Here is a 144179-nt window from a genome sequence, read left to right as displayed (position 1 = left end):
CTCAGAGTGTATAAAAACTATTTCAAATATCCAAAAAAGTAGGCGGATTAATTGAGTATTTTTACTTTTTCCCTTGTGCATTAAAATTTATTCGACTTTCTGCGGATAATTATTATAAGTGTGATCAAAAGTATTTAATGAGGCAATTATAAAATCAACACAGCAACTTACGTTGAAAAAAGCCAATTTAGTACGAATGCCAAACACTGGCTAATTACTTAGTTTTCATACTGATTCATGGTGGATATTTATAAACACGCATATAATGAAGGCCATTAGAAAGGCCAAAGTTTAAATAAATCGCAAGTCATGAGAAAAGCAAATAAAAGTGCGTCGATAGTGTTTTAGTGATGTTGCCACGGAAATATATATTACAATTGCCTTCATAGTAAAGTCAGTGATGGCACATAAATCGAATTTGAACAAGAAAATAGTACTAGATAAATATCAATTAAAAAAGTACACCAGGGGCGAACGCAGGGGGGGGTTTTGGGGTGTTAAAACCCCCCCAAAGTAATTGAATTTTTTAATAATATAATTTAATTCTACATAGTCATTTGAAAAATTGTAATTTGTTGTTTTCAAAGCAATCTTTCTGCCGACGATCTAAGAATATGTAAAATAAATGAATACATTAGTCACTAACAGCGTTGCCGTTTTGATACAATTGTATATTCTAAATTTTGTGATTTGAGACTTTTTTGTTCACAAACGGAAAAAGGCAGAAAAGTAACAAAATAGACTTTTCTGCTGATAGAATTTAATTTTTTGAAACTATGAAAATGTTAAACTAAAAACAAACCAATTGTATCTGGATAGTATTAAAAAGTTGTGGGAATGTAGGCCAATTAAAAAACCCAGAAAAATATAAACTGGACTTTGCCTTATAACTCTGTGGCTGCTGAACTGGATTTTTTAGATTTAAGGGGAATTGTGAGCCGAAAATGGACTTCTTTTGAAAATTAGTTCTGAACTGAAAAGTCACCAATAAGGTTTCTATTGTTTTTTTTAGAGTTCATTGTTAATAATAATACAGGAAAAATTTGAAAAAATTTTATTATGACTTTCAGTTTTCGTTCCATGAGCAAACTGTTGTGAAATAAATTTAAATTCAAAAAAATTATGCTATTTGCAAAAAAATACTTGAGTGTCTTAACTTAACCGCTGATGTAGAAGATCCCGATGATTTCGTTGCTGAATTTAGAATGTGGAAATGGTTAAAAATCTTTTCTTCAGATTATATTTTCTAACTAAAATTTTGAATATATTTTCAGGAACTGGTTAAATCAAACAAAGAGATGCAATATTTTTAGACGCGTTGAATTGTTGCGATGCAAAAATTTTCAAAACAGTGCATCGTTTTTTAAAGATTGGAGCAATAATCCCTATATCTGTCGCTTCAAGTGAACGCTCGTTTTTCTCACTTCGCAGGCTTAAAACATATTTAAGAAATAAAACTGGAGAAGCACGCCTGAACGGAGGACGTGACGAAGGAAGAGATTTTAAATGTTATGGTCCAAATTAAAAGAAGATTAGACTTCAATTTCTGAATAAAATAATGAAACATTGTCTTTTTACCTAAAACGCCCCCCTAAATTTTTTTTCCTGCGTGCGCCACTGAAGTACACTAACAATAATATTTTAAAGCCGTGTTTTTGTGTGTTTGAGTAATGTTGTAAAAATGTAGGAACGCATATTCAACGTCAATCGCCGCATAAATAGGAAAAATAACTCTACATGTGATAAAAGGCCTGCTATTCAACTGTAAATACTGTAATTACAAATAATCAAATAAAATTACGAGGTATTGGAAAAGCAATGGATATTGGGTCGGCGACAGAGAGGGGTGCCACTTGTAGTTCTTTTTAGCTAAAAGTTTCGAAACCCAGAGTGTAAGACATTCATCGCTGCAAGAAAATCTAATAAATTCGAATTCAAAGCAGTTTATAGAATGTTTGCTATGTCCTTTAAGAAAAAGAAATGTTTTGGGCTTGACCTAGTAGCACCACATTTATGTCTTTTTAACTAGAATTTTTATTATAATTTCGACACTTACTGTACACTGTGTAATGAGTAATAACCTCTTCAGGTTGTTATCTAAAATGTCGATGTTTATGAAGGATTTTTATTTACCCATAGTAATCCTTACAGTTATCGGCCTCTAAGTCCATGTGGTAGTAAAAAGGATTTGGAGAGATATAACTACAGTGGAACTTCCTTATAGTGAATGCGCAGGGGACATGAAAATCGCTTCACTATATGGAGACTTCATTATATAGAAATTCATTATAAGGAGACAAAAATGCACCGAAAGTAGAAACAAAAAGCTGTGTCTTCAAAATGACTTCATTATAGGGAGAGCTTCATTGTAGGGAAGTTCATTATAAAAAAGTTCCACTGTATTATCTGAAAGATTTAAGGTGCAAATATCTTAATTCGACTGGTCTAAAAACAAAATAAATGGCATGTTCGTGATTCCTACAAATGTTTCGACCTACATATGTGTCAGCGTTTCGGCATATTTTCAGTCTGGATATTTGGTTTCATTTAATATAATGATTTATGATTAATATATGAGATTATATATAAAGTCAATGTGATAGTAGGGTGAACTACCGTACTTAAATGCCACCTTTTAGATCCAAATAACAAACTTAACCACTACAACCCTCCATCGTATGATAATATTTATACTTTTTTCAAGCAGTTTCTGAACAAATTTGTTACACCACTTTTGTAACTTGATAGCTATGCTATGCACTTTTATTTTGATACATGTATGTACATTAGGGTGGCCCTTATTTTCCAAAGTATTCCGATTCTCGATAGCACCCCCTAGAAATATGAGAATAGCCAAAAAACTAGTATATACAAAGTTTTAGTTTCTTAATTTTTCAGGATTTCAAGCTCCTTGCGCAACTTCTAAACCTTTTTTGATTGACCCAAAACTTTGTATATACTAGTTTTTGGGCTATTCGCATATTTCTAGGGGGTGCGATCGAAAATCCAGAAACTTTTTTTTATCCTCCATACAACTAAGGGCCACCCTAATGTACATATGTACATTTGAGTGAAAATGTTGGCCACTTTTTGACATGGCTATCATTGGGGTGGAAAAATTTTTCATGTACACTCTTTAAATTTACATGTGGCCAGTTGTTTATTGTTATTTTGTGGCATACAATTTTTTAAATAAATTCTATGCTTGACATATATACATGTATATTTATAATAGATGAGAGGAAGCATGTTGATACGCTGCGGGATTATTTATTTATCTGTGCTGTCAAAATAACACTTTGTATAGAATTTTTCGAACGAAGAGGTGCCTGTGCACAGTGGTTGGGCTTCTATGAAGGTGCGGTCATAAATACTTCCCGTTGAGATATCGCTTTGAAATTTTCACCAAAAATCTAGAAAATTATTTTAAATATATAGTAAAAAAATTGGACCCATCGGACTACTATGTTCTATTGCTTCCATAGAACTGTAATTGCCATTATATGGCAATCATGCGCAAAAATACTTCTCATGGTCATGGTCGGAGCGTCAAAACTTTCAGTAAGGCTTTGTAAAAACATTTAAGAAAGCGATAAACAAGCTGAACATGATTTGTCGTTATAGTTTCCCCCATCCAACCCCCACATTCAACCTGTAAGAATAATATCTAATAAAGAAATCATGTTGGAAATAAAGCAAATTATCAACCAATTTAATACAGTTCATTGTTTCACTGCCATCCTACAGCCATTGTAATTAGAACAAAAATTTATAATGCATCCTGTAGTAGACCGTATATAGATTGAAATAAAGATGGTTTATCCAACCGTTTTTAGTCCAATTATAATGAGTTTGAACTTAAAAATAGTTAATTCAAAGGCCATTACTATTTTGACGATTACTTCTACATCTGCAAATTTCCGCACCTAACTTTAACACTTTTATTACCTTAAGACTCTGGTAAAGATAATGTAAAATAAATCTAACGGGGGATCGCGGGGAACACAACAAAAACTTTATGTAAACACATTGAAGACGCAGAAAAAAGGTTCAAAAAATAGGTGATATAAAACACTAATTTCACAAAAAATACAAATCACGTTAGTCTTAATTAATTTCACAAGTTAAAATAAATACCTCTAGCTTCAAAAGCCATCAAAATAATCTTGATTCGTTAACTTGAACAATTACCAGAACAATTTGAAGTGCGTTGTTGCTGCGAATTCAAAAAAAAATGTCTGATGTGCTTTAAAAAAATACAGTTGTTCATGCGTTTAACTCTATTTTTAGAAAGTACCGTTAGATTTTTTGGAAAACCCGGTTTGAAAATAAGAAGTTTGGACAATTTAGAGGCCATCGGTTTAAATTTTGTCAAAAAATCGATAGATGGATTTTTTGATTTTTTTCCTACGGCGGAACCACTGAACAATTGAAATCTTACAACGATTGTATTTATTCCAATAAGCAATAATTTTTTTTGCAAATGTAACCAATACAAATGTTTAGTTTTCTCATCTCTACTGCGTAGCCTTTGTTTTTAATGCTTTGTTCTACCAAACCAAATTTGAGCAACAGTAAGACGACAGCTTAAGTTTATTCACGAATATAAACATATGGGCAAATATCGGCAGCTACACCTAACATTTATAGTACCTTAAAACATTGACAAATACACTGATAACACTTATAAAGGGGGGATCGTGGGGTAACATAACTAAATGTCTATTTAAACATGAAAATTACGTTAAGAAATACACAAAAAAAGTATAATCAATCAAAAGTACACAACAAATAATAAATCAATAAAATTAATTTCACAAGATAAATTTATTAAAGTAAATACCTGCAACAATAAAATTCATTTTAAATAATGAAATTCGGACCTCTCTAGCAAACGTTTGACCACTTTGAAATTCAATTTTGTTTTCACAAAAAGCTAACTTAGCGCAGTTTCGCTGCAAAATTGAACAGTTGATCACACTTTGCATTCTATTTTTAGAATGTCCCGTTAGATTTGCAGTAAAAACCGTTTTGCCATGAAGAAGCTTGGACATTTTAGAGACGATTTGGTAACTTTTCGCAAATTTTTGTTGTTATGAAATTTTTGAATTTTGTCCTATGGGCGCAACCACTGTGCTGTGGGAAATGTTTGACATTTTGTTCAGAGTAAAGGAATTTCGTTTGGAATTTTTGGCAATTAATTGAAGTTATTATAAAATTTAAATTCCTTTTATAAAAGTGGCTGGATTTGGGTACACACTAAGTGAGAGCATTGTTTTAGTGAGTCTGCTAAAGTACAATTCTAGCAGAACTTGACAAATAGTAGGTAGATTACACTCAACTTTGGTAGCAAATGTTGATGAATGCTCCTTATATGTATGTTTATTTTAAAGTTTTTTTGTGCGAGTTCTTGAAAATGTACTAAAAACTATTACTGGTAATATGAGCTTGAAAACACAGTTATGCAAATGCAAAATAGTAACTACTAAAATTATGGAATTTTTATGCAGCTTTTTAGTTACAATAACGATTGTTTATGTCGCCTAAAAGTAAATTAGTTAGATATGGAGTTATATAAATACCAAAATGATCAGGATGATGAAACAAGATGAAATTATGCTGTCCACTGCCAATCGCGCAGGCTATACCTTGAGTCAAAATTTAGATATCTTGATAAAGTTTGGTACACGTATTCCTGGGCATTATGAGAGGAATGGGATTGCAGATGGGCGAAATCGGAAATTGCCTCATTTACTCAATATGTTACATTATGTGTCTTTAGTTAAATTTATGTCAAATATAATTGAATATATGAGTAAGATATCTCGGCATAATTATGTGCCATTATTATATATTTGTATTTGCTTTATGTGATTCTTTATTAAAAATCACTCAGCTAGGTATTAAAAAGAGTGTTAAAGTCAATGCAACTGTGAAATGTAGGTCTATTGTACTTGATTTCCTACTTTTGCAGATATTTTTCTTCACAAAATATGTGTAATTAATTAGGTTATTTCATTTAAGTTTAATTTTATATTTCATGCAACCAAATTCTACTATCTTTCCCGAGTAACAGCAATCTGCTAGTCCCACACCTGGAATGCATTTGAAAACTCTAAAAGAGTGAAACTTTAGTAATATTTAAACCAATGCTTTCTGTCTACACAACGATCGGAATTTTATATCAGAAGTATGGTGATTTAATTTATTCGTACACTTTCGATAAATATACATATATACGCATGTAAGTATTTTAGACGTTGGCAAAAACGAAACACCACCATCGTGGGTTGGTTCACTCAATACAATGTTACTGTTACCCGCCGTTATTTTCCTTATGTGATAGCCTATTAATTTGCAAGAATATTGGCATTATTTTTTTTGGGTTAGCGCTGTCATTTTGTGGCAGAAAAAATTTGAGATCCTCTTTTATTCAGAAAAAAATTTTAATCGTGCCTTTAGTTAAACGTATGTACATGTATAAGGACTAGGACCTATTTATTCTCCTTTTTCAGCATACCTGCTCTTTATATAAATACCAGTTGACTTTTGATTTATTTATTGGAAACAATAATTTATTCAATTAGAAAATTGGCGATATAAATCAATATCATTCAATTCATGCATAAAATATTGTTGTTGAAAAAAAAAAAAATATTTTTTTCGAATGCGTGGTTTTGTACAGAATGACATCATTGGAATTGGAATTCTTGTGCGAATTTTTTTCAAGGTAAAATTAGAAGCTCTGATTTATGAGAATAAAACTCAATCAAATAGTTTTTTTTGATATAAATATGTAAAATAATAATATTATATTATAAATATAGTTGAAATATCCCAAATATATCGATTTATATATTAGTTAGCTAGTAGATATAATCAACTTATTTTCAGTGAAAGAGAAATATGGATATGGAACGACGTGTATTTTTCGAATTTACAAAGTTGTTCTGGAATCTGATAGTCGTGGGAATCAGAATTCAAACCGATAAATGGTAGATGTCATGAATTCTGATGTTATTGATTTTATTTTCGAATCAGAAATTTTATTTGCTTTCGGTATCACTGAAATATACATATTCTGTTCATTTTTATAGAAATATAAATAACGATTATTATCTCCCTTGAACATTAAGCGAATTATTGTGATTCCCTCCATTTTTAATTTTATCTTTTACAATATTTTCATTGTCAGTTCTGTTAAACTCTATTTTTCTTTTAAATTCAGAAGTAATTTTGTGTTTAAAATTTATAAAATTCAAACTATATTGACTAATTAGCTTTGTTCCACTCATATTCGGAGGCACCATTGTAAATCAGAATTGTTTGGCAATTCTTACTGTTGGTGACTGTGACGTTATGAGGCATGCAATAGCAATAGTAAGAAGTTAAGATGAAATCAAGGTGTGTCGTCTTAAAATCTTCTAATAATTTTAAGGTATAATTCTAAATTAATTTTACATTAAAGTCTTCACAGTTCACGGTGAAGACATATGAGTAATTTGCTACAAAATATTTTCTATGAGTTTCTAGACCTCATTAAAAGACTAATGAAGTGTATGAGAAAATTATTCATGTTCATATCCATGTTTTCATCTGGCCAAAAATATACATAAGACTGAAAGTTTTGCTACATTTAAAGGATGATTCTTTTCAGAGATTTCCGTGATTTATTCCGTTGAATACGATTTAAAGTAGTCTGATTTTACCTTGACCGTATTTTTGTTATTTTCCAATTTATGACAGCTGTCAGACGAAACCTGTCAATATCACATTGCTAAGCAAACCGCCAACATCAGTGAATATATACGCCTACCGCAGGACAATTTGCAAAGTATGCAGATTCGTCAGAGCATCACGCATGAGACACGTTGTCAGGTGTCGTGTATATATATACACATGCCTAAAACACACTTGGATTAAAGGTGGCATGAATAGCGTTGACAATGAGAGCTATTCCCTCCAGATTGCGGGCGAGTAGATATAGCAAAAAATTTGTTGTCCCTGGTAATTTTTTCCTTTTTGTTGATTTCGCATATTTCCGTTGAAACATTTTTTTTATTTTATCTAAAATCCAAAAGCGAATATGCGAGGATATGCTTACTAGTTATTCTTGAAAGTAGATTTGAGATGAGTTTGCGAATTACAATCACAATAGAACATTTTTTGAGGTAAAAGTGTGCGAAATGTGTCAAGACCATTGAAAAATAGCTTCTAATTCTACATTCTTTACTGACAATTATTGTAATCTCTCATTAATTTAATTTTGCTTCCTTCTTTATGATATGAGCAAGTATTACTTGAAAACTAAATACATTTTCCAAAAAATTGAAATGCCACTTTACAGCGGCAGATATACACATTAAATTTATGCTTTAAAAAATCAGTTTTTATAGTTAGTTTATTTATCTACAACAAAAACAAACTGCATTATAATATTGTACCTCACAGCGAACAAAAAAATGAAATAAATTGCAATTTTTTAAGGACACAACTAATTTTTTTGGTCGATTACTACTTTGTGCCCCTTACTATCTATAACTGCTTTCATATGTTTCAGCAAGGATTCTACCACTTTCTTTGTATAGTTTGCACCAATTGTATTCCGTTCTGTTTGTAGGGCGTTTTTCAAGTCGGCATTATTTCTAATTTGGTATTTTTGCATATCTCGTTCCAAAACTGACTCAGGTTCTGTGTTTCATTCAAATCTGAAGATTGCGCTGGTGTTTATACTATGTGGACAGTTCCAAATTAGTCAACTCCGAATTTGTGCTTCGGATCTTTATCTCGATAGTACCGAAAATTATCAAAAGTTATAATTTAAATTTGATTTTGCGGCATTTTGTAGCAAATTTTGTTTCAAAATGTCCAGATACACACTCTTGTACATATTACAATCAATGAATTCCAAATTCCTGACACCAGAAGACGACATGCATTCCCACACCATCATGTTTTATGGTACTACGTAGATTTTGCGGTTTTAGCTCGGCAAATGATTTTCTCCATAAATATATTTTTCTATCCGATCTAAAGAGGTTGAAATTACTGTCATCTGCAAAAAGTATGGTATTCCAGAAGTTTTCAGGCTTATATAACTGTTCGTTGCAACCTTCCACTTTCGAGTTTTAGCATTGATGTATTGTATATTTTGGGCTGTGCGGCCATTGCAGTCAGCTTCTCTGAGTATTATTCTTGTGGTTTTGGGTTGACTGTTCTTCCCAAGGATTTTTCCATTTAGTTGCTTAAAGCTGGAGCACTTAAAGGGCCGTGTTTTCCATTCAAACCAACTGTAATAACTTTCATTAAATATTTTTGTATGAGCCGATTTTTTATTTGCGACACGATTTTCATGAACATAACGTTAAATGATATGCCGAATAGTTCTTTGACTCAGTTTCACCATTTACTCAACTTTGCGTTGACTTTTTCCGTGCTTATAATATTTAGGACTAATTCGCGCACTTCAATACTTGTTTGGCGGCCCATTTTGAAATATACTTTACAAATGACAATACTAAAATGTCAAAACCATTAAATATTATTCCAGGATAGCTCACATTTATAACATTATTTACTTTGCATTCGAAAATCTAACGGTAAATATTTGTGCATCATTTTGGATGAGAGCTTGTATTTCGGTATACGAATATGTTTTTACTTACCGCTTGTAAAAAATAAATAATTTTTTTTTTATTTACAAGAATAAACATATATGTACCTAATGAATAAATTATTAAAAGTTTTTAATTTCGAAATATAAACAAGAGATTTTTTATTTCGTTGCTGCATCATTTAGGCTGGGAGTAACTTTATATGGAAGCTAAGAAATGTTATGACTCGATTATTTTTGGTACACAGAATAGAAGAAACAAATTCCCTTTGAATTAAGTTAAGATTTCTGAAAGATTTACAGATATTTTCGGTAAAAATTACCCTTAGACACTTCTGTGAAAAGTTATAGTCCGATTTAGACAATTTTCGCACAATGATGCCACATTAAAAAAATGTCGTTAACGATTTCAATATTCGTGAAGTCCATTAGAATTCTTATGTGTAGTAAACAATGGCTAGGATAATTGGATTCGGAATGGAAAATCTTTATATTAGGTATTCTTTCAGAGTTGATATACATATTACATTTTACCTCTAGGTGACATTATTATTAAATAGTAGAAAATGTATTCTCAATTTAATTTTTTGTAAAATATTATATTTATTATATCATCTATTCTATAAATAGTCATTTTTCAAAACGTGTACAACTATAGATTGCACAGAGATACAGAATTTCCCTTGTATAACTTTCTTTCTGGCTGACATTTTTCTCATATACAATACCAACCTCTTTAGAGTCCCAAGTTTCATCAATATATCTAAAGTTATCCTTGTACTAACTCAGAGCGGACGGAAAGACAGTCATCCGAATTCCAACTGGTCTCGCCATTCTTACTTTTTGTTCTATCTCAGTAACTCAGTAATGAACTTTTTAGGCAACGACGCAAACAAACAAAGCAAACGACGTTACCAAGTAACGAAACAATTATCAAGCTTATCAGACTTCTACTTCTTAATCAGAAGAACAATAATTTACTAATTTAAAGAACTAAATTCATTTAAAAAACTACTGAATAATGACTAACGAATTATCAAAGCTGGTGTGAATATTTCTATCATGTTATACCTTCTTAAATGCTTTGTGTTAGCTCTTTGTTAAATAGCATCTTCTAATTAATCTTTATATGTATATAAAAATATAATTTTTATGAGTATACAATTTCTACCCGTCTTTCATCTATATTCCTTCGTATGTACCATTGGAAGTATATTCGGTGCACTTACGCTTGTTTTTGAGATTAATTCTGTATTAAACCATCATTTAAAATCTTTTCATCAAATTTCATAAAGTGCTTTTTTGGCGCAGCTTCACCTGTTTCGCTCAGTTCGAGATTAAAGTAAATTTTCATGTGGATAACATAATCACGTATTTTAAATGAATAAAATTTAATGAGAAAATTTCAAATTCACTTATAACACGTGGATTTTGGCTCACATTTTTCAACATCAGTAAATAAAAAGCAATTTGCAAATATTGCCCCGACGAACTCAACGAAAGCGTGTGCATATTTAATTGGGCTTTCAGAATTGCTCAACAACCGGGAAAAAGGTGAAAGCAAGTTGCAATCCTACACGCTTGTATGGGTGTGCGCATACATACGTACTTGGCAAAACCGTTATGCCTTCCATAACCGCACACCCGCGTATACATAAGCAGATATAATGTAATTTTGGTGGAAGGAAGAGTAATTCGAAGAAGAGTACTCAAAAATATTTAAATTGGATATGATTGCTGAGCGAGCGCAGAGAACAGGTTATTCTTAAGAGTTGTACGGATGCATTCAGTGGCCATGTTGGATGTTTTCAGTAGCCAGTAGTGGCAATTATTTTATGAAACATAAATTAAAATATTAATTTCCACCTCAACGGTACTGCGAATTCGGTGGAGTAGCGTTCACTGTTAACTTTTTCATTCGAATGCTATGTAGTATCGGTGTACAGCAAAACAATTTATATTTTAACTTAAGCCGTTGCCGTTTACTTAAACTTCTTCCAAAGCAAAAAAAAATCTTTTAAAATCATACATAATAAACGATAAAATAAAATCATCACAAACGCCTATAATTGAGTTAACGGCGCATGCAGGTATGATATGAAACGCCTTGGCATTGAAATCTTTGCATTAATTAAATGTCAGAATTTAAATTTGCATTTTATCACAGCGCAACTTTGTGAAGGCAATCAATGTTTCAGATTTAAAATGCCACTCAAGAGCTACGAAAATGAGTGGCATTCTTTAATTAAAGTCAAACGAGAATAAAGATTACACAGTTTAGAGACTCAGAGACTCAAAGAGACTCTGCAGTAGTTCTATTGCTAGCAGATTAATAATTTTCTCCCGCGCGCTACCTCTTCATCCACCAGATTCTATTGAAAGTGCTACTGCAATACATGATATCTTTATATTTTATCTTATTTCAACTCTAGGGTCTTGAATTTTGTGAGAAGACGAACGATTTTCTCATTATTTGCAATATTCAGACTGGGTTCAACTTTATTTGAATATAAAGGGTGATCCATTTCGTTTTTTTTGTTCATTGAGATAAGACGGGACTTCCTAACAGTTCCGATCTTTCGTAAGTCAATCTCTCCATACTCACTTATTTCAAATATATACATATCTACAAATATTTATGGTTGCTGTTAATGTACTTCAGTAATCCACAGGCCACAACAAAGTTGATCATACGCACTGCTGAACAAATCCCTAATATGACTTTAACCTAATCAAGTGGTCGGTGGCACACATTTAACTCAACATTCAGGCAATTGAAACATATAAATGCATTAAATATTTATTTTAATTGTTTATTATTACTCAGTTGTATTTGAAATGGAGAATATATGTGTGCGTTACTGCAGGGATATTTATTCATTTATAAAAGGTGTGTAAACATTAATTTAAGTTATGAAGACTAATTAATTACACGGGAATACCACAACTGTTTGAATTTATTATTATGCTTCTATATTATTATAAATAGCACAATTTATTGAAGTAATTTAAAACAATAACACTGACATGCATATAGGGTATTTAATAGCGTTGAACATGTGCCGAGTTCATTGATGTGTGGTAATGTCATTAAGTGTGAAAATTCATGGAATTGCTGGTGATTTATTGAATTCGTAAAACAATTACACACACACGGATTACAGTAATTTTGCTATATGATGGAATTTCATTTCAGCATTATTTCAGTGATATCTGGAACGAGTAAATAAGCCACCATTATTGCTCTTAAATATTTATATGCACGTGAAGCGATGGCTATCAATTAAGGGTGTTTATTTTTAAAGGAGCTCTATTTAACATGAACTGATTATTGTTGTGTTATTTGAACAAATCAATTATTTCAATATTTATTTGCAGAATTAAACTGTAGTATAAATAATATGTTACGTGGTGTAATTTTAATATACTGGTATTTTAATTAATTGTATTTTGAATTTTAAGAAGTATATATTCAGAGAGCAATTTGAGTTTCAATTGTAAAACTAACTGTCCACACAAATAATTTCCCTAGACAAATATTTAACAATTTAACAACAAAAAGGAAAAACTGAAAACAAACCTATGAAGCTATTGTGTCTTATTATGTATGGGCTTAATAGATCTTTATCTGAACTATAATCGATATTTAGTTTTAGTTCAGTCGGGACCTTCACACTAGGGTGAGACATATGGTTGGAATTTTTGTATGATATCTTGAATATGGCTGAAATCGGTTCAAAATGACAACTGATTCCCATAAAACTTAATTTGGTATGCGATCTGGTTCTTTCTCTTTACATTATATAAATCAAGCACCATAAAGGTATCGGAATAAAGCTTTGAACAAATATTGAATTGGAGGTGTGACATCGCTCATTTAAAAATTATCTAAATCAGAATATAACTTTTAAAGGCCCCAGATATCCCTAGATGCACTTTATGTGCCCTTTGCCAAAAATTGGTAAAATCGGGTAATCACTACCATTAGCTCTCATACACTATATGTATATAATGATTTTCGTTACTCTATAGCACTTTATGCCGAATATGTGGGCTAAATTGTGTGTGTGAACTGTGACTCAATTGCTTATAAACCGTTTTTTACATCCGTAAAATCCTATTAAATAGTTAAAGTACCGTTATTTCTGAAGAACGATTCTGCCTATGTCCTTAAAATGGATGTAATGCAATTCAATTTAATATTTTAGTTTATAAACATTTTCTTCCAAAGATCTTAAAAGACTTTTCATTTTCTTTAATAATCTTAAAATTAATCCTTAACCAATATTTGCTTCCATTTGGTTCAGTTATATATGGGCAACTGAAACTCAGTGTACATGATCATGCGAATATTTAAAACCCTAGCAAGCGCTCACAACTGCTTACAAAATTAAGCAAAAAATGCATTTTTCTTCAGGCAATGTAAATGCATAAAAACATCATAAACACAACAAATCCCACACGAGAAGATGAAAATGCAACAAAGTGCAACAAAATGCAATTTAGCAATTTTCCCAACATGTGGAAGCAAAACAAATTGGGCACACAATCACAATCACATGTGCAGAGTGGGGGTGGTGAAATATACCGTTATAAAACCTTTATGCGAAATCAACTGACAAAATAATGTCAAATGCTTCCTTTTGGAAATCGCACGCGTCTTTTGACTGCAAGCAATATACATATTTCAGCCGAGCTGAGCGCTTCATTTGCATGCAAATTCTAGAATTATAATGCATGAAACTTATTTGAGAAATGGCCGAAAATGTATTTAAATACTTTCGAATACGAGTTTTATTATACTCTCGCAACAAAAGTTGCTAAGAGAGTATTATAGTTTTGTTCACATAACGGTTGTTTGTAAGTCCTAAAACTAAACGAGTTAGATATAGGGTTATATATATCAAAATGATCAGGGTGACGAGACGAGTCAAAATCCGAATGTCTGTCCGTCCGTCTGTCCGTCCGTCCGTCCGTACAACGGATAACTTGAGTAAAAATTGAGATATCTGGATGAAACTTGGAACACACGTTCCTTAGGACCGTGAGAAGGTTGCTTTCGAAAATGGGCAAAATCGAATCGGCCACTGCCACGCCCACAAAATGGCGAAAACCGAAAACACAAAAAGTGTCATAACTAAGCCTTAAATAAAATTTGGAACAGAGGATCGCACTAGGAAGGGGCATATTTGGATGTAATTTTTTTGGGAAAGTGGGCGTGGCTCCGCCCCCAAATCGGTTATTTGTATATATCTCGCAAACCAATAAAGCTATATAAACCAAACTTTCTGCAGTTAGTTCTCCTACGTACCCCACCACACACCATGAAATTAGTTGAAATCGGATAATAACCACGCCCACCTCCCATACAAAGGTTAGATTGAAAATAACTAAAAGTGCGTTAACTCAATAACGAAAAACGCCAGAAACACTAAATTTGACATTAGAAAAGGCAGATGGAAGCTGCACTCAGATTTTTTTACAAAATGGAAAATGGGCGTGGCATCGCCCACTTAAGGGTCAAAAACCATATCTCAGGAACTACTCGACCGATTTCAATCAAACTTGGTTTGTAATAGTTTCCTTACCTCCCAATAGTATGTTGTGAAAATTGGCCAAATCGTTTCACAACCACGCCTACTTATTATATACCAGAACTTTGAAGACGATCTGAATCGTTTACTTTACAAAGTATAAAGTAAGCACTAGTGAAGATATCGATACAGAACTTTGCAAAAATACTACCTATATAAATCGCCGAAATCGGAACATAGGTTTTCAAGGCCCCATATATCGAACACGAGGACCTCGGTGCTTCTAACCTAACCCTTATGGTTTCCAACTTTCAATGGAATTTATACAATATATATGGCGAATAAGTGGGTCAAATTGTATATTATATAATATAAATAAAGTTAAATAAATAAATTGCGAGAGTATAAAATGTTCGGTTACACCCGAACTTAGCCCTTCCTTACTTGTTTGATTTTTATTTTCATTTTCTGGTTGTGATCTTCATGTTTTTAGTGAGGTACACACACATGGAAAATTAATATGACAAATGTCAAAAAATTACTACAAATCTGGTAGTGATATACATAGCTATCGTCTCGTTTACTGCCAATGACGGAATTTTTCAATATGTAGTCGTAATTTTCTGCGCCCTACTAAACAAAAAACGGTGAGGGTGGAATGGTAGCAAAAATTTGTTGTGAATGACAACGTAACCAAATGCGGGAACCGCACTCATAATCAGAACAAAACGTGAAACATAACGGAAGAACGACTTTTCGGAGAATCACTTACTGCCTTTCCAGTCCTTTTTGTTTGTCGGTGCATTTAACAAAAATATTGTGACAAGTACCCAAGCATAATTTTTCTGAGAATATATTCTACTGATTATTTTGTTCTGTGTGTGTTACAGTTTGGCAATATACACATTGTGGCTAAAGAGTTAAATGAAAGTTTAATCGTTTAAAAGTGAAATTTTGCAGTTAGATTACAATAATATTTCGGACACAATAATAAACGCATACTTCGATTCGATTGGTGAAATCGGACCAAAAATATTACAATTCTTCTTCTTTATTGGCCAGCCAGATCCTTCTCCACGTGGTCTTTCCAACGAAGTGTAGGCAATTCTTTTCCTTTGATTTTACCAGCGATTACTACAGCGAACACTTTCAAAAGAGGAGTGCTAGCTATGTCTATGTCGTCGTATAACTCGTACAGCTCATCGTTCCATCGTCTGCGGTATTCGCCGTTGCCAATGTTCAAAGGACTATAAATCTTCCGCAAAACCTCTCTCTCGAAAACTCCTAGTACCGTCTCATGGGATTTTAACATCGTCGACGCTGTAACACCATACATCAGGAGCGGAATAATGAGCGACTTGTAGAACTTGGTTTTTGTTCGTCGAGCGAGTAGTTTACTTTTCAATTGCCTACTCAATCCATGGTAGCACCTGTTGGAAAAAGTGATTCTGTGTTGGATTTCAAGGCTGACATTGTACTGTGATAAAATTTATTATGATAAAATTCATTAGCCGTTGACAGACAATTTCAAATTTTAGCTCTCTTCATTTGTGAGAAAAGAATAGGGCGCACTTAACAAATATGAGAGAAGTTCGGAGTATTAGGCAAATGTTTTAGAGTTAATCATTTAAGTCTGTAATTCTGTAAAGTGAAAAACTATAAAGTATTATAACTAAAGCTAAATACGTGCTTGGTATCTGGTTTAAGGATATTTCTTGGAGGGTTACAAATAATACGACACACTATTCATGTAAATAAGCGAAATATCCACATTATTAAATGATGAAAATGAAGAAAAAATGTGACTTTCCCCTTCACCATAATGTCACCCACTTCTTTTTCAGACCAAAAACGTTGTGAAATTTGAGCTTTTTGAATTTTTTGCCTGCTTAAAATACATAATAAATCCAGCATATAAATCATGTGCGGAAAATCACAATGCAGCCGTGAAATTTAAAAATTCAAATTAATTCCCGTTCTAATTCAGTTAAAACGCTTGCTCCCATGCATATTCATTTCATCATGGACATATTCACAATTACCCATGCGTGCACCATGTGAGACTCTCTGTGGACCGGCTATTGTGCAATGGGCGAGGGGTACCAACCGGCCAATATGAGCGCGTGCGTGTTTTCGCTTTGGCTCAGTGCGACCATCTTTCCGCATACTAATTTAACTGCATTGTTCTCATAATGCATGTACTAAGCCGTGCAAAGTTAGTCTGTTAGTCCGTGTGTGCTCCCGGGTTTGCCGGCGTTTTTATTGCTCCTTTCACTCGCTCGAACACACATTCAGAAATTCCATAAAAAATGTCTAAGCAAGTAGCATAAAAAGTGCATGAATTGTGTGTACGTGTCTTGGCTCGGTCATCTGGGCTGTGTGAGAGTGCCTGTGCGCTTCTGCGGGTCCTTGCACAGTTTATCAATGAATGCTTTATACTGTCCACGTCAACAACACTTTTTCTGCACATAAATTTGCTTGGGGAGTTTATTCTTCATAAAATTTCACTGGACTAGCTTTGATGCTTGCTCGGAATCTCTAACTAATTTTCAACTTTAATGAAAGCGCTTTGGGGTGGTATGTTCGTGAGGGATACAGTCACTTCTTAATATTCGCATCTTTTAACTTAATTGTTGAATATATTAAAAAGAAAAGAAAATGCTTTATATTCAAGTTCTTTTTTTTCAATTTAGTCTTTTAGCCTATGATTTGATTTTATATTTTAAGCTATATTTAGATTCGTTTATCATTCTAACAAAGTCGACTGTAGAGCTACGATTGAAAAAAAAGTATATTATGGTCCAAATGAAGCCAGGTTTGTTTGTTACTTAAGCTTTTCAACGTACGTAGATGAACTCATTCGCCTCTAATAACACCACATTATTCGGCTTCAAATCATATCCTCTGCACCAAATATTTTATGATAACATAGTGTTCCTTGAGAATTTGGACTAATTAGTGATATTGATTCAAACCAAATATTCTTCTTGTAACGATGAAATCCAGTAACGTTTCTCGTAGCGCTGTTCCCAGACAGCAGATGTGGGACTCGATTCGTAATGTCGAATTTAGATTATGATTGGCAGCAGTCATTACTATTGTTTGCAGGCAAGTGTTTTAGGCCCACTAATAGTACATGTGTTCTCGAATTTCATTTGTAAGATTTATAATATTATATTTTCCACAGTTTACTTTAATTACATATACAGAGGTAGTCAAAATTATTTACACATCGAACGTTTTTTTTAAGTTTGTTGTTGTTGTTTTTGTCGCAGGGTAACAAATTCTATGTTGTTGTAAACCTTGATCCGTTCCTGAGCGAATGAAGTCGGTTTGGCAAGAATAGCTAGAAATATGGCGGAGAAATAAGCAAATGAACTGAAAACTCGCAGTAGTCAAAAGTATTTACACACGGCTATTTAGCCTTTATCCTGCGTTAAAGAAGGTACGGAGGAGCTGCACTCAAATGGGTGTGGTTCCGCCCATTATTGGATCAAAAACCATGTGTCCGAAACTACTCGACCAATATCAAACAAATTTGGTTTGTAATTTTTTGCATCCCAATGATATGTTGTGAAAATAAGCCAAATCAGTTCACAACCACACCTACTTCCTATGGGCACTAATGAACATATCGGAACATAACTTTGCATAAATATTGCATTTAAGAGTGGCATCGCCCTTCTAAAAATCGCCGAAATCGGTCCATAAGTTTTCAAAACCCTAGATATCGAATATGGGGACCTCAGTGCTTCTAACAAATTTTTTACTGAAAATATAGTTAAGTCTCTCAGATTTTTTGAAAAATTCAGAGGGAATATTTTTCTTCTAATTATATGTCTCCGTGCCAAAAATGAGTGAAATCGCGTGATGACTTCCCCTAGCTCTCATATACCTAATATTCGTGTTTTCAAACTATATATATGCCGAATATGTGAGTCAAATTGTTTGCTATGTAATAAAATTAATTAAACAAATTTCGAGAGTATAAAATGTTCGGTTACACCCGAACTTAGGAAGGGTTAAGTTCGGGTGTACCTGTTTTATTTTATTTTACTAGAATATTATATGCGCCATTCCACAAACAGGCGAATGCACCATAATCCTTCCACTTCAATATGTTTCCAATTTTCTGAATAATATTATTTTGCTCCGGGAGAACATTCTGATATCTAAATATTTAATAATAATTAGAGATTCTCAGAATTTCGCTATGCATAAAGATTTTTAATAACATGACATTTAATTTTATTTTTTTTTTAAAATTTGATTACAATTTCGCATCTAATTCCAATATATGTAAGCACTTCACTTGTTCGTTTATTCCATTTACATATGGACATATGGATATACTTATGTATGTGTGTCTGAAAAATAAATAAATAATTTGTATTCAAAAAACAAAGAAAATATATTCTTTTATAAATTAATATTATCTAATAAATTAATGTATTTTCGGTATTATTCTCAATTAATAGTTTGTTTGGTATTTTTGAGAAATGTTTGATTATTTATTTTTACGATTATTCCAAGTTTTATGCCAACTCAAAAAGTTTACAGAAGAGCACAATATCGTTGTTCAATTGATAGGTATTTGTAACGGCATATGTTAAGTGTGAATCGGACAGATTGCCGTTTATAAATACTTGGTGATGGTTTTGTCAATTTGCCCAAATTTAATAATTTCACACTAATCTGAATTATCTTCAATACTCACTTTAACAAAACATAACAAGGATAATACTCTTTCAAGAAAACCTTCTCTTAGACCTATACCTTAGATATATAGAGAACATTTTGAAACGCTTCAGTTAACTCTACGCAGCATATAACTAATAAAAATTTAATATATCGAAATCTAAGGTAATATAATTATGTTGAAATAAGTTTTTCAGATCTTCAAATATTTTGACATCCAAATTTCTTTCAAACAGAGAAAATATTTGAGTTCTTAATATATTTCTTTCCTTGATATATTATACAATTTCGATCTTTCCTTTTTCCCTTATTCACGTAGTATTTCTAATTAACTGCAGCTCTCAAGTGATACGCATAAACATTTTTGAGATTTCGAATATTACCATCTTGAAATCTAGCGAGGGACGTATGTTTGCTTTTGATGGGAATGCTTGACAAAAAAAAAAACCGTTGTTAATGAAACAAATTAAAAAGCAAATACTTCATCGTCATTCTATCGTATATGGTACCCACCGTCGCCCACGTGTAAGGGTCAACAAATCTTCGGAGAACTTTTCTCTCGAACTTCTCTTTTCTGTTCTAAGGCCACTTCAGAGAAATCTCTCTAGAGAGAATTTACTTTTAGTTTTTTAGGAATTAAATCAATTAAGTAATTGACTCAAATTATAGGCTATTAATTTTGATAACAAATTCAAGTGTTGCATAATTCTCTACCTCATGCTTTCCGATGTGCATATTTACAGCTTTTCATGCTTGCATATACCTTTTGGTTCGGGTCACATTAAAATTCGTGTGAAACTCCAGCTGAAATTACAAAAACTAAACAAATATATGTAAAATAGTCTAACTGACTTTTTTATGACATTTAGTATTGCTTTGAACCCGTTATATGCCACTGCTATTTCCAAATTGAAATAATTTTCCATTGGCATGATATTCCCAATATTATTCGAATCGAACATTTATAAGCAATTTGTTTCATATCACATGAGTGCTGGTGCTTGTGTGTGTGTGTGTTTACTGATTTGTGTAAATAATGGCGGATTTTCATTTAACCGAGAACACATGTGGTCCAGTATTGACATCAAATCGCGGACGCAACATATTTGCACAGCAGTCATGTATCGTCGAAAGGCAGCGTTTACACACGAGCAAAGTGAAACCATTTAAAAGAATATACGTACATACATACACAAGTATAAGTAAATAAGTATACTCGCATGTATTTGTGTTTTCTCTTTTCAATAGTGCACTTTATCAACTGTCCCGTGTGGCAACTTAGTTACATTGGCCACCTAGCATGGAAGTTTTCTCATTTTGACTTTTCTGCTGCAATAAACCGGGAAGCGCACATACACATATGCCCTCACGCGTCGTAAATACTCCGAAATTTTGCACACAGCCGCCATAAGTGCATATGCATGTGTGTTTGTATGCACTTCGATCGTAAATATTTACTTTGCACAGCGCGACAGACGCAGCGAGTAACTTTACAATTAAATAGTTTGGCAGTTGCAAGGACACCGTCAAAATTGAATGATTTGTGTTTATAAATCGAAAGAGAATGCCAGCGTGCGTCTGATATGCACACCAAACGCATACCTACTTACAAAAGTACGTAGCTGGGCAGCAGATTCATGGGATTTTAAATTTGTGTTGCGCCATAAAACTTTTAGCAAAATTGTCTCATTTATGCAGAGTGCACGGAACGTGTCTTAAATTTGTTACAGCTCACGGCATCACGGCGCAGCCATTAAAGAGCGCCATCTGGCTATAACATTTTGATTGGCGCTGACAGGACTAACAAGTTATGGATGTTGTAAAAATGTTTTATTTATGGCCTCATACTTCTTCACCCTTTTACTGACGGAGTATAATATCTTTGCACTTAACTTAACATTTTGTTGCGGAGAAGTGGACAGCGGGCGGTATGGAAGAGTGAATGTTGTAATGAAAAGAAACGATTTCCAAATTATGAAATGGGAAGAATATAGCGGTCGATTGAAACTAGTTATTTCGGACAATTTATTAACTTATGAAGGGGAATCTTATCAATTCACTTTTCTTCAAATAATAAAGCTTAATTTTAATCAAGCATCAATTATTTCTAAAATTTTACTGAATTAGATAAAATTCCTTGACTTTTTATAGATACCCAAATTGATTAGATATAGAAGTTAGACTACATCAATATGGTGTTGAAGCTATGGGAAGGTACATGTTGACATCAATATAAATAAATATAAGAATGACGAGAATCATTATCTGAGGATTGGGATAATTCAAATACTGATTTCAACCATTTTCCAAATATATCTGGAGAATATTTTTCAAAATATATTTTGCTTAAATGATTATTATTTAATCTTGCTACTTCCTACAAAATAACCGAAAAACATTATAAGTGGTTGGAGAAGGGGGGAACTCTTGCATATTGACCGATGATCTTCAGTATAAAGTCATATGGAGGCATATTCGGATGCCAGTCAAGTTATGGTTCTACTACAAATGTTTTTAGTCGAAAGATCCACCAACTTGAAGACACAATTTATGCTCAATGTGATGCCGATTATTATTAGTGCTTTATTTACATATTGAAAAGTGGGCTAATCTAATGGAAGTTAATATGGTGTTATATGGAATGTAGTGCGAAGGATATTAAACTTATAGAACTAATTGCGATTTAAATGAGCCACTTCGTTGTTAATTTTATCAAGTTAAATTTATACGTAAGTCAAATTCTATTCAATATTCCTGACTCTACCGCCAATGATCACATCAAAGGACAAAGAAGAGTTCATAGAAGTAGTTACATGGTTGCTTTATTAAGACCATTAGATGCTATAACAGTGCAAATAAGTTGCGAACAATGGTTCATTGCGGTCGCGAGCAGCTATCAAAAATTGTCTGCAAATGTTCAGTATCACTTGAATTAATAGAAGTTCTGTTGAAACAGTTTGATAGGTATTTTTGAACAATTACAAACTTATTAAATAAAGATACTCTTATCTTTATTTAGTTATTTAAAAAAATCAGCCATGAGAAAAGTGTTTAGTTTATTTATAATAATTTAGTTGTTGCCTATAGGTAACATCCGGTAACTAATGAACCAGGATACAACGGACTTTGAAATTTTTATCACTTACTTCATATTTGAGTTAAAACTAATATATATCTGCACCAAATAAATGTTAGCTCCGCCCATTTTAATTCGGACATGAGAGAATACTAAAGAGAAGCTTTCTATAACGAATAGTCGAATTAATAAACACTTTATTTTTTAAGGCTCATCAGAAACGTGCAAACATCGTATCACAGTTGAGAAAACAGTCTAAAGTAGACAACTTGTTTAAAATTTCAGTGCGTAGTCGGTTAATGCTGCAGTAGTAGTAAAAAATTAAATTAAATTGAATGCGGAAATAATTCGACGAGACAGCAAGCTTTTGTGTAATTTAATGGACACTCTGATTATATGATTGATTAATATCTGAGAATTATTACTGATTAGTATATAAAACTGATTCTACACTTTTCAAAATTAACAACGCGAATTTTAGAAAATTTACGAATTTAGGGAATTTTAGACGGGAAATTTAAACAAAAATGTCTTTAATGAACCCCTGCCATTTCGACCACTTTCATAAATATTTTTTTTCTTTAATTTAAATTTACTTACAAACAATGTGAAACATAAATCTTATTTTTTTGTAAGAGTCTTTACAGTGCAAGCATTGGTCTAACCTTTGTTCTGTCTACTTCCATTGCTACGATACTTCTCTATCCTCAAATCTTTACATGTTCTTTAGGACTATTTCTTTTTGTCAGTTTGTGGTTGCATTGCGTAATTAAATGCTCCGGCTGTCTCGACGAAGTGTTCAGAAAGTTATTGACTGTCGGTGATTTTCCATTTATCAATACTTTTCCAGAACTTTTTGCTGGTCTACGCAATAGTGCGAAATCATTCACACTTTCGATTATTTATTTATACTTCTGTGCGCATTTTAACACATCATTTTGAAATATGAGAAAATTGTGTGATGGCATGACCTTCAAACAGACAAATATGTATGTGTGAGCAGCCGAAATTCCGCCACAAGTTTCACCATATAGTAAATACGGCGTATCCTTAGGCTCGAGAGTAAGGTGGAAAGTAGATTAAGATTTCCTAAAAGTTTAAAAAAGTTCCATATAAGTATAGTAAGCTTACATTGCGATTTATTCAGTTGAAAAGCACTAATAATTTGTATATTTAGTTTCACGGAATATTATATATTTACACTGGGGTAACCCTTCAAAACAACGAGATTCAAAGTAAAGAAATGGCTGAGTTTTTCTGTATTTTCATTAAGGTAATTATTTCTTATTGAAGGCAAAAATGTACACCTTAAAGTGCATATATGTAATAGAAAAGGCTTCTTAAATCTGACACTATACGCACTCGGTACATGCTTTCATCATCAACGTACATATGTCTCGAACACGTGTGTGTCCGTATGTGAATGATGTAGTTGCTATAAAAAGAATTTCACAGTCATTACTACGCGCTAAAAATCAATATTTGCGCACATATTTATGATAGTGGCCACGTGGCATGAGTGGCGGCCTAACGCCTAAAAGCAGACAACCGTTATGCGAAAACCATTAGTGTACACGCAAGAAACGCTGAAGAATAGCAAATATCTATGAAGGCATCCGAAATAATGCTACTTACAAACGCGTGCACGTGTATTTGAGTATGTGGCATATTGTTAGTGGCGCTTATTAGGGATTTGTAAATATGTATGTACTCGCTAATGATTTGTATTAAAGTTTAACTCAGCTTTTCTCAATGGTATCTAGTACAAATACTGACAGTGAATAATTTTGAATTTCATGAATTTCTCTTCGCACATGATAATTCGACTGAAAATAATTATTTTTGGTGGAAGAGTTTAAAATGCTTTGAAAATCGTTAATTATGAAAGTAATGATGTCGGAAAAAATTCTCTAATACCTCAGCTTGGTTGGAGATTGGTGTCAAAGTCCAGAAGTTAAATCACAGCAAGCAAAATTCTTGTTGATATAAACAAAATGAAGTACTTTGCCAATCAAGCTTTAAGCTCTTCAATTTAGAGAATAGCTGTGTTGTCTTTCCACAGTGTAATAACGCGTTAATGTTTAAAATCTGTCTTTTTTCTCAAGATATTGGCGGCTAATTGAATGCGATTGAGCAGCTTCCAATTTGTCAAATTAGTTGTTTGTTTTCATTACATAATGCAATGTTACGACTGCCGAGCTTTTTGTTATATAATTACTTACTCCAACCAGCCAATATACACAGTAATGCTGTTTATTTACTGTTAAAAGTTGAATTGCAGAAATGTGGACCTAGTAAACAGTCATATAATTCATTAGTTCATTGGTATTTACTTTGTTTTCGGTGTGTATTCACCGAATTCGAGTTTCCCCATTTGCTCTTGAAGTTTGTATTTGACTTTTTGAAAGCGTTTGCACATCAAATTATTGGTTTCCTGGTTGGTTGGGTGGCTTTTTGCTGAAACTACTAAAAAATTAATTTTCAAATTTGGCAATCTATCTGAGAACAGTCGCGCAGCTGCAGAGTTACGGGTAATGCCGCCAACGGACTATTGTTTTTGATAGCAACAACATTGCACAATATCGTTGCTCAAAATGTGGCACTAACCACGCTCTAATTCCATATTTCAGTAGAAATGGAATATAACTAAGGGCTATCCAATACAGGTGTAGCGTAAAATTTAGTGGACATGCGATTGTGGGCGCTGTATCGCCCACTTTTGGATGAATATATATAGTGAATAGTCAAAACCTGCTCATAGTTCCCACTACTTTTGAAGTTTCAACTGTAACAGTATGGCATTATAAGGAATATAGAAACAAATAGTGAAATATAGAGTGATCCATTTCGATGTTTCCTACATTTTTAAAGAAAAAAAAACACGGAAAAATCAAATTGGAATTTTTTTGATTATCATTCGAAAGAACATGCTTTTGCATTTATTTTTTTAAAGATTATCTGGTTCAAATGTTGGCCGCCTACGTCTCAGATGGTCCATTCGTGGAGTCCAATTTTCGATGACACGTTCGAGCATTTCGAACGTGATTTTTATTATTATTATTTTCGTAATAAAGTTGAACAATTTGTAAACGTTGTTCAAACGTAAGTCTTTCCACAATGAGCTACCAAACAATACTGGACAATAATAACATGAGAGCTTGAAACGTATCACGCGTTATCTGACAAAAAAAGGCTATTGAAAAAAGTACATTTACTTGTATCACCCGTTATTTTGGGATTAAACCAGTTTTAGAACTTCAGATTCAGATTCATAGTTTAATTTAGTCCATTATTTCCGACTTTCTTACTTTTGCCATGAAAAGGATTACCTTATAGCTTGCAATTGTCGAAGAAACTCAAAGCGCACATTACAGGTGAGAATCTCGGAAATATTAAAAGCGCCTATTGACTTTGGATATACACAAAGGTATTACAAGTCTATCGTCTTTAAAAACTATTAATATTTATTAATAAGCGCCATTTTTTAAGTTATCTATGCTTTAAATAAATAATTTCAACACTATTACTTCAATTTTGACCTTCCCGAAAGTATTTTGACCTTATCTAAAGACAACTAATTTAGGCGCACACCATAAAGGAAAATGCAATTGATGAATGAAATTTTTTTTTGCAGCGTTGCTTCTGCCTTCAGCAGTAAGTAAAAGTGCACCGATAGTTGACCGTTGCCTTAACTTGCCAGCTGCCAGATCACGTCCTTGGCAGCGACACGCGCGAAAGCCATATATTCACTAGTTTACTTCCTAAAAGCATTATTTCAGTAAAGTTTGTGCACAACGAGCAGAATATGCAATAAAGACAGTAAAACATTGTAGACGATGTAGTTGACGGACAACTAATGAGTTAAGCAAAGAATTTTGGTAGAAATACTATAATAGATATTATATTAAATAAGACCAATCCGTGTACCTGAGTTATTCGATATAATTATAACCAAAAATAAACATGAATTTACATTTGCTTTTTCAAAAGGCATTTCATTCGGAAGAATATATGTATACTTAGAGTTCACTAATGCCAGATTTCCACTGTGTCAAATTCAATGACATTTATTTGAATGACAAATAAATGAAAGGTTTGTCGTTGTGTCATTTTTAAATCATGACTTATGACAGCGCTTGTTGAATCAAAGGGTCAAACTAGTGTAAAAGTCAGGATTGCGATTGTTAATTATATTGCTTTGGAATGACACCCCAACTAAAGTTGACAACTGATTGTCATCGATTTTGACATAATACAAATCGGTCGTAAGTTACTAAAAGTAAGCAATGTGTGTGGTATTTTTGTCTCCTCAAAAAAAAAAGAAAAGAAAAAAGTGTGAATATTTTACTTGTTCTCACTGTAGACATGATATCGTTTGTTCACGCTTAACGAAGTGGAATGAATACTGAATCAGAAGCCTAAGAAATTAAATGCGTTCAAGTTCATTGTCATGGTCCTTTCATTGTATTTCCGTTATTGGCGCGTTGCCAGCTAGAAACACAGTTCATTTAAAGTAACTTCTTCTGCTCTCCTTTAGCTGAATTGAATTCAGTAGCGAATGCGTTTCATGACGATTTGTTATGGTAGTCAGTATTTCTACATTGGATACCAAGGACTAAACTTAACTTAATTATTGATTGGGCTGTAGGAGAGTTTATAAAATAGTTTTGGAATTGGCACATTAGTACATATACATTTATAATATTTTATTGTAATGGACATTTTCAGAAATAATTTAGAAAATGCTTCTGTGTTAACTGGATATAAGTCGGAATGCTTTCCAGTTACGTATACCCGGTTGTCGTAATCAGTGACGTTGTATCTTCATTCTCCTAGCTGTATTTTCTATATAAAACATATCTCTATGCATCAGACAATAATTGGTTTATGTTTCGAGAATCAATGAAGATGGCCTTGCTTCGTTTCTTGTTCTGAGGAATTCAGAGCGAAACTTGCAGTACGTGTCTTGCAATTAATAAATTTTGACGAATTCATACATTTGCTTCCGCAACACAATAATAGTTTCCAAAAACAATTACAGTAATACCTAGGAGCCATGGTGCCCTGATAGTAACGATTTTATATCATCCCTGCAGATAGTAAAATGATTTCAGTATTTGCTGATTTTTTTTGTTAAGCTTAGCCTTTAACTGCCATAACTATGGTAAGTAGAACGAAGCGCGCTAACGGCAGCAAATTGTTATTAGCTCACTGACACACGCATGCTTTCCCACACAACAGGCGACTTGCCACACCAGACGCAACTAAATCCAGCCAATGGAGAAACTTTCCAACGTGCCATTGTATGTGTGTGGGTGGGCTTGTTCAACTTCTGCATGGATATTTATGCAACATGGGCAGTCGCTGGCGAATATTGCATCAAATTATCAAATAAACGCCTGCAGAGGGATTTAACTAAGCCTTTGGGGATATTCGAGATCATTTGCAAATGAAACTTTGCAGCAAGTTGGCTCACTGGCTACGAGCTAGTAATTTTCGTAATATATCGGAAGGGGTAAGCGGTATAACCATAATTATATTCGTAGTTAACTTTATAAGGATTAAGCCGAGCTTGCTGCTCGCATTGTTTATTGCCGTTGTTGTTGTCCAAAGTTTAGCTGCGAATTTGTTTTAGAACTAATCGATTGTTTCGATCTATTTAACAGCATGTAAGGTTGTGAAAACGCTTAATTAGTTAGTGGAAACAAATTGTTAATGCATTTAACAAGTTCGGTGTTCTTACACAATGAATTTGTAATTGGTAAGTAGGTATTAAGAACAAGGTATGTTGAGTTCATCTTAACAGGTATAGTGTTGCAGTACGTTCAGTAAATGTGTTGAGTTTAATATTGATGAGTCACATGCTAATTTAAATAGTTTAATTCTGGTTTGAGGACTTATAGTGAATTTGTTCACTTAGAAACTGACTGGCACGGATTACGTTTTTTGGCCCATCACAAGCTAATAGTCATGATTTTACCATTAAGTTCTTTACACATAAAAATCATAATAATAATTTTAATACGTGAATAAACTGCTTATTTATTCATTCATTTAATAACTCATGCTGACTATCATTTGGAATGAATTATATGCTTTCTGAAGAACTTTTATGTGAACATAAAAAGTAAACTGTGATCATTTGCAGTAAGAAGCACTTTTCATGTTTTTTGTTGTGAATTTATTGCCGCTTAAAGAGAATGCCGCAATAATAATAATAAGTGCGAAGCTGTTAAGCAAATGACCGAAGTTACGCATACGTCATGTCGCACATTGTCGCACATCAAAAACGCGTTCAAACACTCGTGTATGTGTGTGTGTGTGTGTTCATGCAAACGCAAACAGACAACAAATGTACGCCGTGTTTAATGTGACTGTGGCCTTTCACAACTAAAGCATTATTTATTTACATACAAAAGCCGCGGCTGTAATGGCGCTCTGCAGGGGTAATTAAATTATTTGCGAACGACTTTAAGGCGCGTCAACTGGAACAAATAGCTGACTTTAAGTGCAAAGGTTCAGCTTTTATTGCCAAGCTTGAAAACACTTAAGCCTAGTCGGCAATGATGATATGATTATTTTACCGTGAATTATCCACCCACTGCCGTTATTTTACACTTTTATATTAAAATTTGAAATTTCATTTTATACGCAATGAATACCGCAGAAATAAACTGAATATTACCCAATCATCTTTAGGATCATGTTCATTGTCTACTGAAACTTTTCGATTTGAGTGGTGTCACCCAGACTGGGAAGATATCAAATCCCTTCATACCCCTAATCATGTTGAATAGAGTATAATAGTTCTGTTCATCTAATGATTGTTTGTAAATCTAAACGAGTTAGATATGGGGTTATATATACCAACCGGATCAGAGTGACGAGTTAAGTTGAAATCCGGAAGTCAGTCTCTCCGTCTGTCCTTGCAAGCGATAACTTGAGTAAAAAAAGATATCTTGAAACTTATTCTTGGCACCTTGAGGAGGTTGGAATTGTATATGGGCGGCCTGTTATTAGAAATGGACAAATTTTTTTGGGCAAGTGGGAGTGGTACTGCTAAACTATTGAAGCTATATTCACCAAACTTTCTGCAGGCATTTATTTTAGGCATTTCATTTTCTAGTATGAAAAAGGATGAAATCGGATTATAACCAAGCCTACCACCAATACAAAGTTCAATAAGAAAATTCACCATAAACTCTTAATTTTATGGTAAAGATGGCAAGGACAGGCTGCACTTATATTGGTATAAAAAAATCGAAAGGGACGTGGCGTCGCCTACTTATGGGTCAAAAATACTCAACCAATTTCAAAGAAAATTGGTTCATGATATTTCTTTGGCATCGCAAAACAAAAAACAGATCACATCGTATTAAGGAGTAACCATTTCCATCAGCAATATACGTGACGGTGTAGGTGTGACCATTCTCAGCACCAGGGTTGACGAAGTGACCGGATTCTTGTTTTTATTCTGTTTTGAAGTAAAGCTTCATTCTCTTATTAGGCCTCCAAGGTTTTTGTGCACCCAAAGTACAAAATTGCCATTTTCAATCCACCTAGACAACATCAATTCAGATCTCCAAAATTTAAATGAAAGCGTAATTCGGATTTCCTGCCAGGAATATTAATAAAAGTGCTCTAAATACCACCTCAGGAAGGTTCGACGTCGAAAAGCTGTAATCACAACCGACAGCCGAACGATTTTCTACTCGACTTGCACTCCTGCTCTCTGAGAGCACTCATCAGCATCTCGATATAAGGGAGCTGTGGAACGGCATCTCAAACTCATTGCATACCGCTGCAGCCGAAACAATTGGTCTCCGGCAACGCCAAAAAACCAGTTGGTACGATGAGAATTGTCGTTCCGCAGTGGAGAGAAAACAGACTGCCTACCTCGCAACGTTGCGATCGACCACAACACGTTCGGAGTGGGATAGATATCGAGAACTGAAGAGGGAAGCGAGACGCATTTGCAGACGTAAAAAGAAAGAGGCCGAAATGCGTGAGTATGAAAATCTTGAAAAGCTGGCCGACATGGGTAATGCTCGAAAATTTTATGAAAAGATGAGGCGATTTACAGAAGGTTTCAAGACCGGAGCATTATCATGTAGGGACCGAGGAGGTAATCTGGTAACGGATGTCCAGAGCATACTGGGATTATGGAGGGAACACTTCTCCGACCTGCTCAATGGCAGTGAAAGTACAACACCAGGAGATGGCATTCCCCAATCGATGACGATGGAATAGATGTTCCATTACCCGACCATGAAGAAATTCGAATACAAATTACCCGCTTGAAGAACAACAAAGCGGCGGGGGCCGATGGATTACCGGCCGAGCTATTCAAATACGGCGGCGGAGAACTGATAAGGTGCATGCATCAGCTTCTTTGTAGAATATGGTCGGAAGAAAGCATGCCTGACGATTGGAATCTTAGTGTGCTCTGCCCAATCCATAAGAAGGGAGACCCCACAATCTGCGCCAACTACTGTGGTATAAGTCTCCTCAATATCGCATATAAGGTTTTTCCGTCAACGAACTGGTTGGACCTTATCAGTGTGGCTTTAGACCTGGAAAATCCACAATGCGCCAAATCTTGGAAAAGACCCGAGAGAGAAGAATCGATACTCACCATCTTTTTATCGATTTTAAAGCTGCCTTCGATAGCACGAAAAGGAGCTGCCTTTATGCCGCGATGTCTGAATTTGGTATCCCTGCAAAACTAATACGGCTATGTAAGCTGACATTGAACAATACCAAAAGCTTCATCAGGATCGGGAAGGACCTCTCCGAGCCGTTCGATACCAAACGAGGTTTCAGACAGGGTGACTCACTATCGTGCGACTTCTTCAATCTGTTGCTGGAAAAAATAATACGAGGAACAGAGCTATATAGGGAGGGTACAATCTTCTACAAGAGTGTACAGCTCCTGGCGTATGCCGATGATATTGATATCATCGGAAGCAACAACCGCGCCGTTTGTTCTGCGTTTTCCAGACTAGATAAAGAAGCGAAGCGTATGGGTCTGGTGGTGAATGAGGACAAGACAAAATATATCTCCTGTCATCAAACAAACAGTCAGCGCAATCGCGTCTTGGCTCCCACGTCACTGTTGACAGTCATAACTTTGAAGTTGTAGATAATTTCGTTTATCTGGGAACCAGCATTAACAACACCAACAATGTCAGCCTTGAAATCCAACGCAGAATCACTCTTGCCAACAGGTGCAACTTTGGACTGAGTAGGCAATTGCAAAGTAAAGTCCTCTCTCGACGAACCAAAATCAAACTTTATAAGTCGTTCATTATTCCCGTCCTGATGTATGGCGCTGAAGCGTGGACGATGACAAAATCCGATGAGACAACTCTTGGGGTTTTCGAGAGAAACGTTTTGCGCAAGATTTATGGTCCTCTAAACATTGGCAACGGCGAATACCGCAGACAATGGAACGATGAGCTGTACGATTTATACGACGACATTGACATAGTTCAGCGAATAAAAAGACAGCGGCTACGCTGGCTAGGTCATGTTGTACGGATGGAAGAAAACACTCCAGCTCTGAAAGTATTCTATGCCGTACCCGCTGGAGGAAGCCGCGGAAGAGGACGACCTCCACTCCGGTGGAAAGACCAAGTGCAAAGTGACCTGGCTTCACTTGGTGTTTCCAGTTGGCGCCAAAAAGCAAAAAGGAGAAATGAGTGGCGCGCTCTGGTGGATTCGGCTATAATCGCTTAAAGCGGTTCCTACGTCAAATATATATATATAAATACCACCTCATAATGATACATCAAGACTCTAGCCCATCTTATCTCTATTAACTTAACCAGCTGAACATATTTACGAGTATATTGTGGTCCAAAATTAAAAAAAAAAAACAAGAAAAAACGTTAACTTCGGCTGTACCAAGCTAAGCAAATCTAAAGAAGTAAGAAAAAGTAAGTTAAAAGATGTAAGGAAGGGCTAAGTTCGGATGTAACCGAACATTTTATAATCTCGCAATTTATTTATTTAACTTTATTTATATTATATAATACACAATTTGAACCACATATTCGTCATATATATTGTATAAATTCCATTGAAAGTTGGAAACCATAATATTAGGTTAGAAGCACCGAGGCCCTCGTGTTCGATATATGGGGCCTTAAAAACCTATGGTCCGATTTCGGCGATTTTAAGAAAGGGTCTGCCACACTATAAACATAGTATTTGTGCAAAGCTCTGCACCGATATCTTCACTAGTGCTTACTTTATATATTGTAAAGTAAACGATTCAGATAGTCTTCAAAGTTCTGGTATATAGGAAGTAGGCGCGGTTGTGAATAGGGATGCAAACGATGTATCGATGTTTTTGAAACATCGATGTTTTCATCACAAAGCATCGATGTTAGCCATCGATGTCTCGAATCTAAAAACATCGATGCATCGATGTCACTTTCAAAGATGTTCTATGTCGATGTTTTATATATAAATTTGAATTCACATCTTCACACTTTTTCGGGTATTAACTCGAAATCCTCTATTTGGATACGATTTATTACATTGGAATTCGATTTTTGTAAAATACGGAGAATTCGTTAAGGGAATGTTCGCTTGGACAATACTGCGGTTACTTTTATGATTTATTTACTGAGTTAGATCAGAGATTCAAATTACTGCATTTTAAAGATGCTATGGCTAAAAGATATATGTACTTTTTTTATTTCATAAAAAATTCAATGAATAGCGCTGATACAACGGAATATTCGAATGAGTGTGAAACAGAATACTCGTTTGACATTTGGAACCAGAATAAACATTTGTCCACCAAAAGGTGAAATGTAAGCTGTCAAATTTATCTACAATTACAGGTACGGAAGGTTGGTTGGAAAGTGTATCTCGGCTGTTACCCCTACCAATCAGAAGCCAATAGTGTTTGGGTTGACATGAATACTGTGTTTCCGGAGTTGTATAAATAGGCTTATTAATATTTACACATTGTGGCCACTTCAGTGCCGAGAAAACGACCGGCAACTATCACGAAGAAGTAAAATCGAAAAGAAATGACAGTGAAAAAACTTTCCATATCGTTCATGCTAAGTGAAATAAAAGGTATCAACTTAAGACGTACTACATTTCATTTATTTATGTTTCAGCTTCTATATCCCTTAGATTTTCACACTAAATTTAAAATAACTTAAAAAAGTTCAAAAAAACATCGATGTTTCGATGTATCGATGTTTTAATGGCCGATGTTTTTGATTTCGATGGGTTTTGAAGAAACATCGATACATCGAACCATCGATGTTCCATTTCACGATGTTTGCATCCCTAGTTGTGAAGCGATTTGGCCTATTTTCACAACATATCATTGGGATGTAAGGAAACTATTACAAACCAAGTTTCATTGAAATCGGTTGAGTAGTTCCTGAGATATGGTTTTTGACCCATAAGTGGGCAACGCCACGCCCATTTTCCATTTTGTAAAAAAATCTGAGTGCAGCCTCCATCTCCATCTCCATTTCTTATGTGAAATTTAGTGTTTCTGACGTTTTTCGTTAGTGAGTTAGCGCATTTTTAGTAATTTTCAACCTAACCTTTGTATGGGAGGTGGGCGTGGTTATTATCCGATTTCAACTATTTTAATGGTGTGTTGTGGGGTACGTAAGAGAACCGACTGCAGAAAGTTTGGTTTATATAGCTTCATTGGTTTGCGAGTTATATATAAAAAACCGATTTGGGGGCGGGGCCACGCTCACTTCCCCAAAAAAAATTACATCCAAATATGCCCCTTCATAGTGCGATCCTTCGTACCAAATTTTATTTCCATAGCTTTATTTATGGCTTAGTTATGGCACTTTATGTGTTTTCGGTTTTCGCCATTTTGTGGGCGTGGCAGTGGTCCGATTTTGCTCATTTTCGAAAGCAACCTTCCTATGGTGCCAAGAAATAAGTGTGCCAAGTTTCATCAAGATATATTAATTTTTACTCAAGTTACAGCTTGCACAGACGGACGGACGGACGGACAGACAGACATTCGGATTTGAACGCCACTCTTCACCCTGATCACTTTGGTATATATGACTGTATATCTAACTCGTTTAGTTTTGGGTGTTACAAACAACCGTTATGTGAACAAAACTATATTACTCTCTTTAGCAACTTTTGTTGCGAGAGTATATGTAAAAAAAGAAGTTTTTACTAATTCTTTTTAGCCGGGTTGTTTGCTAGAAACATTAAGGTTATATAGTTAACCGATCTGAACAATTTCTTCGGAGATTATATTATTACCTTAAGCAGTAATCCATGTCAAATTTCGTGAAGACACCACGTCAAATGCGGAAATTGATTCCGATCGTTCGGTTGGTATGGCAGCTATATGCTATAGTGAACCGATCTGAACAATTTTTTCGGAGATTAAATTATTTCTATGAGCAATAACTCACACCAAATTTCGTGAAGATATGTAATAAAATGCGAAGGTTTTCCATACAAGCCCTTGATTCCGATCGTTCAGTTAGTATGGCAGCTATATGATATAGAGGTCCGATATCGGCAGTTCCGACAAATGAGCAGCTTCTTGAAGAGAACATCTGCAAAATTTCAAAACGATATCTTAAAAACTGAAGGACTAAGCGCTAAGTTCAACATACTGATCATTTATATATATACTTTATAGGGCCTCCGACGCTTCCTTCTGGGTGTTACAAACTTCGTGACAAACTTAATATAGCCTGTTCAGGGTATAAAAATTAGAAAGCAAGTTTTACAATCGAAAAATTTTAAAACGAAACTTATAACTTAATGATATTTTAACTTAAAAATAATAAAACTTCAGTGGTTTCAGAGAATGTTTTACTCTTTCGGCGGTACTTTAGTTTAATTTACTCCAATTGTTGGCGCACATTCTATGATTATATATTTTTTCGCTTTCAAAACATTGAGATAAATTCCACTTACATAGGAATATGACCAATGGTAAATACATCTAAAATAAGAAACTTCATTTCGAAGATTCCGGATTTTGAAGTGACTTTCTGAACAATAACGAATTCAGTGACTAATATGAGTATGACAGCTTCTGCTTTTAATTAGCATGTAAATAGAAAAGGGTGGGCGGTGGTGGAAATTAGTAGTGACGGCATAGTTAAACAGTGTGTTTCTGTGACTGCCAGTTAAAAATTTCCGAAAAATAATATGTCACACACGTTTACCATGCAAAGTAAGGTCATGCTACAAATATTCCATTCGAAAATGCCAAAAACGGGATGGGGTCATAGGTGGAACAGCTGCAGCTGATAAAGATTGGTATGCATCAGCGATTCGTAAACGCAGGGAAAGCAAACAAGGGAATAACGAATGTGATTAGGCATGTATGTACATAGTAGAAGAATGCCGGTTGATATTTATGTAAAGTGAAATGCGTCGACGGCGAACAGCTTCCAGAATTGTTGACACGTCACGCTGCTGTTGAATTTATTGCTCATTGCGGCAGTTGCAGATAAGTCGAATAGTGCGACACTTTCAAACAACGGCGACAGCGAGATTAGATAAGCAGTTGCAGACGATAGTGCCAACAAAACGAAAATAGCTGCAACTGTTTGAGAAGCAACAAAAGAGGACAAACAAATGAGCACCCGCGTGCATGTAGCGCTATGCACACACGCGGATCGCAATAATCCGGCTGGCAGATCGTGGGACGGCATCACGTCAGCCAAGCGCTGCCAAGGCGCAATATGTGGCATAAAAGCATTTCAGTTACGTCAAAGCATTTTAATAACACTCTGTGTTGGCGTACGCAGACGCGCGTGAGTGTGTTGGTACTTTCGAAAAAAAAAACTCTACTCTTCGCGCACCTTTGTGCACCTATGCACAAACTTAACATTTGGCTGGAAAGAGGACTGCTTTACGACTATTAGCATTGCGTGAAGTTCACGGCCACCCAAACATAGGCTATAATTAGGCACCATGGTTCATTAATATTGCAGGAATATGCTTTCATAAGCAAGGCAAGTTGGATTTGCCTTTGCGGAACACTTGAGAATTTACTCGGTGCTTCTCTTGCGTAGTTCCTGTTAACGTTATTTTGATCTTATTTTATTGATTCTTTAGCTATTATATTTATTATTATTGATTTATTGATTCTTTAGCAGTATATTTGTTAATCCTAAAACCTAATAGGAACTCCAAATTAAGATTATTCGATTGCGTTGATATTAGTTGATCCTGTGCTAATTTCTTTTTTTCCTTTGTACATAATTTACATTACAGTCGAAATCTTTAAACAGAGATCGAGGATTCCACAACCTAATCGATTGTTGCTTTGATTATAATTATAACATTTATCAATCGGTTGTATTTGATTTCCATATTATTTCCCATATACATTTCATTATCTACATTATTTCTATTTTTTAATATTCAGAAAGGACATTCGGAGTCATTGATATCATGTATGGGTTGGAGAGTAGTTACGAAAGGAATAATCCAAAGAATATAGAAATGCTGATTGGTATATTTTAAATTTAGAAATTCTTTTTGATTTATGTGGATTGAAGTTCACATTCAAGCTTATACTTACGCTTTTTATAAGGATATCTAAGCTAGGAATAAAAAACAAATTTTTTCTCAATCCAGTGTAATAAATTTAACCATTTTCTACGGAGAATATAAATGAACTCATATCCGAACGTTTATATCTCTTTCACAATTTTCGATTTCAATTATTTTCGAAATTATACGATAAGAACTTATTTTGATAATAATTTACAAAAAAGTTCCTTAGGCTCATATAAAGGTTGCCTATATGTTTTATGAACAGAATATTAAGGCAATAACAAACATATTAAATAATAAAAAATACAAGGTTGCCCACAAGGCCAAGTAGTGTGTCGCGGAGCCTAATCCTCGCGGCTCCTTCTTTGTCTGCTGTCCGAAAGAGATGTGGGCAGAAGAGGTTAGAAAAGCTTGTAAATGAAAAAAAGGCGAGCTAGACGTGAATGGCAGTTAAATCGCTCCCCTTCTACTCAGCTGCAACTAAAATATGCTGTACGAAAACTAAAAACAGCGCTTAAACGAGAGGAAGAATACCACACTCACAATTATATAAAGAAACTGTGTCCAAATTCAAACAAAGGAAATTCTCTTTGGAAAGCCCAAATGTCAATGAAGCCTCCAGTCGACTCCAACTTGCCTATAAGAGGCTTGGGTGGAAACTGGGCACGAAGTGACGAGGATAAGGCAAATTGTTTCGCAAATCACCTAGAAAAGGTATTTCAACCTAATTGCCCAAAGAACAGCTTTAAGCTGCCAATCATCTCCAATAGTGCTAACGATTCGTTTGAGTCTGTTCAAACGTCATCTTCTGAAATTATTAAAATCATAAAAGAGCTGAATCCAAAAAAGTCGGCAGGACACGATAAAATTACTCCAAAAATGCTAATTGAGTTACCAAATATTGCTTTGACAGTACTCTCCTTGCTCTTTAACGCTATTCTCAGTTTCGGGGACTATCCAAATTCATGGAAAAAGTCGCAGATCATCATGATAGAGAAACCAGGTAAAGACTGGACACAGCCGTCTTCATACAGACCAATCAGTCTTCTACCCTGTCTTTCTAAAATATTTGAAAAAGTGTTACTATCAAAAATGGCTCCTTTCCTCCATGAAAATAATGTAATACCAACACACCAATTCGGTTTTCGTGCAAAACATGGCACTGTAGAACAAGTAAGTAGAATTACTAACGAAATCAGAAGTGCGTTCGAGTATAGAGAGTACTGTTCTGCTATATTTCTAGATGTGGCTCAGGCGTTCGATAAAGTGTGGCATGGCGTGCTTTTATATAAGATCCAAAAAAGCTTACCTCTCGAAATGCATAAAACTTTGGAGTCTTATTTAAAAAATAGAAAGTTTACTGTCAAAGTAGGAGACTTCATTTCTGAAGAACGACCAATAAGAGCTGGTGTACCTCAGGGCAGTGTTTTAGGGCCAACTCTATACATAATATATACAGCAGACCTTCCAACAGCTAGTAATATTTTGACATCAACTTTTGCGGATGACACAGCTTTAGTGAGCCGAAACAAATGCCCAATTATAGCATCAAAAGTATTAGGAGCGCATTTGATTTTTGTCGAAGAATGGCTAGCAAACTGGCGTATAAATGTAAACGAACAGAAATGCAAGCATGTTACATTTTCTCTAAGACCAGAAACGTGTCCGGCAGTTAAAATGAACAATATTTTAGTACCCCAAGCGACTGAAGTAACATATCTTGGTATTCACTTGGATAGAAGGCTCACGTGCAGAAAACACATATCGAGCAAAATAACCTGCATGAAGATAAGAGCAGCACATTTAAATTGGCTTTTAAATAAAAATTCAAAACTTAGCCTAGGCAACAAAGTTCTGTTATACAACGCGGTCATAAAGCCGATTTGGATGTACGGCATCCAACTGTGGGGTACGACCTGTGCAACCAATATCGATATAATTCAGAGATTCCAATCAAAAATGCTTAGAACAATCACGTGCTCACCATGGTATATGCGTAATGAAAATATCCATAAAGATCTTGGTATCCTCATGGTAAAGAAAGAAGTAGAGAACAGCAGAAATAAATATTTATCCAAACTCCGCGATCACCCAAACCCATTGGCTAATGCTTTATTACATTCTTGTAATCAATCACGTCTAAAAAGAAGAGATATGCCAGCACACTGAGGAGCAACGTTTCACCAAAACAACTCAATCAATTGGTTGAGCTTGTCTAGTTTTAATTAGAATTAAGATTTTATAACTTATTGTTAGGCTCCAAAGAGCAGATTCAATAAATAAAGAAATATATGAAAAAAAAGAAGATGTGCGGTGACCGCTTTCGCGGACTTAAGTTCAGAGGGAAGGTTAGAGGAGGAGTCTTCTGCATGGAGCTTGGCATAAATTATAGCTTTAGGCTACCAGACCGCTGCTGCGAGGTAAGGGCACCCAATCTGTAATCTCAACAGATTGAGAATAAGCTTTTGTCCCACTATCCTCTTGCTTCTCCATGTTGGATCACATTAGACAACGACCAATAACTGTGCGACTACGAGATCATTGTGGTCTAAGGTGGACTATTTGCACTTAGTCAAATTCAGCTGGCCGTAATGACAGGAGTCATAACTGGCTACTGCCCAATAGGGTTACATGTCGTGAGGCTAAATATTCTGACAGATGTAAATTGCCAAAATGCATGGAAGACATCGAGACAGTTTCTCCTTTATTGTCCAGCTTTCGCTAGACTGCGGCTGCAACATCTAAGCAGGACTGTGGTGCAGGAAATCAGCCCCTTTCATCTTAACCTGTATCTGTATCTGTATCTTAGAATAGGTGGTTTGTGTCTCCCTCTCTTCATTGAATCCATTAGCTTATGCATTAGTGAACTTTATTTATTGACTGAATTAAGAGCGTATGAAACGCCTACAAAAGCTTTAGGAAAATCATGAAGTCTTAGAAATCTTTCATATTAAGCCAAGGAGATTTGTGAATATCATTGAATTATGCAATATTTGAATTCCAAAATAATATCACCGTTTCTTCTTCAGCGCATTTGGAAGAACACACCTGTATACTTACATACTATGTCTATAGTTACAGCATGTAAACATTTTTTGCTAATGTTCTTTTTATAGAATTCCTAATTATAAGCCCAACATAGTGTTAGCTTATGCGGCTTCGTCCACCCCTTTATCACATGGGAAAACTCGATGTGCTGACAGTTTAATTGCATTTTAATATTTACATAGTAAGCGTACGCCATTCTGCGGAATTTGTTATAAGCGGTCATAAAAAAGCAAAAACAAAAGCGAAGAAAGAAACGTTTACTCTAATTGTGATAACAATTTATCATCGCCGAGTTTGGTTTTTTATCTTTTATCTCTCGGCACTTTTAATAGCCTATTAATTGTTTCTCGGCAGCTGTGGCTATGCATATGACTCCTAGAGCACTTGCAGCTACTTGTAGACGAGTACTTGAATACAAACATATGTACACGTATGTACGTATGTTTGAATGTGTGTAGACATATTGGTGGAATAACACAGCCTTGTGGCATGCGAAGCTGAATCTAAGCACCTCCGGCTGCCGCAGAACGTGTGGCGCTTTTTATTCGGCATCGTCTGTTCGAGCAAAAAGTATCTGTCTTCGCGAGAGATCTTCATGCGAATGTTTCAGCATTAGATAGCTCACCAGCGCGAGCTTGCGGCGATTAATGAATTTCACAAAAGTACTGAAACTTTCGCGTGTTTAATTAATTTTATAAATATTCGGAATACAAGTGTGAACAGCTCAATTATCCATTGTGGGCTTAATGATCGCATTGCGTGTGAGAATTGTCAGCGGTTCAGAAGCTGAACGCTTAAATGCAAGTGTGTTTTGTGTACGCGTGTGTGTGTGAGCTCGTGAGACGTCAAGCCAGTGAAGTGTTTGATACCGTTTCGGCAAATTGTTTCATAATTAAAAGTGGATTATAGATTGATGAGCCATTAGAAAGTGCTTATTAGTGCGTTTGGAGCTTTAAGAGCGCGTGCATGTGAAGTTGAAAGTATAAATGACTACGAAATTTGAACTAGTGAGATGTAAATAATAATAAGTGAGATTATTAATCAAGTCGAAGTATATACAAGTTAAAATTAAAGTAAGAATTATTTCGTATTTATGGATAAATGTTCAACGAATTATATAACTGTTTCTTTATTCCTGAAGTGCGACACATATACTGCTGATCCGATCGAAAACTATTTTATCCTAAAGACTTGGTAGATATATTTATCATGGTATCCACATTGTATTGTACTTATATATTTTAAATTTCGCTGAACTCTATTAGTTTAATTAAAAACTACTAGAAGTTCAAAATTCTCCACACAATGATGCCAAAATTATTGTACAGTCTCTTGATCAGTTTTATATGACTTTTTATGTGAAAGTTCTTATCTCTCAATCGATTTTATCAAACTTGACTAAATTACGATACATGGCTTTCTCATCAGATCAGATTATTGATTATGAAGGGTGACCCGTTTCGATGTTCTCCACCTTTTTAAAGAAAAAAAAACAACAAAAAATTTAAATTTAATGGGGAATTATTATTATCATCCGAAAGAACATTCTTTGGCATCGCCGCAACGTTTAGATGGTCCATGCGTTGAGTCCAATTTTCGATGATTCGTTCAAGCATTTCGACTGGTAACTGGCGGATGACACGCGTGATGTTTTGCTCCAAGGCCTGAATCGAAGCGGGATTGTCCGCATAGACTTTAGACTTTACATATTTCCTCAGGAAACACTCTAATGGAGTTATAACACACGATTTTGGTGGCCAATCGAACGGCCCAAAACGTGAAAATAAATCCATTAAATGATGCGATATGTAGGAAGTGGCGCCGTCTTGTTGAAATGTTGGCGAGATTAAGAGCATAAATTTCAGGCATCAAGTCGTTCTGTTTAGCAGTACGAGTTGCTCCGAATGGCGCTGAATCGGCTCTCCTCGGCCTCGACTGCTAGGTAAATCTTTCCATGATGAAATGCTAAACAATACTGAACAAAAATAACATGACAGCTTGACACGACTCTACTTGGATCACCAGATATAAGCGCTATGTATAATAAGGAAAATAATATCAAAACCATATAACACTATATAAGCAATAATAGCAACTTCGTTCTATTTTAAAATTTGATTTAATTCAATTTCCCTTATATATTTATAGGCATCTGACTTCTGCTTGATTTGATATATAATAGTAATTAAATGCTATTTTGGTATTGTACTTGTAATTATAATTACATTTCAAGAAATTGTATTCCAAGAGGTGGTTTGAGTCAGTACTTCACAGGAGTACGAATAACAGAAAATTAATAATTGTTGGCCAGAGCACAAAAGTCAGATTACGGTTATTAAAATCGAAGTATTTTGGATTCGACAATTGTACCTACTCCGTTTCCAATGGGCTGCAGTCTGCAAAATTTTCGCGAAATTATGAAAAGTTTATATTAAATGTGTATAAAAAATAATTAATAAACTTTGTATTTTTAAGAATTGACGCCAGTGTTATAATAAACAATAGTTCTGTTCAAAAATGTATGTATATTCAGAAACAGTTGTGAATTCATGAACTAAAACAGAAGTTAATTCAATATAAAGAAAACATATGTAGTAATCGAAGGCATTAACTATTCGAATAAAGGATAATAGTGCTAAATTTGAAATAGTGAAAATGCCAATCGTCGTTCAAATCTTCAAACAATTGATAACATAAACAACGGCCGAAATGAATTTATTAGCGCCAGCTTTGAACATAACCACCGATCTCCCCACCATCCATGCAAATATAAGCAGCTATGGCCTCGCCAGCACTTTACTCACAGACAATTACAAAAACAGCAATGCGCTAGTTGGCAACGCTTTTGATGAACATTTCGCTAACGGTACAGACGTTGGCTTTTACGACGGCTTCGTGAATAACGGCACCGAAAGTGCTTTCAACGAGTTAATCGCCAACCTAAGCACAATCGCATACGATTTTGGCAAACAATTAGTAACCACAGTAATCGATGCAAGTACCGATGCTACAACGCCCGCCGCCAACACAACACCCATCCCACCGTCAGCGGTGTCGGCAGCGACGTTGCGCTCAGCTAGTGATGTCAATAGCAATATTGTGGACTACCATAATGTGTCATTATCGCAGAATCACTGGTGGCTTAATGCCACAAATGCAACTACACAAATCGCCGTCGAAGAAGGGTCGCGGGCAGGTGGCGATGTGCTCGATTTCGCCACAGCTACAGGGAGTGCGAAGGATGTCAGCACTGATGCTGATAGTTGGGTGACAAACACACAGACTGTGTTTAGCGACTTCGACGTCGAAGAATTAGACCCGTGCCATCCAAACAATTCGAATTTCAACTGCACTCAGACTGATTTTGTGAAATTCGTACTCGGACCGCAAACGCTGCCGCTCTACAAGGTGTTGCTGGTAAGTACGTCCACAATTCGCAAATAATTTTGTTTTTGTATTCAATATGAAACTAGCAGGTAGCGTTAGTTATTGCATGTTTGTCGCTGGAGATTTTTTCTTCAGGACTTGATCTCTCGGTAACCACCTATAAAATGTTTTTCAAAAGGAGACACTTGAAAATGATCGCCAAAGAATTTATGTCTACTGTCAAAGCTTCAGTTTCCGTAGAAATTATTTCCTTTAGTAATATATGCAAAATTCAGTTTAATAATCTCACCCCCCATGGTCGTATCATGTACATATGTGTTTTTGTGAAATGGCAAAGTGTTATTTATAGTCGCCTCTGTACTATTTAGCAAGAGCTTTCCCAACTCTGCCCTCTTAAAAATTATACTATTTGGCATGCAAATGAGTTTGGTGTTAGCGCTCGCCCAGCGGACGCCTACGACACCGCCTAAACTAACGAAGCGGCGCTATCCTTCGCTTGTGGGCAAATATTTATCTTTTGATTTCGCCATTGCACTTGTACTCCTTTGCCGTAGACATTTTGTTGATTGAGGCCCACGTTCCCAGCACGCCCAGTTCAGGAAATATGAGTGTAAATGAATATACTTGTATTCCTACAAAATTGAATTTTATATTTTTGCAAAACTTATTTGTGAAATGCAAAAAGCGTTCGCTGGAAAAAGCGACACCTTCCATTAGCTTTATTTTCACACTGCGTGGGCGGTATGCAAAATGGTTTAATATTATAGTTGGCGGAAAATGGTAGCTGAAATGCTTTAATTTACTCTTACTTGCATATGTAACTTGCACCGGTGAATAAATTTTGTTGGTTTAAATATAGCACAGGAGACATGATTAAAATTGTCCATACGAGCACTAGCTTACCTCTAAGTAAAGAGTAGCGCAACAGTCGCCCGCGTATTTTTCGCTCACTTAAAATTCATAAAATTTTATTTGCACTCGTAAAAGTGTCTGCAACATTTTAAACATATTAATTTACAAATTGGTCTTTGCGACACTCTCTCCTCCTGGACGCTTTCATTGCTCGTGTCGTGTATGAATGGAATTAATAGGAAGGAATTTAAAACACGTAAGGAAGGACTAAGTCCGGCCGATACGGTTATGCTCGTAACTTATTTATTTAATTTTATTAAGATAACACAAAATTTGACCCATGTATTCGGCATATAGTCCACCAGAATAACGAAGCTCTAATTTTTGTACCGATTTCACAAATTTTCGCCACCAACTAGACATTTTCCAAGATTTAACATTCAATAAATCCTGCTAATAGATACATATTTGGTATATGTGAGCTAGGAGAAGTCATTACACCATTTTATTATTTTTTTTTTTTTGTACAGAGCCATAATATTACAGTAGTGTTCCAAAATAACGAATATTCGTTTTAATGAAAATCGCTTTTAACGAACAAGCAACATTTTTACATTGAGTACCTTAAATAACGAACATCAGGGTTTTGTAGGTACTAGGAAAAAGTTAAAAATCAAATATAGTGGTGGTAAAGACAGAATAAAAAATATAACATGAAAAAATTCAAAAGAAAAGTGCAAGTCGGAAAAATGAGTGCTAGAAAAATATTTGATAGAAAAGCTTAAATTATTGATCAGCACCAGAAGAACAATGTCCATTTCTCAAAATTTATTGTATTGATTTCCTTCAAAAAGGAGCCATCAAATATAATCTTCATATTCCAACGAAGCGTCAGCATCAAGCATCAAGTATTACTAATGAAACAGTATGTTGATCTCGTACAACGTGAATTTGCTGAATGGGCTTAGTACCATTAGTTCTTTTAAGACAACATTTGAATTGTTCTGTTATGATTTTTCATTTTTTAACAAATAATTGAATAAAATATTTATTAAACTACAATTTACTGATAATTAACTAATTTTTATTGAAAAACAACCCTCTAAGCGAACACCCCCTGTACGAAAGTGTATAGTGCGTCCCTAAGTATTGACTGATGGAAAATTCCATAATTTGGATGGCGCAGAAAACACTAATTCATATTACTGTTGTGTATTCAAAAAGTAGCAGAAATTTTCAAAAAATCCAATTGTCAAATCTTGTATTTCTATTTATTTATTCTATAAATATTAAAAAAAAGACGAAAATCCCTGATATTTGTTGAACGCACCTCGTACAAATAATGTACATATCTATGCAAAATCTCTCATACCCCTTCATCAAAGCAATGAATGATAAAATATCAAAAAATTCCATAAATCGTCAAACAAGTACACAGGTCCCTCAACAACAAGTACCCAACAAGTACACAGTCAAACCAACAGTTATAAAGAACCGCTGTATTCTACATTAAGTTAACAAAAAATACATGAGACATCAAGAGACATATTGTGACTGTAAGCCTTCCTTACCCTCTGCAGCTTTAATTTCAAATTGATTTTCGCAAATTAGGCAAACGTACCGCGCCTTCTGTTTACCTTTTTTCGCGAACGCAAATAACGGCAAATTTAGTAGATGACGTATAGTACTGCTTGCTAGCGAATGTGTGAAATGGGTTTTGTAAACACGAATTTAGGCGTCGTACCTTCATTGACATTGTTCAAACAAAATTTCCTTTCAATTGGCTAATTTATTTCATTTATTCAATAAAATAACTATTGTTGAATTTGCTAATTGAGGTCGCAGCATATCGGGGAATATTTGAAGTAATATAAAGCAAAGCAAAAAGCAGCTTTCCAAATGTTTATTTATAGGGAGCATTTCGCGTTCCACACTTTGGAACGGATTGCAAGTAAAGGGTGATTTTTTAAGAGCTTGATAACTTTTAAAAAAAAAAAAACGCATAAAATTTGCAAAATCTCATCGGTTCTTTATTTGAAACGTTAGATTGGTTCATGACATTTACTTTTTGAAGATAATTTCATTTAAATGTTGACCGCGGCTGCGTCTTAGGTGGTCCATTCGGAAAGTCCAATTTTGGGCAACTTTTTCGAGCATTTCGGCCGGAATAGCCCGAATTTCTTCGGAAATGTTGTCTTCCAAAGCTGGAATAGTTGCTGGCTTATTTCTGTAGACTTTAGACTTGACGTAGCCCCACAAAAAATAGTCTAAAGGCGTTAAATCGCATGATCTTGGTGGCCAACTTACGGGTCCATTTCTTGAGATGAATTGTTCTCCGAAGTTTTCCCTCAAAATGGCCATAGAATCGCGAGCTGTGTGGCATGTAGCGCCATCTTGTTGAAACCACATGTCAACCAAGTTCAGTTCTTCCATTTTTGGCAACAAAAAGTTTGTTAGCATCGAACGATAGCGATCGCCATTCACCGTAACGTTGCGTCCAACAGCATCTTTGAAAAAATACGGTCCAATGATTCCACCAGCGTACAAACCACACCAAACAGTGCATTTTTCGGGATGCATGGGCAGTTCTTGAACGGCTTCTGGTTGCTCTTCACCCCAAATGCGGCAATTTTGCTTATTTACGTAGCCATTCAACCAGAAATGAGCCTCATCGCTGAACAAAATTTGTCGATAAAAAAGCGGATTTTCTGCCAACTTTTCTAGGGCCCATTCACTGAAAATTCGACGTTGTGGCAGATCGTTCGGCTTCAGTTCTTGCACGAGCTGTATTTTATACGGTTTTACACCAAGATCTTTGCGTAAAATCTTCCATGTGGTCGAATAACACAAACCCAATTGCTGCGAACGGCGACGAATCGACATTTCACGGTCTTCAGCCACACTCTCAGAAACAGACGCAATATTCTCTTCTGTACGCACTGTACGCATTCGTGTGGTTGGTTTAATGTCCAATAAAGTAAACTGAGTGCGAAACTTGGTCACAATCGCATTAATTGTTTGCTCACTTGGTCGATTATGTAGACCATAAATCGGACGTAAAGCGCGAAACACATTTCGAACCGAACACTGATTTTGGTAATAAAATTCAATGATTTGCAAGCGTTGCTCGTTAGTAAGTCTATTCATGATGAAATGTCAAAGCATACTGAGCATCTTTCTCTTTGACACCATGTCTGAAATCCCACGTGATCTGTCAAATACTAATGCATGAAAATCCTAACCTCAAAAAAATCACCCGTTACTACTACCAAGCACCTAAGCAACTTATTTCTGCTGGATAAATATTTTCCCGTGGAAATTGGAAGCTTAAAAAGAGATGATTGAAAATAACTAAATGCAATTTTAGTATCAAATTAAGAGCTACTAATAAATAAACATTTTAGGAAGTATAATTAAATACAAATAATAATGCAAGAAATAATCAAATTTCTATTCGTTGGAACTTTTAATCCAATTATAATAAATATTATTATCTCTTTATAATAGTAAAGTTGACATGAAATTTGACTGAAATTTTCTGCTGGTAGCTATTGTGCGAGGCTGGTGATTAGCTGCCAACGAACACACCAATATTTAATTAAAACGTTTGCGCATATTTCTGATTTTTGTTCCCAATATAATCCACAATATTTATAATTCAACTATAACCACAAAATTTCCTCTCTTTTGTTTTTGCGAGGGAAACTTTTAATTGCTTCGGAAATTTGTTGATAGCTCAGGGTATATGCAGACATACAGATATAAGTACATGTAAAGGGTGAACCGAAAGAGAGTTTTTTTCCAGAATAATTATAATTCCATTGCCAGACTTCGCAAAATACAGAAGTTATATACACGTTGACCATGGTATACGGACCACGCTATACACCTGCAAATACATACATACACATGTCAGCGTGTGCGGGCTTACACTTTTTGACTTGCCGTTTGCTGTGAGCTAAAAACTTTTGGCAGTTATTTAATGTGTTAAAAGTTGTTTTATTTAGTTGCTCTTTAGCATTGAAATTCACTCGAAAATGTGATGGCGTGTGCCCCGGAGAACCGCTGTTGTTCCACTCATATTCGTTTAAATAGTTTTCAATCAACGATTTTAGTTCGAAACAAGCAACAGAGTAACTTTAAGTACATTTTGATCGCATCGTTAGGACATGCGTTCTAATTGTTGGTTTTACTGACAAACTTTTTAAAGTAACGGTGAACACATGAGAGCAGATTAAAACGGTGAATATTACAGTTATTTTGGCTTATGAATTTTACTTTAAAACTTTCTTCTCTCTGCCGATAGTATTTTCAAATCTATTTTTCCTTGAAGGTATAGTATCTACACCGATAAGAATCAGCGGATCACAAAAACTAATTTTGATATAATCAAGTTTGAATTTAAATATTCATATCACTACATTAAAAATTCATTATTTTTCCCCGTAGAGAAAAATACATATTTGCTTCCCCATCCGTAGTAAGATTTGTCTTCTGCTTCATACTACGTCGACGGCTCTACTTTTTTCCAACCAGATTTCTCTTGAGATTCCACTCACTGGTAGCTACATTCAGATTTCATAGATCTGTGGCACACTTATTCGGTCGGTTCTCAGTTAACTCGTCACCCACATGGCATACAGTCACATTTTCATTAGAAATGTGTCTAGCACGCTCCTAGGACATCTTTAGAGTTTTTTCTGTCACTGAAAATAACATTTTTGATTCCGTGCTGGTTTCGTTCATATCCTCATCCTTTTAACCTCCAATGTATTCATCGCATACAATGCTGCACGAATATTACTTTTTGACCAAAAAATGGTGTTTCATAAACACACTTTCCTTCTTTTTTTATCAATCGCCATCAATCAATAATCAAAATATCGAGACTTACGAATCTATATATAATATGTATTCATAAAGCTTGGTATAAAAAATTGAGTGGATTGAATTGCAAGAGCCAGTTAAGCCGAAGTTAGTTTGAAGAAGTTTTATATGGAGATAAGAAACATAAACTTATCTATATATGTCTTTCAAGATTTATTTATAATCTGTAAAACGAAATGTGAATACCTCACATTCTCTTTTGCGACGAATTCAACTCGCAAACTTAGTTGTTGCTTTAACATGCCAATTTTATCACAAGAGATATATACAAGAGATATAGCGAGCAGAGAAATTATGAATCGAAGTTGGATTTTTTAATAATTGTTACCCAGATCAGCGGTATACATCATACATCTTTATCTACTCCATCTTAGTTTTATATATCGATCAACTGCGATGAGGGCTGGGTAGCTTCAACGCAAATATGATAAATAAAATAATAACAATCCTTACGATACAAATTTTAATGGGGGAATTTGTAACTTTTTGCAAAATGTTCGCAACAGATAGGATATATAAATTGTTTATTTAAAATATACGGCCAGAATTATACGCATGCATTTACATAAAAGGCGCGTTAACATGATTGCCCATTCTAGTCTTTCAAATTGGGTTTTTAGCAAAAAACACCGAAACTTTCGCAAAAGTGGCGAATTTAATTGCGCGAATTTCCCTAGAATAACACCACATTTTCTTTATTGCACGCAAGTAGTTTAAAGTTTTATTTAGCGGATATATACTTATATTTATATATACATAGGCATATATTTGTATGTACTATATATACTTATACACATGTATGTATGTGTAGCCGGGCATAGCGTAGCAATTCAAAGCACGCCATCGCCCATTTGCTACATCGCAACGGCATGCCTTTATGCCACAACATCATAGAAATTACTTTTCCCAAATGGCCGAAAAGTTAGCCATTATAGCCTCAGTAGCTTTCCTTTGGTGGCATGCTTATATTTATTTTATTTTATTTTTCGAACTCAATGGAGCCTACTCAAAAATGCGCACGGTCTAATAACATTTTTGAGCGTGACTTCAGTTCTTTCGGAGAAATGGTGTACTGAAATGATTTCGTTTCACAAATTTTTAACATGAAGACACTTGTCAATATATGTACATTCATGGATATGTATGTACCAAGTTATTGTAAGTTTCCAGCAACAGAATTTGAGGAAATTATTTGGGTATAGTTATGTAAGCCTGAATGAACTAAAAACAGACAAATGAAATGAATAACTATTTGTTGTCTGTGTTAAGGGTCATTCATAGGCTCAGGTTGTGAAAGGCTGAACTTGTATAAATTTTCAAATTTTTCGTCAATAAAAAATTTTTTACGCACAAAGTTTCATTCTTAAATATATTATCCGCATAATATTAGTTATTGAATTTTTAAAAACCTTGAATTATGAAATTTATTTATAATTTATTGATGGGACCTAAGGGATGGAGCTTGTCTAAAACATATAAGAAAAACTTGGCTGTACTGGCGAAAGCCGTTAAAGAGGAACACTCTTATATTGAATTTAACTTAAATGCAAAAATTCGGCAAAATAGCAGCGTCCAAATATAGTAAGCAGAGTAATGGTTTGGATTTTGGCACATTTGAAGATTTCGACTTTTTGTTTGATTTGCTTGTTTGTTGTGATTTACGTATTTCCTTCAGCCTAGCTTAGTCCTTTACTTCTCTTTGAATGACGAGTCAGGCTCAACTACCATATTATCATCAATTTGGTACTAGAACCTAGTGTCGGTTTTGGCCGCGTTCATAAGCCTTCGGCAGTCATCTCTGCATTGCGCACGGCGGCGCCAGTTGATCCTTCCACTTGAGTTTCGGTCGTCCTTTTCTTCATCGACTGCCAGAGGTACCGTATGGTATATTTTACATGCTGGAGTCTTTTCTTCCATTCGGGCGATATGCCCCGCAGTCGCTGTATTTTTATGCATCGCACTATGTCCATATCGCCGAAGAGTTCATACAGCTCTTCATTCCAACGAATCCGGTACTCACCTACGCCCACGCGTAGGGGGCCATAAATTCTTCGGTTGCCTTTTTTCTCGACCGCTTCTAAGGAGAGCTCATCTTTGTTGCTTATCGTCCATGCTTCCGCACCATATATCAGGAAGGGTACGATGAATGAAAAAGCACGTTGTTTTAGTTTTACGAGAGACGGCTCTGTTTTTCAATTGCTTACTGCGCCCGTGATAACACCTGCTGGTAAAAGTGATCTTCCGATTGATTTCGTGGCTGACGTCGTAATTGGTGTTTATGCTGGAACCTACCTCGATGTTATAACTGCCAACAGTCACGTGGTCTCCTAAGCTTAGATCCTTTACTTGATTCTGATTGTACCCAATGACAGGGGTTTTGCCTTCGTTTACTACTAGACCCACTTGCTTTGCTTCTTTTTCCAGGCTTCACCATATATGTAAGTATAAATTATATGAGTTCGTTTCGTTGCTCCACTTGTTACTATAATTTTAATAATAAATAAATGTGTATTTAAGTGTGTACAAACGGATACATCCATTATACCTGCTTTTAGCGTAACGTGCGTGCCTACTTTGGGCGCGGCAGCAAGCACACACGCTTCGCTCGAAGAAAAATAGCTGTTTTCTGCTTCGCTCTTTAAACAATAAAGTCAAATGTGGGAACTAGCGAACATTGTTTCTAAGAATATCTTTTCCAAAAAAGTTTCAAGCATCTAACGTTGCATACGTTCACACTTACGCCATCAATGACCGTAAAGAGAAAAGAGAGCACTGCAACAAAAATAAGTAGTTAAAACTTAAATGCGCTCCACATTAAAGATACTTGTTATAGTTATACATATCTATACTTATATAACATGGAAAGGAAATATGCTTTGTGTTCTTAGTAAATACTGTTTGCTTTTTGTTGCTGCTCATGGCCGATAAGGGGAGCAATTTATATTAATTTTCGTATGGCCTTGTAGACTTGAAATATTTTAATATTTCGAAATTCTGATTGTACCCAACGACTGCTGCTTATAGACATACATATGTCCACGCGACGTCTTGCTCTTGCTTTTAACTACAAACATACATAAAGACTATAACTACAAATGTAATTTGCGCATAACTGTATGCTTGTTGTTGTACACTAACTGCATATCCTTCGCCAGTTATCAAAGCGTTGAAGTGCAAATACATGGAAACACCACTTTAACGGCGTGAAATGCACAAATATATTCAGTTGCTCTCAAGTCGCATGAGTCCGCCCCATAAAGCTGGTCTACAATGGACGCATTCCGCCTCCGCATGAATACTGTATTCATTTCGGAACAATAAGACTTGAGTCTAAATAAAATGATTGATTTTGAAATAATTGAATTGAGAAGAACATTCAAACTTGAAAAGTCCTATTTAAACATAAGATGTGCCGAAAAATTTGAAATAAGGCAAACCGGTTACGAACCTGAAATATTTAACGAACACATGGTTTTCACCGATATTGCATATCCAACTCCAGTTGCAAATCATGCTTCCGAATGGCTACTCCAAACAGAAATATAAATTTTTTGAACATTTTCTCTTCAGTTGAATTATAAATAAATTTGGATTCCTTATTGCCAAAAAAACTATTTTTAAAGATTTTCAATGAACGATATTTTTGATTAGGTTTCGGTTATTTAGTAAGTTTCGGGAATAAGTTTATCTTGTATCCATGAACATATTTACGCATTATTAAAAGCTCAGAGGACACCTGCAGGAAACATGATGAAGCAAATTCTAAAATTCTTTTTTTTTCATGGTATTTGTATTTCAACTTATATGTTTGTTCAAATTTCATCATAATTCCGAAATATATGCAAATAGTTGGTTACTTAACTACGCCTCAAAGATCACCACTTATCAAACTGATCCTATAAATTATAATAAAAAATTGTTTGATTGTTTTTCATTGGTTGGGACTTTTTATATATTTTTGCTACTGTTCTTATTTTTATACCGGCGCTGTATATGTACATATATATCAATAAATAGAAACACAGGACTATAGTCTGTTTCTGAAATTTAAACATTTATAAAAAAAAAATACTATGCCGTAAATACGTAAACACTCAGTAAGATAATTACGCAGAATATGTCCATAATGTTTGCCAAGCTTGTATACAACGAAAACAGATATTTCAGAAGAAAATGCATACAATTTTAATGACTTCGCACACTCTTTTCTACTCTGTGTTCACTCTTATTACTCAATATTATCTGCCAAATATTCGAAATTTAAATATCTTGACGAATGAGTTATACGATATGAGTTAAGCATTAACAATGAGAATAATTGTAAATTATTTTAATTATAACAAAGTCGGTTTAAACAAAGGTAAAATATAGTATATTTTCAATCTGTTTGATTTCTTTGTCCACATTCAGATACAAATTTTTTCTATTGTTGCTAGCATAAAGTAAATTCAGTTCTTTTGTCATATTCTTAAGGACAAGACCAATTTTATGGTCTTCCGTTATACACAGTGAAACCTCGCACAACCGTTCTTGATCATTTTATTTATATATTTCATTTTTTACATAATTCGGTTGTGTACATACATATGTATTTATGGTAGAAAACAAATTTGAATTTATATTGTTTTGAAAATATTTATTTGCGATTTTCTCAATTTTTTTTCAATGTAACGCAGCTTGATAAACAACAATTTTTGTTTTCCGTTCCGGTGCGTAAATGTACAGGCAAATCCAAAGAATTTAGAAATTCAACTGGATAATTCACGGCTTTGTCTTCATTTTCAACACAAATCTCACGGAAGTTTACTTGAATCGTATAGTTTATGTCATCAACATCGGGATTTTTGACAGCTAAAATTGCGCGTGCACTCAACCTATCGTAGTTACGATAATTTTGGCCAATGTATAAAATTAAAATTTAAAGGATCGCACTATATTTGGCTGTAAATTTTTGGGGAAGTGCGCGTGGCCCCGCCCCCAAATCGGTTATTTGTATATATCTCGAAAGCCAGTAAAGCTATAGAAACCAAACTTTCTGCAGTCGTTTCCCTTACGTGCCCCATCACATGCTATGAAAACAGTTGAAATACGATGGTTAGATTAAAAATGACTAAAAGTGCGTTAACTCACTAACGGAAAACGTCAGAAACACCAAACTTTACAAAAGAAATGACAGAAGGGAGCTGCATTCCGAATTTAAAAAAAAATGGAAAATGGACGTGGCATCACCCACTTATAGGTCAAAAACATTACCTCAGGAACTACTCGACCAATTTCAATGAAATTCGGTACATAATATTTTCTTGACACCCTGATAACACGGACTTTATGCCGAATATATGGGTCACATTGTGTGTTATCTGAATAAAATTACATCAATAAACTGCGAGAGTATAAAATGTTCGGTTGCCCCCGAACTTAGCCTTTCCTTACTTGTTGTATATGACATTTATAAAACAAATTTAATTTGACCCGTATCGTGCGCACATAATTAATTTAAGTCTTCCCTCCGAATACTGACTTTGTTGAATTTCATTAAAAGTTTTATTAAAGCCGATATGGGCCGAAATTGCACTCACACAAAAACACTTTTTAATTGTTTCCATCAATACGTTGTCCTATGAAATTTAATAATATATACATACATCTTCCAAAATATCAAACGTTTTTGAAAATTTTTTATTGAAAAAACAAAAGAAATAAAGTTCGTTAGGAACGTCTGAAGGCTTCAAAAAACCAGTGAGTTAACATTTTCAAATTCGAATTTTTATTAAAATTGTGTATCAAACGATTATAATCGGTCGCATAAACTAAACAAAGAAGAGTATGATTCTCATCGCCTTATTCTTCATAATGATACTCCTAATAATCGCAGGAGGCAATGATAAATGGCATTGCCATAACTACTAAAATTTATGCAATCGGCATAATGAGAATGTGAGATTTTATTTGAAGCACAAATAACTGCGGAACATATTTCAAAGGAAATGTATTGCATGCTGACAATAACAATTCTTGTAGGAACAATACAAATGTTTGTATATCATAATTTTTAAATAAAATGTAGATACATGTTAATTTAGATTTTGAGCGGAAGCTTCATTCAAATTTGATTTTATTGTGTATTTCATTTCTTATAAATTCCTGTGCCTATACATTCCCTGTGCATATAATGATTACTCGAAGGTATTGAGTTAAGTGACTGTCGCAATGTTTGTTTGGTTAAAATACCAAGAATTGAGCTTGACTTTTGGAGATTGTCAAAATATGTTGAGAATGCACGATGTTGAAGAGTTGTCTCAAAAATTGTTTAATAGAGTTTGTCTTTTAGATTATTCTTTTTTATATAGCATTAGTTAGAAATAAAGCAATATTTAAGTAAGTTAGTGTTACAGAGAAAAGTTTAGTATTTTGTGTAAATTGCTCTTTTAGAATATATGAGACAATTTACAGCATAAAGAAACTCTATTAGCTTGTCTAGCTTCATTTAAGAGTGAGTTCATTTACATTTTCGGAGTGACAAAGTAGAGTTTAACCTTTATTTCCATTTTTAACGTTTACAATATGCTTTAAAAATCCAAAACTGAATTACGAAATGCAGCAGCAAACCATTTTGCGGTCAAATCAAGGTCAACGGCGCCATATAGCCCATTCTCCGTCGTGATAATAATAAGCATTATTAAATGCATAATTATCTACTTGTAAAACCATAATGAATCCTTTTGAATGCCTTTTTGCATGTTTTAAATGCTTATGCGAGTAGAAATTGCTTCCTGGTCTTTCTTTCGGTGTGCTTTATCTTTCTATTCCGCTGGGAGCCATTATTGCGTCTGCCATGGCAGACTAATGGTAGGGTAGGACATAGGAAGCAGCAAATGCTTGTTGTTGAAATTTCTAAAACTATAGACTTATGCTAATATTACAGCAACGTTAGGCTTACGTAATGCACAGCTATTAATGCTTTAAGTTAAATGTATGTAAGCTGTTTACGCTGTATATATTGGTATGTATAAGGAAGGCCTATGAAGGCGAAACATAAATTGAGGTGGTTTTCGGTCTACTTATTTGCCTGAAAGTGCTGCTAATGTTTCTAATGCTTTGTAATACATAAATAATAATTATAACTTACGATTGCCTTCATGTATTATGTTAAATATATGCTTATATACAATGGGAGTAATTGGAGAATACTTTTGTTTTCTCTACTCTTTTACTTTCAGTTCACGATAATTTTCAGTGGAATTTTCATAACCGGCATGCTGGGCAACATACTGGTTTGTGTAGTTATCATACGCCATCCAACAATGCACACGGCCACCAACTACTACTTATTCAGCCTGGCAGTCTCGGATTTAATTTATCTGCTCTTTGGTAAGTGGAAGGATTAATAAAACCCCAATTTCAACCTTTTTTATACAGGAAATCATATAAATACAATATAACTCAGCTGCTATCACTGCTGCTTATGAATTTATGAATGAAGTGGTTAAAAGTTAAAATGGTTCAACTGAGTCAATAATGAATAAGCGCTTGGAAATTAATTGTTTTCTTGATTGTGACTGACAGCTAAGGCTCGGAACGAACAAGCTGTTAATATAACTATTCTAAATAAGAGGATTAATTAATGAAAAAAAAAAAATCATTTAGCAATTTTCGAAACGAACAGTGAACAAAAAATTAAAAAAAATGATAAAAGAAAACAGGTAGAATGTGGTGGTCCCATACCATGTTAAAAATTTAAACATTTTGTTAAATAAAATCTTTCCGAGATATAGAAAATATGTTAATCTATCTTGTGAAAGTATGTAAAATATTGTACGAAATTATAAAACGCTCAAAGGCCAAAAACGGGCGCCCAAGAAAGCTTTCTTGGCGACATGTTAATTTTATCATCAATGAAGTGACAAAAAATTCAAAGAGAAGTGCTACAAAGATAGCCAATAGCATCGCTGTAACATGGCAAAAGTGTACAGCCAAAAACTATAGCACGAGCTTCTCTCATATATGAGAAAAATAAGAAACTGGGACTTAAATTTGCGAACAAAGATATGAATGAATCCTTTTGGAGAAGAGTCTTGATTACTAATGAATCCAAAATCAAGATATTCGGAAACCATGGTTACGCAACAATGTGGCGTGTAATCAGGAACAGCATATCAAACCCAAACTTTAATAATAACCGTTAAACGTGGTGGAGGTAGCGTCAAGGTTTGGGGAGCGATAGGATGGTAATAATGAACAAATATGTTTATAAAAGTATTTTAGAATAACATATGAAGACGGATTGCTTGGATGTCGAAAGTTCTTGGATAATCCAAGAAGACGACGACCCTAAGAATACGACGGGCTTTGTGAAGGAATGGCTGTTGTATTATGTATTATGATTCTCGTCAGCTCTATAGTCTGCCACAATCATCAAACGGGTTGATGCTTGAGCATTTTTAGGAGCCAATGGCAAGGAAAATTTAAAATGCGTCTTCAACTAGCAAATAATTCTTTAAAGAAGCTCTGAAAAAGGAGTGGTCTGATATTGCGCCTTCGCACATACAAAATATGGTTCTATTTACACCACGCCGTCTAAAAGTAGTTATTGCAGCAGGAGGTAGACCAACAAAATACTAAATTTTTTATTCTCTTTATATTCGTTATATTAAGTCAGAAAATAAAACTCGATGCATAGTATTTAAACTTAGTCCCGCGTAATTTTACGTTTTTTTATGAATTTTCCGTTATTACTTCAAAATACTTCAAAATATCTGTATTCTAGACATTCCCGATTTAAAAATTAAGTATTTTAATTCAATACAAAGTTGTCCTAGTCTTTGCTTACCTATTACGTTTTGGGATAGATAGATTTTCTGCTTACAATAGAAAACAATAAATTATAATCGATGTTTGTTAACAGATGAAAAGAGCGGCGGGTTGTCATTTCAGTCCCGATTTTATCAAATCACACTCGAAATTTGCTGCTAAGCGATAGTCAAATGGAGTATGAGTGCTTTTGTGGATTTTATTTGATTTTAAAGAAACGAAATAAGCAATTCACTTGAAGCTTTTCATAGACTTTAATATACTATATTAGAGTGCTAATGAGCAGCAGAAGATGAAGACATTCAAATATGAAAAGCTAAGTCGTACGAGTGAACGCGGCAGACAACAAAAACACTAACAAAACAAAACAATCAAATATTACTGATTAAATTTGTCTGTAATGTGTATTATTTGAATTTAAATTGCAGCACGCATATATTTAAGCAATTTATGCAAATATAGAGACAATACAATTAACCCAACTGACAAAACAAACAAATAAACAACAGCGCCACAACACTGGGGCAAAATAATAAAATTAGCATAACATAATAATAGGCGTTGTTGCCATGAATTGTGTTCTTTGGAGACAGCAGAAACACACACGCACAACACCTTCGCATATCATTTCACACATTCGGCACTTACACTTACACGCACACGCACAAATGCATATAATTCAGACAAAGAACGAACGAAATAATTATGCAACCCTACCACAAGAAGTTCGTGGCTGCACGTTTCCCACGAACTCACAATTATCTAAGTATTTACAATTACAGCGTCTATATATGTGCTGAAAGGAAGTGCTGTAAATGCATTCACTCCGGCGTGCATTTAAAATCAAGACAAATTGCGGCAAGTAGATCCGTGACGGGTTTAGAGACCGCGATTCAGCACACTGGTATCATGCATTTTGGTACGTGTAACTGTTCAAATTTCAGTCGACCCCACAAAGAGTTCGTGGTTTAAAATTGCTTTAAAAAACTCATTTGGTCTTGTGTATTATCAAAAAAAGTCTACAAAATTATCAGTCTCCCAAAGCTCACATCAACACTTGGAAAGTACATTTTTGGCTCTTATTTATAGTGTTAGATAACGACCTTTTAGACAAATTATAATTTGCCTGCTCACGAAGGTGCCATTACGGAAGTTAAATTTGCGAAATGAAAATTATCTTGGCGTCAGCGATTGCCTAGGAATGTAAGCCAAGAAGGAAATTCACAAAGGTTGACACTTCCTAAAGGCGATAAATTTCAATAAAGGTACTACACTTGCACACTTATGTTCTTACCTCAGTCTGAAGCAACCGAGTAATTACGCTTTAATTGCTTTGCCATGAAATTAAGTTGATTGTGATTACAGGTGCTAGAAATTATCGTGAGTGAGTAAAGTAGTTTAAAGTCACAGAAAACAAAGTGTTGCTTTTAACAAGTAAGGAAGGGCTAAGCTCGGTTGTGACCGAACATGTTATACTCTCGCAATTTATTTATTTAATTTTATTATATTACATATTCGTCATATATATGGTATAAAGTCCATTGAAAGTCTAATACCCTAATATTATATGAGAAGAACCGAGGTCCTCATGTACGATATATAGGGGCCTTGAAAACCTATGGTCCGATTTCGACAATTTTTAGAAAGGGACTGTCACACTATAAATGCAGTATTTATGCAAAGTTCTTTTCCGATATGTTCATTAGTGCCAACTTTATATCATGTAAAGTAAACTAATCAGATCGATTTCAAAGTTCTGGTATAAGTAGGCGTGGTTGTGAACCGATTTGGCCAATTTTCGCAACATATCATTGGGATGTAAGGATAATATTATAAACCATTTTTTTTTGATCTTGGTCGAGTAGTTTCGGAGATATGGTTTTTGGCCCATAAGTGGGAAGAGCCAAACCCACTTAAAATTTTGTATACCAATTTGGGTGGAGCCCTTCTGCACCTTCTTTATAATGAAATTTAAGTTTCTGGTGTTTTACCTTACTGAATTAAAGTATTTTTAGTGGTTTTCAACAAAGCCTTTGTATGGGAGATGGGCGTGGTTATAATCCGATTTCCTCCATTTTTGGACTGTATAAGGTAGTACCTAAAAGAAACGATTCTAGAAAGTTTGGTTGATATAGCTTAAGTAGTTTACGAGATATGTACAAAAAACTTAGTAGGCCCACTTCATATTTCCATAGTATTTTAGGATATTATAAATTGTCCCAATTTCCTAATTGTAAACATACATATATTTACACAGAAATGTATTTATTTAAAAATATTATAATACGTATATTAAGCGACTATTTCTATATTTAAAAGGGAATTTCAAGTGTTAAAGATTCCAAAAATATATTTTTTTCTCCCATTTGCTGTTGGAGCAGTTAACGTATACTAATTTGGTTGAAACTGATTAACTGTTTCTGTTCTGTTTTTTTTCTTACCTGTGTGTAAATGCTCTTTATGAAGCCTTGATAATGACTAGCGACAGATTATCCGTCTACCTTTCGACGCTGCATACGCTTCCACCGGCGTCAGTCGACATTATTTACTCTTTTAGCATTTCTTGTGAACTCCACACACATTCCAAATGCAAAGGGTGACCTTAGAGTGCATAACTCAAAACTGCAAATGAAAGAATTTTAAATTCAGTTTGGAAGAATTGCGAGAGAACGCCAAAAGATTATGGAAGGTACATGTGAAAAGTTTTCAAAAGTAAGGAGCTAATTATACCAAAAAAAAAAGTATCTTGAAGACCTTTTCATGAATTTTTGAAAGCTTCAAAGAGAATCACAGAAGTGCTTATATAAAAAACGATTTTGAGTTATGAAACTTAAGGATTAATATTCATGTACTATAAACACATACGACATGGACCATATGTAAGTGTACGGTTTAAAATGGTAGATATGAATACGTTGTTGTTGTTGTAAACAAGCGGTATTTTTGCTAAGGCGCGATACAGAAGACATAAAGAAATCGTAAAATTCTGCTAAGATAAAGGATAAACACTTATGTTGTCTTACATGTACATATGCGTATATATACGTATATATGTACGTTTATATCTGCTGCGAACGAACATACCCTGCAGTGAAACATCAGACCAGTAGAAAAAATATCTAGGATCTAGTGAGGAATTTATAAAGTTATTAAAGTTTTTAAGAAAGAAGAAGTGGGTGTAGGTATGGAACTAAAGATTATGTTTCTACTTTTAATTAAGGAGGACTTATATAATCTAATAATCGCCATCTCATAATATATCAACATGTCAAAAACCAGTTATTTATACGGAAAGATGATAGTCAACCGACTAGTCGGATTATCGGTTCATATGTACTAGCTGTAACTAGTTGATTTCACTGCCGGGAGTACACCCGTGAGCACCGTTAAAAGTACATAGCTGTAACTGTAGTCGTCAAAAGAAAACGCTTGCAAATGTTGCCACAAGGCGAAAAATAAAAATGTTCAAAGTAGACTATAAAAGCTTGAACTTGTTCTTTTAAAATACACTCATGTACACACACATCTTCCTACTCAGCAGCGAATACAAATACATAGACTTTTACGGCAAATTTTGCTAACTTGCGCTACTTTCCGTTTCATGTATTGTCGTCTGTAATTTCAGCATATTCAAGGTTTACTTTTATTATATCTAATAGAACAAGTGCCTACGGTTGTGGTGTGAAGAAACGGCAAGCCAACGACTGATTAACTGTAATCTCTTCTAATAGTTGGCTATAAAAATTTTAAAAAGTGTATTCTATTAGAAATGGATAAAACAGGACGATTTTTCACTGTCATAATGTTTTTGGGGATGCTGAATCAGGTTTTGACCCTTTTTTGAATAATTCATCGGATTTGGTTGAAACTTGTTATTTGGAGGTTCTCGGAGTCGTTGATTAAGAACCAATTATCCAGTGCAATTCAGGCACATCGCATATATGTGCAATACCTCTATCATTTTAAATGCATCAAAAAACTATAAAGCAGTCACATCTACTATTTATTTGGATTTTCAGCTTTAAAGCTTTTCATATATTGTAGCATAAATAAATAAATATTACAAAGGAGGCCTTTTTCATACGCCTCCCCGAAATCTGATATGAACATGCCTTTAACTTTAAGGTTTCGATTGGTTAAATTTTTAGTCCACTTAGCAGTCTGGAGACCTGTAACTTTTATTATTATTTTTTGTTGAAAGTGTATTCTGCATAAATTTTAAGCGCAATTTGTCAATTGCTCAGCGCGAGATTTATGTGCTTGCAACATTGACCCGCCGTGACCGTTGAAAATGCACATTTTTTTTATTGATTTAGTTTATTGAATTATGTTGGCAAAGCCAAAGCGCGCATAATTTATGTGAAAACTTTTCACAATGCAAATACATACGAGATTTGCAAAACAGCTGAAGTTATAAAATGTTGGGTTTTATTTAAATTGAAAGTGCGTAAAGGCACACAGGGGAGCACTTTGGCTTGATTTATTCATTTATCGAACTTTAATCATTGTTAAATTTAATATATCATGATTTTTTCTTTTTTTTTGTATACAGGTTTGCCCGCGGAAATATTCCTTTACTGGCACCAATATCCCTACCTATTCGGACTGCCCTTCTGCAAGATACGCGCATTCATTTCAGAAGCGTAAGTACCCCCCTTTGATATTATTAATAAAACATTATTAATAATTAATGATGAATGCTAAATGCCCACCAACGGCATCACATCCAGCATTTCAATTATTACAAGAAATATTAAAAAAAAATTATCATCTCATTCGTTGTATTGCCTCTGTGAAATGCTCTCACTATCGATATAATTATTATTTTCATTATTATTGTAATTGTTATTGCATTTCAATCCGCAGCTCGACGTACGTCTCCGTACTCACAATCGTCGCTTTCTCCATGGAGCGCTTCCTCGCCATTTGCCACCCCCTGCATCTGACCGCGATGAGCGGCTTCAAGCGCGCAGTCCGCATCATCGCCGCGCTCTGGACAGTCAGCTTGCTAGGCGCCATTCCGTTCGGACTGCTCACAGATATTCAGTACTTGAATTATCCCTTAAGTAAGCATATCAATTATTCGTTTGTGAAATATATAGAGCATTCACACTACACTGGCAGTCGCAGCAATTCACAAATATTTTCACAATTTATTTGTGTTAAGCCGCTTTTCATTTTCATCACAGGTTTTCGGTTAATTGGAGAATTTCAATTCAATTACAAATATTATACACAGCTTACTCTCTTAATTATATCAAAAACTGTTGAGCGTGTATGTGCCAGCGTTTTCACATTTTTCGGTTTTTAATTTCTTTCTTTTCGTTTCAAAAAGCTGAGGCGACAATACCGGAGTCCGCGTTCTGCAGCATGTCTCATTACCCTGATGAGTTTCCACTATTCGAGCTTTCCTTCTGCCTGTTCTTCGTCATACCGATGCTGCTGATAATCATCTTGTATGGAAAGATGGGCGCACAGATACGCTTCAGCACGACCCTGCAGCTGGGTGAGTCAGAGCTTAAAAGCTTCAATATTTTAATTTGATGAACTTGGTGTGTCTGTTATACCTTAGGCATGGTAAGTTGATGGACATGTAAATAAGTTGTTATGTCAAGATTAGTACGCATAGTACCCTTACCGTTAATAATTATGCCTAAATTACCTAAATATTCCCTGTAAGTAGCTTAACTAGGTTAGTACCCAAACTTGGTAGATTTGCTTAAAGGCTTCTCTTAATCTTCTCCACTACCAAATGCATCTTCATATTAATTCTTGCTTTAATTTTTACCTTTCTCCAGGCGTTCAACAAGGATCCATGCATCGGGAATCTCGGCATCAGCAGTCACGCAAAGCTGTAATACGGATGTTGGGTAAGTCAAACAAGTTCTGCTTATCATTTTATTACCTGGGTATCTCCGAGGGAAATAATAAAGGCAAAATGTTTACAAGTAAAATGAAAAACGCCGTAAAAGCTTTAGGCGTTATAAAAATCTAAAAAATAGAACTAGAAGTGATTATGTTTCAGGAAATAGCTAGTATAATAGCGGACCCGACAAACGTTTTCCTGCATGGTATTTCAAGCTATTAAGACATTAATCAAAGTTCATACAAATTCGATTTGTGAAAAACGGAAAATATTTTCCAAAATACAGTAGAAACTCGTTTATCCGGCCCTCAGTTATACGGATTCGCGATTATCCGGACTACCAACCGCGACCAATTTATTTGTTCCAGAGATCTGCATTGAGTACTAATGAAATTAGTGCACTAACTCATGAGCCAAACAAATTCGTGCAAATGAGTACTAATACTAATATCAAAAATGACTAAGACTCATTTCCACCAAACAAAAAAAAAACTCATAGTATTTCTACACTTATATGTGCCGTCAATTTATGGACACTATGAAAATAAACTTGAATGAGTTTGGTACACTGATCAACACGAGTAATGTAATCTAAAAAAATATGTACATACATACATAAGTTAGTGTTCATTTCTTAACAAAAATTGATTTTCGTTGATATCTATTTGTTTTTCTTCATACATTCGATCATCCGAATGCCTATCGACAACAATTAGTCCGGTTAATCGAGTTTGTACTGTAGATATAAAATAATATATGTAGATATTTAACATTTATCTAATACTCATATTTACCTAATAACAGGTACACACAAAATCTGAAATTAAAGGAAATTTATGTTCTATAAGCAGTAATTATCGTAGAACTGCAAGATTCCATCTTAGGCTCAATCCACATCGGATTAGTCAAAAACGTCTTTGACTAAAAGACACAAAAACGTACTTTGCTCTAATTCACACCGAGCGAACATGCGTTTTTGTCTTGTCTTGTTCGGTGTGGGTAGTTATTCCATTAATTTTTGAATAATATATTGTATTTATATATCTATTTTTTAAGAAGGAAACCTTGTAACCTGAATTAGTAGTACTTTAACCAGAACTGAACCGTTCTACCATACTCCGTTAAGCATACACTAATACTAATTCTCCAGTGTTCAGCGCCAAGTACTTATTCTTCCCACATTATGTGTTGCAATATTCAAGGTTAGTCCCCAAACCATACATAGAATGTCGCTCTCTCGTTAGCCCTTCTCACAGTTCGTTTGGTCGACCAGCGCTTCTTAGCAACATTCTGGCAAGAGATATCTACTAAAGATACATTCTCAATAAAGTAAATATACTACATATGTGTAGAGGTAGCTACTTAAATAGCCATTACAGACAGATGGCCAGGAACGGCTTAATCAATTTACCTCATCATCCCGAACATTTTTCTATATCTTAAGTAACTCGAATATTTAATGATCTTATAAATAACCATTAGGCGAACAAACTTATATTCATTAAACCCTGTGCGTACATGTGGCACTATGGCTTACGAGAAGAGCTCAAAAGGTATGGTGGCTTTCCCTTTCTATCAAAAACTTCTTATTTACTCATTTCTGATCGCATTCATTTCGTATACTTATATGAAAAAACATATGTACTTTTGCGCTTTATACATATACATAAAACCCATGCAGATACACCTTGTAACAAGCACGAAAATGGTACGTTCAACCCAACAGAGGAGGCTTCTGCACAATGACGCCTTTATACAGCGGTATGTGGTATGAGTGCTTGGGGGTTTTCGCTAAGCAATCTTAAATGCCCATAGAACATGTTTGCAGTAGAAAAAGCTACTGAGTGGCACTTCAGCTCAACTCACTGTGCTACAAGTGCGTCTGCCACAGCACTTACATACATATATTGGTACACAATTGACTGTGTATGTATGTACGTGTGTGTGTGAGTGTAATGTCCTCGTAAAAAGAAGCCTGCATGAGACAGTTTTATTTACATTTGGATATCGCGGTGTCTGTGGCTTAAAGTTGTGTTCAAATTCCGTTGGAGGTGTTTCTAACTAATGCTAAATTGTCCTTGAACTATTTTTACTTTGAATGTAGCTCGCTGTCTAAAATGGTATGCATTTCACGTCGGTTATGCCAGGGGAAGAGAAAGGACACATTTACGGATATATAGGCTAAAGAGGCTTTGTTTCCTCCTGAGCTTCCTAATGAGGCACATTTGCCATGACAAATAATAGCGTAATGTTTGAGGAGCAGAAATAAATATTATATAAAATATTCTTTAAGCCAAAAAAGAATAGTTTTTTAATTTAAATCCCAGTCAAGCCCATTCCGTAGGATATCTCACATATTGACACATATTAAAAAAACAGTAAAAACTCATCAGGAAAAAAGGAAATCCTCATGAGTGATCGAGATTAGGGGAAGGAATATGCTGATTTCAATAATTACACTGTACAACACTCGACTGTCGTATAGTTGCTATATCTCAGAATTACTATTTACTTCAGGTTTTATTTCGATATATTTTTTTTATTTCTGATTGCTTTTGTTTTTAAACTTACTAAAGAAGACTGATTTTTTCGCTCCATACAAAATAAATTTTTCGAAATCTTTTAACGAGTCTTCTGTTTCTGTCTAATGTAAATATGTGTTATGAATACGGGTGTTCTGTATTCTATGCTCAGTTTGTGTCTATTTTATATCTTGCTTTCTTCTTAGTCTTTAATACTCGCCGGGATAACCTACATAATCTTTGGTAGCTGTCCATCCTGTTCTGCAGACTTTTCCTAAATAAACATTCGCAGAAATTCGTGTTCTATTCACACAAACAAAAATATCACATACACATACATTTCTTTTGTCGGGCTAGACCCAAATTGAAACTACGAACAACAACCAACAAGTCTCAAGGTCTTGCAGAAACATTTTATTGCCAACCGCCGTTCTATTTGCGGTTAACAGACGAAGAAGAGCTGCTTACGAGTATAAAGTATGCACACTTACTTGGATAAATAATATATATGTGAATACATATATCATTCTTATGGACTCTATAGTTTACTAGCATGTGCAAGCGTTGGACGATTGTCTATTCTATCCTTTTATTTGCTAATAAAAGCTTGTAAAATAGAAATGCGATTTGTATGCAGAAATAGGACCGTAAAGTAAAGTGAAAAACGGTACTCAACAGCCCATAGTTAGTACACAAGTAAAATCACTTTAATTATGAAGCCAAACCTAAATACTTAACCTATATATATGACGACTGCGTTAAGTTAGCGCCTTTGAAACTGTATAATTTGAAAAAAATCAGTAGTCTCTTCAAAAAGATATCATCCCTATTCGTTTGCCTTATAAGGCATGTAGAAAAACTACATGCCTTTTGTCCATTAATTTGCCTCGATGAATTCTAAAATAAAATAAATCCAGTTTCTATGACGCCATTTAAAAATACAAATTCTGAAATTCCTATGAAATCGCCAGCAACTGGGCTGAGTTATGTAATCAAGCCTAATCCGAATTGCTATTCATTTATTCACTTCAAGAAACTTATTTGCAAGCCTCTAACACTGCAATCTATTCAGAGTTATTTCTGCGTTCTCATGCGTCGCGCTGTTTTGTTACTCCACTCTCTTCTGCGGGATTTCTAATTCAAGGAAAACTGTTTTTTGCTGTACTATTGTAGTAATATTCTTTCTCGATGCCTTTCATCGAGTTTCGCATATAAAGGTCCATTGAATTATATGTACATATATACACTTACATGCGTGCGTTTGCTTGTCTTTTTTCTTTAATCTCAAATCAATTTACTTCGTCTGTCTCTATCACATTCAATATACGGATTTGCTCGCATAAATGGCCAGCTCAACAATATGCTTTGCAAAATGTCGTGCAAGATTATTTGTGTTTATCTACACACATTGCACATAAGCCGTACATTTGTTTGTATAAAACTGCTTAATATATCATGAAGCGCAAATACGACTGAGTTGCTGAATTGAGTATATACATATTCTTCAAACGAATTCTGCGAAAAAAATTAAATCGCTGATGTGCGCGTCTCCTATAATCACCCCGACCCCTAGAAGGTTATTTTAATGCAAGCAATATAAAATAATTTCAATTTTAAATTCCTTTAAACAAACATCGGCGTTTTGTGGCGTTCATTTTGAGATAATTCATTTTTGTACTTTAAGTTCAATTTTTTACCATTTGGGAGAGAGGGTGACAACTTCATCTAAATCATAGTTCCTGCCATAATTCCCAATACCAAAGTCTAATTGTATAACTAAAAGTAAAGCGGACCTTGTAAAGCCCCGTCATGATTGGGAAGGACCTCTCCGAGACGAGGTTTCAGACAAGGTGACTCACTATCGTGTGACTTCTTTAACTGGATGCTGGAAAAGATTATACATGCTGCAAAGCTAAATAGAAAAGGTACAATCTTCTATAAGAGTGTACAGCTGCTGGCGTACGCCGATGATATTGATATCATCGGAAGCAACAACCGCGCCATTTGTTCTGATTTTCCCGCATGGATAAGGAGGCGAAGCGAATGGAGGTGAATGAAAACAAGACTAAATATCTCCTGCCATCAAAAATTTTGCGCAAGATTTATGGTCCTCAGAACACTGGCAACGGCGAACACCGCAGACGATGGAACGATGAGCTGTACGAGTTATACGACGACATTGAAATAGTTCAGCGATTAAAAAAGAAAGCGGCTACGGTGCCTAGGTCATGTTGTCCGAATGGACGAAAACACTCCAGCTATGAAAGTGTTCGATGCAGTACCCGCCGGAGGAAGCCGAGGAAGGGGAAGAACTCCGCTCCATTAGAGGGACCAGGCGGAGAGCGACCTGGTTACACTAGGAATCTCCAACTGCCGCCGAACTGCGAAGGAAAGTGAGGAGTGGCGCGCTCTCATCGATTCGGTTATAACCGGCTAAACGGTTCAACGCCAATAACATACATACATAGCTTAAATAGTTACTCAGTTGTAGCACTTTACATTTTTTCAGTTAAATTGCTTTTGTGGGTGTGGCAATAATCCGATTTCGTCCATTGACCAACAGACACAGAGTGTCAAGAAATATTCGATTAAGACATCTCTCACTTTTTATTCAAGTCATCTCCTACACGGACGGGAGAAAGAACAGACAGAAACCCAGAATGCAATTGTCGTTATTCTGATCAATTTTCATACAAGCAAAGTAATTATATTTTGGTCTTCTTTATCATCTTTAAGTCACTTTCAAACTTAGTTTCATTGCCCAAAGTCCGAAATGTCTCCATTAGAGCCAAGTTAGTGTATATAGTACTCGTATAATTGAAAAAGTCTTGTAGACTAAGGAAAGGTATGTACTGATGCTATTTGCCTTGTAGTAATACTATAAGAAGTAAATCCAACTTTGTTTTATTAAAAGCAAGATATTCATGCGGGAGGGAGAGTACAAAAAATCGAAATTGGAACATCAGTAAACTGGACTGGCTGCCGTTGTCTTGACGAAACACAATTCTTCTTAGCAATTGTTTCCTTCAAACGGTTTCATTGTTGACAGTACATGTTCAAATTAAGTTTGGCTGTAGGGGAGTAGCTCAAACAAAATCATTATATTCCAAACCCACCAAATATATAGCAAAACCTAACTTACCATCAATCCTGGCTTAGCCACCTTTTACCCTGGCTCACCGCGATTTTCCTGCGACTATTTTCGCTTGACGTCTTCATTACTGAATCACTTTTCGTCAATAGTTCGTCCAGGTTTTTCGTAAACTGGTGAGACAGCCACTTCGATCTGCATCATCGAAAATACCAATCGCACTTATGCAACGCGAGATACAAATTACTAAACCCATATTCTGAAAAAATAATGGAAATCGACATCGCTTCAGACGATTCTTTGTAAACTGGCCGATAAATCTGTCGGGATTGGCTTCGGCCAAAAATTACTATTACTAGTAATTACTATTTACATTAACATTTGTATAATTTCACCGCATATTGTTTGTTACATTTTAAATGGACTTAAGTACGCTATTACACTTACGTTAATCACATAACAATTTACCATCCCGGACCGGTCATAACAAAACTATAAATTCTACTTATTACAAGTTGTACGGCAGCTGTGTGAAGGGAATGAACAAACATTGTATGTAAGAAAGCAGCAGCTCTGAGCTATTAGCAGTGAAAGTGTCAGGTGGTCGGTGCGTTGAAAATACCAGCAGCCATTTCGAATTTCATGTTAAGAGCAACACTTCAAATTTGCAATGGAAAACTTTTCACTATGAAAACCAGTACAATTTACCGAGCGTTCAGTTACCAAGTGAGCAATTATGTTTGCGAAATTGAAATGCCAAACTTCTCATATCATTACGGAGCAATGAGGGCTCTTATCTTAGGGATCGATCGGAATGTGTGTGAAAGTTAGAGCGTCTAATAACGAGCATACATTGCAATTTCTGAACAATGACACGTGAGTTTGGTAAGCCGATAAACAAAGAATTCTAGTGTAGGTTATAGCAAAATATTACTCAAAAGAGGAGATGAGCAATATCCCTGACAACGATATGAGGAATGTTCTGCAGCTGAATATTTATAGATCTCGTTGCCTTTCAAACTCTTGTATTTCATGATTTGGCTTGATTAGTAGCTTGTAGAATGCTACACATCAGGAGAACTATGTAGTTTGATTGTCATCATTAAGAATAGTAATAATAATACGAGAATGGTCCGATAAGTACTCTTTTATCGAAGTCGCCAAAGCACCGAAATAGTCAACAATATCCGTTTATTAGAAGCCAAATGGGCATTTTCGATGAAATTTTGTAGTATGACTTATTAGAGATTTGCACATATTTTGAAGTCTAGGTTTCAGATCTGCAGTTACTTAAGTTTCCGACACCTTCCTGTACCTTTATAGGATTCGTATGCAACAATTTTTTAGTTTATTTAAAGGTGTATTCTGCAACATTACTATTCAGTTCTAGCCCGAATTTCATACTTTCCTTGGATTACTTTTTCTACGACTTTCGAAGTCTTCTTACTACACTTCCCGAATTAGAGCGCTTATTTCAGCGATGTAATCTGTAACGGTTTCGTGTGCCAACTAGAAAATCTTCCAGTCAAAAAATAGCTCTTCTTGACCATATACTTTTTGGGGCTGGATAAAGCCATTTTTTTGTTTTTTGGTTCAAATGCGTCACTGTATCCATATTTAAGTTATTGCAAACAATTTAATATACCAGCATTTTGCATGTAAAGTATAAGTAAGCAAGAGTGTAATTATTTGAAAATATTGTGCTTTGTTCTCCAATGTCTGTTGCAGCCGCCGTTGTAGTGACCTTTTTCATTTGCTGGCTGCCATTCCACATGCAACGATTATGGTTCCTCTACGCCAAGGAACAAAACAATTTCCAAGAGATAAATGAGTGGATGTTCTCCATCGCTGGATTCACGTACTATGTGTCGTGGTAAGTACTGCGATAAATTTAGAAAATTTCAAATATTTTTATTTTATGAGTGACGTACTTTCATTTACATATGTACACATACGATTATATCGTACATATTTACATATATGTATATTATGTGATTCCATACGGATGTTTACACTCCATTTTAAGTACTTTATCTTGGTGTATCTGGTGAGCACCAGCAGCAACAGCAAGCAGTGAATATGTTTGCAAATAGTTTTTGTCATATTTACTCTGATAAAACCGTTTAAGTCTCTTTATCGGAGAGGAGAAACAATGTACTGCAGTAGCAATTAACAAGCAGATAAAAAAATGCTTTGTAAATATTGGAGAATTTTTGTTGTGGAGCAGTGTCTTCATCATTTGGTCGCCAAACAGTCATTTATCACGAACGCATGGGCAAACAAAATGTTAACGCTTAGTTTGTTCCAAGATTAAAGAGTTACTGATAATACCAGCAAACAGTTATAAACAACAGACCCAGCAGTTGTCGTAAATCATAAGCAGCAGTATATACATACAGTGAGTGCCACTCAAAGTGGCCCATATGTGAAAAGTTTACGTGGTAAAAACACCAAAACTTAGTTTTTATTTGAAATTTATTTTTATTTTTCTAAAGTTTAGACAATAACCAACAAAGAAACAAAAACATTTCATTTATAAAATAATACTTTCAATATTTACACAAAACAAGGAATTCACATAAAATTATATATTCCACATCAAATGGCCCACTTATTCAAATGTCTGAAAATTCATAAAATAATCAGAAAGTTTTTAGAATTAGTACTTAGTGGCATAACCTCTTTGATTTATAATTGATTTCAATCTATTTGGAATAGATTTTACCGATATTTTTGTATAGTCGGGAGATATTTTCTCCCACTCCTCCATTAGGGCAATTTGTATTTGATAGATATTGCGTGCTTTCGAATTTCTACTTCCAATTTATGCCATAAGTTCGCAATTATGTTTAAGTCGGGAGATTGCGGTGGAGTTTTTAAGGCTTTAGGACAATTATACAGTAACCATTCCTTTACGATATGGGCGGTATCCGAAGCATACCGTTATCTTGATACAAGTGAAATGTACTCCCAATTTCCAGCTTCTGTGCACTTTGTTTTAAATTTTCTCACAAAATTTGTAAATATTATCCCCTTCAACAAAGCACAGTATTTTCACTCATGCGGCGGAACAAGCGCCCCACACCATCACATGCTCACCACCATGCTTCACTGTAGGTCTAAGATGTTTCGAATCCAGCTCTTTATTCGGTGTTCCCATAGGTTAACTCTTCCGTCTGATCCAAATAAATTAAATTTGGATTCGTCCACAAAAATTACGTTTTTCCAAAACTCAAAATCTTTCATTTGGTAGTTGAGAGCGTATTCTAAACGAGCTTTCTTGTTTTTCTCACTTACAAATGGGTTTTTTCGGGCAATTCTTCCATGTAAACCAGTCTTGTGAATAATCCTTCTGATCGTAGTTGCACTGCATATGGTGTTAAATTGTTCTGCTAACATATCTCGAAGATTTTGAGCACTCAGACGTGGATTTAATTATACATTTTGGAAAACCCAACGCTCTTCACGCTCACTTAGCATTTTCTTACCAGGATGTTTTGGTTTGTTTGTGATCCGATTTTCTTCGGTATAGCGTTTTATTATATTTTTTATAATAATGTTGTATTATTAAATTTCGTATTTCTTTTGCAGTTTGAGGACCCATTTTACGAAAACTCACAATATCTTACACTTCCAAAATCGCAAATAGAACTAATTGATCGATACCATAGTAAATATGTCTAAACTAAACAAACAGACCCAAATTGTTAACGGTTTTAATAAAATACCGTTATTTGTGTTGCTTTCAATGATTGGGTCATTTTGAGTTGCGCGTCATTTTTCGGTGTGTTTTTATGTTTTCTTGTAAATATTGAAAATATTTCATTCTCATTTAATAGTTTCTGCTTTTTCTCATTGGTGACTTATTCAAATTTGAGGAAAATAATAGAAATTAAAAATAAATAAAATAGGTCATGATTTGAAAACTTTTCGCAGGTGGGCCATTTTGAGTGGCACTCACTGTATGTAGATATGTATGTATGTCTGCGAATTGGCAAAATCAAAAGACTGCTTGATAGAAATCGCTTTAAATTTTAAAATAATGAGGCAAACTATTATCAATTCATACTAAGAAGAAAGGTATGGCTAAACTCGGGTGTAACCTGACAATTTATACTCTCGCAATTTATTTGTTTAATATTATGAAGGCAACACACAATTCGTCCCGTATATTCGGCATAAAGTCCTGAATATTGAAAATCATTCTCATAGTATTTGGGGACCGGGGATCAATTTCAATTATTTTCACCACCAAGGCAATACGGTCACTTAATTTGCCTAATATACTTTACATATTAACCGATTTATAAGGTATAAAGCCGTATTTTTGAATAGTCTATAATTAGGGAAGACACACCATTAGAAGAAAAAATTCCCTCTGAATTACATTAAAGTACCTGAGAGATTTACCGATATTTTCGTTCCTTAATTGTTATTAAATATTCCATCCTTTCACACATAAATTTTACTAATAATTAATCACCAATTTTCAATCATTAGTCTTTGTTAAGTGATCTTTATTTGTTACGCGTTAGTTAATAATCATTAATTGTTCATCGTTAATCAGTAGTCTTTAGTCATTATTCATTGATAATTAATCCCTAACCATAAATATATAACCCTATACCATTAATCAACAACAAAATTTTCTTCTCTCCCACTTTACTTCATCGCAAAAATGGACGCACTCAGCACGATCAATCCGATTCTTTATAACGTGATGTCGCACCGGTACAGGGTTGCATTCAAGGACATACTGTGGGGCAAGCGGCGAAGCGTATACTACAACAATGGCTTTGCGAGGGATCAGTCCAGCTTTCGAGAGACGATCGCTTCCAGCTTGGGTGGCGGCAATAACAGTACATACGATCGCGTACATTCGGTGAGTGAAGACCCTACTAATATAATATGTATCTAACCGATTATAAAGATGCTTATTTCAAAAATATAGTCAACATTTTCTCGGGCAACTCAATATATTTTAAATTTAGTTCACATTCAACTAAGTGTGTGCAATTAAAAGCAAATGATTTCGAAACTTGACGTCAGCAGACACGTACATTTGCACAACAACAGCAGCAATTGCAATCTGCAAGTGTTTAATTAGCAAATGATTTCCCAAGCGGCTTAACTCGTACTCGTATTATCTGCTTAGTAATATTTTAATAATAAAGCCAGTGATGCGGCAGAAAATTAGTTATTACTTCGGGTATTAGCATACACGTACATGTGGATGTAGATTTAAGAAAAGTGAACACGTCTAAGCCAACTAGACGAAAATTTAATTGGATTAGACAGGTAGGTGAACGTAGGTAATGTAGTTTATATTATGTAGGTTATGTTAATTACATGTACGACTATGGCAACAGCGGTGGTTTTAATGTGTCATAATTATTTCATTTACTTGGCTCATATCAAAACCCAGTCGCACATTCGACATTAAGCAATTAAGTGTAAAATTATTAACAACTTGGTGGGAGATGATGCTATTCAACATTTGTTATTGTTTTTAAGTGAGACTACTTTAGGAGCGACCCAAAACCCGATCGGTAGTGCTGACAATGTAGACAACTCCCTTGGACCCCACCTTGGTATTTCGAAAATCTTTTATTACTTTAGTTATAAAAGCCAACTTTTCATTCTCAGATTAAAAAAAAAAAATTAAAAAAAAATACTTTTACGCAAAGTAGTATGGCGGAGCTATAGCATAATAGTTAGATCCATCATCTGGAGTGTATTAATGCACTTTTAGCGAGCAGTTGGAACTCTATATATACCATATATACAAGTTTAATGTGTTTGACTTTGTTGTAATATTGCAGCATATTGCACAGAAATGGCACATGTTCTGAACAATTATAAACCTACCGCACAGACTGCAAGCGAGACAAATCTCAGCTACATGTACAACAAAAATTAGTCATCCGGTTAACTCTACACCAAATATGGGGAATATAATTCAAATAGTAAGAGTATAATTCAAATAGTAGAAATAATTTCCTTTCTTGTTTACTTAAATTTAATAAAAAGTGTAAAGTTTTCTTATGCGTGTCTTGATTACTTTTTAATTTTTTCTACGCTTGTTTCACGTGCACACATACTTCTGCACCCGAAACATTCCTTAAAATGTGCCTTTTCTGTGAAACGCGTTGTACTGAAGCTCAAAAGTAAGTAAACATTAAAAAAGAACTTTTGAATGCGGCTTTTTCTTTGTTTTGTTTTTACCCTAATGCTGTTACCCTTATCAATTTTATTTGTGTTTCAGAAAGTTTCCAAAACGGCGCCCATAATGTTTTTCGAACTAAACACGAACTTTTTGTACTTTGCTCGAAGTGAAATGAGGCATTATATTGAGCGTTTGAAAAGAGTAATGAAGGAATTTTGACTTGCGGCGTTTTTTCTTAAACAATTTTAAATTTGCGATTTTGCGATTGAGGAATGTTTTATAATAATGTACAAAAATGGCTTTCGGTTCGAGCTTTAATTTAAGGGTAACTCTTTTAACAGTATTAAGTAAAGGAAATAGATACATATAGGTATATGTATTTACATATGGGCATTTCCGCCATGTCGAACGGGACAATCGTACGCCTTTCAACTAAAAAAACATATGAACTAAAATGTTTTTTTAATTTTGACAGTAGGATTTTTCAATAGCCCTTCATTAGCTCTACATTTAGTGTTAAGGTTGATTTTGGAACGGTTCTCATTTTCAAGATAATTGCAAAAAACCAAGGCATTCGCACGGGACAAAAAATGGAAGTCGTTTTTGGGGATAACGATTCAAACGGTGATTTCAGCGAATTGTGAGGCAATATTCAAATGTTTTTGATTGTAAAATGTTGCGCATTTATGACCTTTAAAGATGGTATGAATTTCATCCAAAAATAATTTATAGATTTTTTTAAATTAATTATTAACCACATTCGCACGGGACATGTCGCACGGGACATGTCGCACGGGACATTTTTTTCCATCATAATATTTATGTTGATTTTGTTATTATAATACGGAATTATTTAAGAAGAAAAAAAGAAAATGCTGTCCTCGGGTATACAAATTTTTGGATTTCGTTATCTGCAGGACTTTCCTTTTGATAACTGCTCCCAGTCCATCGGTTCCTTGCAAAAAAATTATATTCTAATGAAGAGTTAATTATTTTATAAAATCAACTAGACTTGATAATATAAATTTGATTTAAACTGAGAGCAGTTACCTTAAAAAATATAAATATTTTAGAAAAGCAACTAAAGGATTTCTTAATTTTGGTTAAGAGATTTATCAAGAAAATAATATGTCATAAGTTACTTTTAAAAGCAAACGATTTTCTCCTGACAACCTTGTTAAAATGAGCACTCTTATTTTGATTTGTAAGCCTATAATTTTCGCCAAAATCTATATATTGAATAGCTATTTCAGTGGAATTTAAAGTGCGGTTTTTGCTCATATGTAAATAATTAATGTAAATGTATCTATTTACATACTTAAGTCAACTTTATAAGACAAAAAATAATTTTAAATTTTTTAATTCCGCACCTACGATGTCGCACGTGACCAATTTTAAGTAGTTACCAAAACCACAAATCTTCTGATTTTTTAACAAGGTTTTTTTTATTTTAATTGTATAAATATTTACTGTTTATACCACAAATTTGGCGAGCTTGCTGCTTATATTTGCGATGCAGTGGGAACAAGTGTTGTTTTTTGATGTCACACGGGACATTAAAATATAAGTTAATAAGAGAGCAAAAACTTACAGTTATTTGCAATCGCATGCTTTCTTATGCATTTTAGTTTGCTCTTTGTACCCTTATAAAGGTTTTACACAAAGCAAAAATTAATACATGATATGTTTCTTTAACAATTTTGACAAAAAAAACAAATGTAGTAGAAAAATCGAAATGAGAAAAGTAGCTCCTATTCGACTTGGCTTTGGTATATCTCGTAATTGGTTATGAATTAATTTAAAGATAATTTAATATAAATAAATTTAAATATTTTCCTATGAAAATATGCAAAAACTTTGTAATTCTAATAATGTTTAATATTTTGTCTGTGGTAGACCTTCTGGCGGAAATGCCCATATATAAAAGAAAGTCGTGTGTGTAATGGTGTAACTAATTTATAACTCAAGAACGGCGGCCCCTTTGGCTAAAATTTGATTTGGTGCTAGCTTAGAATGTTGGCGCTCACTTGATAAAAATAGAAAAACAAACCAACATTCGGTTGCACTTGCTTTTTTCTGGCCTCACATTGCGTTATTACGTTAAATCTTCAAAAAGTTGAAAACCCAACATCCAAAGTTTCATTAGCATTGAAATTCATCATATGGGACGAATGCACAATGGAGCATAAACACGCATTGGAAGCACTTAACCGAACACTAAAAGGTATACACAATAACTCGAGGCGCAATGACAGTTAGTCTAGCGATTTCCCCCAAACACTGCCAGCAATTCCGAGATCAACTGCTGACGACGAAATAAACGCTATGAAAAAACTTCCGCTAACCACAACCATGAGAGTTGCATTGCTGCACGATACATATGTGGAAGATTTCTGAGCAATTGCTGACTGGTAATGGTCGAGTACCTTTCGACGAATTGAACGGATTTAGAATCACTGTAACTTTGTCTTATCGAATAACGAATTCATCAACAAGGTATTCCCAATCACAAAAATAATGAATGGTTGAGTGGGCGGCTAATCACACAAATAATGAATTAATGAAGTTGAGTGAGCGATCAAGTTTGGCGGTTATGAATTGATATATAGATTGCCTAAACTACATAATTCAGTATGAGATAGTTGGTACACTTTAGTCATTCAAATATATTGACAGTGTAATAAACGAAGAACGAATGAACCACCAACTATCCAATTGAATTTTTAAACTCCTTAATGCACTATTACCAGGACTGTATGCTCACTTAATTTTCTACAGAGACACACTATTAGAAGAATAAAAGTCCCTCTGAATTAAATTAAAATATCTGAGAGATTTACCGATATTTTCGGTGAAAAATTACTCTTAGGCACTGGGTTCTTCATGTTCGATATCATGGAGCTGGAAAGTCCGATCTTGACAAATTTTCCACAAGTGATATAGTATTTGTGTAAAGTTTTATTCTGCTATCTTCATTTGTTCCTAATGTATGTATATATTATAAAATGAACAAATCAGTTGGAATTCAAAATTGAGTTATATGGGAAGTAGGCGTGGTTGTGAACCGATTTCGCCCATTTTTCGTCCGTGTCAACAGGGTGTTAAGAAAATTATGTACCGAATTTCATTGAAATCGGTCAAGTAGTTTCTGAGATATGGTTTTTGACCCATATTTTTTTCTATTTTTTAAACAGTAACTTTTCGAATAATTTAGACTTAAGTTGATAACAATATTTCGATATAAAACATTGAGTTCTCCTCTATTGTAAAAATACTTTTTTAATTTCAACATTGCGGAATATGATATATATTCCAAAATAAAATTGTTACATTGCTTTTTGATCAATCCCTCTAAATCACTGGCCGATGTAATGCAGTACTAGGGAAATATTGAGGAGAAAAGCAGTTTCCTAAGTCAAAGTTTGACAACGTATTCATATATATTGTATGTTGACAAAAAGGGTCGCTCAAAGCGAAATTTGGGCAGCCTTCCTCGTTGTTGATAAAAGAAAAGATACAAGTTGTACTATTCATTCCAGCGTCTTAAAGGACGACAAAATGTTGGAGTTAATCAAGTTTATGAAGAAAGTAATTAAGGAGTCCTTAAATTAAATCAAATATCAGGGTGGGGTCATCTAAAACCTAAATATACATTATTTGATATGTGCTATTCGAACTCTTTTAGAAGGGGAAATGTAGTGATTAAGAATGTAGATTTACTACTCCTCATAGCCAGAACATGAACTTACGCTAACTTTCTAAACTGTATTTACTGTATTTTTAATGACACCGGTGTTAATATTTCAAAAATATTTTATATTTTAGGTACGTGTGCGTTCCGTGCGTCATACGAATAATTTCAGAGATCGCAACTCCATTAAGACAAAAAATGTACTATGGACAAAGGATGGAGACTACACTGTGCCGCTAAAAAAGGTAAGGGTCTAGAAATACTAATTATAACCACGAAATGAAGAGGTACATTCGAACATTTTATACTCTCTGAATTATACGGTATAAAGTCGACTAAAAGTTTGAATGTCTTTACATTAGATGTGTGGATGTTGGAGGAATTGAAAATGCGAAAGCACTTTCAATATATCATTTTATCCCTTTTTCGCATCTGGGCACATTATTTTGAGAAAAAGGCGCCCTTCGATTTTTAATGAGATAGATTGACCGATACTTTCGGCAAATAGTCAGCATTAGCACTGAGTTTCTCGTATACATTAACTTACGCTTTGAAAATGTATGGTCCGATTTCAACCATTTGTGGAGGAAAGTCGCCTTGCCCTAAAGCCACTACTATGCAAAGGTGCTTTATGGAAATAACCCGATGTCCATTTTAAAACTGTAACTTTAAGGTCTGAAGAATACTCTAGGAGCATGAAATTTGTATTGCGGTGAAAACCTCAGTTTTTAGCAACTATAGTCGATATTAGTAGTTTAATTTCTAATGCATATACTTGTTGTTGTTCATTACTACATGTCAGCATTACCTTCGCAATTTCTTACCCACTTTTACTTCGTCATTAAAATTTCACTCCTTGCCACAAGGGATGACAAAGCTTCCAGTAATCAAAGGCAAGCAAATTCCGTACATGAATATGGGTGTGTATCAGTATTATCAGTAATGTGATATCTCTTCCCAAACAGGATGGTGAATAGCCCCTCTATTTCTTAAACGAATTCCTCAGGTTGTTTCTTACTTGGAGCGGCTTGCAGCAACCAATATGACATGAATATCTCGTGCTGATGACATTTCTAATTGTGTTGTTGTTCATTGCTAACTTTGTCGAAGACAAACTCATTTTTTCCATTTTTCATTTTTGCATTGACGCGTTGATTCCTGTGAAAAGTTGCCGGAAGTGGGAAACTATTTACTCGAGTTGTTGTTGGCTTCCTGCTTTAAAGAATTTATACTCGTAATTTGAATTTATTTGCCATGTACCTGAGATTCTCACATTGCAATGTGTAGCTCCAATCACACGTGCTTCAGTGCTTTTGTGTGGGCCTACAAGCGTGCATATTTATATATAGTTCAAGAAAAACCTTGTACTACAAAAGAATTACTTGGTTCTAAAGAAGATGTATTGATTGTATCCATTATTAATCTTAATACTATTGCGTCTTGAGAAATGCAAAACTTCTGCTTTTCAAGAACACAAATTAAATATATTTTTATGCTTACGAACACATTTTTCGCTCAGTAAAGTCTTTGCAAGATAATTAAGCAGACGTTTGAATAATAAGCATATTCAGTTGCCTGCCGTATTTACTTCGCTGGCCAAAATCGCTTTGTTGACATAACCTAAAAGGATTTTGAAACCCATTTCACCTGCAACTTCACTGAAATGTAAGCATAATTATAAATACGGCATTCATAATCACGCATTAAAAATCTCAACATAAGTGGTTGCTTGAAAAGTTGGTACTTAAGCTTTGCCTAATTTCGGTTGCCTTTTCCCGGCAACAAAAGTTGCAACAAAAGCGTTTAAAACTGACAGTCTAATCGCATCATTTCCAACAACCGAAATGCAATACGCAGAAAAGCACTTTGTACGTGTTTAGTTAAGCGTATTCCTCCTAGAGCGTGTTCCATTTACTTATCTCTGGTATTGTAATACTTAACTGTTTGCGAAACACATAAATACAAAAATGACATATCCCACAGAGAGCGAATAAGTAGATTTAAAACATGAATTACAAAAAGAGTTGTTATCATTGCTCCAATTTTAAATGTATACTTACATATTATTGAAACTTTTTTTTTTTTTTCTTTTATAGTAACAATCTTTTATTTGCAATCTGTCCTATTAACATTCAGCAAAAGTGATTATCTCATTATAAATAATAGTATAAAAAATTAAAACATTGTTTCATTTATTATAATATATCTTAATATATTACTTACTTTATATATTATGTACTTATTTTCTAAAGGGCAAGTCTAGGACATGATATCTTCTCAGTCTTTGGGTTTCTTGAGTATCATCTAGTAAGCATATTGCCAAGGTATTATTGTGATTACTTAGTTTATGGTTAAGATATTTATCGGATAGTCTATTTACCTCCTCTTTTACGTAACGAATTTGTAAATATTTATGTATATTTTCATTTGTTATAAACCATGGCGCATTTACAATCATTCTTAGTGTTTTTGACTGATAGCGTTGTAAAATTTCAATATTTGATTTGGAAGCCGTACCCCACAGCTGAATACCATATGTCCACACTGGTTTTAAGATCGCTTTGTATAATTTAATTTTATTCTCAAGACTGAGTTCAGACTTCGAGCCATTTTTTCATAACATTCCATTTTTTCATCCATGTTTCTATTCTCTCTAACTCAAGTTGAATAATTGAATTAGCACTAGATGGGGTTTCGCCCACTGTTACTAAAGCAGTGTCATCTGCAAATGTCGCAATTAGGACCTCTTCGGTTGTTGGGAAATCAGATGTGAATATGGTATAGAGGACAGGTCCGAGTACACTATATTGAGGCACTCCAGCTTCAATTGAAAGAATATCTGAATGATCATTTCTATGTTTTACATAGAAACTGCGACCACACAAATACGATTTCAACATTAGATAAAATGGCGAAGGAAAATGTTTTTTTATTTTATAAAGCAATCCTGGGTGCCACACCCGATCAAAAGCATGCTGAATATCTAAAAAGACTCCTGAGCAGTACTTTTTATTTTCTAGCGCGTCAGTTATAATGTTGACAACTCGGTGACATTGCTCAATACTTCCGTGGTTTTTCCTGAATCCAAATTGATGCTCAGGTATGACATTGTTTATTTCAATAACTGATAGCATTCTTCTCAGAAATATTCTTCCAAATATTTTGGAGAATGTTACCAACAAACTAATTGGTCTATATGACTTAATATCATTTTCTGATTTGTTAGGCTTCAATACCATTATTATCTCCGCGCATTTCCACTGCGTTGGAAAGTGAGAAAGACGAAGAATTGTGTTGAATAACAACATTAAATATTGCATAAATTTTTCTGAAAGCGCTTTAATCGTTTTTGCATCGATACCATCATATCCTGGTGCTTTCGAATTTTTAAGTGTTTCTATTTCTTCCTCAACCTCTAACTGTGAGATACGTTTTATTGGAAGGCCCATTTGGCAGGCAACATCTAGGAATCCCATTACTTCTTCCTCATCTGAATGACTGTTAAGTGGAAGCGGTTTGAAAATATCTTTGAGGTATTCACAAAACGCTTGAGTTTTACTTGAGTCAGATTTACACCAAGAACCATTACAGTTTCTTATAGCAACATTTCTTCTATTTGGGCGTTTTAAATATTTCGTGGTTTTCCATAAGCTGTACTCGTTGTTTTTATCAACATCAATATTTTTGAAAAAATCTGACACTGTCTTGTTTTTATAATCGCTTAAAGCTATTTTGAGATCTTTAGTGGCTTGATTATATTTCTTTTTATCGCTTGGTAGTCGTCTATTTTACCAAGTTTTCCTTAATTTACGTTTCTTTTTTATCATATCTCTTATTTGAGATGGAATGAGAGTTTTGTTAGGAACATGCGCTTCATTAATTGGATTAGCTTGAGATGCTGCCTCATAAATAAGTTGAGTGAGTGACTCTATTGCACTGTCTAGTTCAAATTCGTTTTTAATCGGTGTATTCAAATCTATACGAGCATCCAAATATTGATGAAAATAATCGATGTCAGTTTGCGCAGTTATTAATTTTTGTCTTCTTATATCCTCAGGCATCAGGTTTACAGTGACAAGAATTGGCGAATGATCAGAGCTCAGATCAAAATTTTCTGAAATAGAAAACATATGCCTAGGAATTCCTTTGTATACAGCGAAGTCCAAAAGATCGGGTATTTTTCTGTACCACCTGTAGATAAAACAGACAAACGATCATTTGTTATACATTTGTACAAGTCATTTCCTTTTGGATTAGTTAGTCTCGAGCCCCACCAAGGATGCTTAGCATTAAAGTCTCCGCCTACAATGACGGCAGGACCTAGTTTGTCGAAGAAGTTGTGAAATTCTAGTTGTTTCATAGAAAATCGTGGCGGAATATATATTGCACAAAGAACTATATTGTAAGAACCGCATCTAACTTTGATGCATGTTGCTTGAAGTTGGGGACATAATATTCCTTCTTCCATTTTATACTTTATTTTGATGACTTTATTAAGATAGCAGTTCCTCCATGAGCTTTGCCATCAGGATGATCGCTGCTAATGAGATCATAGCCTCTAATTTTGAAATAGGAACGTGATGTAAAATGTGTTTCTGAGATAAATATGATATATCACGGATATGGTTTAATAAACAATTTGCATTCCATAGCGCAAGCTGTAGATTTATTTGCATAGTTGATTAATTAGCATTGTCATCATATTTATTAAATTATTAGTCATTTCTAATTGTCTATTAAGTAGAATTTCAATTTTTTGTAGAGTGTTGCATTCATTTTGCTCAGGATTAGCTTTCAGCACTTCAGCGAATGTAGAATTTCCTCTTGTTGCACTAGAATCAGTATTTTGATTTAGTTGAGTAAAAGATTTTCCAGTTTTTGACTGATTTTTTTGTCTATTGCTTAGATTTAAATTTTTCTGTTGGACAAGTTTTTGATATACATTGCAACCTTTATAATTGGCTGGACGATTTTGAAGACAATTAATACATTTGGCAGGTGATTCAATGCTCTTAGAACATTGAGAACTAGGATGGTTAAGTCCACACTTAACGCAGTTAAACGGTTTTGTGCAATAAGTCCTTGTATGTCCAAATTTTTTACAGCGATAACATTGTACGATGTCATTTGATTTTATAGGTGGCTCAACAACTACCATCGCATTATTAATATGTTTCAAATCATATATTGTTTTGTTGTATCAATAAAAAAACATTGGCAGTGGTTGTTTTGTATAGCGACTTCGAATATTGACAATATTCCTAACTTTATGACCCAATATTTCTAGTTCAGATTTTATATCACTAATATCAGTAGTATGATGTAAATTTTTAATAACTACTCTATAAGCCCTTTCTTGTTTTAGTTGATATGTGTGGAAACTAATATTCTTAGTTTTCATGTGTTTTACTAGAAGTCTATAAGAATTCACATTTTTAACCATTATCCTAACTTGCCCATCTGCTGTTGATTTATAATTAAAATCCGCATGAGGAATTACTGAGCTAAACATTTTTATCATTTTACTTATGTCAAACTTAGTAAACTATTAACACGTTATTAGCACACTATTAGGATCAAACACTTAGATGTTGATCGTTCCGCGGTTCAATGATGCAGACTCCATTGAAACTTTTGTGTTCCTAAACTGTATAAATATAACAAATTAATGCAATTTCTAGCTTTATTGCGTAAATGAGTTCATTTCATAGTCAATAGTCGAAGAATTGTGGAAAGAACGTATTTCTGGCAACTAAACGGTAACCCTTCCCCTGATCATGGTGTGCATTTCCATTTTTAGTCAGCCGATGTTATATAGGTATTTATTATATGCAATGTGAAGAGACTTTCACTTAGGTAAGGGATTGAATTTTTGAATAGTATTGGCCGTTCCAAGAAGGTACTTTTTTTCAACATCCTTTTTTTTGACATATCACGAGTGAGTCAACTTTATTACAAAAATTCACGTTCTGTAAAATTGTTTTTCGCAAGCTTGGCTCGACTTTTGATCAAAATAATCGGCCTACTGACGAATGGAACGACTTGGCGCATTTTACGTCGAGATCTTATAGTGAAAGCGTACAAAATATAGCTTGTGCAACAACCGAAGCCTCTCGACATCCACAACCGACATCGCTTCGCTCTATGGGCTCTTGAAAAGTTCCACGAGGATCGGACGTGAGAATGTAACCGTCAATGGCCTTAAATTGAAGCTCGTTATCGCAGCGATATTGGGTTTCAGCAAGAAGTGCCGCCTTCCCACATCAATCAATCAATAGTTTACTGAGAAAACACTTCGGTGAGCATAATTTCACGCTTTGGACCGGGCGTTTTTTTTTTGTTCTTTCCAATGATAATAAACAGTCTCAAATAAATTTGAATTTTCAGTGTTTTTTCTTTACAAAAGTAGAGAACCTAGAGATGGATCATTCTTTATATTCAACCCATGTTCGCTCTGCACGAAGAGTTACTATATCTCCCACATCTCATACATTTTGTAAATTCTCTTCAACTCAACTTGGCCACTCAATCTTCCGGCGCTTAATTTCATTAAATTATGTTTTGGTATTGAATTGGTAAAGATTTATCACAGCACGGAAGACGCCGAAAGCGGAATTTTTCTTGTGTCATGTTTCTTTAATACAATTTGTAAAGCAAACTTTTCCATCTTCACAACTTCGACTGCAGGAATGCCATATCGGAAAGGAAGAGTGCTGCAAAGTAAAGAAAACATGTTATTTTGCTCGAAAATGTTCAATGAGCTGTCGCTTATTTGCATTATCCATTTGTAGAATACTTACTCATACAAACGCACATAATGTGAATACATTTTCATTTCTCTTCTGCGACAACTGAGGCAATTTGTTTGCAGTTACGAGTGTTCGAAACGTTTTCTTTTCTTCCGTTCCTGTTTTCAATAATATGTTTTCTATGCTCTTTTTGCTTTTCTAGGATACGCTGGACTGCAAACTGAAGTATGGCACGAACGTTGTAGTTGTTGTGGACAATGGCAGCGTCAATGGACGGCCCAAAGTGTTCACAGAAAACGAAGCCGAAGCAACACTGATGAACAAGGATAACGAGACTTGTATATAAAGAAAGCAGAAGGATGCAACAAAAAAGCGACAAACAATAAATAAGCGATCGAGTGGTTTGAGCTGCACAAGCATATGTGGTAGCGCCAGTGTGCTCACAAGACAGCGAGATTAACCTAAAAACAAATGGATTCTAACGAACCAATGCATTAGCGTTCTGAACGGGCATTCGAAATGAAGAAATTGTGTACGTATGTATATTTTGTATATATGGCATTCGGTTTAACGGTAAAAGATTACAATTACAGTTGTTCCACTTTTACTGTATTTATGGGATGCAGTTATTTAGTTTATGCAATGAGTGTTGAAAGTAAAAGCACTTTGTACATATAAGATATTTGATAAAAGATATTGTTAATAGATACAGCAACGAATTTAAGCAAACTACTTATAGGCGTCTCACCCGCAAAGTATGCAATAAGTTTGCTGATAAGTTAGCATAGAGTTATGGTTATTTGGCATTTGACAAGGCCTCAGCAGAGTGTATTTTATAAAGTCGGTTGGTGTTAATAAAAAAATTAAATTTGCACATTTAAAGAAATTTGGAAATAATTTTAATGAATTTGAACAGTGAAATAATTTGCTTTCGTGCCTTTACTTAAAAAAAATTATTTGTTCTGCTCAAAGATCTCTATAACCCGAACTTTTGTATTGGCCATAGCGTTTAGAAATCGAATCTCATTCAAATTTCCATCCATAACTCAAATTTCCGTAACTGGAAATTCTCCATAACTCGAACTCTTGAATTGGCAATTGAAGTTAAATTTCATAAAAATCTCCTTCCATAAATCGAACTTTTCGACCAGGTCTTAATACACAATTTAAAATTTTACTATCGAGGCAGAATTTTAAAACAGTCCCCCTATATTGTATGGCGGCGAACAAAAGATATATTACTCTAATGGATTTCATAAATCATGTAACAAAAGCATGAGATACAGACGACGAGAGCCAAACAATAGCCAAGTGCAACAAATTAAATTAAAGAATTTTACAGCTTTTTGAAACATTTATGTTATGTCGTTAACTAACTTCAATCCAACGTCGAAACAAAAATTTTATTTTTTAATACTTGAAAGCAAAATCATATTTATCTGATATAGCAATATTCTGTCTTCTAATAAATGGTTCACTTTAGAGTAATCTCTCATATAAATAAATTGTTGATCAAATTCCATATTCTATAGTTTTTTCACTTTCTCTAATATCTAGCGAAAACTTAGTGAATATCACTCTCTTTACGTTCTTGTAGTTTGCACAAATTCTGATGTTCGGTTCAACCGATTTCAAACTTTACACCTATTTTATAAAATTCGTATAAAAATCCTCTAATTGCTGTAAATAATGCTTTGAAATTAAGAAAACAGGGACACACGACAAGAAATATTATAATACGTGCTTTTTGAAAATCCAAACAAGATATTACTGTTATTAATGTTAAATGCATAAATATTTATTACTCTTACATCTGATATGCACAGCTCGTCTTTGTGAGCTATACTTATGAGCGTGTATGTAAGTTGTTATGCGGAGGCCCATTGGAGCTCTAGTTAGCTGAACAACCTGTGCAACTGTTAATCAGATTCTAAGATACGTTCATATAAGGTCATGTTATTGTTGTAATATTGTAGATTATTATATTGTATACACTAATATAAGAATTCATTGCAAAGAAATGCATTGGCATCCTTTATTTATACCTACATGTATATACATATATATTCTCAAGCCAATATAATGATGGTATATGTAAGTATGTTGATGAATTTATTTCTCTTATTAAGAAGCTTTAACTTTTGTAAAAGTGTTTGCACAGATTAGGAAATCGAATTTACAACTCTCAGTGTGTTTTAATAAATGTGCGTGACTAAACGCTATCACATTGCTTATATTCACACTAAAGTGCATAAACTAAAGGCACTGAACAGGTTTCATTGTAAGCGTATTTAAGTTTCTTGGGAAACATTATCGATATTTTGTATATAAACCAGAGAAAGGCAAATTTTGCGGAATACAGTACGCTTGTTAAGAGTTTAAGAGATTTCGTCTATAAAATGTAAATAGTACGCTTGTTGTCAACACTCTTCGACCAAAAGCGTTTGGCAACTCTTAGCCATATAACTATGTGTTATTGAATACATTTTAAGCAACATGAAATTGTAAATAAGTTAATACTAAACTGTAGATATCTGGTGAGCACATTGCAGCAATGTTATGCGGTGAATTTGGAAGGAATGAATGTGAAATGTTGCGTATACGCAGCGTATCAAAATTCGTTCTTCTTATACATTTTAATTGGAGCAGTTGTTGCTAGAAAATAAATCTTATATTTGTCAATTTTAAAGAAATATGCACACAATGCATACAATGTGTTTAGCCATGTGTGGCGATTGAGGTCATGCCTCAATGCAAGGAGCGCATGTTACGTATACGCCGTGTATGTTGCAAAGTTACTTAACAAGGCTTATTCGTGCAATTATATAAAATATATATAAAATTATTATGTTTTGAAATATTGTACATTCTACTAGTTGATGATGCATTCGTTAATCATTAAAAATTTTGTACTTCTTTGGGAAAAGTACAAGCGATCTCTTTGATTTACTACAACGACTAAAAAAATTTGTTATAGTGTTATGGAAATATTTTATTTGTATTGTACTAAAATTTATTATTACTATAGTTATTATACTGTATATTTATTATGTATATATATTTTGTATTCATGGCAATAAAGTCATAATAACTTTGTATTAAGTCGAGAGCATTTTTGCTCGCGCAACTTAACTGCGTCAGATATTTTGCAATTAATCGTTACCTACAGCTTGAGGCAACTGTATGCTACTCGTGATTGAATGTGATTAAATATTGTTGTTGAATTACACAAGTAAAACTAGTATACGTGTATACTTATGACTAGTAGAAATTTTGATAAATTGGAAAATTGTTGGCAAAAATCTAAATAACAATTAAATTTAATAGATGTGTACATCCATTGGACCCAACAGATTGTGCTGTAAACGAAAAGTATTACTATTTTTAAGTAATTTGAAATTCACAAATTTAATGTAAGATTGAAATATATAAAACATTATAATTCACAACATCCCAATGGTTTTAATTAAAGAACTACTACAGAGAACTGGTAGGTGAGTAAGGATTTGTTTATATAATTTGATAAATTTACCACTTTAATTACATATCATCACTTCCTTTGACCGGATAACTCTAATTTTGCTATTATTATTATTTCGTTTAAAAATCCACACCAAGATCCCGGTGAAGGTCAGCAGCTCTAACATACCAAGGAGCATTAACCATACATCTTAGTATCTTATTTTGGAAGCGCTGAATGCTGGCAATACAGCTTTGACTTGAGCAACCCCATAGTTGAAGTTCCATAGGCTCAAATTGGCTTTATTACTTTATTATAAATAAACAGCTTGTTTTCGATTGAAAGCGTGGATCTCCTACCGACTAGATGGTAAAGCTTAACAAATTTTAAATTAAGCGCACCCTTTTTTCCTTTATTCCATGCTCTTTCCAGCAAAGCTTAGCATTTGGGGTGATACCTAGGTACTTAGCATTATTGTAATGTGGTATAGGAGTACCATTTATATAAATGGGATGGTATGATGTTTTTGTTTTTTTTTATACTCTCGCAACAAATGTTGCTAATGAGAGTACTATAGTTTTGTTCACATAACGGTTGTTTGTAACACCCAAAACTAAACGAGTTAGATATACAGTCATATATACCAAAGTGATCAGGGTGAAGAGTGGCGTTCAAATCCGAATGTCTGTCTGTCCGTCCGTCCGTCCGTCTGTGAAAACTGTAACTTGATATCTTAATATCTTGATGAAACTTGGCACACTTATTTCTTGGCACCATAGGAAGGTTGCTTTCGAAAATGAGCAAAATCGGACCACTGCCACGCCCACAAAATGGCGAAAACCGAAAACACATAAAGTGCCATAACTAAGCCATAAATAAAGCTATGGAAATAAAATTTGGTATGAAAGAACGCACTATGAAGGGGCATATTTGGATGTAATTTTTTTGGGGAAGTGGGCGTGGCCCCGCCCCCTACTAAGTTTTTTATACATTTCTCGCAAACCAATAAAGCTATATAAACCAAACTTTCTGCAGTCGTTTTTTTTAGCCACTTTCTAATACAGTCCAAAAACGAAAGAAATCGGATAATAACCACGCCCACCTCCCATACAAAGGTTAGGTTGAAAATTACTAAAAGTGAGTTAACTCACTAACGAAAAACGTCAGAAACACTAAATTTCACATAAGAAATGGTAGATGGAAGCTGCACTCAGATTTTTTAAAAAAATGGAAAATGGGCGTGGCGTCGCCCACTTATGGGTCAAAAACCATATCTCAGGAACTACTCGACCGATTTCAATGAAACTTGGTTTGCAATAGTTTCCTTACATACCAATGATATGTTGTGAAAATAGACCAAATCGGATCACAACCACGCCTACTTCCTATATACCAAAACTCTGAAGTCGATCTGAATCGTCTACTTTACAATATATAAAGTAAGCACTAGTGAAGATATCGGTGCAGAACTTTGCACAAATACTATGTTTATAGTGTGGCAGCCCCATTCTAAAAATCGCCGAAATCGGCCCATAGGTTTTTAAGGCCCCATATATCGAACACGAGAACCTCGGTGCTTCTAACCTAATATTTTGGTTTCCAACTTTCAATGGACTTTATACAATATATATGACGAATATGTGGGTCAAATTATGTATTATATAATATAAATTAAGTTAAATAAATAAATTGCGAGAGTATAAAATGTTCGGTTACACCCGAACTTAGCCCTTCCTTACTTGTTAAGTAAAGTTTACGTTCATTGATTTGAAATCGTTTTATTTAATGCACCACTTGGAAGCCCATTTAGTAATTGCATTGACTGCTGTTTGCACTCGAAGGGTAGATACTCAGGTTGACCTCCTGCTGCTAACAAGGCTGTGTCATCCGCAAATGTCGCTGTCACATAACTTGAATCAGTGAGGATATCACTTGTAAAAAGCAAGTAAAAAGGAACACCCGCTTCTATCGGTTACAAGTTTGAGTATGCATCCTCTTGTTTTATGCGAAAGCATCTATATTTTAGGTAGGAAGCAATTATTTCGCAATATTGTTCGGGTAACATGCATTTCAATTTCAGCTGTATACCCAATTGCCAAACTCTATCAAAAGCCTGAGACACGTCTAAGTAGGCCGCCGAACAAACGTTCTTTTTATCCATAGCATTTACAACGAAATTAACTATTTAGTGCACCAGGTCAATTGTTGAATGGTGATCACGAAAGCCGAACTGATGTGCTGGTATAAGGTGTTTTCGATCTATTATTGATTTGAGCCTCTTAATGAGAACATTCTCGAAGACTTCCCATAAAGCAGGCAGCAGCGATATTGGCCTATAAGATGTGACATCATGTAGTGGTTAACCCGGCTTAGGTATCATAATAACTTCAGATACTTTCCAAAACGATGGAACGTATCTTAAGTATAATGCACTTTTTACAATGTTTACTATTTTTTTATAAAATTCTTTGGTAGCTTTTTGAGCCTTACGTTCCTGGTAAGACTGGAGAAATACTGACGAGTAGATCCAACCAATTATTTTCACAGTTTAGCTCATGTCCATCGTTAGGTGTTAATATGTTTCTCAAATGAATTGCAAATACTGCAGCTTTTTGTTCATTCGTTTTCGTCCATTCAGTTTCGTTTAATTTTATTGGTGCGACATGTTTTCTTTGCTTATTAATATTCCTTTCCTTTCCTTTCCTTTCCTTTCCTTTCCTTTCCAGAGCGAATAATCATTAGAATTATCAACAGTGAGTTTGGACAAACACGTTTTGAAGGAATAGTTTTTAAACTGTCTAATTTTTGTTCTTAGTTCCGCTGTGCATCTATTAAGCTCGGTTTTGAGAGCAGCTGACCTATTTTGCTGCCATTTTCGTCGAAGTTTGCGTTTTTTATGGATACCTTCTATTATGTAATTTGTTTCCACTTAGATTCACGCGAATATTCGATATTCGCTTTAGCTTACAATCGACTTTATTCAGTATAGTCTTAAATTTATAGCAATCAGTATGTTTATTAGATAAAAAAGACGTGCCGGATGAAATTACTGGTTTTTCACATAGAATTAGTAATAGTGGTGAATGATCAGAGCTCAAATCTCAGCAATATTCAATACAATACAATAAATTTATTTTGATGACAAAAAATTCAAGAAGATCGGGTAAAATCTGCAAGCCAATAAGTGGCCTGTTGAAATAACATTGCATCCAATAACTTGTATAGCTTTCAGAAGTTCTCGATCTTTGGTTGCAGTTAAACGAGATCCCCAATAAGTGTGTTTTGCATTAAAGTCATAAAACAAGTAAGTAAAGTAAAACATCAATATTTCTATCGTTTAGAGTAACTTCCAATTCATTTTTACTTTTTTGGAAAGACCATTGGCGTTCCATAGCATTATTTTCAAATAGTTACTGTTCATCCATAAACTGTAAATAGTATTCAAGAGTGCTAAGCCGCTGATTTATGGACTTAAATAATTTTTGTTCGTTTAATTTATGCAGAATTTGGGATAACATATTACTTTTTATACTCTCACAACAAGAGTTGCTAAGAGAGTATTATAGTTTTGTTCACATAACGGTTGTTTGTAAGTCATAAAACTAAATGGGTTATAAAATGATCAGGGTTACGAGACGAGTCAAAATCCGAATGTCTGGTCGACCAGATCAATATGCTGTATGTCATAATCGGCCTTACTACAACCTTGTAGTACCAAGGTGTTAGTCCCCATTTAGGTCCAACCATCCTTATGCTCGTATAAAGTGGTATAGCCACTTTCTTAACTCTATCATCAGAGTCTGGTTTCCATGATAGCTTCCTGTCTAAAATTAGTCCTAGGTAGCGAAAAATGTTAGAAAATCTAAAGTTTACAGTACAATTGTATTAATCTTATAGTTTGTAAATGAGCAAAATCATTACACAACCATTGCTATATATCCGGTAACGGATTAAAACTTCCTCTCAAAATTGTGAGAATCTCAGTGCCTATTGATGACTTGTTCCGAAAATATCGGTAAATTTTAACGATGCCTTAATGAGAACGAGGGGCACTTTTCCTGATAACAATGTGGCCGAGAAGATAAAATCGAGTCAATCCTTATCCTTAAAACTGCTCTAACATAATTAATACCATTATATTATCGATTTTGATTTATTGATTTTGATCAGAGACTATAATTTTGTCGACAACATATTTTATGAGAACACCGCATATGTCAACCAAGAAACCTAATAAAGCATTAAACAATCCATAAATTTGTTATGTACATAATTACTATATATATTTCGTGCAAAGAAGGAGGAACGTGGGAGAACCGAATCTCAATTTAGAAATAGCTGTAAGTCATTTCTGTTATGAGGGGAAATTGTTAGGTGACGAAAAGCGTGGTAACACCAACCAAACGCAGTTCAAATCAATTGAAAAGCCACCGATGTATCATATATACATTTCAGTTTGTGGAAATTTAAAAAAAGTATTTAAAAAGACTGTATTTCTCTAAAGCTTCAAGGGAAACGTGCTCACATAACCACCACAAGGCAAAATTCCTTTATTACTCTCTTCAAACGCTCAATATAATGCCTCATTTCACTACGCACAAAGTATTGTAGAAAAATTTCGTATTAAGTACAAAGAACATTATGGGCGCATTCGGAAAACTGTGGGAAACTCAAATAAAATTGATAATCATAGGAATTTAAAGAGTTTGAGTAATACATAGCTATGTACATATAATACGAAATAACGGCAACAAACATATCTTTAGACAAAAAAGGGGTTGAGGCGCTTCTTTTAATGTTTAAACTTCTATGCAATGGAATAGCTACATTTTAAGGAATGTAATCGGGTATACATGTGCGTATGTTTCTAAGTATCTTTGTGAAACACGCGTAAACAAATTAAGAAGTAATCAGGCCCAGCGTGCGAAAATGCATAATAAATTTGAATAAGCAACGGAAACAAGCGCCCTCTTGCTTCAACTTCCGAAAGATGGATGAATTTTCTACTGGCTAGCAAACTAATGTGAAATAGGTTAAAGTTAGGAATCCCTAAGCATTTTTTGTTCGTTTAACAGTTCTTTAATAAAATGAATTTGTGTATTTTTTCTACTTGCCAGAAGAACTGTGAAGAGTTGGAACTTAAACAATTCATATCTATGCAATTTTTTAATGCGTAACGCTTGAATGGGGGAATCTTCACCGAATCACTTCAACTAAGAGCATAATTACGAAAATATGCAATTTCTTATTCCCATCGATGAACTGCTATTTTATGCATATTATACACACATAAATGACTTTAATTCAATTAGTAGTTTCTTTCTCAAGCAAATCCATTTTGTTTTGTGGTTATCGAAACATATTTGCGGTTATTGTGGAGCACTTTCGACGAAAGACCGCAATTTTTTCCATTTCAACTAAGTTATTAATTCGACTTGTCAAAATTACTTAAGTGTATGTGACATGTGTATGTAGATGAAGACTTTGACGTGATTGATTTATTTCTAATTTAAAAATATAGAATTAATGTGAATTGCTGGTATACAATGTTGCTTTAATCAAAAATCACTCCTGCTCGTCATTTCCGGTCTGACGAGCATTCGATTATAAATTACAATTGCAATCACTTATTATAACCACTTTTCTTATTAAATTACCAAACACTCCATTTTTATACTCTCACAAAAGTTGCACAGAGGCGTGTTTCATGAAATACTAGATAATTTTAAAATTTTAAATTACAACATTTTCAAAGCTTTATAGAATAATGAAATAATTAATATTGGATTGAATAGCTACGATTTTTTAACAAAGTTCCACCCTTCCGGGGCATAGAGTCTAAGAGATCATAGCAACGTTTAAATGGTCATCTTTCCAAAAATCTTTCACAACCAGCGACAAATCTCTCAAATTGCTTGGTTTCCGTTAAACAACACTTGCTATCGGTCCTCAGGTTTGCAATAAAGTTGAGGTCAGGAAACCTAATAGTCCAGCGAATAACCTCAACTGCATTGACCCCTAACAACTTCTCTGCGCCTTTGCTGGTATGTTTAGTGTACCGATATCATGGGTATATTCCATAGGTCATTTGGTAATATTGTGATCTATGATGCCTTCCATAAAGAGGATTGGACAAACTCCACTATGTGCAAAGATACCGATAATATGATTTTGGCGCCCCCAAGTTTGACAGGTTTTGTTGCAAATCGGGGATATTATTGCGGGTTATGTGGACCCCTAGCAGCATTTCTTGAACCTTAGTACAGGTTACAATACAAATATTTAAATTTTGTATTCATTTGAACACAACAGTGTCGCCATTTTTCTAGAGGCTATTATACATATTTTCTCGGATTTTTTGTTCTGTGCCAAAATAATATGAATAATTTAAGTAATAATTGACGAATTTAGTTCGCCCAGATGCTCCTGCCTGGTGCAAATAGATATATTTCGCTGTAATACTACAACACTTCTCCGACCTGCTGAATGGCAGTGAGAGTACAACACCAGGAGATGGCGAACCCGATCCCCCAATCGATGACGAAGGAACAGATTTTCCATTACCCGACCATGAAGAAATTCGAATAGCAATTACCCGCTTGAAGAACAACAAAGCAGCGGGGGCCGATAGATTACCGGCAGAACTATTCAAATACGTCGGCGAAGAACTGATAAGGCTTCTTTGCAGAATATGGTCGAAAGAAAGCATGCCTGACGATTGGAATCTCAGTGTGCTCTGCCCAATCCATAAAAAGGGAGATCCCACAATCTGCGCCAATTACCGTGGGATCAGCCTCCTAAATATCGCATACAAGGTTCTATCGAGCGTACTGTGTGAAAGACTAAAGCCCACCGTCAACGAACTGATTGGACCTTATCAGTGTGGCTTTAGACCTGGAAAATCGACAACTGACCAGATATTCACCATGAGCCAAATCTTGGAGAAGACCCGTGAAAAGAGGATCGACACACACCACCTTTTTGTCGATTTTAAAGCTGCTTTCGACAGCACGAAAAGGAGTTGTCTTTACGCCGCGATGTCTGAATTTGGTATCCCCGCAAAACTAATACGGCTGTGTAAATTGACTTTGAGCAACACCAAAAGCTCCGTCATGATTCGGAAGGGGCCTCCCCGAGCCGTTCGATACCAAACGAGGTTTCAGACGAGGTGACTCACTATCGTGCGACTTCTTTAACCTGATGCTGGAAAAAATTATAAGAGCTGCAGAGCTAAACCGAGAAGGTACAATCTTCTACAAGAGTGTACAGCTCCTGGCGTACGCCGATGATATTGATATCATCGGAAGCAACAACCGCGCCGTTTGTTCTGCTTTTTCCCGCATGGATAAAGAGGCGAAGCGAATGGGTCTGGAGGTGAATGAGGACAAGACGAAATATCTCCTGTCATCAAACAAACAGTCGGCGCATTCGCGCCTTGGCTCCCACGTCACTGTTGACAGTCATAACTTCGAGGTCGTAGATAATTTCGTATACCTGGGAACCAGCATCAACAATACGAACAATGTCAGCCTCGAAATCCAGCGCAGAATAACACTTGCCAACAGGTGCTACTTTGGACTGAGTAGGCAATGGAACAGTAAAGTCCTCTCTCGACGAACCAAAATCAAGCTCTACAAGTCGCTTATCATTCCCGTCCTGCTTTACGGTGCAGAAGCTTGGACGATGTCAACATCAGATGAGACGACACTAGGAGTTTTCGAGAGGAAAATTTTGCGCAAGATTTATGGTCCTAAGAACATTGGCAACGGCGAATACCGCAGACGATGGAACGATGAGCTGTACGAGTTATACGACGACATTGACATAGTTCAGCGAATAAAAAGACAGCGGCTACGCTGGCTAGGTCATGTTGTCCGAATGGACGAAAACACTCCAGCACTGAAAGTGTTCGATGCAGTACCCGCCGGAGGAAGCCGAGGAAGGGGAAGGCCTCCACTCCGTTGGAGGGACCAGGTGGAGAGCGACCTGGTTAAACTTGGGATCTCCAACTGGCGCCGAACTGCGAAGGAGAGAGAGAGATGGCGCACTATCGTCGATTCGGCTATAACCGGCTAAACGGTTGCAACGCCAATCACATACATACATACATACTACAGCGTGATCGCCTGTGATGTATTTTCGCACTTTTGTCCACGTGTTTTATATTTATTACTACAATTTATGTTATTTGCTAAGTTTTAAGCAGATCATTATTCGATTTCCTGGAGCTCCTTACACGCTTTTAGTAATTTTCCTACATTTTGTTTGATAACTTCGCGAAGAGAAGACTCTGTATGGTGCTATCCTCTACTCAAAGGAGAAAAACACATTGATTAAATTAACCTCAATTAATTAAAATTGATTCTAGATTATGGAATTCTACTTACTTTTCTAATTATACCCTGAACAGAGTATATTAAGTTTGTCACGAAGTTTGTAACACCCAGAAGGAAGCGTCGGAGGCCCTTTAAAGTATATATGTAAATGATCAGTATGTTGTACTAAGTCGATTTAGCCATGTCCGTCTGTCTGTCCGTCTGTCTGTCTGTATATATACGAACTAGTCCTTCAGTTTTTAAGATATCGTTTTGAAATTTTGCAGATGTTATTTTCTCTTCAAGAAGCTGCTCATTTGTAGGAACTGCCGATATCGGACCACTATATCATATAGCTGCCATACAAACTAAACGATCGGAATCAAGGGCTTGTATGGAAAACTTCCGTATTTTACTACATATCTTCACGAAATTTGGTGTGAATTATTGCTCATAGAAATAATTTAATCTGCGAAAAAATTGTTCAGATCGGTTCACTATAGCATATAGCTGCCATACAAACCGAACGATCGGAATCAATGGCTTGTATGGAAAACTTCCGCATTTGACATGGTATCTTCACGAAATTTGACATGGATTACTGCTTAAGGTAATAACATAATCTCCGAAGAAATTGTTCAGATCGGTTAACTATATAACCTTAATGTTTCTAGTAAACAACCCGGCTAAAAAGAATTAGTAAAATGTTTTCTTTTGTTAGACCGACATGAGGCATCTCGTGACATCGCCCAGAAGGTAGGAGTTAGTCACCAAACCATTTTAAACCATCTGCAGAAGGCTGGATACACAAAAAAGCTTGATGTTTGGGTGCCGCATGATTTGACGCAAAAAGTCTTCGTGCATAATCAACGCCTGCGAAATGCTGTTGAAACGAAACGAACTCGACCCATTTTTGAAGCGGATGGAGAATGGCGACGAAAAATCGATCACATACGACAATATCAAGCGAAAACGGTTGTGGTCGAAGGCCGTCCCAAACAGTGGCCAAGCCGAGACACTTCGTTGACGACTCGTCAGTCATAGCGCCAAGTGATTACCACCTGTTAATGGTAGGGTTGTGAAAAGTGGCTGTCCGAGTTCTTCGCAATCTACGAAGGCGGTATTATGAAGTTGCCGTCTAGATGGAAACAGCTTATCGAACGAAACGGCGCATATTTGAACTAAATCCGATTACTTATTACTTTTTATAAAGCATTGATTGAAGAGCAAAGAAGCGGAAGGGAGATAATGTCTAACACTCCTCTTTTTTGTGGAAAGCAAAACCAAGTATTTCTGAGAACTTGTAAAGCTGTATTAAAATAACGGTTAATATAATAAAAATTTGTTTGTTATTTTAATGCCAGTATATTGTTTTATATACCGTTACATACATTCTTCATATACATTCTTCATATCATTTTGTGGACAAATGTACGTAAACTACTGCTTTTGACTACCATCGCCATCTTTCTTTAATATCAGTCCCATACTTGTCCACATTAAATGACAATCCAGTGAGTTATTAAAAGTATATTGAATTGTATTTATGGTCATGCTCGTAAAAACACGTATAACTTTTTAATCGCGAGAAATTTCGCATACAGATATATTTTTTGAAAAGACATACATATTCGTGAATGTGTCTCTACATCACGACACTAACTACTATACTAGTGGGAATTACTCCAGCGACAGTGCACACACACAGCCTGTGGTGCGAAAGCTAACTGGATAGAAAACATAAAATTTCCAATTTTTCAATTCAATCGAAAAGTCTTCACAAAATGAATGTGGTATTCACAATAATTAAAGGATATAAGAATAGGATTTTATGATCTTATGGATCTTATAACCTCTTAGGTGTTACATTTCAAATCACAATGTATCAAATCTGCTACTCAAAACTATGTTTTTTATTTATCTTGAACTTGTAATAGCGTGATATATTTCAATACTTTGAAAGATACCGTTACTTGTATGATCAAATGTAGAATACCTCACTACTTATATATTTTAGTTAGGCTTGTTGTGCTGTATTTTACAACTAGTTCACTTTCCTGGAGGGTCTTTTGGGAGTATAAACATAAACCAATTTAGGTTTATGCCTCATTCCGCTTCTTTATCGTAAGCTGTCGTTGCAACTTGACGAAGGTAAAATATTTTGGAGTGAGTATAAGCATCCATATATATAATGGGAACGCCAACAATACAATAACAATACTATTAAATTTTAATGTTTTTTTTCTTGAATGCTCAATTGCTGCAGGAACCGAAACAAATTTGTAGACATTTGGCAGTGATAGGTGTTTACAATGTAGCTGTTTCAAAACTTAATAAAATTTGCTGTTTTGAGTTCCGCTGCAGGACATGTATAATAATATTATATTTTTAAATGTATGTAAGTACGTTTCAATGTGAGAATATCTTGCAGCCAGCTGCGCAAAATAAGAGACTTGCAAGCGAGCTTATTCCTTGAAAGTGGAGCAACTATTCACACCACGTCCGTCATAAATTAGCCATTATACTGCCACAATGATGCCACTCAGTCCTAAAGTAATTCGGTGGCACGATGCAAACGAGAGTCGTGACTCATTTATTCTTTAATATAATGAAGAAAGAATATAGCTCTTTAGGATAATGCAGAGTTGGATGCCTGTGAAATTTAACTATGAAAACTAGAAATTTAAAGGGTGGTTCATATATTAATTTTTATTGATGTTTCATAATTCAAACATAACAACCTTTCTGCTGGGTACGGTTAAGAAAATCATTATGAAATTACTAAATTCAAGTTCAGCAAAGCACATGAATCAGGTAGATTGGTAAGCGAGAAGAGTACCTACAGCAGTCAGCTCGTATTTGAGCCTTGTTATTTGAGGGAGTATAAAATGCCATGTTACACCGGAACTTAGTCCTTCCTTACTTACTATATCCTGCAGCATTAAATATACATATACTTATTATACTCTCGCAACAAAAGTTGCTAAGAGAGTATTATATTTTTGTTCACCCGGTTGTTTGTAAGTCATAAAACTAAACGAGTTAGATATAGGGTTATATATATCAAAATGATCAGGGTGACGAGACGAGTCAAAATCCGAATGTCTGTCTGTCCCTCCGTCCATCCGTCCGTCTGTCCGTGCAACGGATAACTTGAGTAAAAATTGAGATATCTTAACGAAACTTGGAACACGTATTCCTTTGCACCCTGAGGAGGTTGCTTTCGAAAATGGGCAAAATCGGACCATTGCCACGCCCACAAAATGGCGAAAACCAAAAACTTATAAAGTGTCATAACTAAGCCATAAATAAAGTTATGAAAAAGTTTGGAACATAGGATCGTATTAGGGAGGGGCACATTTTAATGTAATATTTTTGGAAAAGTGGGCGTGACCCCGCCCTCAAATAGGTTTTTGTATATAACTCGCAAACCAATAAAGCTATATAAACCAAACTTTCTGCAGTCGTTTATTTTATTTCCTTATCCATCCTTATCCTTATTTCCATATCCTTATACAGTCCAAAAATGAAAGAAATCGGATAATAACCACGCCCACCTCCCATACAAAGGTTAGATTGGAAATTACTAAAAGTGCGTTAACTCACTAACGAAAAGTGTCAGAAACACTAAATTTTACAGAAGAAATAGCAGAAGGAAGGTGCACTCAGATTTTTTTACAAAATGAAAAATGGGCGTGGCATCTCCCACTTATGGGTCAAAAACCATATCTCAGGAACTACTCGACCGATTTCAACGAAATTCGGTATATAATACTTTCTTGACACCCTGATTACACATGTGAAAAATCGGTTCATAACCACGACAACTTCCCATGTAACTCAATTTTGAATTCCATCTGATTCCTTCACTTTATAATGTATACATAAGGAACCAATGAAGATAGCGGAATAAAACTTCACACAAATAGTACATATCATCTCTGGCTTCACTTGAGAATAAATTGTCGAAAACGGGCTATAACTTTTCAAGGCCCCTGTTATCGAACATGTTGAACTCCGCGCCTAAGGGTAAATTTTAACTGAAAATATAGATAAATCTCTCTGATAATTTAATGTAATTTAGAGGAAATTGTTTATTCTAATAGTGTGTCTCGGTTCCAAAATTATTAAAATCGGATAATAACATCTCCTAGCTCCCATATACCTAATTATAGGCTTTTCAAAAATATGGTGGGCTTTATTCCGCATATATGTATTGATTAATATGTGAGATATCTTAGCGAAATTAAGTGAGTGTATAGTCTTGGATATAGTGTACCTTGCTGGGGAAAATGAATGAAATCGGTTCAGGAATTTCCTCATACACTATATAGGACGATTTTCGTTATTCTATTAAACTTTGTGCCGAATTTATAGGTAAATTTGGGTGTTATCTTAATAAAATTTCTTCAATTAATTGCTTTAGTATAAAATGTTCGGTTGCACCCGAACGTAGCCTTTCCTTACTTGTTTTAAATATGAGGTTATGAATTCCCTTAAGGCAAATTTCCGAACAAAAACTCTTACCATGTCTGTGAGGATATTGCATACTCAGCTCCTCCTTCAATCGTGTAATTAATTTTCTGTTAAACGCAATATAAATTTGTTTTTATGTACTCCCACTCTTGTGGGACCTCTTCGGTAAGTATTTGCAATATCAAGCACAAATGTGTTGACAAAGTTTTTATAAATTCAGCCGATTTATCAATTTCCTGTCCAATCTCTCATAAATATTTAATTACCGACCAATGTTCGAAGTCATGAAATGATGCTACAAAATTTATGACTCACACCGAGGAAATAAGCAGTAAACCAGCCAACCACTTCAGCTCTCAACCCACGCACGTAGGTGCGTGTATGCTCGTATGAATATTGAAACACATACACTTACGTAAATGTGGGTATGTATGTATGTCTGTATGTATGTTCGTTATTTACATACGCCAGCGGCACAATGAAAACATACATAAATCTGCCAGCTGCCCTCACACTCTGAGGACGAATACAGAAAAGTATAGGTAAGGTATACTTGTGAGCCATAGCATCTACTCAAATCATAACCAGAAAGGAAATATAAAGTAGCAAAGAGAATGACAGCTTCCAACAGGCTCCTAAAATTAACAAAGCATTGTATATGTACATACATGTATGACAACATATGGGTTTAGATCGCTCTTTATGAAATCTTTAAGGAACATTTCGAACACATCCATGAGTGATAAATTATAAATTCTGGTTCATCCAGATCTCCTTGCAAGCATAAAAGGTCACTGTATTTGTGGCTTGTATAGCCATGCTAACGTATTTATCGCTCACCAGGCGTTTTGTCAGATTAAAACTAAATAGGATGGCGTAAGGATAATTTTTCTACACAATTTAGTGACTCAAATAGAATATTGTCTTTTGGTGACTTTCGAACCTTTTAGTTTTGGATATTAAGCGAGGTACTCTCATAAAACCAGTTTACTTTCAAAAACAATTTCTAATTAGTGATATTGAACTAATATGCCACGCTTTCTTACTCATTACTAAGGGAGATCTTTCTCTAAAATAGTTACAAAATCTCACGAAATCTGTATATAGCAAAATATAAATCATCGTAATTCAAATTTGCAATAGTCAAGCTTAAATATTAAATATATTTATCCAATTCTTTTCCACAGCAACACATTAAACAAGAAGCTCTCGATAAAACAACAAAAAATGTCTTCAAACATGATTCGATAGATAAAGAGGGAAAGGATAAAATTGAATATATTATTTGTTGAAAAGGATAAACAACCCGTAATGTTAAAAATTAATTACAATTCCATAAATTCTGATCTTCATGAAACTGTATGAGCACTAGTTCGTAGGTAACAATAGTGCCGGCAACCTAAAAATGTAGTTTACAAAATTAAATCGAGACATTTCCACCACTTCTGTTCAACACGCTCACCGTCAACACCAAGCCACGGGTAATGTTAAAAAATTTCAATCCGGTCAATGCTACCGTATCCATGCCTATCTCGTGAGCCAATCGTTCGACTTCAGGATGATAGCCCTCCTTCGGCACTTGTTTTATGATTTTTAACGGATCACGAGAGCGATCGTTAACCTCAGACAAATACAGTGAGACGGCCAAGGTGCGCCCCAAAAGAAAACTGAGCGACGCGTAGAAATATATGAAATGCGCTACAGATGGCATTGTGCTACAGAAAAGAACGGAGGAGGAAGCACATTTTATTAGATACCATACGACTTACTTCATACTCTTGAGTAACTGTATGCAAACGAAGTAAAGATTGTTAGCGAACGATAGCATAGTTATGGCGGATACAGCGGAGTCCACTTGTACTATGAGATCACAAATAAGGCGATATTGTAAACGGGTACGCGTCCAATAAGATTCGGTCATCACCTAAAACCAAATGAAAGACGCATAAGAAAAGTAACAGAGTACTTGGTATTAGATAATTTAGTCGAGTAAATTTACCTGTCCTCTAACGCGCTCCAAACTGCGTTGCACTTGTTCGAACAAAGAAGACAGCCCTATACCAATTATCATAAGAAAAACATCCATGTAACTCCAACCGAAAGTCATGAGCACATTCAATATCTTTCCGAACCAAGCCAGCCAAGTGGAATGATCGAAAATGAAAAAAATTTGTGAAACAACGGACATGAAATACGATTCGATTGGGTCCACGCGTGAGGGACAATAATTGGCGAAATGTATGGCCGAAATGGTGCTCAACAGATGCTCAGCTGAAAGAGAGAATTTAAATTTACTGGAAACTATTGTAAATATTTCAAGTGAATTTAGCGCATCACTCACTCAACGACAGTGTGATGAGCACGAAGGTCACCTTATGCACACGCACCGACAGAGCCTCGCGTTCACGCCACGACTGAAAAGGCGGCATCTGCCGCTCCACCCGCTGCCATTTTCGCATCAACTGCGGCCACTTTCTGGCCAGGCACAGAAAACCAATTGAAGCCAAAAGTATATTGCCATGAAATATTAATGGCTCTAAACATGTTTTATGGTTGCAATAAGAGATTAAGTTTAAAGAAGTATATTAGCAAGATACACAATACTCTTAAAGAGCCAAAGGCCAAAATTAGCCACCAACCGATATTTCGCACATCCAGCACACCTTTTACGACCATGTTAAGGGTGAGGCCCGTATCGGCAATAGTCACCAGCGTATATAATATACAGTACCAGGTGCGAAAACTCTTCCAGCGGAAGGACAAACCTTTGGGGCTGACGGCGAGTATGCCACGCACCGGCATCAGGCAGAAACACTGAGCAATCACAAGCACTGAAATCAAACACGGCAACGGCCCATCATTTTTTATCGACATATTTTTATTTACATCCGCATACACATTTATGATTTGTCCAATTCGCAATAAAAGTATAGTTACGAAAGCGCGTAAAAACGTAAATGCCGCTTATTTTCGGAACACAATTACTTAAGTAAGCGTATGAATAAGAAATGAAAGTAAAACTTGAAATTTACCGCTGCGGACGTAAAGAAATGTAAATTATATCAATTCAAGGACGAAGAAAGCCACTTTAGTAGTAGAATAGGTAGTGTTTTCAAATAAAGCTCTAACACTTCATCATATATGTACAATTTTTACCGAAACCAATCACGCCATACGCTACTATTTCATGCGATACGAATACTTCATACAAATTGCGACATATTTGAATGGACGAGTATACGTCAATGCAGACAAAACCTTTTCGGTTCGAAATTTGGCATGCTTAAAACCGTTTGAAACATTTGTTTAAACTTTCTTAAGATTACCATTGCTACAATCAAATCAACGGACCAAGTTCCATTATAGCTTTTTTTTAATACATTACGATTATAATTGAGAAACCATATTTTGCCCTTCGCACTGCCGGCTACTCGATTAACAAGCAGCTGTTATGCCTTTTTGTTTTTCTGTTCATAAGAAATTAATAAGTTTCATCAGCTTTTGCTATTTCATCAATAACTACAACCAGGTTTACAGGTGGACAGAGTTACATTCCTTTTTCCATTCCAGCGCTTTGATCTATCAAAGGCCGGTTAATTATTCCATTATCTCCTGTACGAAAAGGCTATTAATTGATTTATTAATGATTGGTAATGATTTATAGTATCAAAAAATTTTACGAACACATATTTTTACACCATTAATGGCTCCAAAAAGTGATCAAAAATTGAAGTCCTTGGCTGGAATTTATTCGTACCATAACATTCAATTAAAGAAAAAAATTTACTCTGAATTACATTAAAATATCTGAGATATTTAACAATATTTTATGTGGAAAGTTACACTTAGGCAGTGAGTTTTCATATTCGATATCCGGCCCCTGGAAAAGGTATAGTCCGATTTCGACAATTTTTCCAGAAATATGCCCCTTTCTAGTGTAATCTTTTATACCAAATTTTATAACTTTATTTATGACTTAGTAATGATACTTTTTAGGTTTTAGATTTTCGCTATTTTGTGGGCGTGGCAATAGTCCGATTTCGCCAATTTAATAGCAACCCTTTCACAGTCCCAAGGAACATGTGTACCAAGTTTCGTCAACATATCTTAAGTTTTACTCAAGTTATCCGTATATAACACTATATCTAACTCATTTCGTTTTTTTGACTTACAAACAACAGTTATGTGAACGCTATCTGAGCAACTGTGTTGCGAGTGTATAAAAAAAAAACATTTAGAAGCGCATTATTGACTGAATAGGTCAATACAGATTACTGAAATAGAGTTATGCGTGTCATTTCATTGTGGTATAAAGCTTCTGAACACTCTATGTACATAGTACATGTACTAAAATCTCTGTGATTTAACATTCTTTAATGATATGACTATTACGGATATGACGAAATTCAGCAAACCAGTCGAGAGTACTGGAGAAAGTTCACAGCAACGCATCAATTCGTATTTTCTCCCTTCATGACAAATACATGGTCAAAACAGTAAATTATTTTTCTCTTGTAACTATTGTAACTAAAAATTATAGGCAACCATATACACAGCTTCAGAATATTTGATCACGAGAAATGTCATGATTTAATGTTATACTTTATATAAATCAAATAAATCGAATACACCAAAGGCTTTACAATCCCTGCAGTTCATATATCACTCTGCATCTGCAGGAATTTCTATTGTTCTAAAGTGTTACAAAAAACACCATTTAAAAAAACAAACTTGAACATTTTGCAAAGTGTTTTAAATTGTACGTCTTCTAACGTTCTACCCTAAAGAAAAGCTTGTGATTTCAACACAGAAGATTGCGAATAATATACCAAATTAAATAACAACTCATAATTATTAGCAATACAGGGCCGTGTAGTTACTTACATGGCCCGACGGCTTCATGAAAACTGCCATTGTGTATGAAATCCGCACGTGTGCCTCGTCTGATGCCGCCTTTTGGGTAGTTGCCATGACATGCAATGAAATGGATTAAAACTTTGAAATTCCAAATTATATAACGTAGATAAAAAATGCTAAAAAATCAACGAGTTTTTTAATTTTCCTTCGCAAGCCTTGACTCACCATGCTGTGCAATACTGAGGACATTGCTGTTATGTTATTCCTTTTTGTATAATACTTAAATCGGGATATTTTTACTTACGCACTTTCGGGTATCTGCTTTGTTCGTACAACTCTTTGCTTCGCTCCCAGTTCACGTCCAAAGCGATTGTGGTTTGCCTTTTTGACAGGTTACGGATGACAGGTAAGATTCCGTTAATTATTTGAAGTCGCTTTCGGCGCGGCTGTGGTTGCCTTTTTATACGTCGCAAGTTCGTAAACAATTTTTTCACACAGAACAGCGCAGAAAGAAGACGAAACAAAAAAGTTGCGAGGGTAAACAATTTTGTATTTTAATACACACATGTGTTCAAAATAATAGTTACAGATTGGTAAAATATCTCAAGATCAAAAGGAATTGAAGTTTTGTGAAATTGATTTGAATCATTATCTTTGTGAAAAAATAAACAGGTAAACTTTGAATCGCTTTATTAATTTTTTGTGCATACTATTACCAAATATCTGGGGTTTCATGCTAATCAATTTATTTATTTGAATACACTTATATCTGATCCTGATTTGATAATATATAAACAGGTTTTTTTAGGTTGATATATCCTTGATATACTTCAATTACACTCATAAAAGTCTCGAGTATACCCTACTTCAAGCTCTTTGTTCCATTTGTTATAGAACCCACACCATATCATGAGAAATATCAAGAGGCCTTAACGCACCCGCCTTCACAATTTCTGTCATTTTGGGCAGCAAAGAACTTTTTTTGTTATTCGTGCTTGTACGTTGGTCTATTGTAACCGTTTACCAACTAGATATATAACCCTCTTTGAGCATTGATAAAATATTACCGAGCGTAAAGGCACACAAACTTATTTGAACGTCTTCGACTATTTAAAAGGTTTGAAAAAAGGATTTGTATTGGTATTAAAAAATTTAAGAGATAAAATATATTCTCAATAGACCTAAGTACAGTAGTTTTCCGAAATAACGAACACATTAATTGTCAGGCCTGTTCGCTATATCGAATTTTTCGTTAATTCGAGTACTCACTTAGAGGTATTTTTATACTCTTGCAACAAAGTTGCTAAGAGAGTATTATAGTTTTGTTCACATAACGGTTGTTTGTAACACCCAAAACTAAACGAGTTAGATATAGGGTTATATATACCAAAGTGATCAGGGTGAAGAGTGGAATTCAAATCCGAATGCCTGTCTGTCCGTCCGTCCGTCCGTCTGTGCAAGCTGTAACTTGAGTAAAAATTAAGATATCTTAATGAAACTTGGAACACTTATTTCTTGGCACCATAGGAAGGTTGCTTTCGAAAATGAGCAAAATCGGACCACTGCCACGCCCACAAAATGGCGAAAACCGAAAACACATAAAGTGCCATAACTAAGCCATAAATAAAGCTATGGAAATAAAATTTGGTATGAAGGATCACACTATGAAGGGGCATATTTGGATGTGATTTTTTGGGGAAGGTGGGCGTGGCCCTGCCCCCAAATAGGTTTTTTGTACATATCTCGGAAACCAATAGAGCTATATAAACCAAGCTTTCTGCAGTCTTTGTTTTTAGTCACTTCTTAATACAGTCTAAAAATGAAAGAAATCGGATAATAACCACGCCCACCTCCCACACAAAGGTTCGGTTGAAAAGTTTTAAAAGTGGGTTAACTCACCAATGAATAACGTCAGAAACACTAAATTTCACATAAGAATTGGCAGATGGATGGCGTGGCGTCGCCCACTTATGGGTCAAAATCCATATCTCAGGAACTACTCGACCGATTTCAATGATACTTGGATTGTAATAGTTTCCTTACATCCCAATGATATGTTGTGAAAATAGGCCAAATCGCTTCACAACCACGCCTACTTCCCATATACCAGAACTTTGAAGACGATCTGAATCGGTTACTTTACAATATATAAAGTAAGCACTAGTGAAGATATCGGTGCAGAACTTTGCACAAATACTATGTTTATAGTGCGGCAGTCCCATTCTAAAAATCGCCGAAATCGGACCATAGGTTTTTAAGGCCCATATATCGAACACGAGGACCTCGGTGCTTCTAACCTAATATTATGGTTTCCAACTTTCAATGGACTTTATACAATATATATGACGAATATTAATTATATACTCATAATATAAATAAAGTTAAATAAATAAATTGCGAGAGTATAAAATGTTCGGTTACACCCGAACTTAGCCCTTCCTTACTTGTTATCAATAAAAATGAGTTATATATCCGTAAATTGCAGTTTAATAAATTGTTTTATTAAATTATTCGTTAAAAAATGAAAAACCATAAGAAAACAATTCAAATCCAATAAATTCTTCCAAAATGGACCAATTCTGACACTCATACTTCTATTTGCTGCTGATCAATAATTTTAAGCTTTTTCATAAAATTCAACATTTTTTTCAATTTGCACATTTCTTTTGAATTTTTTCCAGTTTTATTTTTAATTCTGGTACGATGTTATTTGATTTTTTCCTCTTTCTTCATATGTCTTCTTCATGTTGTTCGTTAAACTGAGTACTTACAAATTATCGATGCTCGTTATTTACGGTACTCAATGTAACAAATTTGCTTGTTCGTTATAAGCGGTTTTCGTTAAAACGAATATTCGTTATTTACTGTATATCATTTGGTCTAACTATCATTTTGAACAGAGGTGTATTTTTCTATATATTATATTATAAAAGTATACGTACATTCCAGTGAAATATTTTATAAATTTAGAAATAGAACAGAAAACCATCCACAAATTAAGATTTTACGAGTAATAGCAACCGAACATAAATGTGTTTGATAAATTTTGTAAGAAAATTCTTCATTTGAGAAAAATATGCGGGCGTTTCGCAATGGCCGAAGAAAAACTTCTGCCGCTTTCAAAAATTTGCCAAAAAGTAGCCACAAAAAATAATTCAACTGACTCTTTAGTAAACAGTAAATTTGATGATATAAACTCTCGTTCTTCTTATACGAGGGCTGCTATATATATTTCTGGCATAGGCAACACTAAGTGTTGCCAGGTGCAATCTGACATTTCCATTGGAAAGTTTGACATTTTTTAGCATAACATCACTCAGAACGTTTTTTTATTTAATCGTGAATTGTTTTATTTACAGTGCGATCGTGCGATCATTTTTCACAACTTTCAAAGTGGATTATCGCGGCAAGAGTGCATCGATGAACTAAAATATTTGTATGGCTATGAAGCACCATCCGACCGACGCTCGCTCAAAGACGAATTCCGTGAAGGTCGTCCAAAAACAGCCGTTGTGCCAGAAAACATCGACGCCGTACGGGAACTGATAATGCAAGACCGTCATGTAACATACCTTCAGATAGAGGCATGCCTATGCTTTTCTCCCACCAGCATACTTTCGATATTGCATGAACACCTGGCCGTAAAAAAGGTTTGTTCTCTTTGGATCCCGCACAATTTGACAAACGCTCAAAAAAGGCTCAAAAAAGTGCTTCGAAAATTGGTTTGAGCGCATGCAAAAGTGTGTAAAACTGGATGGAGAATATTTTGAAAAACAATAAAACCATTTTCGTTGATAAATATTCCTAGTTTCATTATTAGGCCAGAAATATATATAGCAGCCCTCGCAGTTAAGAAATTAAAAAATATCCAAAAAAGTACACAAAAATGGCTGTCCAAACTCTCGGTTTATGGAATATTCCTGTTAGTTACTTAACTTCTGTTCGTAGTTGTGTTGTGTTCCTTGATGTTCCGGAAAATCGGGAACAAGTTTTAAACCGCCTCAGAACAGTTAATACATTTTATACCAAGATTGTTAGAAAATTCATTAAAAGTTCTTATTGCTTACGAGGGTCAATTGAAAAATATTTTGACAATGGGTTCGCGTAAGGATTGGTTTCAAAGCCAGAGTAGCTTATGAATACGATATGACGTCAGTGCAGACAAAAATTTAATAGGAATCAAACCAATTAATTTTACTTTTTATTCACTGAGAGGGGAAAACCTTATATTTTTTTAACAATAATTAAAAATATTTATAAAGTAGAAAAATTTCGATTAGTTTACAGAAATTTTCCCAACAACCAAAATGGTGTATTCCGTGTTTTGAAAGCAAAGTACAGGGGTCCCCACTTAAGTGCCTCCCCGTTTAAGTGTTCTTTTCTGTTGATGTTCCAACTCTAAATTTACATATAATATTCCCTCTATAAGAATCTTTTTAATATTTTTTACGATTTATAAAAGTTAAAAGTAGTTAAATAAAAACACTCTGTGGGACACAAGCGTCCCTCCAGTACTTAAACGGTTAGCTGCCTTTTAATATTTTTTGCATTGCATATACATATTTTGGTAATGGATTTTTTCATATTTATTGTTATTAATACGAAATAAATGTGAATTTCATTCTAAAAGAAAAAAAGGTCGAAGTATTTCAGCTAAAGCTTGGTAATTACCTCGAGGCACTTAAACGGAATTAATTTAAGTGCCTCACTCGCTTTAGTGCCTAAAAATGTTACATCTTTAGCAGTGGCACTGAAGCGGGAATTACTGTACCAAGTATTTGGGGATCAATATAACTATTATAAACACCTAGTTGAGCTAAGCAGTAAAAACACAGTTCTCCATCAAAATAATAATAGCAATTGTTGTTTTTGATAATCTTATTTAAAGTGTAAATGAAGTGGGATGGATTTCACTACAAAAACTCTCCTCCCTCAATAAAAAAAAATATTTATTTAGCTATACCTTTTGCCGTCATTCTGTTGCGACTCCGTAATTTGTTTCACTTTTAGGTAACTCGCAATTTGCTTCAGAAATGTATAATTTAAGTATGGTTTATTCATGTTCGTGAGTTTGATGGACGCGATTTAACACGGTTGTTCTGCTTTCGACACGCTTGTAAAGATGTAGCAAAGCTATTAGACGCTTCTCTGCTCGGTTCGTGAAATATTATTCTCATGTCACGGCATGGCCTAAAAATACATTTATTTTCGGCGCAGTAAGTATTAATAAGCAACCGATTGGTTAAGGAAACGGAAATGTCAACACTGTAATCAAACTGTTTCGCGAAGTTCTGAAGGGAAGTGATTTCATCAACCTGCCTGAAACCCGTAAACTTTGATAATTTTACCGTAGCTCTCAGTTTTTATACACACATATACAAGTGCAACAGTGTTTCACTCGAAATGTCCGCACATTAAGTGCCCAAGGTACGTCGAATCCAGGCAAACATTTATCAGAATCATTAATCGCTTAATTGTCTTTTTTACTCTGATAGCTCAACTATATTCCTCACATTTAGTGAAAAATAGTTTTTTAATGTGAATTTGGCGTATCTCTGTTATTATCTCCTGATCTAAAGTAGAGACCATATATCTCTTTGACGCCTTTTGCATTTTTAATATCCCAAATTCTAGCTCAGAAATGTAAAAACTAGACAATGAATGGAATGTGCATTTAACTCATAATAAATCCTCCTCGGTAAAGGTTAGTCTACATATGGGAAGTGGTGTGGTTGTAAGCCGATTTCACTTTTATATCTTAATTTGTGACCTAATTATAGCAATAGTCCGTTTACGCCCATCTGTAATACCAATGGGGACACGTGTACTAACATGTGTACCAAGTTCGATCTAGATAAGTATCTATGTAACATGATGCGGGAGTACAAAAATATCCGTAATTCCATGTTCAAAAAGGTCTATTAGCAATGATGTAATTAAGTTATTAATTGATTAGCAAACAACTATTAAGAATACTAGAATGAAGCTGATTACATTTTATTTCAAGAGTAATCAATAGATGTTTACTACTATTAAAAGCTAGTTATAACATTAACATTTGAAAAAATTCAACTACATTTCCATAAATTGTCTTCTTTTTGAAACTGAATAAGCACAAGTTCGTAAGTAATTATGGTGCCGGCTACCTGGAAACGAAGATTTCAATAAATAATTATTGTATCATAATTAATGTTAATTGTTTCTCACAGTCAACACCAGTCCACGTGTTACATTGAAGTATTGCAATCCGGTTAGTGCCACGGTATCAACCGCTATCTCATGCCCAAACCGATCCACCTCTTCATAATAACCTTCCTTCGGTACTTCTTTGATAATGCCTAGTGGCTCACGTGCGCGCTCGTTGACCTCGGAAAGATATAGCGAGACAGCCAAGGTACGGCCTAAGAGAAAACCCAGCGAATAGCAGAAATAGATAAAATGAGATGCAGATGCCATTTTACTGAAAAGAAAACAAATTAAACAAATAATATGAATGTTAACCTCGTGGGGTGCCGAGACATAAAGCATTAGCAGGATATGAACTAGCCTACGAATTAGCTTTATTGGCAACAGCAACACGACTCCTGGGTCCTGAACCGCTCTTGGCAGAAAGAAATGTTCCGGGTTGAGGAGAGATCAGAACGAGAAAGACACTGACAGCGGGTACTCGGATTGCGACAGGCAAAAATATTACGGGAGTATGCAATACCATAAGGTTTAGGATTCTAATAAATCTCCCAAGCAGAAAACTCAGGGTTCTCCATACGAGCGCGACTAAATGATTAAGAATAGAAGAGCGGACATCGCCGCACACTTCACTACTTCTATGAATTCAGCTAAATGTATTACAAAGGTCTTAAGGATACTAACTTTATACTCCTTAGCAACTGGATACAAACGAAGAATAGATTATTAGCGAACGACAGCATTGTTATACCGGATACAACAGAGTCTACTTGATATATTAGATCGCAAATAAGGCGATATTGTAAGCGTGTGCGCGTCCAAAAAGCTTCGGGCATTATCTGGAATTAAAACAAAGTAATTCAATTAATTGTTGTACAATTCAGTCGATTTATATTACCTGTCCCCTGACACGCTCCAAACTGCTCTGCACTCGTCCGAACAAAGACGACAGTCCTATGCCAATTATCATTAGAAAAACGTCCATGTAACTCCAACCGAAAGTCATGAACACATTCAATATCTTTCCGAACCAAGCCAACCAAGTAGCATAATCGAACACAAAAAATATGTGTGAAGAAACCGATGTGAAGTAAGATACAACGGCTTCGCCCGGTGCGGAGCAATGAACTGCATAATGAATCGCGGAAATGGTACTCAATAAATGCTCAGCTGAAAAGGATGATTTAATTAAACTAACTGCTCCTTAAATATTTCAATGAATCGGGTACTCAGCGATAATGCGATCAGTACAAAGGTCACCTTATGTACACGCACCGACAACGCCTCACGTTCACGCCATGACTGAGAAGGCGGCATCTGCCGTTCCACCCGCTGCCATTTTCGCATCAACTGCGGCCATTTCCCAGCCAAACATAGAAAGCCGACTGAAGCTAGGACTGCATTTATATTAAATACCAATGGTGCTAGATTTAAAATAAGTGAATTTAGATCCTTAAGCCTCGTATAACTAAATAGAAATGAACTTACATATGCTGTTTACATCCAAAGCACCTCTTAGGGTCATATTCAGAGTAAGACCGGTAGAAGCGCAAGTTAGCAGTGTATATACTAAGCAATAGCAGGTGCGAAAGCTTATCCAGCTAAACGATAATCCTTTGGGGGTAGAGGCGAGTATTCCACGAACTGGCATCAGAGCAAAGTACTGAGCAATCACCAAAACTGAAATGAAATAACTGTTGTCATCAGTTAAGAAATATTAAGAATATGAAACAGGTACAAAATTTTGCTTCAGACCCATGAGAAAACAGGACCACATTTTTTATTAGCTAATGACACAATGAGAATCGAAATATTCTCAGTTTTTTATATTGCGAGATCTAATATTCAGGTTTATGAGATATAACTCAACCAAAGGTATTAAACGGAATATGTTGGGTATTTGAGATAAACGTCTTCAGAACATTATACTATACAAAATCATTATACATTAACGAAATTAGTTGAATAATTGTTGTGAAATTGTTAGAAATTCACGTAAACTGAGCGATGTCACACGCATTTTTAAATTTTTTCTTTATTCTTGTTAAACTTTAATGCCGCTGGCATTTTTCTTTAACGAGCTTTCATGTATCATAAATACTAGAAGGAAATGTTTCCATCAAGTTGAGTTGATAAAGCTTTAATAGTAGAAATAAAGGATGATTTTAGACACATTTTAAATTATATATATTATATTATATATATAAAATTTATATATATTCTTGAGATGTGTTGTAGACTGTCTACAAAATTAATAACATTTATAATAAAATACATATTAAAAATTGCAATATGGACAAACATATTTATATACAGAGATATATTTAAAGGGTGGCAATAATAACAAGCAAGAACTTGCCCCGCTCGGGTGTAACCGAACATTTTAAACTCTCACAATGGTATAGACCCAACACACAATTCGTCCGATATAATAAATCTCCGTTGAATTTCTTTAGAATATCTGAGAGACTAGTCGATAGTTTTGTTTCGATATCTTCTTGATTTATATATTGAAAAGCGAACGAATCAAATTTACTTCAAAATTGTGGTATAAGTAAAGTAGGCGATATTGTGAACACATTTTGAAACTGTACCATTGGGATCCCAAACAAATGTCAAGGCCTGAATTCAGTTAATATTGGTCTCTAAGATTGTCGATTTAGTACAGCTTTATAAAATGACCTTTTTACAAAATTCTCCTGAGCGTGTTTGGACAAATGAAGAAAAAAATATTTACATAATATTGCAGCATCAAGAATTCAATTGAAATACCTTTAAGCCTCTCTCTTAGCTCAAGACCTGACTGTGTCCATGTTTTTCTTGTGTAACTACAATATTTGGCAGTAGCGTTATTAAAATAATTGAAATAAGGGACAAAAAAGACAAAACAACCATGTAACAAAAGTATGGCAGCTGACTACAAATGAACCCTTTGATGAGCTTAGTAAGGAATGAAATGCCGATCAAATATAAATTCCATTTCAATTTCGGCCATATTTGTTACACAGCGACAACAATAAATAAGAAGCATGTTGAATTGCCTTTAAGTTAATCGTACCCGCGTCAATGTCCACTTAATCTAGGCAAACCTCAAATAAAATCAATCAGCAACACCAATTTGTGGTGTTTTTGGCAACCCTGTTAAACCCAGCAATGGAGGTTCTCATTTTTGTAGTATTAAATTGAAATGAATAATTACAATACAGCGGATAGTTGCAAAACCAAAATCTACACAAACTTCCTCTTAAACCCAATTATTTACATACCCGGTCCAACTGCCTCATGAAAGCTGCCGTTGTGAAGGAAGTCAGCTCGCGTACCACGTCGGATGCCACCTTTTTGCATGGTTTCAAAGAGAAAGAAAAATTTTGGAAAGAAGTGAGCAAAATATGTGTGTCTTTAATATTTCGTGTAATGTTGGAAGGGAAAACCTTTTGAAATGCAATTTTTACATACGTGTTATCCACTGACGGGGCTTCAACTTGTATGCCTCTTTGCTCTTCTTAAATTTTTCATTTAACATACTTGTCGTTGGCTTTTGTGTCAGATTATGTGTCGTAGGTAAGTTTCCGTTAATTATGGGAAGTTTAGTTTTGCGTTGTTGCCTTCGCCATTCAGTGGAACTATTATGAGTTTAAGGAAAAAAAATATGGAAAAATTGGAAGAAACAATTAAGTAAATTTGCATTGTTGACGAAAATTAAACCTGGCACTTATACACAATAAGCTCATATCAAGAGAAAGAAATGTTGCACCTTTGACCATCATCCCATTGGATACTCGCAGATGTCTTCCATTTTGGGAAGCCCTGCATCAGTCGAATGTTTGCAAATTGTTTACAATTTAGTCATTTCAAAAATTTTACACATTTTCACTTTGTAGATAACAGTAAAAAATATTCAGGTCCTCACTTGTTACATGCACACACAAATGTATGTCAACATGACCGCTTATAATTAATTTTTATATTTTTGAATTTCTTTGCTTGGCAGGAGAAAGTTTTACTGTGATTTCCAGGTTGTTTCCGACAGAGTTACTTATCCGTGCTTTTAGCGAAGTGAGTTTTTCTTGTCGCAAATTGCTAGACGCACATATATCTAAATTGATAACTTTTATAACTAGGTATTATATAAAGCTGGAGCGTATTTATTTCCCTATTGTAACCGGTATGTTTGTGTAATTGTACGTAGTAACACTGTAACGCAGACCAAGTCTGCACATGAATGAGTGGACATTGAACGCAAAACCCAACTATCTCTTATCAGAATCTATAATCGCGTAATTGCACATTTTACCTTGCTTACCCACAAAATCGCGTTATTAGCATTAAGTTTCGCATATACTCTATTGTAGTGCTGCCTGGACTCTTGACAGGTAACGAAAATATTTAATTACTTATACGCCCCGTTGTCCTGTGCTTTGACAAATTTGTTCTTTATTTATTATTCTATACGTAAAAATAACAAAAATAATAGTATTAGTAATACAAAATTTAATGGTAGAAAGAATGTCCAATTTCGAGTGATGTCGAAACGGACATATATTTTGCGAATTAGTATATCCACTATATGGGAGGAATATTGAAGGATATTGACTGATTTTATCCCTTGGTACTAGTGTTGAGCGATATTTCACCGCACCCAAAATTATCGAAATCGCAACTAAAAAAACGGTGATCCTTAACTGCTATTGCTACTGAACTGTGATCGCAAATTTTCGAATTTATATTGCTGCAGTGATCGAATTAGAATCACTGAACTGCTATTGTACTGTGATCGATCAAAAGCACTAAACTTCTCTATAGCAATGGTGATCGAATTCAAATTATTGAACTGCCATTGCGATTGTAATTCACTGCTATTTACGAAAATGGATCGCAGTTGCTATATGCGATTTTTCAATCACAGTGAAAAAATCACCTGTAGTAACCATAAACACTGTCAGACGAGATTATTATATCGTTTGTATGGGGACTCAAGAAAATGTATAGTATGGACCGTAATGCACTATATTGAGAGTATGAGTCCTATATGAGCGAGTTTATTACCTGATATCTCCCTTTGCTTTGCTGATATAGTTCAATTACTCGTTGCATACATTAAACATTCGCGCAGCTAGAGTAGGCGGGGGTGTCGAATAGAGATAAATATTTACTTACTTATCAGTTCCACGCATCCACAGGTCGATCGACATGATCGATGTGACCAAAACTGCGAATGTGTAGGTAATCACGAATGTAAAGCAATTCGTGAGAACCTTATATACCTACACATATGTAGATTTTTTTATCATTATAGCGGTTTCTTTATTTATTTTATTTATACCACTATAAAAATAAATATATTGGGTCTTAAATCTTTTATTTTTATTAGCATGCCACCAAAATGCATTCGTAATCATATTTTATTTATATTGCTTTGTTCATCAAACGATTGTCTGTACCACCTAAAGCTAAATGAGTTTGATATGGAGTCTTATAGTACAGTGGAACTTCTCTAACTAAAATCACCATAATGCACAAAAAAACTTCGAGTTATAGAATTTTCATTAAAACATATACATTTTTAAATAGCTGTAAAATGTAGATTTATGGGCTGTTTTATTTATTTACTTCCCAAAAATTTGTATGGACATACGTTAAAAGATGTTTTCTGTAATTTTGTTTGTTGCATTTTCCTATCCCATGCTTTGTTAGATGATTTATGAAATCTATAAGTTAATATCATAATTTTTGTTCCCCTCCGTACGATATAGAGGGACTCTTTTAAAATTCTGCCTCGATAGTAAAATTTTAAATTTTGTATTATGCCCTGGTCAAAAAGTTCGATTTATGGAAGGAAATTTGTATGGAATTTGACTTTCTATGCCACTTCAAGAGTCCGAGTTATGGAGAACTTCGAGTTATAGAAGTTCGAGTTATGGAAGTTCCACTGTATATTAATTTAATCAGCATGACGAGACGAGTTGAAATGCGGTTGACTGTCTGCCCATATGTCCGTGGAGGCGATAATTTGAGTAAGATATCTCACGAACATGTTCTTTGGCACCAAAGGAATGTTATATTATAGAGGGGGGAAATCAGACTATTGCCACGTCCACAAGATGTCATTAACCAAAACACCATAAAGTGCAAATAAAGATATCAAAGTAAAAATTGATATAGATTGGGCTCCTAATACGTCCATATAATCCATATATATCATATAAGCTTGGCGGAAACATTTAATACACAATTTAATTAAAAAGAATTTGTAGATTTTTTCGAAAATTTCGGATTTTTTAGAAACTACTCAATTATTATTATTATTATTTTATTATTACTATTATTTTAAACAAGTAAGGAGCTAAGTTTGGGTGTAAGCGAACATTATATACTCTCGCTATTTGTTTGTTTAGTGTTATTAAGATAGTGGCAGCAAACGACGCCACATTTCCCGCTCTTTTGACATCTCTCTTCAGTAAGGTTTGCCATTTCTTCCCGAAAAAATTACGGTTTGGTGCGTTTATGGACCGGCAGCGTCATTGGACCGTACCGTGATGATCAAGATTGACACGTTACTGTTAAAGGGGAATAGCTACCGCTCAATGATAGCCGAATATTTTTGGCCCAAATTGGTTAATATGGACTTGGACAATATGTGGTTCCAACAGGACGGCACCACAAGTCACACAGCCATTATATCTTCACAATCGATTTATTGAAAACCATGTTTGGTGATTGGTGTTATCTCACGAAATAGCCCCGTCAATTGGCCGCCTCGGTCGTGCGATTTGACGCCGGTAGACTATATCCTGTGGGGCTACGTCAAGTCTATGGTCTGTGCCAACAAGCCAGCGACAAATGATGAATTTCGTACGAATATCGAATGTGAAATTCCTGCAGTATCGGCCGATTTATGCTTGAAAACCGTCGAAAATTTGGTTCAGCGTCTGGACTTCTGCTGCATCCAAAAGAAATCGAGTTCCATATATAATGGCATCGAATGTACTTTCACAGAAATAAAGAACTTCATTGGTGTTCCAAACCTTTTTAGTTTTATTTAAATAAAAACTTTTTTAGCGCTCCTATTGAAAATGCCTTTATATGGATGTTGGTGTAATTCCTGGACCGATTTCAAAAATGTTTGCCACCTAGCTACATTATATCCAATATTTTACGTTCACTTAATTTTGCTAAGATATCCCACATATTAACCGATATATACGGTATAAAGTCCTGCGGAAATCAGAATATTTGGTATATGTCTATCTGTGCCATCTTCTTTTTATTGACTGGCGTAGACACCGCTTACGCCGTTATAGCCGAATCCACAACAGCGCGAATCTCTCCTTTTGGCAGTTTGGCGCCAGTTGATAATACAACGTGAATACAGGTCCTTCTTCACCTGGTCCTTCCATCGGAGTGGAGGCCTCCCTCTTCCTCGGCTTCCACCAGCGGGTACTGCATCGAACACTTTCAGAGGTGGAGCACTTTCGTCCATTCGAACAACTGTGCCATATTTACAATAAATTTAGGTTTTTGGTGTTTTTCCTTACAGAATTAAAACACGTTTAGTAGTTTTTAACATAACCTTTGTATGGGAGGTAGGCGTGGTTATAATCCGATTTCATCAATGCTTCATAATGAAGTGACCAAAGGAAATAACTCCAGAAAGTTTGGTTAATATAGATTTAGTAGTTTATAAGAACTAGTACCGCCCCTTTCCCAAAAATTTATCTGAATATCAAGAAATATGAATGAGATTGTTTTAGCTGTGCTTTAAAACAGTATTTTTAGAAATATTTTTAAAAACTTCAATAGTATCATGAAAACCATCTTTAATCATTCAAAATAAAAAGAAAATAGCTTGTCTAACAAGGTTACGAAATTCTGTTGCAATAAAAATTTCACAATACTTTTTTTTTTAGCCATCTTTCCATTTCACATTTTTGTACTGATTATTATTTTCAATTAACTTGCCCATGTAACTTGCAGCAAATCTATCTCGGATTGCAGAGTTCATATTGACACATATGTTCAGCAATTACTTTTCGTTCCACGTACTTACTTAGGACTCAGTGCACACTGTTATTGGCTGGAGATGACATAGGGCGGATACTGCTAACACATTCTGCAAGTTTACTATCCTGATGGAATTGTATAAGCACCAACTGATATGTCACTATAGTTCCAGCAACCTAATAACATTGAGCACACAACAACACATAAAAGTAAGCAATAAGAAAACCAGAAAACCAGACCATTAATTACGAAGCTGAAACATGGTAAACTGATACTCGTGCATATCAAAAGGGAGCTCAATTTAAAACAGACAGTAAAATGTGTGTAAACGGAAATCAGAAACCAAATTGCAAAAAGAAGAAATAAAGAAATAAAGTTCAACACTCAACAAAGCGAAGACTGCTGAGAAGACACACAGCGCTTATGCCGCACAGTGCATGCCACGGAAGTCATGGGCAGGGACAAAGCGTGAGTGCAGAAATAATGAATAGGCAATTGAGGAAGTGCTAGTGCACGTGACTGCCCATGGATAAGCGACCGGAATGCAAGCAAGGCTGTTCGGAACTTACGCTCAGCACCAATTTCCTCGTGAGATAAAAGAATTTCATGCCACTTAATGCAACCAAATCGGTGCTAATATCCTCCGAGAAGCGCTTAACCTCCGTGCACCAGGACTCCTTCGGCACGCAGCGGAGAACGCGCAACGGCTTCCGTGACTCATCGTTGATGCTGGCCGAGTACAATGAGACGGCCAAGGTGCGGCCGATAAGAAAGAAGAACGAGAAGTAAAAGTAACCGACGTGGGCGAGCGATGGCATTTTGCTACAATGAGGGCAAAGCAGATGAGACGAAAATTGCCGGTTATCATTCACCACGCGCACTAAATTATATACTATTACGGATGTGTAAACTCACTTAAGGCTACGCAGCAGTTGCACACAAATGAAATACAAATTATTCGAGAAGGTTATCATCGTAATGAGCGAAATGGCGCCGTCAATGCGTGCGCAAAGCTCGCACAAGTTCCGGTATTGTTTGCGGCGCGTCAACCAGTAGGGCTCAGGCATACGCTGTCTCGGTCAGTGGGCAATTGAAAGCAATTAAAAGTGTAAGACGATATTGGAAAGTGTGGAACATTTGCTCACCATGCCCTTGAACTTGAACAAGTTATCGTTGAGCTGTCTAAATTTCGCTGCCAATCCAATGCTCACAATCATCACGAAAACATCCATGTAATTCCAGATGAAGGTGCAGAGTATGTTTTGCACTTTTCCCCAAATAGCTAGCGGTACGGAGTACGGGAAAATCATAAATAAATGCTGATTGGTTATAATGAAGAAGTTCTCGATCGGGTCCTCGGTCTGCGGACAATAGTTGGCATAGTGTATGTTGGATAAGATATTCAGCAAATGTTCGCCTGAAAACAGAAAGAAGAAGAAAGAAAGTATATAAAGAAAACATTTGTGAACTTACATACTGAGTGAAGCCCTTACGCCAAATTAGCTTAATTAGGTTTGAAATTCAAAAATCATAAAATTTTTTGCACACATGTTTCTAGGCGTTTTATCGTGAGTTCATCGTGAGGGAAAACCGGGTGCAATCCCTAGTCTAGTCTTACATTAGAGGATATGTTTTTATAAAATTACTATAACCTTATATAGTTAACATAATTCTAGTTGGAGCTAGCATCACGGAAGGGAATATATACTCAGATGGACGTAAAAGAGAGTAGCAACCTCTGTTTGGTAGAACGAAAAAACTTATTAACTAACAGGTGATCCAAGTAGAGGGTCTTTTCGTACACGAAAACCGCGGAGAATCGATTCGGCGGTGTTCATAGCAACTCAATGTGTTGCTTAAATTGAAAGCTTACAAAATACAGTTTGTGCAAGAACTTAAGCCGCTCGAGCACGCCAATATTCGCTCTATGTGCTCTTAGAAAGTTCCAAGAAGATCCGACGTTTTTGATCCAAATTCTGTTCAGCGGTTTCAGTCCATTTCAATAGCAAACAAGCAAATTTGTCGCAAGAGCTGCCATTTCATCACCTGAGGAATCATTGATCCATATTTCATCAAAAATTATATCGGGGAGAACCGACTATTTGATGCCTAAAATTGAAGCTCGTGATCTCTACAACATTTGGTTTCAAACATCGCACCAATCAATGGATTTATTGACAGAACACTTCGATGAGCAGATAATTTCAAGTTTTGGGCCAATCAACCGCCACCAAGATCATGTGATATCACACCGTTAGACGTTTTCCTGTGGGGATATATTAGGTCTTAAGTCTATGCGGACAATCCGGCTTCGATTCAGGCCTTAGATCAAAACAACACGCGTGTCATTCGCCAGTTACCAGTTGAAATGCTGGAACAAGTCATCGAAAATTGGACTCAACAGGCCAACATTTGAAAGAGATAATCTTAAAAAAATAAATGCCAAAGAATGTTCTCTCGAATGGTAGTAAATATCCCCTATTAAATTTGAATTTTCTGTGTTTTTTTTTTTAATAGGGGACTTCGAAATGGATCACCATTTCTCAGACTCTCTCAAAGATTCTAGAGGAGCACCTCAGGTCAAATTCATAAATTTAAATTAAGGTGAATTAGTATCATCACAGATCATTTAGATGGAATCTGACCTCTATAAACTAGGTGAAACGAAATCAGCAGACTGAAGTGTATTCATTTTTGCGAAATGAAGTAAAATTTTTCCTATTACGAATATAATAGAATATTAAGAACTTGTGTACATATGTAAGTATTTCTAAATTCGTACAATTTCTTGAAACACTCAACGTATACGTGGCATTCTCTCATACCTCCCCTATTACCAATGTATACTGTGAGATATACTCTGTGCCCATGCCATTTCAAATGTTCATCCAACTTACCAAGTGACAACATCATGGCCACAACTGTCACCATTTTAATCCTGTACGCCAGACGTCCTTTTTCCATTTGCGTTAAATACTCCGGCAAGTCGCACTCGATTTCGTACCAATCCAGCATCAATGCCGGCCATTTGCGCGCCAGTACGATGGCACTGATGCAAACCACAATAATGGACAGACGAAATATCAGCGGCTCTGTGCAATGTTTAAAGTGTCGGTGGGTGAGTAAGAGTACAATCGACGTTGTTGGCGATCCAGGTCACGAGACGAGCGTCGCAGGAAGAACGGTGAGCGATTGAGGAACGTTGCAGACATGACAGAGATAAATGTTTATGTAATAAAGTTACCATGCAATTTCATTAAAGCAAAATTGTATGTTTGTCTTTCTAGTTGTCCTGTATGACTTGTACGAAAAACAATAAAGAGAAACATTAAAATGATAGCCGTCTAAATGTCAAACGCAAAGCTGAATTTATATACATGTGACCACTTGGATTACCACATTTGCCACCGTTACTGTGATTAAGTTGCCTCCGTTCTAGATAGGACCGAGTGCAATTTTCTGCATTTGTGGTGGTCACATGTTCTCACGACTTACCAACACTGTCGAAGTTGATTGGTTTGTGAAGCACTTTGTTCAATGTCAATCCCAAATCAATTATTGTGGTCGTTATAAACAACAAACAATATAAGGTCCTGATATTTGTCCATGAGAACGACAACTGACGTGGGTGGGCTGCGGTGACTCCCTTCACGGGCATTATGGCGAAGAACTCGGCGAAGAGCAGCACTTGTTGATTATAGGAAGGATAATAGAGGTTGATTAGTGGAGGACAATATGCAATTGCTTATCAGTATTTTGTTGGTACTACATATCTTAAAGGATGCGAGAAATTATAAACAACAGAGTTTATTGAGTACTATAATACTTAAGAGTATCTATGAGCGACAATTTGTGTGTGTCTTGACTTCTGATTACACAAGCTTATGGCAGCTGAGGGGAAGAAATTACAAGTTACAATTGCAGTGAATAGCTTGGTGCGAATTGTAGTGATTCTTGTAGAGCGGGAGTTTATAGAGTATAATCAATGATTTTGCCAGCGCCATATACAAATATTTAACAACTTAGAAGGGTTAACTAAATACAACCTCATTATGGGTTTTATTCAAATATATTGACCTATTTAGTTTTATGTGAAGTTTGCACAAAAACAGTGGAGCGGTTCTTCATTCATCTAGGTATATATGTATATGTATTTTATAAATGCTGTTCGTTGGTTGAGAACCTTTCGAACCGATTTGGCTAATTATAAACTTGAAATGTTCATGGAGATCCAGGGAAGGTTTAAAAGGTGAGAAAAGTTCGGATAATTTCCGGGAAACCCCTAAAAACAATCGTTTTGTTTTTCCCATACAAATGTTTTCTAAATAATATGTACATATGTACATATTTGTTGTTCGTTAATCTCGCTAAAAGTCGAGAATAGAAGAACCGATTTGGCTAATTTTAGTCTTGAAATATCCGTGGAAGTACAGAGGAGGTTTGAAAAGTAAGCAATCATGGAAAAATTGCTAGAAAGATAATAATAATATAATTTTATTTGAGTTGACAACATAAATAAAAACAAGTAAGGAAGGGCTAAGTTCGGTTGTGACAGAACATTTTATACTCTCGCAATTTATTTATTTAACTTTATTAATATTATATAATACACAATTTGACCCACATATTCGTCATAGTATATGGTATAAAGTCCATTGAAAGTTGGAAACCCTAATATTAGGTTAGAAGCACCGAGGTCCTCATGTTCGATATTTGAGGCCTTGAAAACCGATAGTCCGATTTCGGCGATTTTTAGAAAAGGGCTGCCACACTATAAATGCAGTATTAATGCAAAGTTATGTTTCAATATCTTCACTAGTGCTTACTTTACATATTGTAAAATAAACTATTCAGATCGACTTCAAAGTTCTGTTATATAGGAAGTAGGCATGGTTGTGAACTGATTTGGCCTATTTTCACAACATATCATTGGGATCCTAGGAAAATATCACAAACCACATTTCATTGATATTGGTCGAGTAGTTTCGGAGATAGGGTTTTTGGCCTATTATTGGGCAGAGCCACACCCATTTAAAATTTTGTATACCTATTTGGGTGGAGCTCTTCTGTGCCTTCTTTAGATTTAATTTAAGGTTTCTGGTGTTTTCCCTTACTGAATTAAAGCATTTCTAGTAGTTTTCAACATAACCTTTATATTGGAGTTAAGCGTGGTTATAATTCGATTTCCTACATTTTTGGAATGGATAAGGAAATGCCTGAAAACGAACGACTCCTGAAAGTTTCGTTGGTATAGCCTTAGTAGTTTACGAGATATGTACATAACACTAGGGGGCCGGGCCACGCCCACTTCTCCGATAAAAAATTACATCAAAATATGCCCCTTCATAGTGCGATCCTTTGTACCAAATTGTATTTCCATAGCTTTATTTATGGCTTAGTTATGCACTTTATGTGTTTTCAGTTTTCGCCATTTTGTGGGCGTGGCAATGGTCCGATTTTGTCCTTTTTCTAAAGCAACCTTTCTATGGTGCCAAGAAACAAGTGTGTCAAGTTTCATCAAAATATCTTAATTTTCACTCAAGTTACAGCTTACACAGACTGGCGGACGGACGGACAGACAGACATCCGGATTTGAACTCCACTCTTCTGATCACTTTGGTATATATAACTCGAGTTTTAGGTGAAGAAGCCTGTCCGGGTGTATGTGCAACATGATGCGAGAGTATAAAAACTACGGCAAATCAGATGATCTTAATTTAAAGATGTAGAGCCCATTGTAGGTAAAATGTCTTCCATATATGTATGTGACTCACCTTTACCGACAGCCTGATGGAAGCTGCCATCGTGTTGAAAGTCCTCCTTCACTGATTTAGCCAAAACTTCTGATACAAATTCATAAATAAACAATCGCAATGGTGTTAATTAGTCTCTTACTTGGTGGTTTGTCTATTTGCAGCTGCAGCAGTTCCCTTTGCGCCACAAACTCGGTGCATGCACGTTTAATTAGGATAGTTTTGCGGTTCGGTTTCTGCGGTCCATATGTCGCGGCGGCATTAGAGCCTTTTTGGCTGCAAATTACACATAATTCCATTAATAAAGTTTTATATTTGTGGTTCATACACGGAGGCACACATATGTGCATGTATATCCATATAGGGTGACTCATGCGGTTGATACTTAAATAATATTAGATCAACTCTTTCCTCCAGAAATATTAACAGAAATTCTGTATTTTAACGAACTGGGTTACTTTACGCATGGAAATCGGTGACAATATTGCCGCCTTGAAACGATGTTGATCCAAGAGCACTTTTAAGTCACTCACCTAAGACGATGCATGCCACGTTCCTGTTGTCTCCGCCACAGTTGACGAGTTTTGCGCACATGTTGTTGTTGTTGTACACGTAAACGCGCATCGGCAGTGACATTGCCGATTTTCCAACCGATTTTGAAAGCGAATTTCATCGCATTACTTCACCACTGAACTATTTCGACGGAAATGTCTGCTATTGTTTGGTTATTGTAGTTGTTGGAGCTTCAAGTGTTGCTCGTTGCAGCATGAGTGACGTGACACACTCGACTGACAGCGTTCCAAATGTGGTGCAGCCCAGACTACTAATAATTACATGCTTGCCGGCACAACAGCAACACAAACAAATGCCGAAGGGTAAGCGTGATTTGGATTTCGCGATTTATGTGTAAAGTGTGTATTTGGCACCTGGCGTATTTCCCACAATCTGCATGCGAAGTAAATTTATCAGTGTCCAAACAATTAAATGCTGAGTGAGCAATTTTTTCAGATAATAGGATAATCTTAATCGCTTAAAGCAAGCAAGGGAAGAAGTCCTTCGTTATGGTTACTGCTGGGGCGAACGTCCTACCATTTTTGGGGTCCTTGGTTATGTTATACGAATTTGTAAACAGAATAAATCATTCCATTTTTGAGAATCTCTTTTAAACCATAAAACAGTCAGAGTAATCAAAATATATTTATAGGATTCCAGCAAAAAGTATCTACGACGGTATGAATTGGCGGTATAATTTCCACTTCGACACTGCAGTGGATTCTACGACAAGGAATTTTTTCACCATTTTACCAATTTAATTACGATTTTAGCACCCTGAAGTGTTCTTTAAGCCTTTAAGTGTTCTTTTTTCTCCTTGAAAATACATTAATGTAATATATAAATCTTTATCTGGATTCAATAAGGGTTTGTAGTCACCATTCGGTCCAATTTAAATAGTGCATTTAATTAATTTTAATTTTATTAAGTTTTTTGATGTTTTATATTTGCCAAAAATAGATGACGCCATTGTACAGAAAATGCCTAAAGGTATGTAAAATTGTTTTGTGAAATGTTTTATAATAGGATGTCTCTACTGTAGGTGTACCAAATCTTCAATCCATTTATATATTAATTCCAATTATTTTATTATGTGTGTTTAATATGCTAATAGCTCGACACCTTTCTTGATTACCAAGTTATGCTTTGTCAAGTCAAAAAGAAAATAATATAAAAGTGTCGTCATTAATTTGCTTTACACACGCTCTGGTTAGATGGAGCTCCAAAGAGTAATAAAATATCCGACGACAGTTCTGTAAAGCTAACTATCTCAGCACAGCATCTTTCATCACTTCAATTCTGAGATGGTACTTAACATGAATCCTCAGTTTCATTCTCTTCATCATCTTTTATTTTTGTTTTTTTTAATTGGCAAATGGAGTCGAGGCGAGTGAGTTCGGATAATCGCATATTCGAAAAATTGATGATAATCGGATAATCGGGATTCTACTGTACAAATATTATGTAGGATATTGTTCTAACTGAATACGTGATCCAAAGTATAATATATGGGTTACATGTGATTGGGAGGCTCTTACCGTTTGGTTGAGGAAGATAGAACTTCTTGTATATTTCTGATTTCCAGAGGTTACAAGAAAACCTAAAAATTTTCAATATTTTTAATTCAATAATCTTAGAAGAAAGCATTAACGATAGCTTAAAATAATTCAAGCAGCTCGCACAATTCGTACTCTTCTAATATTGCGCATTTTATATACTTAATTTATTTATTTATTTTATATACTTAACTACATATTAGCTTACTCGTACATTTAGCGTGTAAATCGCTAGAATTGCAGCTTACAAAGAGACTACTACGCAAGCAAGGAAATGACAAAACGTCTTACAATGCAAATAACTTTGCTCCTTTCAATTACACAACTCTCATTTCTTTCAATTTACCACGTGGCAGCATTCTTTGAAGAATTTGTAGTTGTCGGCACACCTTTTTCAACAGAATTTTAATTACAAATCTACAACAACTTTAATTAACACCAATAACAATTCGCTATTCTCCATTCTTCAATTATATACTGCAAATATATATAGAAATGCTATTCTATTAAATATTGCTGAAATACTTAATTTTACTCGTTAAGACATGCATTTCCTCTTCCTTACTTTCATTGCTTACAAACAGAGTACGTGTTGTGGTACATATTATTTAATAGTACATGCGCACCTGAGTTTCGTGGTTTTATTTCACCCTTTTAGCTAGGTAAGATTCCTCTAACTCTAATGTAAAGTACATTTTGTTCGATGTTTGCACACATTCGGCAATTTCATCAACAAAATCACCGATCTCTCATGATAATGTTTGACACATCACAATCCGTCTATTAAAGATATAGAAAGTGATAGATGATATCATATGATAGGTTAATTTCATAACAACTTCCTACGGACCTCTTTCCTCGGCACGATATTACCACCAGATCAATTTCAAAAACGTTTAACTATAATTCCAGGTTACAGAATTTATGACTACTCTAAGGGTTTAACAACTTCCCCACCAATATGTTTATATGGTTTTATGGTTAAAAGGAAATATTGCCTTTTAAGAAACGAATTTAGTCCTTAAGCGATTTCTTTATAAAGTGTATTTTATTGACTTTTTTGTTAACTACAGTTCGAAACATCCATTTTTGTCGTTGCTTCTCAGTTATGCTTGGCCATCCTTATTGAAATACACTTTCATTACAGTTTTATTACATATTTCAAATAAATATACAGTATGCATTTAGACGCTCAACCTTCGTAGCAATCGTTTACTTTATCCTCTTTATTGAATTGCAATAAAACTAATTCGTAAGTCACAATGCTGCCCGCTACCTATAAAATACAGAAATGAAGTAATCCAATGAAATAACATACAACCAAAGTATACATGTATAACCAGCTAAAAGTAAATGCTAAAGTATATAAATATTAAAGATATAAACAATTTCAATCAATTCAAATTCAGATAATAGCTCTATAGGTACGTAGAGTCACAGGAAAAAAGTAATATTCATTGACAAGTACTCTACACAGTCGTTTCGAAAACTTCTTCTTCTTGACTGACACCGCTTACGCGGTTATAGCCAAGTTTACGACAGCGCGTCATTCGTTCTTCCTTTAGGCAATTTGGCGCCAATTGGTAATACCAAGTGAAACCAGATCCTTCTCCACCTGGTCCTTCCAACGGAGTGGAGGTCTCCCTCTTTCTCGGCTTCCACCAGCGGGTACTGCATCTAAAACTTTCAAAGCTGGAGCGCATTGTCGTCGTATAAATCGTACAGCTCATCGTTCCTTCGTCTGCGGAATTCGCCGTTGCCTATGTTCAAAGGACAATAAAACCTCCAAGACCTTTCAAAAACAGTGGCCCGCAAAAACTTTTAACAATCAATATATATGTATATATACGGAAGGGTATTGGAACATTGTGTTTGATGACTTTCCTAAGAGAGAAAAATGGCATGATAGATTTACTTGCGGTATGCTTTTTCCTATGTTCTTTTTTCAACTGGTTCACGCTTCTCAGGCATAACGGTTTTTATACTCTCGCAACAAAAGTTGCTAAGAGAGTATTATAGTTTTGTTCACATAACGGATGTTTGTAACACACAAAACTAAACGAGTGAGATATAGAGTCATATATACCAAAGTGATCGACTCGCTATCGTGCGACTTCTTTAACTGACTCGCTATCGTGCGACTTCTTTAACTTGATGCTGGAGAAAATTATAAGAGCTGCAGAGCTAAATAGAGAAGGTACAATCTTCTACAAGAGTGTACAGCTCCTGGCGTACGCCGATGATATTGATATCATCGGAAACAACACCCGCGCCGTTAGTTCTGCTTTTTCCCGCCTGGATAAGGAAGCGAAGCGAATGGGTCTGGTGGTGAACGAGGACAAGACGAAATATCTCCTGTCATCAAACAAACAGTCAGCGCATTCGCGTCTTGGCTCCCACGTCACTGTTGACAGTCATAACTTTGAAGTTGTAGATAATTTCGTATACCTAGGAACCAACATTAACACCGATAATAATGTCAGCCTTGAAATCCAACGCAGAATCACTCTTGCCAACAGGTGCTACTATGGACTGAGTAGGCAATTGAAAAGTAAAGTCCTCTCTCGACGAACAAAAACTAAACTCTACAAGTCCCTCATTATTCCCGTCCTACTTTATGGTGCAGAAGCGTGGACGGTGTCAACATCCGATGAGACGGCACTAGGAGTTTTCGAGAGAAAGGTTTTGCGGAAGATTTACGGTCCCTTAAACATTGGCAACGGCGAATACCGCAGAAGATGGAATGATGAGCTGTATGTGTTGTTCGACGACATAGACATAGTCCAGCGAATAAAAAGACAGCGGCTACGCTGGCTGGGTCATGTTGTTCGAATGGATGAAAGTGCCCCAGCTCTGAAAGTTTTCGATGCAGTACCCGCTGGTGGAAGCCGAGGAAGAGGGAGACCTCCACTCCGTTGGAAGGACCAGGTGGAGAAGGACCTGTCTTCACTTGGTATTACCAATTGGCGCCAAACCGCCAAAAGGAGAGATGCGTGGCGCACTGTTGTGGACTCGGCTATAACCGCGTAAGCGGTTTCTACGCCAGTTAAGAAGAAGATCAGGGTGACGAGTAGATTTGAAATCCGGATGTCTGTCCGTCCGTCCGTCCGTCTTGGGTGTAATTTTTTTGGGGGAGTGGGCGTGGCCCCGCCCACAAATCTATTATTTGTATTTAACTCGCAAACCAATAAAGCTATATAAACCAAACTTTCTGCAGTCGGTTATCTTACGTTCACCACCACACACCATGAAAATAGTTGAAATCGGATAATAACCACGCCCACCTCCCATACAAAGGTTAGGTTGAAAATTACTAAAAGTGGGTTTACTCACTAACGAAAAACGTCAGAACGTATTAAATTTTACAAAAGAAATAGCAGAAGGAAGATGCACTCAGATTTTTTTTTACAAAATTGAAATGGGCGTGGCATCGCCGACTTATGGGTCAAAAACCATATTTCAGGAACTATTCGACAGATTTCAATGAAATTCGGTATATAATATTTTCTTGACACCCTGATAACACGGATAAAAAATGGGCGAAATCAGTTCACAACCACGACTACATTCCTCATAACTCAATTTTGAATTCCATCTTATTCCTTCACTTTATGATATAAACATAAAGAACCAATGAAGATAGCGGAATAAAACTTTACACAAATAGTGCATATTATCTCTAGCTTCACTTGGGAAAAAATTATCGAAAACGAACTATAACTTTTCAAGGCCCCAGATATCGAACATGTTGAACTCAGCGCCTAAGGATAAATTTTAACTGAATATATGGAGAGAATATGGGTAAATCTCCCATATATCTAATTATAGATTTTTCAAAAATGTTTTCTCCTAGCTCTCATATACCTAATTATAGGTTTTTCAAAAATACAGTGGGTTTTATTCCGCATATATGTATTGATTAATATGTGAGATATTTTAGCCAAATTAATTGAACGTCTAGAATATAGTGAACCTTGCTGGTGAAAATGAATGAAATCGGTTCAGGAATTACCTCAGCCCTCATATACTATATATGGTGATTTTCATTTTTCTATTGGACTTTATGCCCAATTTATTGGTTAATTTGTATGTTATCTTAATAAAATTTCTTCAATAAAATGCGAGAGTATAAAATGTTCGGTTGCACCCGAACTTAGCCTTTCCTTACTTGTTTTGTACTTGATTTTGTAGACAATAATTACCAGAGCAATTTCAAGAACTATTCTACGTAAAGAACTATTCTACGTTTGATATGTTATCCGATAATGGGCATCTCTCCATGGTCCACTCACCGAATCTAGCAGGCAGTCCAGACAACAAAACTAAAAATATCAACGTTCGATTATTTCTAAGAAATCCCTAATAGCAGTGGAAATTCGGAGAAATTCAATCTCTTTCTCAATTAATTCGTTTGCGTATTCGATTAGAATTTTCATATCTTCTAAGAATCTATTGAATGACACTGCTAACACATCAAACGAAGCATATCTGATAAATATATATACATTCATATTATAGTATAAAAGCTTACTTACCGAAAGCACAAGACCTCGTGTCAAATGAAAGAATTTCATGCCCGACAGTGCAACCACATCTGTGGTCACTTCTTCTGAGAAGCGTTTAAGCTGCCAGCATTGTCAATGGTACAACAATGAGGGAATGTGTTTTCCGAAAAGCAAATTGAGAATATAATTAAATAAACATTATAGTTTTTAATAAAAATAATTATTATTATCGCTATTCCAAAATTTTAATTGGTGATGCTGCTGAATGAGAGAGAAAGTACTTACCTCACGACACCAGGACCCACTTGGAACACTTCGAAATACTACCAACGGACGTTTCGATTCATCATGAATTTCAGCACTATACAAAGACAACATTAAGGTGCGCATCAAAAGGAAGCCCAATGAAAACCAAAAGTACATGGTGTGTGAAAAAGAAGGCTTCTTCCTGTAAAGAAAATTAAACAATTCAAATTAAATAGAAATGTTGGGTACGCTTAAAGCTGGGTTTAATATATCTTTTTGCACTGATACGAGGGCTGCTATATATATTTCTGGCCTAGGCAACACTAAGTGTTGCCAGGTGCAATCTGACATTTCCATTGGAAAGTTTGACATTTTTTAGCATAACATCACTCAGAGCGTTTTGTCATTTAATCGTGAATTGTTTTATTTACAGGGAATTAAAAAATTCATCTCGGCCAAAAAATGGAATTAACTCGTGAACATTTTCGGATCATTTTTCACAACTTTCGACGTGGATTATCGCGACAAGAGTGCATCGATGAACTAAAATCTTTGTATGGCTATGAAGCACCATCCTATAGCACTGTGAAAAACTGGTACAACGAATTCAATCCTGGCCGACGCTCGCTCAAAGACGACTTCCGTGAAGGTCGTCCAAAAACAGCCGTTGTGCCAGAAAACATCGATGCCGTACGTGAACTGATAATGCAAGACCGTCATGTAACATACCTTCAGATAGAGGCAAGCCTATGCATTTCTCCCACCAGCATACATTCGATATTTCATGAACACCTGGCCGTAAAAAAAGTTTGTTCTCGTTGGATCCCGCACAATTTGACAATCGCTCAAAAAAGTGCTTCGAAAATTGGTTTGAGCGCATGCAAAAGTGTATAAATCTTGATGGGGAATATTTTGGAAAACAATAAAACCATTTTCGTTGATAAATATTCCTATTTTCATTATTAGGCCAGAAATATATATAGCAGCCCTCGTAATATGCGAAATGTTTTTAAAAGGTCTACATTTTCCTCTTTCGAAAAATTGTTTAGCATTGTAGAAATACTTGATTTGATAATCCATAACCCTTAAAAATACACTTTTACGAAACTAAGTTTGGGCTCCTCTAATCCTTCAATATACCGAGTTAAGTATACAATTGAACTACTATAACTCGAACTCTCTTGAATTGGCAATAGAAGTCAAATTTCATACAAAATACCTTCCAGAACTCGAAGTCTCTCCAACTCGTAAGTTTTTTGTGGAATATGGTGAGTCGAGTTAGTGAAGTTCAACTGTATTTATGTTCCCGCAAGTTGCGTATACACATTAAATACAAGAATAGATATTTTAAAAACTCACTGCAGACTCTTAAGAATTTTACCGCATATGAAAAACAAATTATTGGAGAAACACAGCAGTGTGATAATAGAAATTGTGTCGTCAGTTGCTTCGCATAATTTACACAAATTACGGTAATTTATACGATTTTCAATCCAGAATTTTTCCGTTGTTGGCTGCAATGAAACGAGCAAACCTCAGTTCAAACTTTCTTTATAAAAACGACGAAATAAAGAACACACAAATTAAGAACTTATAAGAAAGTCGGAAATTGTAACTAAAACATCTACCACAAAAAATATATGTATAAGTTTGTGAAAACCTAAAGAGTAAACGTCTTACCCGCTTGGCGACACGCATCATATGCTCGTTGAGTTGGCGAAAACGTGCTGACAGCGCCACGCTCACAGCCATCACGAATATATCATTGAAATTCCACGCGAACGTCGATATTACATTCAACACTTTGCCGAAGATGCCCGCCAGGTCGGTGTAATCAAAGAAATAGAAGTACTGCGACCAGTTGCTGTATAGGAAACTCTGAATAGGGTGTCCTGGTATGGCCGGACACGCATTCACGTAATATATAATGCCCAACATGCTAAGCAAGTGTTCCACTGTACAATGCACGAAAGTTGAAAAGTGAAATGAAAACAAAAGTTTGACACCGTCATCAACGGAGCTGACACTCACCCACGGAGCACATACTCGCCACCAGGGTGATCATTTTTATCCGATGGGCCAACGCTGCACGCTGCATTTCAGTTTTCAGCGGTGGCAACTGGCACTCAATACTCTCCCACTGCACCATCAACGCCGGCCACTTGCGAGCCAATTGGAAAAATGCCAACGCTATTAGAAATATTGAAACATAAAAGACGATTGCTTCTGCAACCGAAAAACAAGGTTTGCTGGTTAATTTTTATAGCAGAACCTTGTCGAGAGACTGCCACTTACCCACTGTGTCGAAATTAAAGTGTTCGCGAAAAGCAAAAGTGATGGTGCACAAGCTGGCCGGTCCAAGGCAGAATATCGCCAGCAATGCGTAACAGGTGCGCACAGATTTCCAGGAAAAATACATATTCGACGCCGTCTTCGATAATATACCACAAACAGGCATTAGGGCGAAGAACTGAGCGAGCAGCAAGACTGAAAAAACGGGAACTGAGGCCTGTATAGATACTATTAATAAAAAATGGGCGGAGAAATTGACCGATATATTCAAATACAAATAGTTTGGGAAATACTTCTGAGATGACAGTTCTTAACTGGATAGAAATACTTGTTCGTTGTAAAAAGTTTCGTTTTGGTATATTGCTTAAAGCTAGAGTTATCCTTTAAATGATCTGATGTTGTTTAAGATGGCGTGGGAAAATTCTCATATACATATATCCAGTTTCGGCAATTTCTTTCCAACGACTTTGCGAGAGCCAAATTCTGAGGATAACTGTGACTTAGGACTCGGTGAATCAATAGATTGTGCACTATGTAACTGTCACCCAAATCTAATGCATAGTATAATTAGCATGGGTGAGATATCCCAGACGTTTATGTGATATCTTTAGAGTTTCAGCTATATCGGCCATCATAATTTTTCACCTAAAATGGTACAAATTTGTATACAACATTTTAAGTGGGCGCGACACCGCTCACTTATGGCTCAAAACCCTTATCTCAGAAACTACTCAACTAATTTCAACTGAATTTGGTTAATACATTTCTTAGGCATTCCAATGTTATTAGTTTGAAAATGGGAAAAATCAATTCACAACTACGCTTATTTTCACTATACCTCAATTTTGAAGTTTATCAAATTCATTCATTTTACAATATATGAGTGAAGCATCAGTGCAAATATCGGGGCAAGACTTTGGCAAATACTGTTTTTCTAGTGAGGCATAACCCGTATACAAATCGTCGATATCGGTCTATAAATTTTATTGAAAATATCGGTAAATCTCTCAGATATTCTAAAGAAAATCAAATGAAATGGGTTCCTCTGTGCCAAAAATGGAAAAATCATACCAATATTTTCTCTACCCCCATATACCTCATGTATGGTTTCAAACTTCCGGTGGTATACATCGGTTAATAAAAGAAAATAAAGAAAACAAATAAGGAAAGGCTAAGTTCGGGTGCAACCGAACATTTTATACTCTCGCAATTTATTGAAGAAACTTGAAAACATACAAAATTTACCCATAAATTCGGCATAACGAATATCGAAAATCGTAATATATACTCTGAGGTAATACTTTCATTTTCACCAGCAGGGTAAGCTACCGTAGCCCGAAAAATACATTAAGAGAGTCTACTGGAGAATATGGCAGGCTACTGCTAGCCAGTCGTCATTTTTTTGCATATTATCTATTACTATCAACCCTCATTATAGTATCCAAATATGTCAAAAGCAGGCTACTGATCAAGACCAGTTTCTTCATTATAGATTGTAGTTTTGTAATGCTTTATATAATATATTCAGATGGTGAAGAAATTGTAAATACAAAAAAAAATGTATTTACATTAATATATGATTTAATGAGTTGCTTTTTAAATATTATTTAAAAAATGCAAAACTATGGAATGGCTTTGAAGCCGAAATAAACAGATTCTGGTCACCACATAGGACTGGAAAAGAAAAGCAGAAGCTAATATTTTAATAATACTATATTTTTGAGCAATTTCTAAATTTGATTTACTTCAGAGGTATAGCTAGATATTAATATACAGATGTTGCAGTTCGTTTTTTAGATGCTGAAATGTGCACATGTGTTCCATTCATACATAGGATCACATCAGGATATTCTGTTTGATTGCTTATTATTTATTATTATAGTTGTATTTTGCTCTTATACACTTATGCTAAATTTTATATGTTTTCGGCATATTTTCTGTTGCATAAATGTGGTCACTTCTTTAAGAATCGCTGAGTTGTGAAATTCCGAAGTCATTCCCATGACCTTTCTGATAGCTATCTTCAGCAAAGAATCGTAGCGCTGCTCAAATCTTCAGAATTGGAGAGACAGCAGTTGATCGGTTGATGGATTTAAAATGTGGCCAACAAGCATGAAAATGCTTTGTTTGATCTATTTGAAAATATACAAAATATAGTAAACATAACAAATAACAACATTTGAATCCTTAGCGTACTTCATAAGTGATATATCCAAAGGACTGGAACGATCTCTAATTAGCCGTCGAATTAATGCGACATTCAAGCTTTCTTCCCGACTCATGAAAAATAATTAATAATTACTCATTATAGTTATTTTTTGTATTTTGTTTCAAATAAAGTATTTCTGTTCGCGTATTTGTATTGTTAACTGCACAAATTGTCACTCACATTTTAAAAGTGCTGCCAAATACTTACAAAATAATTGTCAAAAATGTAAACTCAGGGCTGTTATTTGCGTATTCTTGGCAACTGAGATAAATAGCTTATCATAATAAAAAATCTAGACTCAGTAGCCAAAGCTACTATAATGGCGAATATTCGCCAGTAGCTTTACACAATTGAGGTGTTAATTTTGCTAAGATATCTCACATATTAACCAATACATAATGCGGAATAAAGCACACCGTATTTTTGAAAAACCTATAATTAGGTATATGGGAGATGTTGTGACCCAATTTTAATAATTTTTTTAACAGAATACTATTAGAAGAAAACAATTTCCTCTGAATTACATTAAATTATCTGAGAGATTTACCTAAATTTTCGGTTAAAATTTACCCTTAGGCGCAGAGTTCAACATGTTCGATATCTGGGGCCTTGAAAAGTTATAGTCCGTTTTCGACAATTTTTTCACAAGTGAAGTCAGAGATGATATGTATTATTTGTGTAAAGTTCCTTATGTATACATGATGATAAAGTGAAGGAATCAGATGGAATTCAAATTTGAGTTATAAGGAAAGTAGTCGTGGTTGTGAACCGATTTCATTTTTTCCATTTTTTATCCGTGTTATCAGGGTGTAAAGAAAATATTATATACCGAATTTCATTGAAATCTGTCGAGTAGTTCCTGAGATATGGTTTTTGACCCATAAGTGGGAGATGCCACGCCAATTTTTCATTTTGTAAAAAAATCTGAGTGCAGCTTCCTTCTACTATTATTTCTGTGAAATTTAGTGTTTCTGTCGTTTTTCGTTAGTGAGTTAACTCACTTTTAGTAATTTTCAACCTAACATTTGTATGGGAGATGGGCGTGGTTATTATCCGATTTCTTTCATTTTTGGACTGTATTAAGAAGTGGCTAAAAAAACACGTCTGCAGAAAGTTTGGTTTATATAGCTTTATTGGTTTGCGAGTTATATATAAATAACCGATTTGTGGGCTGGGCCCACTTCCCCAAAAAAAACTACACCCAAATATGTCCCTTCCTAGTGCGATCCCTTATTCCAAATTTTATTTATGGCTTTTATAACTTTATTTATGGCTTAGTTATGACACTTTATGTGTTTTTGGTTTTCGCCATTTTGTGGGCGTGGCAATGGTGCGATTTCGAAAGCAACCCTCTCACTGCCCCAAGGAACATGTGTTCCAAGTTTCATTAAGATATCTTAATTTTTACTCAAGTTACAGCGTGCACATACGGACAGACGGACAGACATCCGGATTTCAAATCTACTCATCACCCTGATCACTTTGGTATATATGACTCTATATCTAACTATTTTAGTTTTTGGTGTTACAAACAACCGTTATGTGAACAAAACTATTATACTCCCGTAGCAACTTTGTTGCGTTTGTTGATAACAAACCTTTATCAAAAACTATTGAAACTATAATTTTGTGGGGATAAATAAAAAAATGAAATGAATTTCATACAGAGAGAGGAAGCTGTCGAATATTGTTTTCATTAACTATTCAGTGGACCTTCACAATGTTTCTTCTATAGCAGGTACCTGGACAAGGACTCTGTTTACTAGAATATAAAAAATGTCAGAGTATAGTATAGCTCATGGTATTGATTTATGCCATATGTAATTAGATGGAAAATTTGCATTCTCTAACGCGTTCAAATTTGAATTATTTTGCATATTTTTCATACAAATGTGTTGTAAAACTAACAGGTGTACTCGCATGCTCATAGCACAAAAATAAATAAATAAAACCTGGATGAATATATTTATATAACAAAAATTAATTTAATTTGTATGTAAATCGAGCAGGCTCTTTCTTCCATGAAACTTACCCGGTCCGATGGCCTCCAAAAAACTGCCCGAATGTTCATAATCCTTTTTTGTGCCGCGGCGAAATAAATTTCGTACTGCAAAAGAAATACGAAATGAAATGAAAATTGGTTGACATTTTTAAATGTTTCAACACGACAATTCTGTCAATCAAATGAAATATTTAATGAATATTGGCACAAAATGCAAATTGATTCGCTCGATTAGCGGTATGCGGGTATACATATGTATATCATATACGGATATGTAGCAGGAAAGCAGGGGAATGAAACTCTGGCTGGAATTCGGTAGTAAAGTTGATACAAAGAATTTTTAATAACAAAACAAATAAATTATGGACAAACCATAAAATATTGTTATTTCCCATTTTAAATATTTTGTGTACATATTCTTTATTTGTGTGTTAAGAAACTCACCTCGCAACATACAAATTTGCCTTTTACGTTGCTTTCCCGATTTTGGCTTTGCACTCCATTCTTTCAGTTCCAGCACACTGCATTGATTAGAATAAAATATTAAGAAATTAGCTTATTCGAATCTTTATATAGCATTCGACAATAGCATATTTATACTGATTGCCTACCCACTGCCCACTTTTCTACCACGCAGCCACACTTTAATATTCTGTAAACGCACTTCCTGACGTTGCAACCAATTCTTCGTGACGTGTGCAGCCACCTTCATTGTAAATTGCAAATTTTCAACGTTTAATTTGAGATATACGAGTATGCACGAACGCGTAGGCACTCGGTAATTTCGGCCTGCAGTAAAATATGTGCGCGCCAACGCCTATGCAACGATCCGGAACCGTAATTCATTTACCACTGACTCCATGTGAAAAACTGCGTTCCTCAAAGGCACAGACATTGTTGCAAATTAAATGCGCAAGCTGACGTGTGACCGCCCACAACTCGCTACAAAACATACTTAAATGTAATTACTGCAAATAATGTGATTGTAGCTGTGTGCAATAACTGAGCACTTAATAAGTTTGTTATTTTTAACTGCAGAAACTATTTAAGTTATATAGAATTATGAACAGACAACAGTCCGCCCTCTCTGTGCAAAATTTATCACTGCTAAATATTCCTTCCTCCTGAGATTCATTCAGCCTAAAGCAAACTTTGCCCTGTTAACTCGCTTAGCAAGGGACTGGCTCAAACTCGTTGTTTAACACTAACTTAACACTTTAACAAACGGCCAATTATATTCTGTATAAAGTCTACGAGCTTGACGAACGAGGCTAAGAAAAGTATTGGAGACGTTATCTAAAGACATTTCGGAAGCGGTATAAAGTTAGCCATAGGCACTGTAGTCCTCATGTCAGATGTCAGATCATCCAAAAGTTATGATCCAATTTCGACCAATTTAAGATGAGAGTTGTCACACCTTTGAGGAACGATTTTTGGATAGTTTCATTCCGATATAACCCTTGGTGTTTGAGTTATATTATTAAAACTGTATAATAAAAAGAAAATTTGGTCGAGTAGTTGCTGAGATACGAGATTTCTCTTAAAAATGGGCGGAATCAATTTAATGCTTTTGAGGTGCTGCTTTAGAATGTGTGGTTATATTGAGTGTGATTATGTGGTAGTGCACCTCTTGCACTTTAACGCTATTCTCTGTTTCTGATATTATCCAATTTCATGGAAAAAGCGAAGATAATCATGATTGATAAACCTGGGATAGACTTAACATAGTCGTCTTCATACAGAACAATCAGTCTCCTTTCCTTAATGAAAATGATGTAATACCAACGCATCAATTCGGTTTTCGTACAAAACATGATACTGTAGAGAAAGTAAATAGAATGATGAACGAAATATGAAAATCACTTGAACATATAGAGTACTGTTCAGCCATATTTCTAACTGTAGCTCAGGGGTTCGTTAAAATGTGGCACGAAAGCTTTTATGCCAGATTAAAAAAGTTTACCGTTCGAATTGCATAAAATCTTGGAAACACATCTCAAAAATAGAAAATCTATGGTTAAAGTAGGATATTTCATATCTAATGAATTATCGATAACTGCTGGTTAGCTCAGGACAGTGTTTAAGGCCAACTCTATATATAATATATACTTCCAACAACTAATAATCCCTTGACAACAACTTTTGCGGAAGACACAGCTTTATTGAGCCGAACCAAACGTCCCATTATAGTATCAAGAGTATTAGAAGAGCACTCTATTTTTGTCTTTTGACATTTTGTTAACATTTATTATACACATGTTGATGTCTGTGTACGCTGTTATTGTTTGTCATTACCTTTACTTTGGATTAAACGCCAACAACAATACTGACATTGTCATTAGGAAACACTTAAACACAACAATGCATTTTGTTGGCATTATATATTAATAAATAAATATAACAGGTGTCTGGTGTCTGTCAGCTGAATGTCAAACAAATTTTAAATGCTAATTGACATGGAGAAACAGAAGTTATTCATTTAAAAATAGACCTGTTCACATACAAATGGGTGCCGTATGTCACTCGAAGTGATTTTGCTATCACCACTCATAATTTAGAATTTAAACCATTTATATGTATATGTACCCGCTAGGAACAGCCAGAGCAGGTCGGTCAAAATAGGTAGAACCATTGTTTGTCTTGGAAAAGAATGTAATTGTCATGAAGAAATGTATACACACAACCGTACATTTCATGGCGTACCACAAAAAAATCTAAACTGTTTTAAATTCCCGAACCTCCACAGGATGCCGAAATATTTTTTTCTGCATGGGTATTAGCACATCGGAATCCATTGTCGATACGCCAAAAATATGCCGTAGACGCAAAACAAAAAAATAATATGAAAGAGAATATTAAATTAAAGACCAAGGCATATTGTTATCAGACTAAAATGTCGGTCGGAGCAAGTGTGCATTCTTTGTTCCACCACATTTTTGTCGCGCTCATCGCCACCAATGGATAGGGAGTAGGTCGTTGGCTGTGACCGCCCATAAATGTCAACGCGACAGACGCGCACACAGAATTTATTGGCATAAACAGAAGATCCACAACAGCCGCCACGTCGAGCGTAGTTCAAATAGAGTCGCAGCGGAGGGCGGCAGTGTAAGGAAGCCATGAGCAGCGATAACGCGGCGAATATTGTTTGATAGCATCAATTGTCGGCGCGCACAACAATGGCACCCTTGCGACGACTCATTAGCGCCACACCGCGCTTTGATAAAGGCAATTTAATGTGAA

At 35.2% G+C, this 144179-nt stretch overlaps 5 protein-coding genes across 11 annotated transcripts; 1 reads left to right on the top strand and 4 right to left on the bottom strand.

Moving 5' to 3' along the window:
• Positions 1-40892: 40892 nt before the first annotated feature.
• Positions 40893-89980, top strand: LOC105211582 (neuropeptides capa receptor). 7 transcript variants are annotated; one of them, XR_851679.3, is made up of 12 exons: positions 40893-41580; positions 42983-43924; positions 56854-57004; positions 62997-63087; positions 63311-63510; positions 63780-63950; positions 64243-64314; positions 71652-71796; positions 74616-74805; positions 79915-80025; positions 86732-87061; positions 87123-89980. XR_851679.3 is itself a non-coding variant. In XM_054228973.1 (11 exons), exons 2-11 carry the CDS (start codon positions 43217-43219, stop codon positions 86873-86875), a joined length of 1983 nt encoding a protein of 660 aa, XP_054084948.1. In that variant the 5' UTR covers positions 40893-41169; positions 42983-43216; the 3' UTR covers positions 86876-89980. The 7 variants fall into 7 exon arrangements, 5 of the variants coding, with proteins under 5 accessions (XP_054084948.1, XP_054084946.1, XP_054084947.1 ...); XR_003752254.2 differs by having other exon boundaries at positions 86732-87065; XM_054228973.1 differs by having other exon boundaries at positions 40893-41169; positions 86732-89980.
• Positions 89981-103981: 14001 nt separating this feature from the next.
• On the bottom strand, positions 103982-112708 carry LOC105211609 (gustatory receptor 5a for trehalose-like). The gene is given in 9 exon segments (XM_011183128.3): positions 103982-104179; positions 104243-104495; positions 104550-104704; positions 104780-105051; positions 105122-105316; positions 105420-105611; positions 107665-107733; positions 107942-108110; positions 112591-112708. Coding segments are annotated over 9 exon segments (1491 nt in total). The 5' UTR covers positions 112699-112708; the 3' UTR covers positions 103982-104101.
• Positions 112709-113705: 997 nt separating this feature from the next.
• LOC128921591 (gustatory receptor 5a for trehalose-like) lies at positions 113706-117361 on the bottom strand. The gene is made up of 8 exons (XM_054229633.1): positions 117295-117361; positions 117090-117158; positions 115312-115503; positions 115053-115247; positions 114722-114993; positions 114508-114662; positions 113845-114097; positions 113706-113783 (listed from the first exon to the last, which is right to left on the bottom strand). The coding sequence occupies exons 1-8, from the start codon at positions 117344-117346 to the stop codon at positions 113706-113708; spliced, it is 1266 nt and encodes a 421-aa protein (XP_054085608.1). The 5' UTR covers positions 117347-117361.
• A 4425-nt stretch (positions 117362-121786) lies between these two features.
• Positions 121787-128347, bottom strand: LOC114803917 (gustatory receptor for sugar taste 64f). The gene is made up of 9 exons (XM_029039776.2): positions 128111-128347; positions 127720-127853; positions 127599-127667; positions 125320-125511; positions 124722-124916; positions 122970-123241; positions 122740-122894; positions 122394-122646; positions 121787-122000 (listed from the first exon to the last, which is right to left on the bottom strand). The coding sequence occupies exons 1-9, from the start codon at positions 128248-128250 to the stop codon at positions 121878-121880; spliced, it is 1533 nt and encodes a 510-aa protein (XP_028895609.2). The 5' UTR covers positions 128251-128347; the 3' UTR covers positions 121787-121877.
• Positions 128348-130606: 2259 nt separating this feature from the next.
• Positions 130607-141838, bottom strand: LOC105211608 (gustatory receptor for sugar taste 64e). The gene is made up of 10 exons (XM_029039827.2): positions 141551-141838; positions 141384-141460; positions 140970-141044; positions 136732-136923; positions 136468-136662; positions 136117-136391; positions 135796-135950; positions 134476-134638; positions 134221-134310; positions 130607-130961 (listed from the first exon to the last, which is right to left on the bottom strand). Exons 1-10 carry the CDS (start codon positions 141649-141651, stop codon positions 130878-130880), a joined length of 1407 nt encoding a protein of 468 aa, XP_028895660.2. The 5' UTR covers positions 141652-141838; the 3' UTR covers positions 130607-130877.
• Positions 141839-144179: the final 2341 nt, after the last annotated feature.

This window comes from Zeugodacus cucurbitae, chromosome 4 (genome assembly GCF_028554725.1).
Source record: "Zeugodacus cucurbitae isolate PBARC_wt_2022May chromosome 4, idZeuCucr1.2, whole genome shotgun sequence".
Classification (NCBI taxonomy): domain Eukaryota; kingdom Metazoa; phylum Arthropoda; class Insecta; order Diptera; family Tephritidae; genus Zeugodacus; species Zeugodacus cucurbitae.
The sequence above is the reverse complement of the archived record's forward strand: the minus strand, read 5'-3'. Positions and strand labels throughout refer to the sequence as shown.

Bases quoted from the DNA above. Each gene is read 5' to 3' on its own strand.
- LOC114803917 (XM_029039776.2), bottom strand. From the start codon at position 128,250: ATGAAATTCGCTTTCAAAATCGGTTGGAAAATCGGCAATGTCACTGCC. The intron at 125,512-127,598 runs GTGAGTCACATA...ATAATCAACAAG, and splicing joins CCATCAGGCTGTCGGTAAAG to TGCTGCTCTTCGCCGAGTTC. The intron at 124,917-125,319 runs GTAAGTCGTGAG...AACATTGCACAG, and splicing joins AATCAACTTCGACAGTGTTG to AGCCGCTGATATTTCGTCTG.
- LOC105211608 (XM_029039827.2), bottom strand. From the start codon at position 141,651: ATGAAGGTGGCTGCACACGTCACGAAGAATTGGTTGCAACGTCAGGAA. The intron at 135,951-136,116 runs GTAAGACGTTTA...GTTTCATTGCAG, and splicing joins TGATGCGTGTCGCCAAGCGG to CCAACAACGGAAAAATTCTG. The intron at 130,962-134,220 runs GTAAGTAAGCTT...TGTATTTTATAG, and splicing joins CACGAGGTCTTGTGCTTTCG to GTAGCGGGCAGCATTGTGAC.
- LOC128921591 (XM_054229633.1), bottom strand. From the start codon at position 117,346: ATGTTAAATGAAAAATTTAAGAAGAGCAAAGAGGCATACAAGTTGAAG. The intron at 115,504-117,089 runs GTATGTAAATAA...ATTTCATTTCAG, and splicing joins TCATGAGGCAGTTGGACCGG to TTTTGGTGATTGCTCAGTAC. The intron at 114,098-114,507 runs GTTAGTATCCTT...TTTTCTTTTCAG, and splicing joins CAGTTGCTAAGGAGTATAAA to TAAAATGGCATCTGCATCTC.
- LOC105211582 (XM_054228973.1), top strand. From the start codon at position 43,217: ATGAATTTATTAGCGCCAGCTTTGAACATAACCACCGATCTCCCCACC. The intron at 63,088-63,310 runs GTAAGTACCCCC...TTCAATCCGCAG, and splicing joins CGCGCATTCATTTCAGAAGC to CTCGACGTACGTCTCCGTAC. The intron at 80,026-86,731 runs GTAAGGGTCTAG...TTGCTTTTCTAG, and splicing joins ACACTGTGCCGCTAAAAAAG to GATACGCTGGACTGCAAACT.